This window comes from Macaca nemestrina, chromosome 1, assembly GCF_043159975.1.
Source record: "Macaca nemestrina isolate mMacNem1 chromosome 1, mMacNem.hap1, whole genome shotgun sequence".
Lineage (NCBI taxonomy): Eukaryota > Metazoa > Chordata > Mammalia > Primates > Cercopithecidae > Macaca > Macaca nemestrina.
The window spans coordinates 179,490,229-179,623,139 of record NC_092125.1 but is presented as its reverse complement, the minus strand read 5'-3'; the positions used below and the strand labels follow the sequence as shown (position 1 = coordinate 179,623,139).

Here is a 132,911-nt window from a genome sequence, read left to right as displayed (position 1 = left end):
CACTGCAAGCTACGCCTCCCGGGTTCACACCATTCTCCTGCCTCAGCCTCCCGAGTAGCTGGGACTACGGGTGCCCATCACCACACCCTGCTAATGTTTTGTATTTTAGTACAGACGGGGTTTCACTGCGTTAGCCAGGATTGTTTCGATCTCCTGACCTCGTGATCTGCCCGCCTCGGCCTCCCAAAGTGCTGGGATTACAGGCATGAGCCACTGCACCCGGCCTACATTTTTTTTATTTTTATCTCCACTTTTTAAATTTTTAAATTTTTTAAATTTTTTTCCACTTTTCCACTTTTTGAAGTCCACTCATAGAATCCCACAACAGCAGAATACACATTCTTCTCCAGTGCACACAGAGTAATATAATATTTCTAGTAAGACCAACGACAACAAAAAAGAGAAGATATCAGTAAAATTGATCAACCTCTAGCCAAACTGATCAGGGAAAAAAATGGAGACACATATTACTGATATAAGAAATGAGAGAGGTTGGGATTACTACAAATTCTACAAATATAAAAGCATACTAAGAAAATATTACAAATAACTTTATGCCAGTAAATTCAACAACTTTGATGAAGTGGATAAATTCCTTGAAAAATAATACCAAAGCTCACTCAAGAAGAAATAATCTAAATAGTTGTATATCTATTAAAGAAGTTGAATTTGTAGTTGCAAATCATCCCACAAAGAAAACTGCAAGTCAGATGGTTACACTGTTATAAGATCTTTGGGGTGTTGGCCAGGCATGGTGGCTCACATCTGTAATCCCAGCACTTTGGGAGGCCGAGGCGGGCAGATCACCTGAGGTTGGGAGTTTGAGACCAGCCTGACCAACATGGAGAAACCCCGTCTCTACTGAAAATACAAAATTATCTGGGCAGGGTGGTGCATGCCTATAATCCCAGCTACTTGGGAGGCTGAGGCAGGAGAATCACTTGAACCCAGGAGGCAGAGGTTGTGGTGAGCTGAGATCATGCCATTGCACTCCAGCCTAGGCGACAGGAATGAAACTGTCTCAAAAAACAATAATAATGAAAAAAAAGAATTCAAGAGCAGTTTGCTGCAGGAGGTGCTCCCACACATTAGTTTTCAAGTGGAATAGCTATAAAGGAAGCAAGATGGATACTGAAGGTTTGTGCAACCTAAGAATGAAGATTGCCACTGGTGCCACATTGAAGAGAACAATTCCTGAGGAAGGAAAGAAGTTGGGAGAACCTCACAACAAGGCAGCACTCCTCTTCTGCCACCCCTCTCCAGGAAATGCAGGATTGTTGTTCTGAGAATGACTGTGCACAGCAGTGCACTGTTAACAGTGTTTTGCATGTAGCAGGTGCTTAATAAATGTTTGACAAATGAACAACAGCAACAAAAAAGATCTTTGGGGTGTCAATTTTTCTGGCCATAAACCTCTGTGACTGGTGGCACCTTTGCCTGGGTTTTGCTCGGGCCTGCTGGGCTCATTTTGCCCACTCGATCTGGCAGGCTGCACTCGGCTCATGCTACCAGCCTGGGTCCCACCCTGGTCAAGGGTGAGTCAGGCGTGGAACAGTGAGGGGTGTGTGAACGAGCCTGGGGTCTGGCCACTGCGCAAAGTCAGACATGCCGGCTGCTGCAGTGAGGTGGGCAGCTCTCTGTGAGGCTGTGGCTGCACCTGGCACACCGCAAGCAGCTTCTGTGGCTAGCACCAGGGAACACAGTGGCAAATGGAAGCTTGGAGATGCTAGGAACTGCAGGGCCCTGAAGAGGGAGTCACAGCCCTGGCTGGGGGAGCTCCCAGGTCTGGCCTCCCTGAAGGGCCACAGCTCTTCTCTCCTCTTCACCCACAACGTGGTGAACAAGGGGGTCTGTTTCAGACCTGTTTGTGTTATGGCTCTTTTAGTCCCACCATTCGATGGGTCCCAAATTCTTGTCCTGCAACTGGAAAGAATGAGGTGCTCAGAAAAGTGGAGGGTGAGCAAGATGAAGAGGAGCTTTATTGAGTGATAGAACACCTCAGTCTCCTGCAGGGTGCAGCTCCTTTCCACAGCCAGGCTGTCCTGACGAGTATTCAGCTCCCAGCAGAGAGGAGACTGTGGAATGGAAAGCTCCTCTCTACAGGCAGGTTGTCCTGTCATCTCTGCAGCTCTCAGCAGAGAAGAGGCCCTGGAGTGGGTAGCTCCTCTCAGAAGCTGGTTGCCCTAATGTCTGCTTGAATCTCAGCAGAAAGGGGGCCCTGGAGTGGGTAGCTCCTCTCTGCAGCTGGTCATTCCAACATCTGCCCAGCACTGGCTGAGCCTGGGGCTTTTATAGGCCTCAGGGGGAGGAAGTACATGCTGATTGGTCCGTGGGCAGCCATGGGTGGGCCTGGAAAAGGCACCACCAATTCCCACTCCTGTCTGTAGGACTGGCAGCTCACCAGGGACCCACCCTCTTCTGCCCAGGAGCCTGTCTGCCTCCCACTGCCATCCATGGCACCCAGGCTGTTCATGCCAAGGGGTACCTGAAGGCCAGTGCTGAGCTGCCCTCAGCCCCCACTTGGCTTCCCTCCCATGCTCATTGGTGCCCAAGGTCCCAAAGGGGGCCGAGGCAGCAGGGGTCTGGCGTGTCAGCACTGCCCTAAGCATGTGCACACCTGGCCGGGCTATGAAAGCACCTAGGTTTGGGCCTAGGTTCGGCCCTGACTTTGCTCTGAGATCAGATCAGGTGCCAAAAGCAGGGAGAAGCCAGGCAGTGGGAGCAGGCATTTCTGAGCCTATGAGGACAGGGGCTCCTTCTCGGGCCCCCAAAAGTGCAGGGATGCTTGGCTCCACAGCCACAATTTGGGAGGGTGGGGCTCCTGCCCGCAACATGGAGCCGGAGGCCTGAGTCTGCAGCCACAACTCGGCTCGTCGCAGGCTCCACAGAGGGTGCAGCCCTGGCTGCACCTCCCTGCTGCAGCTGACATGATGGCAGTGGCTGCTCCAGACAGGCCACCACTGCCACCACCACTAGTGAATTTTACCAAACATTCAAGGAAGAAATAATACCAATTCTACATGAAGTATTCTAGAAAACTGAAGAAGAGGGAGCACCTCCTAACTCATTATATGAGGTCAGCATTACTCTGATACCAAAACCTAACAAAGACATTACAAGAAAAGAAAAATGCAGATCAATATTCCTCATGAAATAGATGCAAAAATTCTTAACCAAATTTTAGCAAATTGAATCCCACAAGATATACTGAAAGAATAACACGTTGTGAATAAGTGGGGTTTATTTCAGGAAAGTAAAATTATTTTAACATTCAAAAATCAATTTATAGGCCAGATATGGTGGCTCACGCCTATAATCCCAACATTTTGGGAGGCCAAGGTGGGCGGATCACTTGAGGCCAGGAGTTAGAGGCCACCCTGGCCAACACGGTGAGACCCTAGCTCCACTAAAAATACAAAAATTAGCCAGGCTTGGTGGCGGGTGCCTATAATCCCAGCTACTTGGGAGGCTGAGGCAGAAGAATCACTTGAACCTGGGAGGCAGAGGTTGCAGTGAGCCAAGATTGCACCACTGCACTCCAGCCCAGGTGACAGAGTGAGACTCCATCTCAAAAAAAAAAAAAAAAATTAATTTATGTAATTCTTCATATTAACAGACAAAATAAATATAGATCATCTCAATGACACAGAAGAAGAATTTGGCAAAATTTGACATCCACTCCTTCAGTAAAGGCCATCATCCTTCCTGATAATCTACCAAAAACCTACATCTGACATCATTTTTTTTTTTTCTGAGACAGTTTCACTCTTGTCACCCAGGCTGGAGTACAGTGGTGCAATCTCGGCCCACTGCAACCTCTGTCTCCTGGGTTCAAGTGATTCTCCTGCCTCAGGCTCCCAAGTAGCTGGGATTACAGGTGCACACCACCACGCCCAGCTAATTTTTTGTATTTTTAGTAGAGACAGGGTTTCGCCATGTTGGCCAGGCTGGTCTCAAATTCCTGACCTCAGGTGATCTGCCTGCCTCGGCCTCCCAAAGTGCTGGAATTACAGGTGTGAGCAACTGCTCCTGGCCTAGCTGACGTCATTCTTAATGGTGAAAGACTGAAAGGTTTCTCCTCAAGATCAGGAACAAGACAAGGATATCTCATCTTACCACTTCTACTCAACATTGTATGCGGCCAGCGCAACAAGAGAAGAAGGGAAAAAAAGGCATCCAGGGAGTGGTGGCAAGCGCCTGTAATCCCAGCTACTCAGGAGGCTGAGTCAGGAGAATTACTTGAACCTGGGAAGTGGAGGTTGCGGTGAGCTGAGATCGCACCACTGCACTCCAGCCTGGCTGACTCGAGTGAAACTCCATCTCAAAAAAAATAAAAAAGGAAAAAAAGAAATGAGAGGCAAGAGGCATCCAGATTGGAAAAAAGGAAATGGAACTGTTTTTATTCACAAACAACATGATTATCTATGTAGAAAATCTGATTAAATTAGGCCGGGCGCGGTGGCTCAAGCCTGTAGTCCCAGCACTTTGGGAGGCCGAGACGGGCGGATCACGAGGTCAGGAGATCGAGACCATCCTGGCTAACCCGGTGAAACCCCATCTCTACTAAAAAATACAAAAAAACTAGCCGGGCGAGGTGGCGGGTGCCTGTAGTCCCAGCTACTCGGGAGGCTGAGGCAGGAGAATGGCGTAAACCTGGGAGGTGGAGCTTGCAGTGAGCTGAGATCCGGCCACTGCACTGCAGTCTGGGAGACAGAGCGAGACTCCGTCACAAAAAAAAAAGAAAAAAGAAAATCTGATTAAATCTATGAAAAAAATCAGAATAAGTGAGTTTAACAAAATTGTAGGTTGCATGATTGATATGCAAAAAAAGTATTTCTATAAACTAGCTATTACAAATTAGAAATTAAAAGTTTTTTAAAAAACAGTCCAGGCATGGTGGCTCATACCTGTAATCTCAGCACTTTGGGAGGCCAAGGTAGGCAGATCACTTGCGGCCAGGAATTCAAGACCAGTCTGGACAACATGGTGAGACCTGGTCTCTCAAAAATAAAAATAAAAAAATTAGCCAGGTGTGGTGACATGTGCGTGTGGTCCTAGCACTTGAGAAGCTGAGATAGCAGGATTGCTTGAGCCCAGGAGGTCGATGCTACAGTGAGCCGTGTTTGCACCACTGCACTCCAGCCTGGGTGACAGAGCAAGACTCTGTCTAAAAAAAAAAAAAAAAAAAAAAAAAAGCCCACAAATATTAAGACAGTATGGTATTGGCAACAAAATAGACAAATAGGCCAATGGAACAAATAGACCAATACACATATGGATTACTTATTTTTGACAAAGATGCAAAAGCAATTAAATAGAGAGAGGATTGTCTTTTCAACAAATAGTGCTGGAATAAGTGGATTTTATGTGCAAAGCAAAAAAAGGAATGTTGATCTATTACTTATACCATATACAAAAATTAACTCAAAATGGATTATAGACCCAATTATAAAACCTAAGTTTGGCTGGGCATGGTGGCTTATGCCTATAATCCCAGCACTTTGGGAGGCTGAGGCAGGAGAATCACTTGCGTCCAAGAGTTTGAGACCAGCCTGGGCAACATAGTGAGATTCTGTCTCTATGAGAAAAATTTTTAACTTAGAATACAGTTGTAGTGGCATGTGCCTGTAGTCCTAGCTACTCGGGAGGCTGAGGCAGGAGGATTGCTTGAGTTCATGGTTATAGTGAGCTATGATCAAGCCACTGCACTCCAGTCTGGGTAACAAACAAGACCTTGTCTCTGAAGAGAGCAACAACAATGAAAAACCTAAAATTATAAGCCTGCTAGAAGAACACAGAGGATAAAATCCTTGTGACCTTGAGTTATGCAATGATTCCTAAATATACCAAAAGAGTATGATCCATAAAGGAAAAATATTGATCAATTGGACTTCACCAAAATAAAAAACTCCTGCTGTTTAAAAGGCACTATTAAAAGAATGAAAAGACAAGCCACAGACTAGGAGAAATCGTGTAAATCATATATTTGATAAAGAATATGTATTCAAGGCTGTGAGCAGTGACTCATGCTTGTAATCCCAGCACTTTGGGAGGCCGAGGTGGGCAGATCAACTGAGGTCAGGAGTTCGAGACCAACCTGACCAACATGGAGAAACCCTGTCTCTACTAAACATACAAAATTAGCCGAGTGTGGTGATACATGCCTATGATATCAGCTGCTTGGGAGGCTGAGGCAGGAGAATCACTTGAATCCAGGAGGCAGAGGTTGTGGTGAGCCAAGCGTGCCATTGCACTCTAGCCTAGGCAACAAGAGCAAAACTCTATCTCAAAAAAAAAAAAAGTATAAGTATTCAAAATAGATAAAGGACTGGGTGTGGTGGCTCACACCTTTAATCCCAGCACTTTGCGAGGCCAAGGTGGGCGGATCACCTGAGGTCAGGAGTTCGAGGCCAGCCTGGCAAACATGGTGAGACACCATCTCTACTAAAAAAAATACAAAAATTAGCCAGGTGTGGTGGCACTTGCCTGTAATCCCAGCTACTTGGGAGGCTGTGGTAGAAGAATCACTTGAACCCAGGAGGCCGAGGTTACAGTGAGCTGAGATCACGCCATTGCACTCCAGCCTGGGCGACAGAGCGAGACTGTGTCTCAAAAAAAACAAAAAATGAAACAACAGCAACAACAAAAACAAAATAGATAAAGAACTCTCAAAACAGCATGGAACTGGTACCAAAACAGATATATAGACCAATGGAACAGAACAGAGGCCTCAGAAATAACACCACAGATCTACAACCATTTGATCTTTGACAAACCTGACAAAAACGAGAAATGGGGAAAGAATTCCCTATTTAATAAATGGTGCTGGGAAAACTGGCTAGCCATATGTAGAAAGCTGAAACTCGATCCCTTCCTTACACCTTATACAAAAATTAATTCAAGATGGATTAAAGACTTAAATGTTAAATCTAAAACCATAAAAACCCTACAAGAAAACCTAGGCAATACCATTCAGGACATAGGCATGGGCAAGAACTTCATGACTAAAACACCAAAAGCAATGGCAACAAAAGCCAAAATTGACAAATGGGATCTAATTAAACTAAAGAGCTTCTGCAGAGCAAAAGAAACTACCATCAGAGTGAGCAGGCAACCTACAGAATGGGAGAAAATTTTTGCAATCTACCCATCTGACAAAGGGCTAATATCCAGAATCTATAAAAAACTTAAACAAATTTACAAGAAAAAAAAAACATCAAAAAGTGGGCAAAGGATATGAACAAACACTTCTCAAAAGACGACATTTATGCAGCCAACAGACACATGAAAAAATGCTCATCATCACTGGCCATCAGAGAAATGCAAATCAAAACCACAATGAGATACCATCTCACACCAGTTAGAATGGCAATCATTAAAAAGTCAGGAAACAACAGATGCTGGAGAGGATGTGGAGAAATAGCAATGCTTTTACACTGTTGGTGGGAGTGTAAACTAGTTCAACCATTGTGGAAGACAGTGTGGCAATTCCTCAAGGATCTAGAACTAGAAATACCATTTGACCCAGCCATCCCATTACTGGGTACATACCCAAAGGATTATAAATCATGCTACTATAAAGACACATGCACACATGTGTTTATTGTGGCACTATTCACAGTAGCAAATACTTGGAACCAACAGAAATATCCATCAATGATAGACTGGATTAAGAAAATGTGGCACATATATACCATGGAATACTGTGCAGCCATAAAAAAGGATGAGTTCATGTCCTTTGCAGAGACATGGATGCAGCTGGAAACCATCATTCTGAGCAAACTATCACAAGGACAGAAAACCAAACACCACATGTTGTTACTCATAGGTGGGAATTGAACAATGAGATCATTTGGACATGGGGAGGAGAACGTCACACCCCAGGGCCTGTCATGGGTGGGAGGCAGGGGGAGGGATAGCATTAGGAGAAATACCTAATGTAAATGACAAGTTAATGGGTGCAGCAAACCAACATGGCACACGTATACCTATGTAACAAACCTGCATGTTGTGCACATGTACCCTAGAACTTAAAGTATTTAAAAAAAAAAAAAAGAACTCTCAAAATGCAATAATGAAAAAACAAGCCATCTAATAAGTAAAACGGGCAAAAGATTTGAACAGACACTTCACCGAAGAAAATATATGGATGGCAAATAAGCACATGGAAACACACCCAAATCATTAGTCATCAGGGAAATGCAAAGCAAAAACACAGTGAGATACAACCACACACCAGTTAGAATAGCTACAATAAAAAGGCTGGCTTCCCACCTACTCAAGAGGCTGAGACGGATCACTACTTGAGCCCAGGAGTTGGAAACCAGCCCGGGCAACATAGCAAGATCCCATCTCTTAAAAAAAACAAGGTCTGTGCATGATGACTCATGCCTATAATCCTAGCATTTTGCGGGGGTGAGGTGAGAGAATCACTTGAGCCCAGAAGTTCAAGAACAACCTGGGCAACATGGTGATATCCTATCTCTACAAAAATAAAAATAAAAAAATTAGCCAGGCGTGGTGGTGCACACCTGTGGTCCTAGCTACTCTGGAGGCTGAGGTAGGAGGATCACTTGAGCCCAGAAGGTTGAGGCTGCAGTGAGCTGTGTTCATGCCACTGCACTTTAGCCTAGGCAAAAAAGTGAGACTCCGTCCCAAAAATGAAATGAATTTTTTCTTTTTTTAAACAAAGGCTGATTGTAGGTTCACAGAGATGGTTTGGTGAGTGAATGAAAGAATGAGGCAATGAATGAACCAGAGCTCAGTCTCTTGATGCCCATTTTCAGTTCAAAACTCACAAGAGACTGATATGCACAACCAATTTTATTAATTTTCAATGTGGACATGTCTGGCTCCCTCGACAGAAGTCCTCCAAAATGTTGGTGAGGATGTAGAACAACTGGAACTCTCATACTCTAATGGTGGGAATGTAAAATGATGCAACCACTGTGGAAAACATAATTTTTAAAAGTTAAAAACACACCTACTTGATCCAGCGATTCCACTCCTAGGTGTTTCCTCAAGACAAATGAAAGCATATATCTATAGAAAGACTTGTACACAGGCCGGGCATGGTGGCTCATGCCTGTAATCCCAACACTTTGGAAGGCTGAGGCAGGAGGATCTCTTGATCCTGGATCTGAAGCCAGGAGTCAGAGATTATAGCGAGCTATGATCGTGCCACTGCACTCCAGCCTGGGTGACAGAGTGAGATCTTATCTCTAAATACATATATATAAAGAAAAGGGCTGGGCGTGGTGGCTCTCGCCTGTAATCCCAACACTTTGGGAGGCTGAGGTGGGCAAATCACCTAAGGTTGGGAGTTCAAGACTAGCCTGATCAACATGGAGAAACCCTGTCTCTAGTAAAAATACAAAATTAGCCAGGTGTGGTGGCACATGCCTGTAATCCCAGCTACTCGGGAGGCTGAAGCAGGAGAATCACTTGAACTTGGGAGGCGGAGGTTGCGGTGAGCCAAGATCGTGTCATTGCACTCCAGCCTGGGCAACAAGAGTGAACTCCATCTCAAAAAAAAAAAAAAAAAAAAAGAGAAAGAAAGAAAAAGAAAAGAAAAGAAAAGAAGGTCGAGTGTGGTGGCTCATACCTATAATCCCAGTACTTTGAGAGGCTGAGGCAGGCGGATCACCTGAGGTCAGGACTTCAAGACCAGCCTGGTCAACATGGTGAAACCCCACCTCTACTAAAAATACAAAAATTAGCTGGGCACAGTGGCAGGTGCCTGTAATCCCAGCTGCTTGGGAGGCTGAGACAGGAGAATCGCTTGACTCCAGGAGGCAAAGGTTGCAGTGAGCTGAGATTGCACCACTGCACTCCAGCCTGGGCAACAAGAGTGAAACTCAGTATCAAAAAAAAAAAAAAAAAAGAAAGAAAAGAAAATATTAAAAAATGTTTAAAGAGTTGTACATAAATGTTCACAGTAGTCTTATTTGTAATAACCCAAAATTCATCAGTAAGTGAGTCAACAGGTGAATGCATAAGTGAAGAACGCATCTCTTCAGCCTGGAATGCATAAACACATAGTGGTTTATACAATGGACTTTTATTCGACACTAAAAAGAATACTGGACATGCTACAACATGGATGAGTTTCAATAGTTATTTTCAGTGAACGGTGCCAGACAAAAACTGGTATATGCTATATGATCCCATTTATATGACATTATAGAAAGGTGCAAATGAGTCTATACTGACAGAAAGTAAATCAGTGGTTGCCTGAGTATGGGGGTGAGGATCAAGGATAGGTAAGAGGGAGGGGTTACAAAGGGACACGAGGAAACTTTTAAGGGTGATGGGTTTGTTCTCTTGTATTAACTGTGACAGTTCATGGGTGTGTATATATGTCAACACTTTCATAAATGTTGTTTCATAAATGTTTATTTTTTTGAGACAGGGTCTTGCTCCATCACCCAGGCTGGAGTATAATGGTGCGGTCACAGCTCACTACAGCCAAGACTTCGAGGGCTCACACAATCCTCCCATCTCAGCCTCCCTGGTAGCTGGGACTACAGGCACGTGCCACCACACCTGACTAATATTTTGTATTTTTTGTAGAGATGGGGTTTCGCCATGTTGCCCAGTCTTGTCTTGAACTCCTGAGCTCAAATGATCCTCCTGCTTCGACCTCCTAAAGTGCTGGGGTTATAGGCGTGAGCCACCATGCTCAGCGAAAATGTACACTTTAAATAGGTGTAGCGTGCCAGGCGCAGTGGCTCACACCTGTAATCCCAGCACTTTGAGAGGCTCCTGATCACCTGAGGTCAGGAGTTCGAGACAAGCCTGGGTAACACAGTGAGACCTTGTCTCTAATTCAAAAATAAGACTGGACGCAGTGGCTCATGCCTGTAATCCCAGTACTTTGGGAGGCCAAGATGGGTGGATCCCTTGAGGTCAGGAGTTCGAGACTAGCCTGGCCAATATAGTGAAACCTGTCTCTACTAAAAATACAAAAATTAGTTGGGCATGGTGGCAGGTGCCTGTAATCCCAGCAACTATGGAGGCCGAGGCAGGAGAATTGCTTGAACCTGGGAAGTAGAGGTTGTAGTGAGCCAAAATCGAGCCATTGCACTCTAGCCTGGGTGACAGAGTGAGACTCCATCCTAAAAAAAAAAAATTATAAAATAAATATGCATAACTTACTGTATTTCAACTATGCCTCAATAAAGCTGTTTTTAAAAACCTCATTGAACTAGATACTTAAGATCTGTGCATTTTATTGTATATAATTATATATGTATATATACAATATACATATGTACAAATATATATACATACTATATATATGTATGTATACATACACACATACTTTTTTATATATATTCTTTCAAGGACTCAGAGAAATCACTTCTACTTTGACCTCGAGTGGCCCTCAGAATCCCAGTGATAGCCACCTGGCAGTGCATCTTTGGGCTGGTCCCTTTCTTCTCTGGGAAGCAGTGTCCTCTTTTGTCAAAAGCCTGGCTGTGCTCTGAGGTCCTCGCCAGCTCTGACGTCTGTGGTTCTGTGAACCTAAGGATGAAAAAGAGTCCCCTGCAAACAGTGATGGCAGATAGTTAAACCAGACCAGATTTCCAGTCCAAACCCTGGGGCCCAGCCTGAGCCAGTTCAAATTCCATTAATCTATCCCTACATGTTTGCACAGCAAAAAATCCATTGTTCTTAAAGTACTGATCTTGGAGCTGGGGCCAGGGAGGCTGGGAGATGGCAAATATTGACGCTGGCTACCTGGGTTCTCACTCCAGGTTGCTCTGCTGACGTGAGCCAAAGGAGGGGCCTGCCTGGCTGCCATGGGTCCTGTGTCTTTCTGGAACCACCTTATTGAGTGCTGTTTGAGCGGTTGCTGAGGCACCTGCACCTTTCTGAAAGGAAGACCCAATTAACAGGAAAAAAACAAACGCTGGTTCTTCTGCCCAAGCCAGCCACCTCCTGTTTACAGGCTGTGGCCCTTTGGCCAGAGCCCCAGCTCTGCCCTCTAGGGAGAGCTGGCTGAAAACGAGTGAGACATGACCAGGGGTATGGCGGCCTATCAAAGTATGGATCCTGGGCCTGCATCTTAAAAACTGTGATCTTAGGCAAGCAGTTGCATCTCTCCATGCCTCTGGGGAGTGTGAATAACCAAACCAGGTATGTAGAGTGGTTGTGAGGACTACAGAAAATGAGATGCCAGAGATACAACATACAGAGCTTCTCAGTGGCGCCTGGCATGGACCGAGCACTCCCTAAACCTTGACTATCAATATTCATTAAAGTCCCTGGCACGGCGCCTGGCACCCTTTTCTTCTGCATGAAGCTTTACTGCTTCCAAGTGACATTTGCATTCCGGAGCTCACTTTTCCTCTCAGTAAGCATTTGAGAGGGTTTGGCGCTGTGTCCTTATTCCTGATGTTCAGAGGACAGCTTTCTTTGCAGCCCCTCCTCAGAAGGAGAAATCAAATATATGTGTTCCTCCTGCTGAAAACCTCTGCTGGCAGCCTGCAGCCTTCATAGTCAAGCTCCCTCTCTGCTGCCAGGGTCCAGGACTCTCCTGACATCCAGGCACTCCCTCAGCTGTCACGTGCCCTCCCCACATTGCACCCAACTTGCCTTCCTGCCTGGTGGCTGAACATCTCTTCAACCTCGACTGCCCTTTCCACGCCCCCTGCCTGGCTCATTCCTAATCACCCTTCGAGGTCCTGCTTAGGTGTCACCTCTGCTAGGAAACTTTCCCAGACCTCCTGAGACAGCACAAAACTGAACTACCATGGTGTATCAGTCTGTTCTCACACTGCTAATAAAGACATACCGAGATTGGGTGATTTACACAGAAAAAGAGGCTTAATGGACTCACAGTTCCACATGGCTGCAGGAGGCTCACAATCATGGTGGAAAGCAAAGGAGGAGCAAAGGCATGTCTTACAGGGCACCAGGCAAAAGGGCTTGTGTAGGGGAACTGCCCTTGATAAAACCATCAGCTCTCATTGGACATATTCACTACCATGAGAACAGTATGTGGGAAACCACGTCCATGATTCAATTATCCCCACCTGGCCCGGCCCTTGACACGTGGAGATTATTACAATTCAAGGTGAGATTTGGGTGGGGACACAGTCAAACCACATCACATGGCAAGGGCCCGGACTTCAGAGTTGGCAATCCTGGTTCTGTCGCCTACCAGTCACACACCCTCAATAAGCTGCCTTGCCTCTCTAAGTGAGAGGTTTTAGGTCCTCTAAAAATAATACCTACCTCATAGTGTTATTGTGTGGATGAAAAGTAAAGCCCTTACTTACCATAGTGCCGGTTCATTGTAAGTGCTTGTCAGACACTAGCTGTGTGCACCTAGGTACCTGGCTTTTAGTCCTTGCCCAGCTATTGACATGCTGAGCGGACGCGGACAAGTCTGTCTTAGACTTGGTTTCCCTATTCTGTTAATGAAGCATCTTAAGCCTCAGAGGCCTGTGGATGGTTTGATGGGGAGTAAATTAATATGCTGCCCACAGTGGTGGGGCCTCTGGTTGTTTTTTCGGAGAAGCTCCAGGCTGCCCACTAAAGAAGCCCAACTGCCACACTAACAGACCCTGCGGGGAGCTGGATGCTTTCCAGCCGCCTGAACCGCCATGGCTGACTTGGTATGAGCAAACATAGGCTCAGGCTCTGATCTTGCCTGGTTTCATGTGGCCAGTGCTCAGGACATATTGTCATTTGGGTGCTGAGATGAACCTCTGGACCTTTCTTGTTCTTCAAGGACAGATTCAACCCCCTCTTTCCCTTGAGACTGGCATCCTGTTAGAGAAGGCATGGCCCAAGGCAGGAGGCCAGGAACACACTCCTTCTGAGGCATCCTGGACTCGTCATCTTTCTCATTCCCCCACTTTACTGTCCCCCGTCCCCCACCCATAGGAGGGCTGAAGACCCATGAGTTCTACCAGTAAATAGCCCTTGACCACCCCTTTTCTCTGCCCACTTGGTCCCAGCCCTTGGCATCCCTTTTATTGGGCTGTTGTAGTGAAAGGTCATGCTAGGTGAGATACCGTGGCTCATGCCTATAATTCCAAAGCTTTAGGAAGCCAAGGCAGGAGCATCTCTTGAGGCCAAGAGTTCAAGACCAGCCTGGGCAACACAGTGAGACCCTCATCTCTAAAAAAAAAAAAAAAAAAAAAAAAAAAAAAAAAAAAAGCTCATCGTGGTGGGGCACGCCTGTAATCCCAACTCCTTGGGAAGCTGAGGGAGGAGGATCATTTGATCCCAGGAGTTTGAGGTTGCAGTGAGCTATGATCATGCCAGTGCACTCAGCCTGGGTGACAGAATAAGACTCTGTCTCTAAAAATATATATATGTAGATACAGATTGTGGTAGATCCAGTTTCCAGGCTAAATTGCCCTTGATGATAGCCCACTACCATGCTAAGCTCTCCATAATCCATCCCCTGCTCATCCCTCTTACCTCGTCTCCTCGCTCCTCACCCACCCTCTACTGTGGCCTCTCTGGCCTGTTGGACATTTGCTGGCTGAGCTGTACAGTTCACTTCCATGACTTTGTTCACATGCCCCCTCATCCTGGAATGTCCATTTTGTCCCCTCCTACCTCTGGAAATTCTTCTAGCCTCCATAGCTGGCCCAAAGTCCTCCTCCTCTGGGAAGGAAGGCTCCTCTGGTTCAGGGTCAGAATTAAGAATGCCCAGGGCTCTCTCAGCTCCTGCTTGCACTGCAGTTGGAGAGAAAATCAGCGGAACGTGCCAGAGCTGAGAGCTAACAGTCCCTTGGGCAAGATTCCTGAGGAACACTGTTCCAGGAGCTCCTCAGTTGGTCCGGGTCAGAAATGTGATTGTCCTTGCTCTGGGAGACCCTCCTCGGAGCCCTCGGCCCAGCATTTCCTGCAGTCGCAGCCCTCCCTCCATGGTGTGAGGTGCTTCCTCCAGGTGACCCTGAGCTCCTCGTGTACTAGGATCCAGGTCTCTTCTCTGGGGACTTAGCATCTGGCTCACAGTTTGGTCCAAAGCAGGTTTGCAGAGGCTGATGAGCGAACGATTATATGAGGCAATAAATAAATCAGAGCTCACCAGTCCCTTCAATGCCCATTTTCAGTTTTCTTTTTTTCTTTAAAAAAAAAATTTTTTTTTACTTTAAGTATTACTTTTTTTTTACTTACTAAAAAAATTTTTTTACTCTAAGTACCGGGATACACATGCAGGTTTCTTACATAGGTATACACATGCCACGGTGGTTTGCTGCATCCATCAACCTGTCATCTAGGTTTTAAGCCCCTATTTGTCCTGATGCTCTCCCTCCCCATATCCCCCACCACCGACAGGCCCCAGTGTGTGATGTTCCCCTCCCTGTGTCCATGTGTTCTCACTGTTCAGCTCGCACTGATGAGTGAGAACGTGCAGTGTTTGGTTTTCTGTTCCTGTGCTAGTTTGCTGAGGATGATGGCTTCTAGCTTCGTCCACGTCTCTGCAAAGGACATGATCTCATTCCTTCTTATGGCTGCCATTTTCAGTTTTCAAAACTCAGAAAACTGATATGTAAAACCAATTTTATTAATTTTCAGTGGGGACATGTCTGTCTCCCTCGACAAGAGCCCTCCCATCAGGCAGATCCCAAGTCTCTCTTTCAGAATATGGGTTGCACACTTTCTGACCCTCAATCTCATGTTTTCTTTTTATTAAAAAGAAATTTTTCGAGACAGGGTCTTTGTTGCCCAGGCTGGACTGCAGTGGCATGATCATGCCTCACTGCAGCCTCAACCTCCCAGGTGCAAACGATCCTCCCACCTTAGCCTTCTGAGTAGCTAGGACTACAAGCATGCACCACCATGCCCAGCTATTGTTTTTCCCTATTTTTTGTAGAGACAGGTTCTCCCTATGTTGCCCAGGCTGGTCTCAAACTCCTGGGCTCAAGTGGGACACTTCCACCTCAGTGTCCCAAAGTGCTGGGATTGTAGGCGTGAGCCACTGCACCTGACAAGCTCACTTTTAAAATACCCCACAGAGACTCTGCCTTGGCCAAGGTATAATTACACTGGTAGCTGGAAAGGCTTCTGGGCTCGGGTACCATAGACTGTATTTGGGTCCCAGTTCCAGCACTGACTTTGCTGTATGATTCTGGACAAGTCATTGCCCTCTCTGGGCCTCAGTTTTCTCACCCATCTAATGGAAATAATCATCCTTGCCTGCCTGGGCGGTGTGAAGCTGGAAAGATAAGCAGAGAAGCAGCTCATTCAGGCTCCAGGACCAAAATATAGTCCCTACTTCCAGAAAACTGGGCTGTTTAGGCGGGCAGCTGGGCATAGAGTGGAGGGTGGGGAGTGGTGGTGTGGAGAGCAGGGTGGACAGACAGAAGACTGGTGAGGAGCCCTTCAAGCTGCTCTTTCTCCAGATCTTCTATTCTACAGCTCGGAGTTTCCTGTGGTGGCTTCCCACCGGTAGGATGCCAGATATCCTGTTTCGTGTGCTGTGTCACGTGGTTAAACCAGTAGAGCCTGCAGGGTTAACTGAACTGGGGGAGATGCTAAGGTTGCATCCAAGCCCAGTATCTCTGCCTTAGGTACCAAAGGGGTAGGAAGTGGCATATGTTTCACATATGTGCCATCCGTGAAGGCTAAACTCAGCTTGTCATTTAGTTCCCAGACATATCATCACTCCAAGGGGTGATGAGATTAGGATCCACAAGTCTGTCTTGGAGCAGTTAGCAGATTTCCTATGAGACACCCCAGAGACAGGCATGAAATCATGGAAGTAGATTCCTTTTCTCTTTGTTGATGTTTTTGTTTTGTTTTATTTTTTTGAGACAAGGTCTCACTCTGTCACTCAGGCTGGATAGAGTGCAGTGGTATGGTCACAGCTCACTGCAGCCTTGACCTCCTGGGTTCACACAGTCCTCCCACCTCAGCCTCCCTAGTAGCTGGGACTATAGGTGTGGGCCACCATGCCTGGCTAATTTTTGTATTTTTGATAGAGACAGGGTTTCATCACCTCTTCTGTGTTAGAAGCCACCTAACATGGTAATGAGCTCCTGGTCATTGGAGGCATTCAAGCAGAGATTGAACAACTTGAAAGCAGGAGAGAAAATTCCTCTTCAGAAATGATGTGTAGATCCCATTTCAAAGGCTCCTTCCTGCCCTTGTGAGCTAGGATTCAATTTTCATGTGCAGGGTTATCAGTGCCATTCTAGCCAGCCTTCCATGCTGGCCTGAGTAGCCCACTCAGGGTCCGGGACAGGCATACTCTTCGGACCAGTCGGAGCAGTGCTGTATGTGGTCGCGGCAGAGACGCCTCGGAATACAGTCGCAGTACTTGAAGAAGGTTGAAGGACAATGCCACCACCCAGGGCCACAGGGTGGGCACACAGTCACTGGGGAGACAAGAGCCAGCAGGAGAGCAGTTGCTGTGTCCTGGAATGCTCTGTGCAGCAGGGCACTCCCTAGTTCTGAAACCTGCTCCCCACGGCCCCAACCTATCTAATATGGGTTGAGTGTGTTCCTAGTTTTCCTGCAGCAGAGAGAATCTAGACTCCACAGCTCACAGGCTATGTGACCTTGCTCACCCTGTCTGAACCTGTTTCCTAGTGTGCTCAAGCTTGTTATTAAGCAAAGGATGTCAGGCAAAGTCCCAGGCACATGGTAAAGGCTGCAATATGAATGGATGCCCTTCCTTACCCTAAGTCCAGCCACATTTACCTGCCATGACTCCCCGAGAGTGCTCCTAGCCTTCTCTCCTCTGCTCAGGCCTCTGGCATTCCTCCCCACACACCCAGCCTCTGCCTACTGAAACCTGTCTATTCTTGGTCTTCCTGAATGCTACCTCTTCTAAGAAGTCTCCCTTGATTCCTCCAGGTCCCCAGCATCTCCTTTTGGCATCAGCATGATGTAAGTCCTGGGGGTATGACACATGCTTGATTCCTGATGTCCCCCACCTGAATCTGATACCAGGTGTGTTCTGAGCACCCCACCAGTGCTCAGAAAATGTTTGTTGATTGACCACTGGGGAAGAGATTGAGAGGAAACTCTAGGGCAGCTATAGGCCTTGGGACTTGGATCAGGAGGCCTGGGTTCACACCTGAGCTCCCTTCCTGTCATGCACTGTACTAATTTTCTCTGCTCAAAGCCTCAGTTTACTTACAAACAAATTGGGGCTGGTGATTCCTGCCCTGCTTTCCTCACAGGGTTATTGGGAGGTGCAGAGATGAGGGAATCCCAGGTTCAAATCCCAGCAGGGTCATGTATGTACTCCTTGCATGACCACCTTCTGGGACCCAGTTTTCTCATCTGCGCCCTTGAAGGCGACTTCCCCACTGCAGAAGAATGAGCCTCCAGAAGAAGTCACTTGGAGTGGTAGTGAGTACCCCACCACAGGATGTATTCAAGCAGGGGTAGAAAACTCCTTCCTAGGATGCAGAGAAGGCATGCAAAGGGGAGCCCTAGAGATTCCCTGGTCACCCTTTGCCCTCTGGCTGCTGCCCAGCCACCGGCTTCAGCCCAGCCTGTGCCCAGACCCCTACCTGGGCTCAGTTCATCGGAGCAGTCCCCACAGTTGTTAGTGCCATCACATTTTTGGTCTGAGTAGATCCAGGAGGCCGGGTCTCCACAGTGGGCCACGAGGAAGCGGGGGAGGCTCTGGGGCACATCTCCTGGGACAGAGGAGGCAGGAAGAAGTTCACATCTGGTCACAGCTGTCTGAGGGTTATCTGGAGAAGGATTGGCCGCCCTGGCGGTTGCCAAACTCAGGATCAGTGACCATCCAGCCCATAAGGGTGCAAGCAGAAGGTTTCCTGGGGAGGCGGCGGAGTCAGAGGGAGAGGAGAGCTCCGTCGCTGGACAGAGGCCCAGAGAGCTGCCCCTCCCTTCCTCAGTTCCTCCCCAGTCGTGGTGTGTTCCTGCCCCACGCCACTGCTGATCCTATGCCCCTCCACAAAGAGCCTCCTTAATACCTATCCAAAACCATTCCACTTTCAAGTTCAGGTTCGAGTTCCATCACCTCCAGGAAGCCTCCTCCAACTGGAACAGCACAGGAATAAATGTGGAAGTCTTACAGTTGGGCCCCGGAGCTCAGGGGATGTAGGGTTCACACACCTTGTAAGGCAGAGTCAGAGGACCTTTCTTGAAAGTGTGTTCTGTTAGGCAGCAGTGTGATAGGGCTACCAAAAATTCACACAAACTCAGGCCACACCACTAGAGGTAGAAAACCTCCGGCAGGGAGGGAGCAAGCTTCTGTTCCTTAGACTGCCCAGACCCAGCCAGAAGCGCCGAGGATGTTTCTGAGGCCTGTCCAGGGAGGGGGACATGGGCAGTTGGTATTTATTCTGTGGAGCATTGATGGAATGGGGAGGGCCAGGAACTCGGTCACAAGGGGGCTGACTGTGACCTAGAGAAGGGGATGCGGCCTAGACAAGAGAACCCGCATGGGGGGCAAGGGAGTAATCTTCAAATCCATGCAGCGCCACCATGATGGCAGGGATTAAAGCATGGTCTATTGGGGCAGGGTTGACAGAAGGACAGAGTTGGAACCAATCAGGGAAGAACCACTCTGGGAGGCAGCTCTAAGTTTGGGACAAGGAAAACCTTCCCATGGAAGAACCTTCCAACCCTTGCATCTCAGGGGGTGCAAACGGAGGCCGGGTGGCCTCGGTTGGGCTTGCTAAAGAGGGGCCTGGGGATAAGCTGGGGCAAGGACTAGATGTTTTTGAAATTGCTTCTCGTCTTGAGGGTCTTTGATGCAATGACTCGCCCTCCATGAGCTCCCCTACCCCACCCACTGCACCTCTCCAGGCTGTCTCTCTCCTGTGGGGTCAGGCTTCTCTCTCCTGAGAACATTCTGGTGTCTGAGGTCCGGGGCCAGGTCTTCCCATTCATTCATTTGCTCATTCATTCAGCAAGCCATTCTGAATACCCCTCTGTGCTAGGCGCTGGGGCCCCCATATCAAGCGGACTGGGCCTGCCTCAGAGGAGTTCACAGTCTGATGGGGGCAGCAGATGTGCCAATCGAGTGACAACCAGTGTGACGAGGGCTGCGACACAGGGAACCACAGGGACTGTGGAAGCCCAAGGAGACAATTTAACCTCGTGTGGGAGTCAGGGAAAGCTTCCTGGAGGAGGTAACACTTGAACTCTGCCTTGAGGGATGAATACGGGTTCTCTGGGAGTGGAGATGCACAGGGTGAAGGCATTCCTTAGTGGGGGCATGTATGTCCCTGACTGGGACCAGGTCGGGGCAGGCGTTCCTGGCTGAAGGCACTGGAGCATCAAAACCATGGGGACGTGAAGGTGCCTGGTGTGTTCAGGGATGACTGAGCTTCAGTATGGCTGCAGAGAGAATTAGGCTGTGGGGGAACCCCTGGGAGGGGCAGCACCGAGCGGGTACTCACTGCACAAGCTCTCATCCTCATCCTCGCCGTGGGTACAGGTGCGAACGCCATCACAGACCCCACTGGCTGGAATGCAGCTCCTCTGGTCATGGCACAAGAAGCCTGTCCTATTTGTCAGTGTTATACAAGCTTGGGCTCCTGAATGGGTAGGGGAAGGCCCTGGAGGGTCAGGGGTGGTGCTCACAAGGACAAACTTTCCTCACCTGAACTCCACCTAGAGCTGGCCTGAGGGGCTAGAGCAGTGGGGGGGATGAACCCAGCGCCATCAATGGGGTTCAAGCCCCAGCTCTACCCACTGCCGGCTGCCTGATCTTGGGCAGATGACCTGACCACCTTGAGTCTCAGGTTGTCTGCAACATGGGGATCATAGCACACACCCCGTGGGACTGTTGCGGGGATTAAATAAAAGCATCTCTGTGAAGAAACATAGAACAGAAAATGTGCAGGACAAGTAATGGTTCTCTCCTGTATTGAAAACTTATTTACAGTGTCACGGGAAGCTTCTGAGGACAGTGTTCAATTCAGTGAAGTGGTTGTAATGGTGAAGCTCCTGGTATGAGGTTCGAGTGTCAGAAGCAATATACTTGGGCTGGCTGGAGGGCCATATGTCATAATTCCTTCTATCTGGGCACAACTGCAAAGCACTTTCATATCTTTATTCTATAGTTCCCCAAACACCCCTGAGACACGTCATCATTGGCCCCCCATATGGGAGGAGAAAAGGAATACCCACTCCTAGGGCTGCCGCAAAGAATTAAAAGACGGAAACCTGCGGACAAGGTAGGGGGAACCCCTTGGCCCCACGTGTGTATACGTGTGCATAATTGGGGATGGGAGCCGGTTTGTGCATTTGTGTTTGTGCATGCGTGAACCACCTCTCAGTCCCTGGGCAGCCTCAGCTAGTGTGGGTGGGGGGACGGGGGAGCAACTCTCAGAGACACTCATGTTGACACAGACACACACACAGATGCACACACACATGAACACATGCTCACACACAGCTGCACCTACATGCACACTCACAGATACACAGACAACAGATGCGCACACATGCACTGACGCACACATGCTCTCACACAGACATGAACATGCATACACAGACAGCTGCATATACTCATAGACACACAAAACACACAGGTGCGTGCACGGACTCATGACTGCAGCTGCTCATGTATTCGCATCCACCTCAGGGCCTGTGTTCCTGCACAGGCAGCGGGAGAGCTGTGAATCTCAGCCCCTGCCTCAGCCCTCTACACCCACCCTGCCCGGCTGCAGAGCCATCCTGCAGAAACATCCACCTGGTGACACTTGCCCCCAACTTAATCTCCTGTCTGTGGCTCCTGGACTATGACCTCCCTTCTCGGTGCAGCCTGTGAGGCCCTTGGCCCCACTTGTCACTCTAGCCCTTCCTGCACACTGGCCTCTTGCAGTCTCTTCTTCTCTTCCTGCTTCCTCCCACCCCTCAGGGCTCCACACATGCCGTTCCCTGTTCCTGGGATGCTTTTCCTGGCATCCCCCCACTACTAATACCCATTGTGCCTACCCTGACTCCTCAACGGGGCTAGACTCTCAGGGATCCCAGGGACCCTGCTGTAATATGTATTCATGTCGAGACTGCTCTCAGAACAATTATTAGCTCCATGAGGGCAGGCACTGTCTTGGGGTTGTTCACCCCTGAAGCTGGGGCTGCAGGCATGTATGGGATGTGACCCTGTCCCCCATGGTGGAGATGGACACACAGATGTATAGCACTACCCCAGGGTGCCCAGGCCAGGGGAAGAGGAAGTATAGGGACTGTGGGGCTGAGAAGAGGCTTGTAACCCAGCCTGGGGGTCTAGGAAGACATCCTGGAGGAGGTGACTTCAGAGCTGGATCCTCTCGGTAACCATGTCACAGATGTGCAAATGGAGGCTCAGAGACTGGTACAGTCAGTGTGTGTGCAGGTGTCTGTGCGTGCACCTCAAGGAATTTGTCCAAAGTCATCTGGTAGAGAAGCCAGGCAGGTCAGGGCTCCCTCATCTCTCTGTGCCCCCCCATGCCCTTCCCACCGGGTCTGACCCACCCTTTCTTGGCTGCCCTGACCGGGGGTGCGTGATGGGAGTCCAAGGATGGTGACCAAGGCGATGAGGGCGGCCAGAGTTGCCAGGAGGAACAGCAGAGAGGCAGAGAGGCAGGCCCTGCGACGCGAGCAGCAGAGGGGGCCGCAGCCTGCTGTGTGGGGGGAAACAAGCCCGGGGGTGGTGGTGATGAGGGCCAGCACTGGGAACAGGGAGCTCCCTTCCCGCCATGCCCGCTGCAAGCAGCCTGTCCCCAACCAGGGTGAGCAGAGCAGGGATGGCTTCCCTGGAGGAGCAGCTCCCAAGCCCTCCGTGATGCTCTTTGATGCTCTTTGTTCTGCCTGTGGGCCCACTCCACTAGATGCCACCCTGGCCGGGGCCCACAGATGACTGAATGGCAGAGGCGGACAGCCTCCTCTCCCACCCACCATCAGGTGACCTCCTCAGGACACTGGGAGAGATGGACGCCTGTGTGTCCAGCCCCCAACTTGGGGCAGAAGCTCCATTAGGCCCTTCATAACCATGGTCTTTATTTTTCAAAACAAACTTTTATTTTATCAATGAGGAAACTAGGGCTCAAGAAGAAAAGATTCAGGTCACCCCGGGTAGAGCTGGCGTGTGAATCTACACCTGTTTGATGCCAAAACCCGTGCCCTTTTCACTGTCCCAATTGACTGTTCATTCTGGAGTCTGCTGGGATGCAGGTTGGAATCCCAGCTCTACCACATCCTATCTGGGCCACACTGAGTAAGCCACTTCACTTCCCTGTGCCTCAGATTCCTCATGTGGAAAATGGGGACCACAGTAGCTACCTCCGAGTTTGTTGAGAGGATTAGAATTTGTTGAGTTAATGTGTTAGAACAGTGCTCAGCACATAGTAAGTGGTGAGTATGAGCTATTATTATTGCTTTTTAAAAAATTATTATTTTTTATATTTTAGGGATAGGGTCTGGCTCTGTTGCCCACGCTGCAGTGCAGTGGTGTGATCGTAGTTCACTGCACCCTGTAAGTCCTAGGCTCAAGCAGTCCTCCTGCCTCAGCCTCCCAAAGTGCTGGGACAACAGGCATGTACCACCGTGTCTGGTCTGTTATTGCTTGTTGAGGACTTACCATGTGCCGCGCCTTATTCTAAGTGCTATGGAGATAGCAGTGACAGGGGACCTCCCTACTCTTGTAGAACTGCACTTTAATTCTCCTTTAATTCTCTCCTGCTTACAAAATAATAAAAGAAGGCTTTACTGAGGACCTCCTGGGTACCCTGCTGTGCAGCTTGCCCTGGTCCTTGTCCTCTGCAGCTTGTTATTGCACTTAGAAGGCAAGGCATGGACATGTCTGAAGGAGCATGGGCGCTACTGACCTGCCACAGGTACCTCAGAGAAAGGGGCAGGAGCAGGTGTGATTCATCCCTGGGACCCCAGAACCCAGCCTAGAGCCAGGCATGTGGTGGGGGCTTTTGTTTTTTGCGTTTTTTTGAGATGGAGTCTCGCTCTATTGCCCAGGCTGAAGTGCAGTTGCATGATCTCGACTCACTGCAACCTCTGCCTCCCGGGTTCAAGCGATTCTCCTGCCTCAGCCTCCCGAGTAACTGGGATGACAGGTGCCCACCACCATGCCTAGCTAATTTTTGTATTTTTAGTAGAGACGGGGTTTCACCATGTTGTCCAGGCTGGTCTTGAACTCCTGACCTCAGGTGATCCGCCTGCCTTGGCCTCCCAAAGTGCTGGGATTATAGGTGTGAACCACCGTGCCGGGCCTGGGGCTTTGTGAACACTGTGAATACGCTGACCCAGGGGCCCAGGAGACAAGGGAAGGCCCCCAGTATGGGTCAGTCCAGGTTATTTCCAATCCATTCACATTCCCAATGCAGTGTCCTCAGAAGCAGAGTGGGATTTCCACAGGCAGAAGAGGAGGGTGCAAAGAGAGGGCATTCCAGGCAGAGGGCGTGGCAGGAATAAAGGCCTGGTGGTTGCAGGTGGCCTGGGGCGGTGGGACTCCAGGATGGAAGTGCATTGGGAGGGGAGACAATAGCAGGAGAGGCAGCATAAATCTAAAACCTGTCATCTCTACAGCCCTAGCTGGTGGCTCTTTGGCCATCAGCAACCTGGGTAAACTCAGGTAACCAGGGAGGCAGCGTGACTCCGGGCAGGGAGAGGTGTCCTGATCAGCCAAGCAGCTCCTCAAATATTTGTGCAGCACAGACCATGCGCAAGGTGGGGCAACGGGAGAACGCGCGGAACCAAGGCCCCTGCCCAGGTGAAGCTGTTGCACTTCAAAGCCAGAAAGCCCTTAGGTGCCAGTCCCCTTCCTGGACCGATGAGGAGAAGGAGGCGATTCTTTCCACAACCGCGCCCATCATGAGTCAGGACTTGGAAATAAACAGACACCAGCTTGGAGCAACAGAAGCCCTGGGGCTTTGTAACCAGAGACACCTCAGTTCACATTTGAACCCTGCCCTCCAACCTCCCGGCTGTGTGACCTTGGCCTGGTTACCCAACTTCTTTTCGTTTCAGCTGCCTCATCTGTTATTGCCCCATAACAGGGTCCCTGTCTCAGAGCTGTGCTGAGGATTAAAGGGATCGTGCAGCACCAGGCACATAACTGGGGTGGGATTCTTCACAGCTGGTATTTTAATCTGCCTCTCTCAGTGTGTTTCCTCATTGATCAAATGTGGGCCAAGCCAAGGCATATACAAAGCTCAGTACATGTGTATTTCTTCCTTCTTCTGTTTTCAGAAGGGTGAAGAGAACTGTCCTGGTCACACTGTGGGCCAGTGGTACATAATAGGGCTAAATAAATGTGTCACTTTATCCCTCAGAGGTAAAGAGAATTGCCCAGGTCACCCAGTGAGTCAGGAATTTGGTGCTGGTTCTTTTCCCTGTATTAGAGGAGAGCACTGTATGCAGTTTGATGCCTGTGAGGTAGGCAGCACACAGTAGGTGCTTAATACATGCATGTGCGTGGAGAGAATGAATAACCCTATTAAGCAAGTGACTGTCAGCATGGCCGGCCAGGAAGCTGGGAGCAGACATTAACCTGGAAGCAGAGGTCTGAAGGAAAGCGGGAGCCTCGAAGCCTCCTCATGCCTCTATAGCCAACTGCCAGCTTCAGAGGAGCCCCACAGGGCACTGGTCCCGGGCCCTCCGGTTCTTTACCTTCCCCTCCAGGGTAGGCTTTGGGTCCAGCAGCAGCGTAGTCATTCTCTCCCTGCCCAAGAGAACAGAGTGAGGGGTGGGCTTAGGTGAGGTGAGCTCCAGCCTCAGGGAGGCAGACAACAGGGTTTTCAGAGGGGTCACTGAGAGAGTCTTAGGTGGAACCACGGGTCCCTCACACCCCAGCATGCTTACACCCCAGATGCTTCATGCCCGCTGTCCCCCTGACAAACATTCATCCTTCAAACCGGCTTGGGCAGCAACTCCTGGGTGAGGCTTTCCCTGATACCCTCCTCCCCAGTAAAGCTGGCCGCTCTCCCCTCCCATCCACCCGGCTCCTCTGTTTCCATACCAGCACTTGCCACCTGGACTGTATAGCTGTGTCACTGGTAGGGTCCCCTACACCCTGGAAGTGAGCCCCGGGGCAGGCCGGGGGCTGATTTTCCTCCGTGTCTCCCATGTATGCCCACTCTGTACTGCCCACTCTTCATCCCAAGCTTTGCTCTCCCAAGACCAGGAGCCTGGTCAGGGCAACTCTTTCCTGGGGACAGCTCTCACCTGGGGACAGCTCTTACCTGGGGACAGCTCTCACCTGGGGACAGCTCTTACCTGGGGACAGCTGTTACCTGGGGACAGCTCTCACCTGGGGACAGCTCTCACCTGGGGAGAGCTCTTACCTGGGGACAGCTCTTACCTGGGCACAGCTCTCACCTGGGGACAGCTCTCACCTGGGGACAGCTCTCACCTGGGGAAGACCTTGTTCATGTCTTCAGCTTCCAGCTCCCTGGCCAGGGCTGTGTGCAGAGAGCTCAGCACGGGTTCCCTGCCTTGTCCCCAGGGCCAATCCGGAGGAGGGACAGGTGGGAGGCCTTGTCCAGGCCACAGCCTCCCTGTGGGCAGTCCCCTGCCACCTGCCTTCCAAGCAGAGGCAAGGAAAGGAGCGCCCCGCTCCAGCCAGGCTATTCCCTCATCTGCCATCTGACAGCAACATTGCGAGGCTGGAATCTTCATCCCCGTTCCACAGATGAAGAGTCAGAAGTTCAGAGAGGGAGAAACAGCCCCAAGTCTCACAGCACATGGGAGGAGTGAAACCCAGAAACTTTTCAGGAAGTGCATTGTCCTCCACATCAGTGATGGAACCGGAGGAGCTCAGGTTCCAGGGGTATGAAGATGCAGGCAGAAACTCCCAGAATTAATGTTTCTGTGGCTAGAAAGTAGGGGTCATTTTCTCATTGATGTTCTTCTGTTCAACTACATAGGTAACCTAGATTGAAAGAATATGCATTTTCCACTAAAATTATAAAGCAAAAGTAATTTTAAATTATTTCACTTAGAAACATGGCAATGTGAATTTTTACTGTCCCTGAGGTGGTGCCCGAGGTAGGGAAGAGGTGGGAGGTTGGTTGCGTGCCTGAACAACCCCTTCTATGCCCCCAGGGAGTGGGTTTCCCTAGCAGCCTGTCCCACTGCTGAGCAAACCAAGGCCCTGGAATCTTGAGGACCCGGTCCAAGGGAGGGGAGGTGTCTACCTCCAGAAATGAGCTCAGGAGTTCTTGCACCTGCCTCTGATGCCCATAGATTTTCCAACCTGCAATCAGCCTTTTCTTTTGCATTGGAAAATAAAATGATGAATCCACGTGGGGCCAAGTGGGAGGTGCAGACACAGGGGCAGCCCTTGGGAGGCAGGAAGTAACACTCTGAAGAGCTGAGCCCTCGGCCAGGAGAACGGGACTCTCATTAGGGCCCTACCACTGGCTCTGACAGGCTGCTCACTCCCCTTCCCTGTGCCTCAGTTCCTTCATCTAGAAAATAAGGATGTAAACTAGATGAAGGGGGTGTTTTAGTTTAAGGTTACCCAGAATCAGACTGTAAGACAAGATGTGAGGGCAAGTAGATTTAACTGGGAGCGATCCCAGGAAATGCTGGTCGTGGGATGAGGGAAATGAGACAGGGAAGAGAAGGATCCAATAACAGGCGTATTATGAAGCAGGTTCCCGCTGTGGGCAAGTGGAATTTAGCCCTGCTGGGGCACTCGGGGAAGCCAGGGGAGAAGATGCACCTCAGAGTTATCCCACTCAAGGTCGGGGGAACTGGGGTATTAATCTACCAGCTTCTGCCAGTCCTGGTTGAGAACGGCCAGAGGAGGCCAGGCATGATGGCTCATCCCAGCACTTTGGGAGGCAGAGGCGGGTGGATCACCTGAGGTCAGGAGTTCAAGACCAGCCTGGTCAACATGGTAAAACCCTGTCTCTACTAAAAATATTAAAAATTAGCTGGGCATGGTGGTGGACACCTGTCATCCCAGCTACTCGGGAGGCTGAGGGAGGAGAATCGCTTGAACCTGGGAGGTGGAGGTTGCAGTGAGCCAAGATTTCGCCATTGCACTCCAGCCTGGGCAACAAGAGCGAAACTTCGTCTCAAAAACAAAAAAAGAGACTAGCCAGAGGGTGTTCATTCCTTGCACCTCTGGGCTGCCTTAGGAAAGGAGATGCCAGTGTTGGCAACTTGGCAACTGCATGCTAGGCTAATATGTCCTGAAATGGAAAGGGTTGATAGCATGGGCAGGGCACCCATGGTCCCTGCTAAAGACACTAACTAGATTTTATATGGCATGCCAACTGCAACTGATGGGAAAAGGCTCTCTGGAACATGGGTTCAGGACTGTGATTGACCAGTGATGCCTGCCGTGGGTGTAAGAGTGGAGAGGGGTATCAGACATGATGACCATTTGCCATTCCTGAACCTATTAATGCCCTTCAGCCTCTGGCCTTCCTTGACTCTGTGATTCTTAAGTGTTCCTCTAAAAAAAGACTCCTCGGGGCTTTGAAATGCCCTTTTGTCTGCTGAGTCCGGATACAGCCACATACAATTGTGCTGAAAGCACTGTGCTCTCCAGAGCTCAGCGTGTCACCAAGAACCCTTGGGGGAAAGGCAGCAAGGGGCCTGGTGACATGAAGGAGAGGCCCTGGTGCCTCAATTCTTGAACTTCCTGGAATCATATCCCCTCCAATTCAGTCTCACTCTCAAGGGGAGGGCACGGATGGAACGGAGGCAGATATTATTTACTGAGCAGCTACTGTGCTCTAGGCACTACACCGCCGCCTTACACACGCCCTCTCCCTTGATCTTCACAACAACTCTGTAAGATAGGTAATATTATTACACCCACCTGACAGAGGTGGAAACTGGGTTCAGAGAGGTTAAGTAACTTGCCAAAGCCACACAGTGAGTAAACAGCAGAGCAGAGATTTTAACCCAGGTCAGTTTTGACTCCAAGCCTGTGGACCTGTGGAGTTGATTCGCACTCCCTCCCTTGTGGATGAGAATTTCTGATGATCACATGTCCGTCAACACTTAGTACCATCAGACTTTCTGGCTTCCACCAGCCTGACAACTGTGAAATACTATCAGTGCTGTCAGAATTTGCAGTCCTCTTTTGCTTAACCTCAGACATGTCTCATTCTAAAGCAGGGAGAGGCTGGGTGCTGTGGCTCGCACCTGTAATCCCAGCACTTTGGGAGGCCAAAGTGCGCAGATCACTTGAGATCAGGAGTTTGAGACCAGCCTGGCCAACATGGTGAAACCCCATCTCTACTAAAAATACAAAAATTAGTTGGGCATGGTGGTGCATGCCTGTAATCCCAGCTACTTGGGAGGTTGAAATGGGAGAATCGCTTGAACGAACGGAAGGCAGAGGTTGCAGTGAGCCGAGATCGTGCCACTGCACTCCAGCCTGGGTGACAGAGCGAGACTCTGTCTCAAAATAAATAAATAAATAAATACATAAATAAATAAATAAACAAAGCAGGGAGAATGGTGAGTGATGGATGCAGAGTTCTAGCAGCAGCTTAAGGTGATGCCCATATGAGGGTTAGAGGAGGAAATTGAAAAGAGTGGAAACAGGGCTGCCAAAGTCCCTCAGGGAAACTCAGAATTTGATCAGCAGAGTCAAAGGGACCTGAGGCTCGGAAAGCACAACGGCCTCATTTTACAGAAGGGGGATCTAAAGTCTGGAAAGAAGAGGGGACTTGCGCAAGGCCATACCATGGTCAGTGCCCTAGCACAGCGAGCACTCCTTCCACAGCAGCAGATGGCCTCAGGAACATTGGCATGTGCAGCCTCAATTTTTTTCTTTTTTTTTTTTCCGAGACGGAGTCTCACTCTGTTGCCCAGGCTGGAGTGCAGTGGCACGATCTTGGCTCACTGCAAACTCTGCCTCCCAGGTTCATGCCATTCTCCTGCCTCAGCTTCCGAGTAGCTGGGACTACAGGCGCCCGCCGCCACGCCCGGCTAATTTTTTGTATTTTTAGTAAAGACAGGGTTTCACTGTGGTAGGATGGTCTCAATCTCCTGACCTCATGATTTGCCCACCTCGGCCTCCCAAAGTTCTGGGATTACAGGTGTGAGCCACCATGCCCTGCCCAGCCTCAATTATTTTTAGCCTCACTGTCTGTCTTGCCTAGGGTAGAGGCCCCAGGCTGCCAACCTCGTGTGTCCCAGCAGTTGCTCCTGAAGGGCACGGTACAGATGCTGGGCCCACGCTGTCCCCTCCTTCAGCTCTCTTTCTGGTTAGTTAGAACTGATGGTAGGGGCTTTCACTGCCTGTTCTTGTCCTGGTGGGAGGCAGTTGTTGGGATAGTCATATCATGAAGATTAATGGCTTGGGCTGTAGTAAACGACCTCCACTTCCACCCTGCTGGGCCCTTGGCCTTGACTGGGACCCCTGGGCCAGGGCTGGGTAAACTTCTAGCAAGAGCATACGTTTTGGAGCTGATAGTCCAAATGGTTTCACCACTAGCTGAGCGATCTTGGCTGGCTCACTTAACCTCTCTGAGCTTCAACTTTCCCATCTCCCACTCTAGACTTCTTTCCCCTTATTCCTGAAGAAAGAGGAGGACAGGAGATCCTACCCCACTGGGTGGACCTCTCTGTCCTCCCTCCTCACCCAACACCATGCCAAGCCCACTCTCTTCACCTGCTCCAAAATCCTTCTCCCTGCCAGGCCCCCAGAAAAATGTTTCAAAACCTTAAGAAAAATATAGAAAGGTGGCTGGGCACGGTGGCTCACGCCTGTAATCCCAGCACTTTGGAAGGCCAAGGTGGGGGGATCACAAGGTCAGGAGATCGAGACCATCCTAGCTAACACGGTGAAACCCTGTCTGTACTAAAAAAATACAAAAAATTAGGCAAGCATGGTGGCGGGCGCCTGTAGTCCCAGCTACTTGGGAGGCTGAGGCAGGAGAATGGTGTAAACCTGGGAGGCGGAGCTTCCAGTGAGCCGAGATTGCACCACTGCACTCCAGCCTGGGTGACAGAGGGAGACTCTGTCTCAAAAAAAAAAAAGAAAAGAAAAAGAAAAAAAAATATATATATGGAAAGGTAGGAAGAATAATGTAAATAATGTAACAAATAATCACGAATCCAATGAGTTAATGAATGTTAACATGTAGTCAGTTTTGCTCCAGATTTTTTTCAGCATAATTCAGGGCCTCTGTTGTTTTCCCCAGTTGTATTTCTTCTCCTCCCTCTCCAGAGTTGATCAGTTTCCTGAGTATGGCATGTATTCTTCGGTAACTGGTTTGTATATTTTTAACATATGGGTATATATGCATGAAAAATATGTAGTGCTGCCTTTATGGCTTTTTAAAAACATTTGACATAAATATCATCTTAGTGTACATATCTCTATTGCTCTTTACACACACACACACACACAGACACATCTAGTTAGTGTGCATATCTCTCCTGCTCTTTACACACAAACACACATACATACACACACACACACACACACACACACTCACACCCCTAGAATCATAGTGTAGCAAACTGCTCTGCAAAGGGAGTGACCTTGCATTCCCATCAGTAGTATGTGAGAGCTCCTATCTCACCAGCTCTTGAAATTGCCAGACTTCCTGACACCTGCCAGTCTGGTAGGTGTGGAATGGGATGTGGTTTAACTTTCGCTTCTCTAGTTAGTCCTACTGCTACCACCAATTGCTAACATTTATGGAGTTCTTTACTTTTGTCACATACTGTACTACATGCTTTATGTATATTCACTGATTTTGTCCTCCACAGGAGATGGAGACTATTATTATTTCCATTTTACACATGAGAAAACTGAGGCACAGAGACGTGAAGTTACTTGCCCACAGTTTGCAGCCACTAAGTGGCAGAGCCAGAATTCAGACCTGGTTGGCTGAATTCACTCTTATCCTTACCTACGAATTCACTCTTATCCTCGCCACTCGAAAGTGTGGCCAGTGGATCAGCAGCACCCACATCACCTGGGAGCCGGTTAGAGATGCAGATTCCCGGGGCTCCCCAGACCTACCACACCAGAATCTGCATATTGACAAAATGCCCAGGAGATTCAAAAGCACATTACGTTGGAAAAGCACCGCCCTGCCCTATGTCGTTATGCAGCTCCTTTTAAAATACACAAGTGGATTTCCTCGCTCATGAATTGCCTTTTTGTATCTGTTGCCCATTTTTCTATGGGTGGTTGGTCTTTTCCTTATTGATTTATGAATTTCTTTATGATGGATTTGAATCATTTGTTATGTGGGCTGTAAATCTCTCTCCCAGTCTGTGGCTTGTCACTTCTTAGGATGACTTCTGCTGGCTCCTTCTGCCTTTCTAAATCCATCGTTCTTGCCAGGAGCCTTCTTTGCCTTTGCCTATACCTATATTCTTTATGCTCTGTGTCTCCTCTTAGCCTGGCTGTGGCTAAGGGAGAGTCACTGGACACGAGGTCAGCAAACCTCAGCTTGAGTCAGACAGACCTGGGTTTTCATCCTGACTCTGCCAAATTGAGACCTATCTAATTTAAGGTGGCAAGCTGCAGACTCTCTCAGTCTCAGTTTCCTCATTTGAAAAATGGGGATAAGAGGCCGGGCCAGTTGGCTCACGCTTGTAATCCCAGCACTTTTGGGAGGCCGAGGCAGGCGGATCATGAAGTCAGGAGATTGAGACCACTCTGGCTAATATGGTGAAACCCCATCTCTACTAAAAATACAAAAAAGGAGCCGGGCCTGGTGGCCGGCGCCTGTAGTCCCAGCTACTCAGGAGGCTGAGGCAGGAGAATCGCGTGGATCCCGGAGGCGGAGCTTGCAGTGAGCCGAGATTGCGCCACTGCACTCCAGCCTGGGCGATAGAGTGAGACTACGTCTCAAAAAAAAAAAAAAAAAAGAAAAAGAAAAAGAAAAAAGAAAAAGGAAAATGGGGATAAGAATCCTTAATTCAAAGAGTGGTGGCTGGAATGAAGTGAGTGCACATATGTGACATTGCCCTGTACCCTCTAAGGGTGGAATATTGTTTCTGGATGCCTTGGTCTGTTTCCAGTTTCGGAGATTGACCCAGGGACCTGAGAGATCTGCTTCTAGACTTGCCTATTGGTGAGGCCCAGCCTCTGCTTCAGCATAAATCATTCCTTCTCTATCCCTCCCACAACCCTGGGATACTGGCTGGCTGCCTCTCCTCTCTGTTTACTCAACTGTATAATATACAAGTTAAACCCCATCCTGCTTTCCTAGATGGATTTTTTTTTAACTTTTAAGTGCAAGGATACATGTGCAGGATGTGCACGTTTGTTACACACGTAAACGTGTGTCATGGGGGTTTGTTGTACCGATTAGTTCATCACCCAGGTATTAAGCTGAGTATCCATTAGTTATTTTTTCTGATCCTCTCCCTCCTCCCACCCTCTACCTACAATTGGCCCCGGTGTGTGTTGTTCCCCTCTATGTGTCCATGTGTTCATCATTCAGCTCCCACTTATAAGTGAGAACATGTGGTGTTTGGTTTTCTGTTAGTTAGTTTGCTAAGGATAATGGCCTCCAGCTTCACCCATGTCCCTGCAAAGGATATAGTCTTGTTCTTTTTATGGCTGCATAGTATTCCATGGTGTATATGTACCACATTTTCTTTCTCCAGTCTGTCATTGATGGGCATTTGGATTGATTCCATGTCTTTGCTATTCGGCATAGTGCTGCAGTGAACATATGCGTACATGTGTCTTTATAATAGAACGATTTCTATTCCTTTGGGTATATACCCAGTAATGGGATTGCTGGATTGAATGGTATCTCTGACTTTAGCATTTTAGGTCTTCAAGGAAGACACTGTCTTCCACAATGGTTAACTAATTTACACTCCCACCAACAGTGCATAAGCGTTCCTTTTTCTCCACAACCTCAGCAGCATCTGTTATTTTTTTGACCTTTTAATAATAGTCATTCTGACTGGTGTGAGATGGTAGCTCTGTGTGTGTGTGTGTGTGTGTGTGTGTGTGTGATGTTTTTGAGACACAGTCTCGCTCTCTTGCCAGGTTGGAGTGCAGTGGCACGATCTTGGCTCACTGCAACCTCCGCCTCCCTGGTTCAAGCGATTCCCCTGCCTTAGCATCCTGAGTAGCTGGGACTACAGGTGTGCACACCACACCCAGTTAATTTTTCTTTTTCTTTTTTTTTTTTTTTTTTGTATTTTAGTAGAGACAGGAGTATCACCATGTTGGCCAGGATGGTCTTGATCTCCCGACCTTGTGATCCGCCCACCTCGGTCTCCCAAAGTGCTGGGATTACAAGCGTGAGCCACTGTGCCTGGCCTGTGGTTTTGATTTGCATTTCTCTGATGATCAGCGATGTTGAGCCTTTATTCATATGCTTGTTGGCGGCATGTATATATTCTTTTGAGAAGTGTCTGTTCAAGTCCACTGCCCACTTTTTAATGGGGTTTTTTCTTGTAAATTTGTTTCAGTTCCTTTAGATGCTAGATATTAGACCTTTGTCAGATGCATAGTTTGCAAATATTTTCTCCCATTCTGAATGTTGTCTGTTTACTCTGTTGACAGTTTCTTTTGCTGTGCAGAATCTCTTTGGTTTAATTAGATCCCATTGATCAATTTTTGCTTTTGGTGTTTTCATCATGAAATCTTTGCCTGTGCCTATGTCCTGAATGGCATTGCTTAAGCTGTCTTCCAGGGTTTTTGTAGTTTTGGGTTTTATATTTAAGTCTTTGATCCACTAGATGGATGTTATAAGAATCCATTTAAGGCGATAGGTGAGAGTGCTACAAAGGGCTTTGCAAATGTCATGGGGAATCAACAAACAAACCCCATATTGTGAATTACCTATTTAGACACTTTTACAAGATAGCATTATTTTTTAATGCAGATGATCCAAGTTTTATTGAAGTTTACATACTTAAGCATAAATAAATTAACAGATTTGTAGCTCCAATAATGGTGGCATGATATACACCTGGAGGTAACATTATCAACAGCTTTTGTTGAAACCTTTCATTTTCAATCAGGTGCTGATTTTTCTTCCACCCAAGTCTTCAATTATTGCTGTTCTAACACTGCAAAAACAATTCAAGCATAAAAAACACACAAGAGGCAGTAAAATAAGCCGAAATAATTTAAAATTGAACAAGAAAACAAAATAATTTACTCTTAAAATGACAAAAGTAAAATTAACCTCTAAACCAGGGGTCTGGTGAACTTGGATAGGAAAAATTTTAAATCTTCCTTTTCACCAACTGCTAACTGAAATATAACATTTCCTTCAATTACGAATATAGGAAACAGTTCACAGTAGGATCAGAGTACTTGTGACTTTGTCACCAGTAGAAATGAGACATTTATATATATTACAGTTGTTAGATATTTCAAAATATGAATTTGAATTTATAGTAATTTTAGAACCACCATGCAATCTTACTTTGTGTTAATAAATTATGTATGTTGTTGGATCATAAAACTTTGAAAATATCTTAACTGTAACATGATCAGTTTCCTTTGCAATCCTTTATATTTAGTTTTATGCATTTGAAAACATTACTATGAGAGGGGGTCCACAGGCTTCACTGGATCACCAGAAAGCTCAATGGCACAAAAAAGTTTGAAACAAAGGTCATTAATATCACAAGAAGAGAGTACTTAATAGTGAAATAGGGTGGGCATGGTAGCTCACATCTGCAATCCCAACACTTTGGGAGGCTAAGGCAAGTGGATCACCTGAGGACAGGAGTTCGAGACCAGCCTGGGTGACACGGTGAAACACCATCTTTACTAAAAATACAAAAATTAGCTGAGCATTGTGGCACCAGCTACTCGGGAGTACCAGCTACTCGGGAGGCTGAGGCACAAGAATTGCTTGAACCTGGGAGCTGTGGAAGTTGCAGTGAGTCAAGATTGTACCAGTGCACTCCAGCCTGGGTAATAGTGTAAGACTCCATCTCAAAAAAAAAAAAAAAAAAAAAAAGTGAAATATATGAAGCTGACTTCAACAGTAACAGATTTCAGAAAAGGTCTGAAAACTGTGCTCCAGAATTTAATTACCACGAGGAGTTAGAAAATCCACACTACAATCCAGCTTCCCAAACAGAAGACTAAATTTCCCACTATCCCTGTCTTTACCACTGTACACACCCCCACCCTAGACTCCAGTGTAGAACAAGTAGTCAAGGAAAGAGAAATTAAAACGGTCACGCATGCAGATGATACTCAAATGCAAACATGACAGGCTTAGCAACTAGAAACCTGGTGGGAGGGGCGCAAGAGCACGCTGGGTTCCTAGAGACTGGTTGGCAAATGTAGAATCAGAGGACAGTGATAAGAAACCAGGGATCCATGGGCAGCCTTCCCAGTTTGCTTGGCAACATTCTGTTGCCAGGCTGTGACCAGGACTCAGAGCCCAGTCCTAGGTTTACCATCCAGACAGCAATGTGGGGGAGCAGAGATAGCGTTATAGAGAAAAGTTTAAAAATATAAGTAAAATGAAAGGAAATAGTATTCTTGGGTGTTCAAAAAAGTACTCTGAGGCTAAGATTATTGTTGGCCTCTGGACTTGCCCTCACTGGTCTATCTTCCACATTGCTATCTGAGTGAATCATTCCAACACTGTATGGAACCCTCTTGCTTAAAATCTTTCAGTGGCTCTCTACTGTGTTCAGGATCAAGTGCAGGTTTAAAGTGCAGGTTTATTATCTGGTCTGCCTAGCCCCATCTTTTGTCATGCTTTTGTATGCTTTATCACGGCCTACTCAACAATCTGCAGTGCCCCACCGTCTGGCCTCTAGGTCTTTGAGCACAGTGTCCCCACTGTCTGGTACATTGCTCACTGTATTGTGTTTGGCTTCCCCTTTCTCTCCAGGTTTAAGCTTGGCTATCACTTTCTCCCAGAAGTCGTCCTGTGTGCTCCCATAATGCACAGAGCCCCTCCTATGTGCTCTGTGCTTGTCTGGTCATAGCACTTACCACAATAATAGTCTCCTTTAGAGTCTGAGCAACCGGAGTCAGGCACTAGGTCTTACTGTGGTCCTAGCATTTAGCATAGGGCCCGCCATTCAGGATCTCAGGTGGTTGTTGAATGGTTAAATTGTGGACCTATAAAGGCAGAGCTGAGCAAAATTACTGCCTTGGTGTGGTGGTGACAGTAACTGGAAATCTCTGTCAATGATTGCCTACATGTGGACTTGATATTTGAGTCCACAAAAATTATAATGGAACTACTTTATATCTTTAAAAAATTCATAACAATAACGGCTCATTTATCTAAGATAAATCCAGACAGACTAATAACAAAGGGTAAATTGTTTGCTTCTGGCTGGAAGATAAGCTCAGACAGTGCAGGGTTTTGTGCTGATCAGCACCTCAGATTGCCTAATGATGCACCACAGGGATTTCTGAGATAAGATTGACCAGATCATCTAGTAATTTCTGATTTACTACAAAACATATCATAAATGAAAGGTGCCCGCGAAGTTTTGTGAAAAAACTAGGAATCTAGGCCTAGATCATTCATTATGGTGATTAGTACTGTTTTAATGTAATTGCCTGAATTAGCATGTCTCTTAGATGAGGGACCTGAGCCAAGAAGGACCTTAGAAGTCTGGGAGGTTTGAACCAGAGACCGAAGGGTCTGGAGAATTTGCCTAGGACCAAGACCAGATTCTCAAGATGCTTTCTGTGTGGTAGGAAATAAGACTATGACTGTTTTATGGAAACAAGGAGCTAAGTAAACTCGGGCACATCCAAGAAGGGCAAAACCGTTACATTAGGAGAAGGGGCTTGGAAGCTCAGTTTTGTTGCTTTGGTTGGGATTTTCAAGATCGGAAACATTTTTATGCTGTATATATTTTGGGGATTTTCTTTCAAAAGTAAGATCTTTCTTCTCAAAAGCAGATTCTGTGCTTCAGAATTTAATTATCACAAGGAGTCAGAAAATCAACACTACAATCCAGCTTCCCAAACAGAAGACTAAATTTCCCATTATCTCAATCTTTATCACTGTACGTACCCTCACTCTAGACTCTAGTATAGAACAAGTAGTTAAGGAAAGAGATTAAAATGGTTACTCGTGCTGATAGTACTCCAATAAAAACATCAGTCTGGCTTAATTATGCTAAAAAAGAGGAGACAAATATTTGAGTGCCTACTAAATATCAAGAATGTCTTGGTATTTTCACATATAAGGAATTCTCTCAAGAGGGGTGATATTTGTCTAAACTTGGATCAATACTTTCAAGAGAAATGAAGGTATCTCAGGCACTTCTCAGTCAGGAAGCAAAGAGAAATGAAACCAAGGGAAGGTGGAAGAATATAGGACAACTGTACAATTGCTCCTTCTTTTTTTTTTTTTTTTTTGAGACGAAGTCTCGCTCTGTCGCCCAGGCTGGAGTGCAGTGGCGCGATCTCGGCTCACTGCAAGCTCCGCCTCCCGGGTTCACGCCATTCTCCTGCCTCAGCCTCCCGAGTAGCTGGGACTACAGGCGCCCACAACCGCGCCCGGCTAATTTTTTGTATTTTTAGTAGAGACGGGGTTTCACCGTGGTCTCAATCTCCTGACCTTGTGATCCGCCCGCCTCGGCCTCCCAAAGTGCTGGGATTACAGGCGTGAGCCACCGCGCCCGGCCTTTTTTTTTTTAAAAGAGACGGGAGTCTCATTATATTGCCCAGAATGGTCTTGAACTCCTGGCCCCAAGTGATCTAGATAATTCTTTGTTTTGTTTTTATAAGGGAGGGTCTTTTCTAACAGCAGGCTCTCTGATTCCTGCGAGACAGCAGCATTTTATATGTTTCTCCCTGTTTGCTTCACTGGATGCATTACAATTAAACCTGTGCCTGATTAAGGAAACTAAGTATGCACTCATGATGGGAGACAAAACAACAGGGCTTTTTATTTTTTTAAAGGTAACTCCTATCCACTCCCCATGTTTTAGACATAGTCCCCATATTTACTTGTATTTTTTTGTACAGAGAGGGACTTGCTGTGTTGCCCAGGTTGGTCTTGAACTCCTGACCTCAAGTGATCCTCCCACCTTGGCCTCCCAAAGTGCTGGGATTACAGGCATGAGCCACTGTGCCTGGCTGAGTCCCCATGTTTTATCCCATGTTTTCTAACAAAAATAAGAAAGAAACAATGACTGCTTGACAATGACTGCTAATTCCTCCTTTCTTCCCCATCTGGATGTGTTCACAACTTTCTATCATCCAAATCTAGACAAACCTAAAAATAAAACCCTACACTTTGTGACCAAAGTCTTCCTTGATTAGCTGTTAACTACTTTTTATTTGGACTCAGGAAGGCTAAAGACTAGGCCATAGGAGGAGTGACTAACTTACTCTTTAGTCAAATAGCACTGACGTAGTTGTCAGCAATGCCACTGTGAATGAGGAAAGTATTGGTTTACAAAGTTTTTAATATTTTATGGTATAATAACAGTGAATCATATCAAAATTCTGGTGTAGGCTGGGCGCGGTGGCTCACGCCTGTAATCCCAGCACTTTGGCAGGCCTAGGTGGGTGGATCACCTGAGGTCAGGAGTTTGAGACCAGCCTGGCCAACCTGGTGAAAACCCATCTCTACTAAAAATACAAAATTAGCCAGGTGTGGTGGCGCATGCCTGTAATCCCCGCTACTTGGGAGGCTGAGGCAGGAGAATTGCTTGAACCTCAGAGGTGGAGGCTGCGGTGAGCTGAGATCATGCCATTGCACTCCAGCCTCAGTAACAAGAGCAAAAAAATATGTTTACCTTATACTTGATATACTGTCTAACAGAGAAAAATAGTTCCTTGGAAAGACTCATCAAACAAAAACCTATAGCCTGTGCAAAATAACATCAAATGTACTGCTGAAAGATCATTTTTGCATCAAAATGGTCCCTGACCATCACATTATATAGCAATAGCAATAGACACAGAACATGTCATAATTCTTATCTAGGTTGGGCAGGGGTAGGAGGGAAGGTCTAGAAAATCAGATACTCAAATTCCAGCACATAATTATTCAAATAAAATTTTAATGATTTCAGTTCCTGAAAATGTAGTGTCATTAAAGGTCATTTCCTGCTAAATTTCAAATTACAGATTTGTGGGCCATTCCTGAGCAGAAGCATCATATTCTACTAAATATTCAGCTTACTAACTAAGGTAAATGACAGTATCATGGCAGGAGGTGAGGAGGAACAATGATCAGCTCATAGCTAAGAAAAGGGAAAAAAACAATAACCAAAGCAAAAAACAAAATAGCTACAGATATTAGTAAAATACTAATACAATCCCAAACATCCACCTCTTAAATTACTAGAAAAACAATACCAATAAAGTTATAGCAAATACAGTCTTCACAGATTTGAGTAACTTTATTTGCATTTTATAGTGATTTCTTAAGGCCTATATCCAATGAAACCATTTTAAAAGCTCTATGAGGAGTGGAATTTTAGATGTCTATTACACTTTTCTTTTAAAAGAAAAATGCTTAAATTTCAGAATGAGCAAGATTCACTTTCGTAGGTAGAGGCCCTGCTTCTTCATGATCTTCAGTTTTAGATCTAACAACCACAAGAGAAGAAGCTGGATATTTGTTCAGCTTTTGTTCATTTATAAACTCCAAGTCACCATAGATACTCAGCTTCTGCAAAAGAAAACCAATGTACATTAGTAGTCTGGATAATTAGGAACCTCTCCAAGTAAGTCTTCAAATAATTTAATTTATAAATGGTTAGTAAAAAAAAATTCTATAAACAACTTTAAGAAAGAAGAATGCTTTTTCTCAAAATGTTGTAGACACATGATTCAGCTCCCAGTGGATGGCCAAAGAAAGCTGTTCCACATCTCAAGTTAAAATCTTCAGGAGTATAACAACTGAGTATCAAGAAAAATAGCTATGGATGCCTTAAGTGATCAAGTCCTTCAACATCTTAGCTCTCCTACCAAGTGGTAAAATAATTTGGTGTAAGTCTTTCTGCTCCTAAATGTTTTAGCTTAACATGTATGGAAAATGATAGATGCTATTTGAAAATGCTGTGAGAAAAAAGAATATGCATGAAATGCTCTAACACTGATAGATGGGTCTTCATAAATATATAAAGTTCCTTAATTGTTACTACCATATCCAAGAAGATACTAAAAGAATGAAAGCATAAAACAGAATCACTGCAAATGTCATAAAACTCATTAGAGAATAATGTTAATATCTAACATCTTTTGAGAGTAGGTAATATACGTATGAATGTCTCTGTCTTTTTTTTTTTTTTTAAAAGAGATGGGGTGTTGCTCTGTTACCCAGGCTGGAGTGCAGTGGTGTGATCATAGCTCACTACAAGGCCTTGAACTCCTGGACTCAAGTGATTCTCCTGCCTCAGCCTCCTGAGTAGCTAGGACTATAGGCATGCACCACTATGTCCAGCTAATTTTTCTTTTTTTTTTTTTTTTAAATGATGGAGTCTTGCTATGTTGCCTAGGCTGGTCTCAGACTCCTGGCCTCAAGTGATCCTCCTACCTTGGCCTCCCAAAGTGTTGGGATACATGTGTGAGCCACCACACCTGTCCATACGTATCTCTTAAAGGCAGAAAAGCAAAGTGAAAAGTCTTCACTAATAAGCATAGGCCGGGTGCAGTGGCTCACGCCGGTAATCCCACCACTTTGGGAGGCTGAGGCAGGCAGATCACTCGAGGTCAGGAGCTCAAGACCAGCCTGGCCAACATGGTGAAACCCTGTCTCTACTAAAAACACAAAAAATTAGCGAGGCATGGTGGTACGTGCCTGTAATTCCAGCTACTCAGGAGGCTGAGGCACAATAATCACTTGAGCCTGGGAGGCAGAGGTTGCAGTGGGCTGAGATCATGCCACTGCCCTCCAGCCTGGGGGACAAAGTGAGACTCTGTCTCAAAAAAAAAAAAAGAAATGGTATAGATTCCATTGTTAATCTACTCATACAGCAACAAATCCCCATATCCAAAAGTTAGAAACTGAAGTGCTGATATCACTGGCAGGGCAACTCACTAGATTATAAAGCAAGAACTACACAGAAGTACCTACTACTGGAAAGGTGTTTTTAAAAGATGCTGAATAAAGAGCACCTTCAAGAATTTATCAAAAGTGATACATGCTATCCTGGCTGGGCATGGTGGCTCAAGCCTGTAATCCCAGCACTTTGGGAGGCTGAGGAAGGTGGATCACCTGAGGTCAGGAGTTCCAGACCAGCCTGGCCAACATAGTGAAACCCCATCTCTACTAAAAATATAAAAATTAGCTGGGTGTGGTGGTGCGTGCCTGTAGTCCCAGTCACTAGGGAGGCTGAGGCAGGAGAATCGCTTGAACCCGAGAGGTGGAGGTTTGCAGTGAGCCGAGGTTGTACCACTGCACTCTAGCCTGGGCAATAGAGCGAGACTCCATCTCAAAAAAAAAAAAAGATGATAAAGTGATACATGCTGTAACATGATGAACCTTGAAAATATGCTTAGTGAAAGAGGCCAGTCACAAGAGACTACATATTGGCTATTTAGGACTGGAGGGTGAGATGGGGGTGGGGGTGGTGCAGCTGCTGCTGCTGCTTGGGAGAAAATGGGGAGCAATTACTAAGAGTACAGATTTTCTTTCTGGGCTGATGAAAATGTTCTAAAAGTGACTGTCACAATAGTTGCTTATTCATACATGTTTCAGATGTGTTCTACTGGACTGCTGCCTCAGGGGAACAACTATCCCGCAAGGAGTTGCCCCAGTACCTTAAGCTTTTCCAGTAAGAGAGTAGCTTTAAGACAAGTTCAGGCCAGGCGCGGTGGCTCACGCCCATAATCCCAGCACTTTGGGAGGCTGAAGTAGGTGAATCACTTGAGGTCAGGAGTTCGAGACCAACCTGGCCAACATGGTGAAACCCAATCTCTACTAAAAATACAGAAATAAGCCGGGTGTGGTGGTGTGCACCTGTAGTAGTCCCAGCTACTCAGCAGGCTGAGACATGAGAATCACTTGAAACCGGGAGGTGGAGATTGCAGTGAGCTGAGATTGTGCCATTGCACTCTAGCCTCAGTGACAGAGCGAGACCCTGTCTGGAAAAAAAAAAAAAAAAATTCAGTGGTTGATAGGTTGGACACGGATCTGATATAGTAGGCCTCCTTAAAACTCAGAATTCACATGTGACCACTGGCTCTGGGGCACTGTGAAAGAAAAATGTTCACAACTCTACCTAACAACATTTAAAGATCTTGAAGCAGCAACCAGGAACTGTTTGATTTTATACATCAACATGAAAGAAGCCACTGAAGGGAGGAAGGAGACTGAGGAGATGCTGGTTAAAGGACACAAAATTTTAGTTAGATGAGAAGAATATGAAGGTATATGAAAATACTTTGTAAATTTTAAAGACTATACAAATGTTGTTATCAACATTATCCTGTCCCAGTTTCTAGGTACCTACATCAATTATATCACCTTAATAAAAATATTAAGCATAATATTTTAATTTTTCATGTGCAAATCATATATTTAAACATCTTTATAGTCTGTTAGGATAAAACAGTTGTTCAAGCACCATATTAGGCACATGCCAATGGCTTATTATTATATTCTAATTTCTGTCTCTTCTTCTTTTCTCTCTTTGTCTATGGCACTTTGGAGGTATAAAAAAAGTAAAGTTTATTTCAGTGGGATTAGATGTTGACAGCCATTATTATTCTATATTTAGTTATATAAATACTTTTCTGTTCTTGAAAGCTAAGCTGAATAATCAAATTATAGCCTTTCCCCCAGACAAAAATCCTTTACCTTAACAGTTATATTTTTTGGGCCAGTTAAACTTTAATTACCAAGGAAGTCACAATGTCTTCCATCTCTTATGGGGTTAGATACCAGAATATAACAACTCAAAATCAAACACTCCAGCATTTCTCCTCTCCCTCTCCCTTCCTCTCTCCTCTCTTCTTTTCTTTTCTTTTTTCTTTTGAGACTCAGGGTCTTGTTCTGTTACCAGGCTGTAATACAGTGGCACAATCCTGGTTTATTGCAGCCTCAACCTTCTGGGCTCAAGTGATCCTCCCACCTCAGCCTCCTGAGTAGCTGGGATCATGGGCCCACACCACCATGCCCAGATAATTTTTATAATTTTTCGCAGAGACAGGATCTCATCATGTTGCCCAGGCTGTTCTCAAACTCTTGAGCTCAAGTGATCCACCTGCCTAGCCTTCCCAAAGTGCTGGGATTAGATGCATGAGCACCACACCTGGCTCAGCCTTGCTGCTTCTAAAGCAGCACTGCTCCTTAATATTGTGGTAATTAATTTAAACTATTAAATGGTTCTACAAATCTTCTCTCTGGCTGGGTATGGTGGCTCATGCCTGTAATCCCAACACTTTGGGAGGCAGAGGTGGGCAGGTCACTTGAGATCAGGAGTTCAGGACCAGCCTGGTCAATATGGTGAAACCCCATCTCTATTGAAAATACAAAAATTGGCTGGGCATGGTGGCGCGTGCCTGTAGTCCCAGCTACTCAGGAGGCTGAGGCAGAAGAATCACTTGAACCCAGGAGGCGGAGGCTGCAGTGAACCAAGATCCTGGCCACTGCACTGTAGCCTGGGCGACAGAGTGAGACTGTGCCTCAAAAAAAAAAAAAAAAAAGGCTGCACACGGTGGCTCACGCCTGTAATCCCAGCACTTTGGGAGGCTGAGGCAGGTGGATCATGAATTCAGGAGATCGAGACCACGGTCTCTACTAAAAAATACAAAAAAATTAGCCAGATGCGGTGGCGGGTGCCTGTAGTCCCAGCTACTCAGGAGGCTGAGGCAAGAGAGTGGCATGAACCCGGGAGGCGGAGCTTGCAGTGAGCCAAGATCGCACCACTGCACTCTAGCCTGGGTGACAGAGTAAGACTCTGTCTCAAAAAAAAAAAAAAAATGTCTTCTTTCCCACATATCGCCTTAGAAACTGATGTAAACAGGTCTTTTCAGTCTTAGAGAGTCAGAAAGACACACTTTTCTCAAGCCAGTCAACATATATGTCACCACGGTAGTTAGCATCACAGAAAGCTGGGAACAACCATTCTTGTGATGCAAACCTGTAATTTTTATGTGTGCCAACCTCTACCACATGAAAACCACCACATCTTCTCTCTTTCTATTATAGTAGAGAGGCCTTGTTTTTCCAGCTAAACAAATAAGGTGTTTAAAATGATATCTCACAGGGCTCAGTCTTCAAATGGTCTAAGGGTTAGAATTAAATTTACCTCAGAGGGAACATACTGCTCCACAGCTGTAGCAACAGTGGCACAACAAATCCAAAGCAATACCATCACCGAGAGGACAAGAGTTGTAGTTAAAATCCACCCAGAGTTACTGGAAAAAAAATCAACAATTAGTTATATTAAAATTTTATAAGAAACAGGAGATTCTTAGTCAATCAACCTTATGTACTTAGCTCAACAGTACAATTAAAACTTTGTTGATTATCTTTGAAACTATTAAAAAACATACTTACAGAAGGAAATATTATACTAATAGCTATTACATTAGGTTGGCATAAAGTCTTTTTCCTCTACTTCTAATGTTTCTGTAACATGGCTATATCACTTTTGTAATAATAATAAAATCAAATATACTTGACTTTCTGCTAAATATATAAGGCAAGTGAAAGTGTCCTGTAAATTGTACACTGTCGTACAAATGTCATATATTATTTTACAAATTATTATACTTGCTTTCAGAAAACCAATATACCATAAAGTTAAGGTATAGACTAGGTAAATTTAAAATGATCATTTGTTTTATAAAAGAAATCACAACAGGCTTCCAGAAGTCAGTTTCCCTAGAATACTTCACATATTTAATTTGCCATAATTTACTTATACTTCAATTTAAAAGAGCACATCTATTGTAAGGCATTCTGTAACAATTATAGCATATCTCAGTAAAGAGGTAGTTATATTTTCCTTATCATTAAAATATCTTAAGATAGAAGGCCAGTTATGAGAATCAGCAATTAGAGGTTTTTTATTTATTTTTATTTATTTTTAATTTTTATAGAGACAAGCTCTCACTGTATTGCCCAGGCTGGCCTTGCACTCATGGGCACAAGCCATTCTCCCACCTGAAGTTTTTTTCATAATTGACCTATTAAGATTCAAAAAGAAGTCAAGCCATTTTTAAATAATTAAAAGTCTAACTCTGACAAACTGTGTAACACAGATAGTCCCTAATTTTCACATCTCTGCTCATCCAACACTGCCTAATAAGAGATCTATACTTACCACCCTAACCACTCACTTGACAGTCTGGCAAGACTTGAACATGCAGTAAGCACAGTCATTGTCTGCCAGCAAAACAGGCGGACTTTGGAGAATGTATTGTATCTAAAAGTAGGGAACTCCCATATGATGCTTTAAGTATCCCAATTTAGAAAGATAATAGAGTAAAACACGTTTTAAATGAAAAAAATACCCACTTTCCTCTCATGTTCCAGCCCTAACTGAGTTAAGGAATTTACCGCAAAATGAGGATATATTTGATATCTGGATTCCAGTAGCAACTACCTAAGCCAGAAAATTGGGGTTCATCCCTTCACTCTCCAGAACAAAACAATGACTAGATCCTACAGATTTTCAACTATCTCCATTATCTCCTGTTCTTGTCTACTGCCCTAATTCAGCCTTCATAATTTCTTCCCTGATTTACCAAAGTTCTCCAACCTATCCTTCACATAGAAGCCTCTTCTTGACACTAATGTTATGTTCCTGCTTCTCTCTATTCCTGTTTTCCCAGTTCAGTCAAATTTCTGACTCTCCTTATCCTCCATATGCAGTAATGTACCCTATACACATTGAGCAGGAGGCCAGTATATCTGAAAAAAAAAATTTAAGTAAATCTTCTGCTACAACTAGCAAAAATGTCTACTCATTACTCAAGATATTTCTATCTCGCCTGTCAATCCTCCCCTTGAAACCTCCAGTAGACTTAAATACAGTCTTTATATGCTTTGTATGAGACATGTGTAGGAGTGTGTATATGTATAGCAATCACTATTGTCCACGTCTGTCTAGACCTGAGAACTCCTGACATCTTTTCTAGGTCTCAACTCCCTAGCACAGTGCCTGGCTCTTCAAAAAGAAATACAAGTGAAGAAAGAGTGACTTCAATTTCCTTTCTGGAGATAATGGTGTCTCTTTAACAGCTACGATCAGATTCCAATAACTGGCTGAGTGATTCTGTATGTAATCATGGAAAAATCATGACACTTTAGGAAGTAAATATTTACAGCAGAATAGGATGAGCAGAAGATGTATAATTAGAAAAATTAGGTTTGAATTCTAACATGACTGTATAACCTTGGGAGTAGTCAATTCATCTCTTTAAATTACCACCTACTTATCACAGGGTATTGTTCTAAAAGTCAAATGGGATCACTGAAGGGGAAAAAGCATTTTAAAAAAGAACACTTAAAAAAATTTTTTGAGACAGTCTCGCTCTATCACTCAGGCAGTGCAGTGGCACGATCATAGCTCACTGCAGCCTTGACTTCCCGGGCTCAAGTGATTCTCCCACCTCAGCCTCTTGATAGCTGGGACTACAGGCGTGTGCCACCATGCCCAGCTAATTTTTTTTATTTTTTGTAGAGATGGATGGGGTCTCACTATGTTACCCAAACTGATTTTGAACCTCTGGGCTCAAGTGATCCTCCTGCCTTGGCCTTCCAAAGTGCTGGGATTACACGCATGAGCCACCGCACTCGGCCAAAATCATAATTTTTATTCAAATATAGGATCCTACCTATTATAATCTACATTTGGGCACAAAAACTTCTTTTTTTTTTTTTTTTTTGAGACAGAGTCTCATTCTGTTGCCCAGGCTGGAGTGCAGTGGCGCGATCTCGGTTCACTGCAACCTCCGCCCTCCGAGTTCAAGCGATTCTCCTCCTGCCTTGGCCTCCCGAGTAGCTGGGATTACAGGCGCCTGCCACCGCACCTGGCTAATTTTTTTTGTATTTTTAGTAGAGACGGGGTTTCACCATCTTGGGTAGGCTGCTCTCGAACTCCTGACCTCGTGATCAAAGTGCTGGGATTACAGGCGTGAGCCACCGCGCCTGGCCAAAAACTTCTAAGAAATACATTTCTAGTTATAAAGTTAGTTGTTTCACAAAATCACTTTTAAAGTGTTAGATTTAAAAAAAAACACACACAGCATATAATGACAAAATGTTAAAGGTCAATAAATCACCAATAATATGCCAGGTAGTACAGTACTGAGAACTGTAATTTAAGATTAATTATTTAGGTTTCACAGAACTATCAAACTGCAACAAACATCCTAAATACTGGAAAGAGAAAAACTGCCCTTTGTTGGACAAGCTCAAAACCAGGTTTAGAAATGAAAGAAGGATAAAATTTAAAGTTTAATCCTTGTTTTCTCATACAGTCTTTTAAACATTTTGCCTAGTAAAAGGTATTAATTTGTAAGGTCCACCTAACTCTAATGATACACGATAACACCTCTCAAGAAACTGTTTCTATAAGAAATTACAGGGAGCATGTGGTTTGGACTACCGAAGTTTTATACTTGAGATAGAACAGTCCACTAGAATGAACACACTATACAGCAGTACCACTCACTGAAATGCTTGGCCTGGTATCTGACACAGAGTAGGTAATAGTCAATAAGTGACATGGCCCACTAGCTTTCTCTGTTTCCTTTTTTTGGGGGGGGTGGGGAGGAGTAAAATGTGGGGGAGGGATCATATCCGAATTCCTTGGAGAAGAGGAAACATGCACACTTTGATAAAACCTGCCTCTCACCCTCATAAGGCTTGATATTTTTTCCTAGGAGGGCATATGGTACCCACTACTCTCATTTGCCCACTTTACCATTACCCTTAAAAACTCTTGGCACAGAGCTGATACTCCTTAGTATAGAATACAAAGCCCTTCTTAATCTAGAGTGCTTATCCAGCTCTTCTAGCCTCAAATCTGGCCATGCAGATAAAAACAAAAACAAAAATCTGATCCCTAAACCATTCAAACTTTTTTATTTTATTTTGTTTTATTTTATTTTTTGAGACAGAATCTTACTCTGTCACCTAGGCTGGAGTGCAGTGGTGCAATCTCAGCTCACTGAAACCTCTGCCTCCCAGGTTCAAGCCATTCTCCTGCCTCATCCTCCTGAGTAGCTGGGATGACAGGCATGCGCCACCACGCCCGGCTAATTTTTGGATTTTCAGTAGAGACGGGGTTTCGCCATGTTGGCCAGGCTGGTCTTGAACTCCTGATCTCAGGTGATCCACCTGCGTCGGCCTTCCAAACTGTTGGGATTACAGGCGTGAGCCACCGTGCCTGGCCTCAGACATATGTGAAATTAAAGCTTAATTTAAATGTGTGGAGAAGCACATTCAACATAAATCAAGAGATTCTAACAAGAAGTATGCTCCTGTACTGTGAAAAAAAACTACCTGCGTGGGTTTTATTCAAGTAGTATGCCTATAACCTTTTAAACACACTAAAATATCTAACGTACAATCTTGGAAGGGAAAAAGTAAAAAGGTTTACTTTTGAGGTGCTAATTTTAAAATAATAAAAGTAATGTATCTCTCTGATACAGCCAGATTTTATCTGTTATACACACAATAAAGAGGAATACATACAGAGAGAGGCATCTTAAAAAGCCATCACTTTCTCCATCTTCAAGAAAATTCCTGTGTGCTTGTGAATTTCTCATTTGCAGATCTGCTGAAATAGTAAGGTATGAGTTTATTATACCCTACATCCCAAAACCTAGTCTCACATGACTACTTCTAGATATACACACTTTACAGATATCCAATTGTTTTTGTTTGTGTCATCTGATACATTTTATAATACGTATCAGTTTTTCTAGCACATCAAAACCAAATGAATATTCTACCACATTATGAGTTTCCTGTTTTATTTTCAAATTCTTATTGGCATTGATGTTTTCTGCTTAATTACATGTGAGCTTGGATTTGGTTTATTTTAATCTAATTAAAGTTAAAGATGGTCTTATGTTATGTGCTATCATTATCTACCCACTCCCACCTACCAAAATTAGAAGGCTAATTAAATAGTATCTAAAATAAGGTATGAGTAAATTTTACAAGGTAAGCTCTGCTTTAGCTTGATGTTTTACATTCTTATGAGTAAAAATTCACTTCTAACATGGAAATAAAAATAGAATGGGGACTCATACTTTTGGTATTTTTCATTATTTGGTCAATTTATTGGGAAGTACCAGAATAGTTGATTAGTTCATGCTCAAAACATCCTTTGAAGCAAACTAAATGTTTTTAGAATAGTGATTCTCAAAGTGTGGCCCCCAGGCCAGCAGCATCAGCAAAATCTGGAACTTGTGAGAAATAGAAATTCTCAGGTCTTCTCCTGGACCTAGTAAATTAGAAACTCTGGAGGTGGGGCCCGGCAATGTGTGTTTGAACAAGCTCTCCAAACTCTAATACACATGAAAGTTTGAGAACCACTGTTTTAGAAATTATCTGTTTATGTTCCATCAGTGGAAAAAAAAAAAAAAAACACAACCAACTCTACTACAACCAGATTTGACTGCTAATGTTTTTATTTAAGCTACTTAAAATAAAACTTACAGGACATTTTGCTTAGAGATGATTCTCTCAAATTTGTAGACTCCTGTTCCAAATGTGGTGCATACTGGATTTCTGGCTTAGACTAAAATAATAATGAAAGCAATTAAGTCATTTGTACTTCTTTAGCTTTTTTTCAGTAACAAGTTCTAAAACACATCATCTCTTTAAACATTTAAATTGAGAAAGAGTAACAGAAATACTGTATAAAAAATAAAACACGTTAACCACAATATATTTTAATTGCACTTCCTAAACATTAGAACCAGTGCCTTGCAAAGAAACAGATTTCTGGCAGATTTATGTTAGTTTAACTTCCTGACAACATTTTTTTTTTTAAGGAAGAGAGCGATAAATCATTACATACTACATTAAATACTATACCTTGCAGAAATGAGTTCTAATTCTAGTTGATCAGGAATAATTTATCAGACTGCCAAAACTTTTGGCTAAACACATATTATCTCTATTTCTTCTCATATGAAACATTCCATTATTCCCTAGGTATGAGGAATCCATAAATTACAGCCAAACACTCCATACTTTACATTTTCTGAATAGTTCTGATCCTCTAGAATGGGGGTTTCTCCATCCCAGTTATGCTCAAATTCACACAGACTTTAGAGAGACACAGAGCTAATCTCCTATCTAATGAGGAATGAATGAGGCCTTCACTCTGAGAGTCAACTTATGCTTTGATGTAAGTAGCTTTAGGACATAGAACTTGTTCATGAATTTAAAGAGAAAATTCCTGCATTTTACTTATTACCAAATTAAGTAGAGGGGACCCAAGGTTCAGGGTAGTGCTAAAAATCACATACCAGCCATACATTAAGTCACTTACTTAGCTACAGTACTTAAAAGGTTTATTTTATTACCCGAGAGGAAGACACAACATAAACTCTGTTGACTGGTAAATTTGAGGAATTCAACTACTGAATTAAAAGCATGGTAGGGTAGTATATGGGCCTTGGTGCTAAAGTGTCCTGGGTTTTAAGCTTAATTCTGTTACTTATCAGCAGTGCAACTGCAACAAGTTACTCTCACCTTTCTCATCAATAAAATAGGAATAATATAACCTCATTAAGTTGTTTGAAAATCCGAGATAATATATCTAGTACAATATAACCTCCAGGGAATAACAGTTATTATCACATGGTAAATGATGAGATAGGAGACATTACCTCTCTAGGCAAAATACTTCTTCAAGAAGTTCTCTTATAAGAGTTATGAGTAAAAGCACTATAAAAAACTAAAAATTATGTCATATTGTTTTTATCTGATATCCATATGTAATCATATATGGCCACTGTTTACATTAAAAGTATATTAATTATTATCTCTCATATTTAAAGATTTCATTTTATCAATTTAACCACCATAAAATTTAAAAGACTCAGAATTCTGGTTAGATAAAAACTAATGGGCTTTAGATAAGGCTTTTAATGGGCAAAGGGAAGGGTAATCAAACTGATGTCCAATATTTTAATGTAGGGCCAAATAAGTAATTCTTACTTGATGATAAGTATTTGTAAGTGACTGAGTATGGCTCTATGCTGAAACACTCATTTAAAACATATACATTTACTGTTGTTGGTAATTAGATGAATCCATGAAGCACTGTTGTCACCTGGAATATGACTATTTTTCCATCATCAGCTTGAAGATAAAAAGTCCATGAAGAGGTTATGAAGCTCTGTGCAGAGTCCATCATGTCACTCCAGAATGACCTCACCAGAGTTAGAGGAAAGAGTAGGTGCATTTTTGGCATCAGGGACATAAGCTAAAAATAAAATAAATAATGAGAAATGCATTATTTTTTATATATGTACATTCAAGAGAACAACATAATCAAGATTACTCAAATCCTTAATGGGACAGGATATAAACAAATACATCTACCATAATCTAATAGCATTAAACTCTTAGTTACCTATGCAAATTACGGTAAGGCTTAAAAACCAAGGCTACTTTAATTTGCCACCAAACACACTTACTAGCTCCCTGTCACCTCTATCAGAATAACAGGCTTTTGAATTAAGTCCAAAAATAAGAAGACTCTTAAGATGTAATTAAACGAGGACCAGCAAGTCCTCAAGGGTAGAATAGGAAGGGACAAATCATATCATTCTCATCTTTAATGTTTTTATTGAGAATAAATCATGCTATAATGAACATCAATGGAAAAGGGGAAGGAAAAAATCAATCAGAGGAATATATACATAAAATGGTAGACATCTGACAACAGGGCAGGGTGAAGGGAGTATTTATGGGCTGAGTATATGTAGTAAGCTACTGATAAGATTTTAATGGCCCGGCATGGTGGCTCACGCCTGTAATCCTAGCACTTTGGGAGGCTGAGGTGGGTGGATCATGATGTCAAGAGATTGAGACCATCTGGGCAACATGGTCAAACCCAATCTCCACTAAAAATACAAAAATTAGCTAGGCGTGGTGGCACACATCTGTAGTCCCAGCTACTCAGGAGGCTGAGGCAGGAGAATCCCTCAAACCAGGGAGGCAGAGGTTACTGTGAGCCAAGATCACGCCACTGCACTCCAGCCTGGTGACAGAGCGAGACTCTGCCTCAAAAAAAAAAAAAAAAAAAAAAGGATTTTGACAAATGATGTCATCTTTCCTCCTCCAATTCTGACTTCTTGACTTCTTTAGCAGCACTGGGCCCCTCTAAAGCACAAGCGTGGGATGCCATTTACTAAACTCTAGGGATAGCTTTGGTTCTACTTTGTTTCTTTATATGTTTGTTTTTTCTTTTTTTTTTTTGAGACAGTGTCTCGCTCCGTCACCCAGTCTGGAGTGCAGTCGTATCTATGGTAGCACTTGAGCCCAGAAGCGTGAGGCCAGACTGGGTAATATAGTGAGATCCCCATCTCTAAAAAACATAAAAATAAAAAAAGCATATACCTCTTAACTCAGCAATTCTAGCCATATGATTTTATTCTACAGGTATACTCACAAATGTGCAAAATAGATATTATTTACAAAATAAAAAGTTTAGGAACAACTTACATGTTCACAAATAAGGAACTGCCTAAATAAATCATAATATATCTACACAGAATATTATGTAGTAGAAAAAAATTAGAAGCTCTTTATGTATACTTATATTTATAAAATACATGTGTACATCCTTGTATATGCATAACATATCTGTGTACTAGTAACCTTGGCTACATCTATGAGGGAAAACTGAGTGGCTAAGAGACAGGGGTGGGAGACTTTTCACTATATGTATATTCTTTTTATCTTTTGAGTTTGTACATGTGACTATTTCCTGTGCAAAAATTAAGAAACTTTTCCCAGTATGTCTGGAGAATAGAGTATGAAATTCCCTTGTCAGGAATTTTAAGCGATGGCATTGGAGAAGTAATCAGGAGCTAGGTTGTGATAAACAGTTTGGACTTAAATCTACATGTAATTGGGAGCTACTAATTATATAAGACAGGATAATGGCATGATGAAATTTAGAAAAAAAAAATCTGGACACAGTAAAGGATGGAGTTAGAAAGGGTTAAATTAGAAAAACAGTTTGGAAGTTAACTTAAAAATACAGATAAGAAATGATGATAATCTGAGTTAAGGCAATGGCAACTGTCCAATGGAAGTTGGGATGGAGAAAAAGAACTCTGAAATAATTCCTCTGAGCCTTGGTTTTTTAATATGTAAAATGAGGATAATATCTTCACTGGAATGTGGGAAGAAACAAAATAAGATTATGAATGTAGGCATAACTTTTAATAGTAAAGCATTATACAAGTGCAATTATTCAACTGACTTTTTTATTTGCAAACAAATTTTGTTTGCTGAAAGTCAAATTTATATATTTTATATATTTATATATTTTATATATATATAACACTAAAATAGGATCGAGTCGGTGATAAACACTTCAAGCAACACAAGTCAGTGCCATCTAAGCAGGCTAGTTTGAAAGGCAGTATTGTTTCGTACTTGTTCTTGTCTCAGTTCAGCGAATGGCAGCTGATTCTGGCAACCAAGATGGCAAGCATATTGCTCATCAGATTGGGAATATGCTTCTGTACATGCTGTAAGAGAAAAATAGTCAAATTAGAAGAAACAAAAGGGAAAGGGAAAGAGGAAAGAAAAGGATTTGATATTTTATTTAAAAAATTCTTATACTTAAAAAAGATTTCATCAATGTCAATTTCCAAATTTGGTAATATAGTAGTAGGAAATGTATCTTTAACAGAACTCCATATTGTCTCCCTCCTACAAGTCAAATGTTTTAGATACAAATCTATTAATTATACACCCAGGCTCTGGCCACATGATGACATTCATATAAGAGGACCCTTGCAGCTAAGGCTTGTGTAGTAGAAAATGCACTGGATTGGCATCCTGAAGATACCACTCAAAAAGTTTTAGTTCCATCATTTGTTGGTGTGTGTGACCTGGGCTGAGCAGTTTAACCTCTGACTACTGATTTCTATATATCTAAAACAGAAATAACACAACCCACTGCATAGGATTGAATGAAATAATATATTTTAATGATTTATACAAATATACAGTATTATTGTTAAGAACCAGATCACTCAGTTAAGAAGTAAGGGTATACATGTGGCAATAGAAAAATAAAACAATCAGCCTAACATCTGAAAGTCTAAGAAAATTGAACTAGGCTGGGTATGGTGGCTCACGCCTGTAATCCCAGCACTTTGGGAGGCTGAGACGGGCGAATCACGAGGTCAGGAGATCGAGACCATCCTGGCTAACACGGTGAAACCCCGTCTCCACTAAAAATACAAAAAAAAATTAGCCGGGCGTGGTGGCGGGCGCCTGTAGTCCCAGCTACATGGGAGGCTGAGGCAGGAGAATGGCATGAACCCGGGGGGGGGGGGGGGGCGGAGCTTGAAGTGAGCTGAGATCACGCCACTGCACTCCAGCCTGGAGACAGAGCGAGAATCTGTCTCAAAAAAAAAGAAAATTGAACTAGAAAATGTTCTATAGCAGATGATTCTAATGTTGAAATAGGTCTCTACCAGATATACTGTCATTTAGTTCATTAAATCCATTTCCTTCTTGTGAGATAACATTTTACCACTATACCAATTTCATTTTTTCCCAACTCAGTAATGCATTTGTAATACACTTCTCAGAAGCGCTAGATAATAAACTGGACAGCATTATGCATATATAAAGATGATCAGTTAGGAGACTGAGCTGCAAAAATACGGTTATGATATCAAAGAAGACTGTATGTGAGTCATGGCATAGTGATGGCTTCTATGCTAAAAACAGTGTAATGAATGGAGAACATTCCATTATAGTTATTTAAAAAGTTAAACGTCAATTGTGTCCTGATTGCAGGTTTCTTTTATTAAACAGACTGCTTTTAGCAAAAAGAAAGAAAAGTGGTTTAAGAGATGACAAAGCCTCTGGCTACTTATTTTAATGGCCTGACCAATGAAGAATACGCTATTAAATACTGAGTCAAAGGCCTGATTCAGTAAAAAACTTGGAGATAAGTCAATGAACTTATGATTGAAAGGTTTAGGAAAATTATACTATTTGTGAAAAGGTAGTAATGAATTGTGAGTAGGGTAATTTTACTGCATTTGTCTGACAGAAAGTTGGTTAAACAAAGGTGTCCTATTCACAGCAGAAAATAAACACTGTCTCAACAAACAGATGAAATTTAAAGCCCATGAAATTTCTAGCAGCAGCTACGAAAACTCTTAAATCCATAATAATTACAGTATGTTAGATGACTAGTTTCAACAGTGTGCTTGCCATTTCCTAAGGAAAATACTTTAAAAGGTTATCACAAAGAAAACAACAGTGTTACATACAGCTGATGTTAGCATAGCATCTTACCAGATTCACATTCCAATTTAGTTCGATTTAAGTCAATTCCATCATCCACAAACTGACAAATTGAAAACAGCCTGCAACCTCTCTGACATGCGTACAACTCCTCTTCCTAGGGAGTTCAAGAACAGGAAGGGTTACCAAAAAATAGTATTTTTTTTCCTCAGGGGAAAATGGGTTAGGAAGAAAGCAGTTAGTAACGTTTATTACAAATCATCCTATAAGTTTCATAACTGAAAGAAAAAAATGATAGAAGCCAGTTGATACTCAAGACCTTCGCCATACAGAGGTTTTAGTTCCTTATTTTAAAAGTGATACCAAGAAAAAAGCCTAGTAGGTAAAACCACCACCCTTTTTCCATTTTCTTTGGTTACAATCTGTGAGGGGGAAATTAAAAATAAAAACAATAGTGACATGCCAGGTGCAGTGGCTCACACCTGTAATCCCAGGGTTTTGGGAAGCTGAGGCAGGAGGACTGCTTGAGGCCAACAGTTTAAGGCCAGCCTGGACAATACAGCGAGACCCCATCTGTACCAAAACAAACACACACACAAAAATAACTGAGTATGGTGGTGCACACTTGTAGCCCTAATACTCAGTAGGCTGAGGTATGAGGATTGTTTGAGCCCAGGAGTTTGAGGGTACAGTGAGCTATAATCACACCACTGCACTCCAGCTTGGGGTACAAAGTGAGACTCTGTTGCTTAAAAAACAACAATAAAACAACAACAAAAAATACAACAGTGATATAACTAGAACTTCAACAGCAATTGAAAGGAGTAAGCAAGTACCCTAGGACCAGTGGCATACTTCTGTCACATCCATGTTTATATGAATCACCAGGCTTATCAGGAAAAGTATCAGACTAGCTTCACATGGCAAATGGTGACACAAGGGCCTGATAAAGTAAGGCATACATCTATAAAAATGTTTATATGAAAGGATTTTTAAAAACTGGGCTTAGGCCAGGCGTGGTGGCTCACGCCTGTAATCCCAGCATTTTGGGAGGCCGAGGCGGGTGGATCACAAGATCAGGAGATCGAGACCATCCTGGCTAACACGGTGAAAGCCTGTCTCTACTAAAAATACAAAAACTTAGCTGGGCATGGTGGCGGGCGCCTGTAGTCCCAGCTACTCGGGAGGCTGAGGCAGGAGACTGGTGTGAACCTGGGAGGCGGAGCTTGCAGTGAGCCAAGATCGCGCCACTGCACTGCAGTCTGGGAGACACAGCGAGACTCCATCTCAAAAAAAAAAAAATTGGGCTTACATTAAATGAAAACACTGGAGCAACAGTGTGCTGCATGGGAAAGGACACTGCAATCAGTCAGACCTAGATCAAACCTTTTGGGTGAGTGCATAAGTTATTTTACCTAAGAATCTCAGGTTTCTCATCAAAAAAGGAGAGAACAGCCATTATCTCCAAATTCCTCAATAATTTGGAAGCTATTTCCAGCACAGTGCCTGGGATGTAGAAGGTTCTTAATAAATGGTAATAGTGTTAATAGATTTTTAAAATAGAAAACAATTACAGGCATCAATGTATATGTGTGAAAGCTCAAGATAGGATGGACATCTAGTTCTTCATTACTGTAAAATATTAACTGCTTAATATGACTAATGTCTTCAGCAGGGTTTTCTTTGATAAAATAAAAGTATTTTTAAAAAGCTACTGCATATGGGGGAGCCCCCTCAACTTACTGTGTGATATACTGTGTACAAACTGGCAGACACCTAATAAGGAAACAGCATGTGCATATGCCAGTTAGCAACCAATGGAATACAAGGTATGTACTTCTTTCCAGCAAAAGGATTAGTAAAATTTATGCAGCAGCAACAATCCATCAAGAAGAGATGGCTGCAGTCTAATATTAAATATACTTTATCATACAGCTTTGAAGGTAGCACACTTTTGGACCTCAGTTCCAGCTGCATTTATTGTTAAGATGAAATTGAAAGAATTTTAAAAATTAAGATAAATTTCATATCTGAGTAGCTTTTGCAGGCTTTGTAAAACAGTTAAAGAATTATTTTATGTCTTTGGAGCACCACAAATTTCCTTATACTGCACAGAGGAAGCATAAGCTCATTAGTATGAGCTATATCACATGCCATTTCATTCTTAGATATGCTTTCCTTTGTTAAAGAAACCTAGTAAGTCATCCAGTACCAATTTCAGAAAACCATATGGCATGGTGAAAAGAGACTAGGTTTCAGGAATCAGCCCTAGTTTGAAGTTCAGACTTGCCACTTATTCTGTACAACCTTTGGCAAGTTACTTAATCTATTTCCTCAGTTGTAAAATACGGACAATACTCTTACATCAATCCTCACTACTATTTATTCCTTTATTTTCTACTGCCTGTATAATTGTAGAGCGTCAATCTTCACTATTAGGATAATTATATATTTATATCTACAATAGCATTACTATTATTTAATGAGCATCTACAATGTGCCAGGCACTGTGTTAAGACTTAACAAATTATGCAACATCTGGTATGGAGCAGGCACTCAACTGGTAGCTATTAAGAATCATATCTGGCCGGGCACGGTGGCTCAAGCCTGTAATTCCAGCACTTTGGGAGGCCGAGACGGGCGGATCACAAGGTCAGGAGATCGAGACCATCCTGGCTAACATGGTGAAACCCCGTCTCTACTAAAAAATACAAAAAACTAGCCGGGCAAGGTGGCGGGTGCCTGTAGTCCCAGCTACTCGGGAGGCTGAGGCAGGAGAATGGCGTGAACCCGGGAGGCGGAGCTTGCAGTGAGCTAAGATCCGGCCACTGCACTCCAGCTTGGGCGACAGAGCGAGACTCCATCTCAAAAAAAAAAAAAAAAAAAAAAAAAAAAAAAAGAATCATATCTTTATTCTAAGTATTTCATGTTATATATACAAAAATAATGATTTCAAGTAAATATTTCATGCCCTATTTATCCCAAATGACTGGCAAGCTTATATAACATGTATCTCCTCTGATTTAGGACACAATAAATGGTGCTTCCACCATAGGAAATACCAGCTAAATTCATAATTAGAAGGTCCCTCAATGGTACTATTTAGGGCAGGCACCGTGGCTCATGCATGTAATCCAAACAGTTTGGGAGGCCAAGACATAAGGATCCATTCAGTCCAAGAGTTTGAGACCAGCCTGGGCAACAGAGCAACACTCTGTTTCAATTATTTTAAATTAAAAAATAAATAAGTAGAAGTTAAGTGATCAGCAAGGACAAACAGTAATCAAGGAACTGGGAATAAAACCAGGTTTGTATGGTTCTAGAGACCACACTCCATTAATAAATGACCAGGCTAGCTCTAATTAGCTTTTTTATTAACATGATTTATGTCTCTTGTTTTTTCGTCCGAGATAAATTATGCAATTGCATTTTCTGTAGATAAAAGATAGAATAATTTAAAAATAACTACTTACAAACAGGTATTCTACTTTCTTGCAACAAATAATTAGTTCTCAAAAAGTGTCATTAAAATGAGATTTTTTTTTTTTTTTGAGATGCAGTCTTGCTCTGTGTCCCAGGCTGAAGTGAAGCGGCGCAATCTCGGCTCACTGCAACCTCCACCACCCGGGTTCCAGCGGTTCTCCTGCCTCAGCCTCCTGAGTAGCTGGGATTACAAGCATGTGCCATGCCCAGCTAATTTTTGTATTTTTCGTAGAGACGGGGTTTCACCATGTTGGTCAGGCTGATCTTGAACTCCTGACCACCCATGATCCACTTGCCTTGGCGTTCCAAACTGCTGGGATTACAGGCATGAGCCACAGCGCCCAGCCTAAAACGAGATTTCTATCTCGTTTTTCAAACTCTATGTGAGTTTGAAAATTCATCTAATTTCTTACAACACACGAAGCTTTTTCCTGGAGCACAAAGCACAGAGGAGAGCCAATAGAAATCAGTGACATAGTTAAATATGTGGTTTTTTTTGTTTGTTTGTTTTTGAGGCAGAGTTTCCCTCTTGTTGCCCAGGCTGGAGTGCAATGGCGCAGGCTCACTGCAACCTCTGCCTCCCGGGTTCAGGCGCTTCTCCTGCCTCAGCCTCCTGAGCAGATGGGATTACAAGTGCCCGCCACCATGCCCAGCTAATTTTTTTTTGGTATTTTCAGTAGAGATGGGGTTTCACCATGTTGGCCAGGCTGGTCTTGAACTCCTGACATCAGGTGATCCACCTGCCTCAGCCTCCTAAAGTGCTGGGATTACAGGAGTGAGCCACCGCGCCCAGCCTTTTTTTTTTTTTTTTTTTTTTTGAGACAGGGTCTCACTGTTAGACTGGAGTGCACTGGCGACATTTCGGCTCACTGTAACCTCCGCCTCCCAGGCTCAAGCAAGCCTCCCACCTCAGCTTCCCAAGTAGCTGGGACTACAGGTGCTCGTCTCCACGCCTGGCTAGTGTTTTCTTTTTCTTTTTTTCTTCAGAGACGAGGTCTTGCCATGTTGTCCAGGCTGGTCGCAATCTCCTGAGCTGAGATGATCCACCCACCTCGGCCTCCCAAAGTGCTGGGATTACAGGTGTGAGCCATCGCACCCGGCCGAATATGTTTAATGCAAGTTTATTAATAGGAGGCAGCATAGTGTAGCCAGTTTTAAGCTGAATTCCTACTCCACGATTTCTTGGGTATGTGACCTTAGGCAAGACACTTAACCTTTCAGAGCCTCAATTTCCTTAATTTTAAAACCCTACTTTACAGGGTTGTTGTGAGAATTAGGAATAATAGTATGATAAATCTCCCATCACTCTGGCTAACAGTGGAGTCTATATAAATTTCAAGTCCAGGACCTATAGGGAGCCAGATGATTTGGAGTTCTTTGTGAGAAAAGCTTTACTAAATAAGTAAAAATGGTTTATAGGTATCACACCAATTGTTAGAAAATAGTGGACATTATTAAAGTACCTACAAGTTCCAGGAAGGTATCCTTTCAAATTATTTGATTATTCTCCCAACATTCTGGTTTATACTACAAAATTGCCAGGAAAATCTCAAAAAAAGGAAACAAACCCTAGAACAATAGAAAGTAAGTCTCAGCCCAATTCCAGGCCAAATCAACATTAATGAGCTTCCTCATACAATCCTCTTAATGATGAGAAGTTTACAAGAAGTGAAGAAAAATAACGTGGTTAGAAGCAGTATTCATCGATTTAAGTCTGAAGTTAAAACTTCTCACTTCTTTCTCGATTGTTACATAAATCTCTGGAAAAATTTAGCACACTCCCCTCTCCCACAGTTTTTGAAAACTGATAATCTCCATGCAGTTTAAAATCCAGCCGTAAACAAAATCTGAGAAGTGCCGGCACTTAGAACTTTTCATTTCAAAGACCTGAAAGCACTCGCCAATATGGAACATCCTAAGCTTCACTGGAACTGTCTCCGTAGCCACTCCAGTTTTAGAGAGCAAGGAGGTCTAGCCACAATGGTTAAGCAAATAGCATACAGGAGATGAAGGAAAAACGAAGAGGAAACCACCAGCAACATCAACAAAAGCTCTCATAAAACAACGTGGGGGAAGGCATACACTCAAATCATACATGGGAAACGTGTGGTGGGAATCATCAAACAATTTAGAATGTTGAGTAAACAGAGATCTTAAAGCATAGAGAGGAGGGCCATTACCTCTCCGTAAGCTGCGAACCCTCTCCTGTCTACAGTCTCGTTTCTTTACCCACTCCACGAATCCCCCGTTTTCTGCACTGAGTGGTCAGTTTCTGGTAGGCAGACACCTAACTGCCTCTTCTCTAACCCAGTCCCTCTTGGCAGCGTCTTGGACACAGTAACTCAACATAGGCAGACAGCATTCCTGGGCGTCTCGCTACTCCTTGAGCCGCCTTCGTGACGCTTTTTATACTTCAGTGGAATTGTCTACTTGTCTGACTCCCTGAAGACTACGCTCCCGATCCCGAGAGGCGCTTAGTAAACAAAGGTTATGAATCAATCATTTGTGGACTCGCTTATCTGCGCCTCCCTTTCTACAAACCCCCCTTAGGCTCCTTAAGGCGAGGACCCTGCATTAACCATCCATATCCTCCTCTATCCTCCTCCCTCTGAGTGCTCGACTCCCCTGCTGCCCGGCTAGCTCCCAGAGGAAAGGGATCGCGTCTTTCTTATCTTTGTGTCCCTCAGCCTATCACAGGGTAGTGCAGGACAAACTTCCGGTAGACAGCAGGAACTGGGGTGCAGGCAGGATTAGGGAGGAAAACAGGAGCTACACAGATGGGAGACAGCGGTTGAAAGGCGGATTGAACAGCCAGGTTGCCAGAGCCGACATAAGTGTGGGGAGCCGAGAGATGGGCGGCCAGGGAAGGGTCGCAGCCCGCTCCGGACGGGCCCTACCTTAGGGTAGGTGTGCAAGGGGTAGGTCAACTGACAGGCCCGGTGGCAAGACGCTGTATCACCCAAGACCGAGTCAAATGCTTCAGCCGAAGCGGTCCCCGAACCTCCGGCCAAGGCCATGGTCAGCAGCAGCAGCGGCGGCAGCCCCAGTTGGGTCCTGACCCAGAGGCTCGCCTTCGGCGCCGCCATCTTGTTCCCCTCTGTCACAGCAGCTCAGCTTGTTGCTGTTTTCTTTGAAGGGTTTCCTCCTCCTCCTGGGGCCAGCCCCCTTCTCCGCCCCGCCGACCGTTGCTTCCGCCTCCGCCGTCGCTTCAGCTCCGCCCTGACCCGCCTGAAACTGCCGCCTCCTGCCCCACCTCTGGGACTACTAACTTCTCCTAGGCGGGCGTGAGGCGGGGAATTCAACCATCGCGAGCATTAGCGCGAAGCGGGTCCGCCTGTCTTCCCTTCGCGGGGCAGGCTGGGGCATGTAGTTCTCCGTAGGCGGGAGGCGCACGGTGCTGTCGGGAAAGTTGGTCTCGGAAAACTACAGCCGCCCTCGGCGCGCCTTCTGCCCGCATTTCTTCGTAGTGCATTCTGGGGAATGTGGTTCGCTGTGGCCCAGAGGCGCGAGGGCCGGCGGAGTTTCTTCAGAGGAACTACAGCCCTGGGAGGAAGCGTCTATTTAGTTTCAACACAGACGACTGGGCTTGGGAGCCTACGGGGTTGCAGTCTGGAGGGCGCCAACAGCAGCTGCCAGGGCTGCTTTTCCTGGTGGGTCTCACGCCAGGCCGTTGTTAGGTGCCCCTACCCGGGCTCCTGAGTGCTGAGAACGAGGAGGATGGGGTTTCTCCTTGTTCGGGGATCCAGAGATTACAGCCGTGGGTAGGGTCCTCTGACCACCAAGCAGTTTGTTCCAGGGGATGGCTGCGTATTGTGAGACTCCCTGCTGTGTTCTGGAGGTGGTTGTCAGTTGCTGATTACCAGGGCAACCCTTGGGATTGTGGCTGTGGTGAGGTGATTGTTAAGAGGGCGGCATTGAGCCTAGTGTAATCCTAACCCTTCCACAGCCCAATCTTAATTGGAAGAGGGCTTAGGTGCACGCTCTAGGTGGGATTCCAATATTGGGCCAATCCCCCCTAGAGCGTGCACTTCTGGAATCTAGGAACCTCCTAACCCAGGACGTAGGCTGATGATTGTTTACAGTTTCAATTCTTAGGAAGTTCCTCAGGAGGAAATCTTCTTGTCAATTCCACTCGAGTCCCCATAATTCATGAATTCTTCCAGAGAACTCAATTGTGTTACTTTGGGGAGCAAATATCACGGCAGTCTTTAGTGAGGTTTTAGAATCTACCGTCTTTCTTGACCAGAACACGCTGCAAGCACGTCAAGGTAGTCGGAGGCCCCTAACAATGGATAAATTCGTCATTCGAACGCCTAGAATCCAGAATAGCCCTCAGAAGAAAGATTCTGGAGGAAAGGTTTACAAGCAGGCCACGATTGAATCTCTGAAGGTGAGAGGGGATCTGGGGCTAGAGGAAATGTGCAAAGGACTGATAGCAAGGTGGTACCAGAGGTTCTGTTGTGAAAAGACCTATGAATTATTTCTTGTTATGCCTCCTCCCGCAAAGTGTACCTGACCACTCCTCCTTTGTTTCCCCCATAGCTGTACAGAGTTACATTTATCAATTTCCGCACACCTCTGCTACACCCTTGTAATTACTCTGGTTTACAGCATGTATGGTAGCTGGTAGGACAAGTCCCATTTGTTGTTATTCTTTTGCAAAATGTAGTCTGTTAGGAATGTTAAAGTACCAGATATGATTCTATATACCTACCCTGTACAGACTCATTTAGGGGTGGGTTTTGATGCTGTTCTCTCACATCTTACTGCCCAGAACTGTATCAAATGGCTTTACAGCTTCAGCTGAGACCAGGAAAGAGGCTGTTTTTGGTTGTCGTTGTTGTTGTTTTTGTTTTTCAGAAAGGGTCTCACTCTGTCACCCAGACTGGAGTACAGTGGCACGATCTTGGCTCACTGCAGCCTCCACCTCCCGGGTTCAAATGATCTTCCTGCGTCAGCCTCCCAAGTAGCTGGGATTACAGATACCCGGCTAATTTTTGTTTTTGGTAGAGATAGGGTTTCACCATGTTGGCCAGGCTGGTCTCGAACTCCTGACCTCAAATGATCCACCTGCCTCTGTTTCCCCAAGTGCTGAGATTACAGGCGTGAGCCACTGCCCCCAGCTGGAAAGAGGCTGTTTTAATGAACTCTTTGCTGCCTTGAACTCAGTCTGATGTCTGCAAGCAAGATGCAAAGAGTAGATACAATGAATCAATCAACATAGTCACCCAATAAGTGCTAAAGTAATTATTATTTTACTAAAATGAAACAAAACAACTTGTACTTGGTCCCCTTTGTCATCCTGAACCTTGCCTCTTAAATTTCTGACTTTTTCATTTTCTTTTATCAGTTCTTCTTCCTCTACTAGGTTCCTAGTGTTTGTGCTCCTCAGAGTTCTGTCACATTTTATGTATTTGGCCAGGATGACATCCATTCTTTAGGCTTTCTATGCTAAAACTGCCAGAACTGCACCTCCAGCCTAGGTTTCAGAAGGTAGGAGGATCTGGGGCTAGAGAAAATGTGCAAAGGACTGTAAGAGCGAGGCAGCATTCTGAGTACTTGACACATACTCAGTTGGACTCCTTTTCTGGATGTCCCACAGACTTACCAGACCCATATTGGAAAGCAGTGAAGGAGAGTATAAATAGGCCCTACTGGTAACTAGGTGATCTTTAGTAGCAAGTCAGTCCCTTCTCTAAGACCTCAGTTTCCTCATCTATAAAATGTGGAGGTTGAACTATATCAGTGTTTCTTCAAGGGGGTGCTATTGTTGCATGGGGCAAGATAATTCGTCATTATTTGGAGCTGCTGGTGAGTTACAGGATACTTACCATCCCTGGCTCTCAGGCACCTAATGCCAATGGCACCTCCCATTCTGATAACTGAAAATGCCATCACATATTTCCAGACAGCACTTGATTGAGCCCTACTGAACTCTAGATGATCTTTAAAGTCTGTCCTAGTCTTGCAGTTCTGTGACTGCTTAGAACACATTCAAGGTTTTCAACTGTCTCTACCTTGTCAGAATATTCATGGATAATTGTACATAGCAGTGATTCTCAATGAGGGATCATGTCAGACTCTCTCCAGGAAAAAGGTGGGAAGGAATAGTTGAACTACACATACACTCACCTACACCTACAAACACCCATATTATTATTATTATTTTTTTTTTTTGAGATGGATTTTCGCACTGTCGCCTGGGGTTAAGGGCAATGGTGGGATCTTGGCTCACTGCAACCTCTGCCTCCCCTGTTCATGCGAGTCTCCTGCCTTAACCTCCCTAGTAGTGGGGAATTAGAGGTGCCCACCACCACACCCGGCTAATTTTTTGTATTTTTAGTAGAGACAGGGTTTCACCATGTTGGCCAGGCTGGTCTTGAGCTCCTGACCTCGTGATTCACCCGCCTCGGCCTCCCAAAGTGCTGGGATTATAGGCGTGAGCCACGGCATGCGGCCCAAACACCTATATTCTAATATACCTCCTCCTACCCCTCTCCCTTCTCGTTCCTTCTCGTGCCCCAGTTGAAAATCACTATGTGTGATGATGAAAATAAATGATGTGAAAATTATGGAATAAAAATAAAACAACAGGCTGGGCTCAGTGGCTCATGCCTGTAATCCTAGCACGTTGGGAGGCCGAGGCGGGTCGATCACCTGAGCCCAGGAGTTCGAGACCAGCCTGGGCAACTTGGCAAAATCCCATCTCTACAAAAAATACAAAAATTAGCTGGGTATGGTGGGGCGCGCCGGTAGTCCCAGCTACTCGGGAGGCTGAGATGGGAGGATTGCTTGAGCCTGGGAGGCAGAGGTTGCAGTGAGCCAGGATGGCACCACTGCACTGCAACCTGGGTGACAAAGTGAGATACCATTTCAAAAAAAAAAGAATAAAACAGCAGGCATATGTAATAACATTCCCCTTAAATACATTAGCTTTTCTTCCAAACCTGTTCCTTGTTCTCCTGTATTAATGTATATCCATATACCAAGTAACTGGGACTAGAAATCCAGGAACCATCCTTAACTCTTTTTTCTCTTATATTGAATTTTCTTTTTTCTTTTCTTTTCTTCTTCTTTTTTTTTTTTTTTGACAGAGTCTTGCTCTGTCACACAGGCTGGAGTGCAGTGATATGATCACTGTGCAGTGACTATGATCACATCATAGCTGGGACTATAGGCACATGCCACAATACCTGGCTAATTTTTTTTTTTTTTTTTTTTTTTTTTGTAGAGACAGGATTTCATCATGTTGCCCAGGCTGGTCTCGAACTTCTGGGCTCAAGCTATCTGCCCTCCTTGGTCTCCCAAAGTGCTGGGATTACAGGCATGAGCCACTATGCCTGGCCTCAATTTTTAGTTTTACTTTCTAAAAGTCCTTCTTGCCCATACTAACTTGTCTTCCACTTTAAGTTCAGAATCATACTTCTCATCTAGAGCAGTGCTATGGTCTGTTGACTTGTCTCCCTGCCTTTGACATCCCCCATTCACCTCCATTCCACTCTTACACCAGAGAAATATGTCTAAAACAGAAAAGAAAATCTACTCAGGTCACTTTCCTGCCTAATCCTTCCATAATTTCTCATTACCCATCAATAAAGATCACAGTTTTTTACATGGCACCCAAGGCCTTCCATGACCTGACACCTGCCTGCCTCATCCCCTGCTAGTCTTTTTATTTATGCCTCATCCAGTGTCAACCATTCATAGTTCCCCAAAGATGTTGTGCTCTTTCCTTCCTCTGTGCCTTTGCATATACTGTCCTGTTTGCCTGGAATTCCTTTACTATCTTGTCTTGGAGGCAATGTAATGCAATAATTAAGAACACAGACTTAGGAGCCAGACTGCCTTACTAAAATGCCAGCTCTGCCACTTACTACCTTTGTGACCTTGGTCCAGTTATTTAGCCTCTCTGTGTCCGTCTTAATCTATAAAATGGGGATCAATAATACCTGTTTTATAAGGTATTACGAAATTTGAGTGAGTCAACATATGTAAAGTGTTTGGTACAGAGTCTGGCCTATACTAAGTACTATGTAAATGTTTGCTATTATTGTTGTCATCATTCCTTTATAAAATCCTATTCATCTCCCATGATCTAGTTCAAATCCTCTACTATGGGGCCCTTCCTGACCACCCTTTTGTCCCTGAGACACAGAGCCAATCTAATCACTCCCTTCTTTGAGCCATCCCTGTATATTAAACATGTCTGTATCATTGTACTTATTTGTGCTGTATCATGGTTGTTTCTTTACATGCCTGTGCCCCGCTATGCTCTGAGCTTCTTGAAAGACTATGTCTCATTGATTTTGTGTCACTGGTTCCTGGCACAGGACTTGCCTATAGTAGGCTGCAATACATTTTTCTGAATGACCAAATGAAGTAAAATAAAAGGCTTGGCTTGGCACATGAGACCTGTTCTACCCCAGTGTGCTTATCATCTCATGCCTTGTAGCCCCTCCTTTGTATGTATGCATTCCAGCCACACCTTATTTCTTGCTATTCTTTGTGTAATCTCTTCCCTTCCATGTCTTCAGGGCTTCCTTGAACTTGAGGCTGGTCTCTTTTCCTTGAAAGCCCTTCTGTTTCTTTTTACAGAGTCAATTTCTACCCATTTGTCAACCCACTCAAGAACCACTTTGCCTATAAATCCTATATTATAAGCTCCATGACTACAGGACCTTGAGTTGTTTTTTTGTTTTGTTTTGTTTGTTTGTTTGTTTGTTTTTCCAAGACAGAGTCTCGCTCTATCGCCCAGGCTAGAGTGCGGTGGCATGATCTCAGCTTACTACAGCCTCTGCCTCCTGGGTTCAAGCGATTCTCCTGCCTCAGCCTCCCGAGTAGCTGGGATTACAGGGGCCCGCCACCACGCCCGACTAATTTTTGCATTTTTAGTAGAGATGGGGTTTCACCATGTTGGCCACCCTGGCCTTGAACTCTTGACCTCAAGTGATCCATCTGCCTTGGCCTCCCAAAGTGCTAGGATTACAGGCATAAGCCACTACACTTGGCCAGGACCTTGAGTATTTTATTTACCTCTCTACCCTTGGGCGTAGCACAGTGCCTGACACATATTAAGTGGTCAATAAATATTTGTCAAATAAATGAACGTTGAAATTCTTTCTGGGTTCTATAAGGTAGTTAATCTTTCTCTCATTAGTACTCTCAACATTTGGTTCAAGTATCTGTCATAGCACTTACCCTACTGTATTGTAATTGTCTGATTACCTGTAGTTTTCTCCAATCCACTATGAATTCCTGAGACCCAGGACTGTAATATCTTATTGTGTTCTGATTCTGCTCCAAGACCTAACACAGTGTGTGCTACACTGTAGGTAAAAAGTATTGAATAAACGGTAATCATCTGTATTCTGGCATGCCGTTGTAGGGTTTTGATAGTAAAGTATTCTACAAATATTGTGAAACAGCTTATGCATAGCACAACGCTAAGTACTATAGAGAACGTAAGAGAAATTTAAGATCAAAATACGAACCCTCATGAAACTTGCTGAAAAGTGATCAAATTATAAGAAGTTAATAAATGATGAAACCAGGTGTGGTGGCTCGTGCCTATAATCCCAGAACTTGGAAGGCCAAGACAGGAGGACCACTTGAGCCCAGGAGTTTGAGACCAAACTACATGGTGAGGCTACATGGTGAGGCCTCATCTTTACCAAAAAAAAAAAAAAATAGCAGCCGGGCGCAGTGGCTAACACCTATTATCCCAGCACTTTGGGAGGCTGAGGCAGGTGGATCATGAGATTAGGAGTTTGAGATCAGCCTGGCTGATATGGTGAAACCCCATCTCTACTAAAAGTACAAAAATTAACTGGGCATGATCGCGCGTGCCTATAGTCCCAGCTGCTTGGGAGGCTGAAGCAGAAGAATTGCTTGAACCTAGGAGGCGGAGGTTGCAGTGAGCCGAGATTGCGCCACTGTGCTCCAGCCTGGGTGACAGAGCGAGACTCCGTCTCAAAAAAAAAAAAATAAATAAATAAAAAATTAGCCAGGCGTGGTGGCATGCACCTGTGGTCCTAGCTACTTGGGAGGCTGAAGTGGGAGGGCTGCTGGAGCCCAGGAGGTTGAGGCTGTAGTGAGCTATGACCATACGACTGCACTCCAGCCTGGGCAACAGAGCAAGACCCTGTCTCAAAAAATAAAATAAATGCTACAAAATTATATGTGATCCATTACAGAATTGTCATATAGACAATAAGGGTTAAGAGTTAAGAGAAGTGTGGTGGCTCACACCTGTAATCTCAGCATTTTGGGAGGCTGAGGTGGGCAGATCACCTGAGGTCAGGAGTTTGAGATCAGCCTGGCCAACATGGTGAAACCTCGACTCTACTAAAAATACAAAAATTTGCCGGGCGTGGTGGTGGGCACCTGTAATCCCAGCTACTCGGGATTACAGGAGGCTAGGGAAGGAGAATCACTTGGACCCAGGAGGCAGAGGCTGTAGTGAGCCGAGATCGCGCCACTGCACTTCAGCCTGGGTGACAGAAGGAGACTCCGTTTCAAAAAAAAAAAAAAAAAAAAAAAAGGGTAAGAGAAGAGAGAGCTTAGTACCTGTTTTAGTGCCCAAAGAAGGCTATGTGGCAGGGCACCATAAAGGGACGGGAGGATTTGGCTAGGTCTGATATACTCTAGGGAAGTAGTGACATACAACCATTCAATGAGTGGTATGTGCTCTTCTGTTTCCTCTATGTATGCGTGATGCTTGGTGTGTTCACACTGGCAAATTAAAAAGAAATTGAGTTAAATGTGAATGTTAGAGTCAGCTTGGTCCACTTTCTGCCAAGTGACTTCCAAACATCAGCATTATGTTTTAATGCCAAGAACCTACTAAATGTTCAAGACTCAGTTTCCTCATCAATAACATCAGAAATAACAGTACCCCATCTGCATGATTATTATGAGAGCGAAGTAAATAAATTCATGTTGAAAGGGCTAACCATTGGGCCTGGCATGTAGTAAAAACCGATAGTTTCCTCTTTTCATGTATGGAAAAGGAGGGCCTTGTATGGTAAAACCAAAGCTGAGGAGGAGGATGATGATAGTAGTAATAAGGATTACTACTAACATTTATTGAGTCAATTTTTACGGGCCAGGCATTGTGCTAACTAATGCTTTACAAATATTAATTCTTTAAATCTTAATAATAACTTTATGAAATGTATGCTTTTATCATTTATATTTTACAGATTAAAAACTAAGGCACAGAGAGATTAAGTAGCTTGCTTGAAGTCACGTAGCCATTAGTGGCAAAGTTGGGATTTGAACTAGACAATCTGGGTCCTGCAGATAGTGTGAGCCAGAAAAAAAAAAAAAAAAAAAAAAAAAAGGTGGAAGTTTCTGAATGCCAAACTGAAGAGGTATTAAAATCTTGGAATATTAGGACCATTGTACTTCTGTTATCACTATATATTACAAGTAATTTTGCCATAGGCTTATCACATTCTATAAAAGTGATTCTCAATAGAGCTCATGTAATGTCCATTTAAGTGGTAAAGGTTAATTTGGTTAATCTCTTTTTACTCCCTTAAGAGGAAGTGATTTCTTCTGTTGGTTGCAGTAAGAGATTTTTTAAAATTAAAAGGTCCTAGAGTATACCCATTCTTTTAGGTTAATTGCTTCAGAATGTTCTATAAACCTTTCCTTCCTTTGTAGGATCAACTAGCCAATATGTTGCCTCCTGCCCCCACCAGTGGAATGGTGCCCACATAACTGCTTATGAATGAATCATTTTCCCTAATTGGTTTTGTCAAACCTGACATTTCAGCAATCCACAACTGTAAAACCAGATGGTATATTGGAAAGCACATCTTCTTTCTGGCAGTAACTGTTCTACTACTCATTGTAGCATACTTATTGATATTTTGTGTCCATTTCTTTTGTTCCTCCAAGTAATTAGAGTGATCTATTTTCTGGCCAATGCTTAGAGATTGAGACATTTCTTGATATATATGGAATTCTTTTGCTCTTGAATAGACTGATGTTTTTCCTATTCCTGACCTAAAATTTCATATCTGAAAACTGTACTATACTTAGTCCTTGAAGGTAGAAATAGTTTTGTTCAGTTACACCTACTGTGCACTGGGGATAGTGAGATAAATGAGAAATGGTTCCAGCCCTCAAGGGAAAGACAGCCTTGTTGATGGTAAGTATTTGCAGAAAGCATAGATGCAATAATAGGAGTCTATACAAGTTGCAGAGGGATGCAAAGTGGAGTATGGTAAAATGTGGTAGAGGAGAGGCAAGAAAGGCTTCATAGAAGACGTGATGCTTGAAGAGTCTTAAAAAAATAAATAAGTATTTATCAGGTAAATGAGGCAAAGAAAGAGCTTCCCAGGCAAAGAGTATGAAATTCAAAAGGAAGCTGTAAATAGTTTCGTGTATCTGGAGCAAATGATGAGACTGAAAAGAATGTCAGGAGCCAAGTCATGGAAGGCCTTTTATGCCATGCTAGGGTTTGGACTTCTTTAGTTCCATATGTTGAAATTATCTGATGTGGAACCCTTAACCCGATTCCAGCCATGTAGAAATGCTGGATTAGGGCCGGCCGCGGTGGCTCAAGCCTGTAATCCCAGCACTTTGGGAGGCCGAGACGGGCGGATCACGAGGTCAGGAGATCGAGACCATCCTGGCTAACACAGTGAAACCCCGTCTCTACCAAAAATACAAAAAATTAGCCAGCCATGATGGCGGGCGCCTGTAGTCCCAGCTACTCGGGAGGCTGAGGCAGGAGAATGGCGTAAACCCGGGAGGCGGAGCTTGCAGTGAGCTGAGATCCAGCCACTGCACGCCAGCCCCGGTGACAGATCGAGACTCCCGTCTCAAAAAAAAAAAAAAAAGAAATGCTGGATTAGAAGTCTCCAATACCGCCGTGCGCGGTGGCTCACACCTGTAATCCCAGCACTTTGTGAGGCCGAGGGGGGCAGATTACGAGGTCAGGAGATGGAGGCCATCCTGGCTAACACGGTGAAACCCCGTCTCTACCAAAAATACAAAAAATTAGCCAGCCATGATGGCGGGCGCCTGTAGTCCCAGCTACTCGGGAGGCTGAGGCGGGAGAATGGCAGTGAACGTGAGAGGCGGAGCTTGCAGTGAGCCGAGATCACGCCACTGCATTCCAGCCTGGGCAACAGAGCCAGACTCCGTCTCAAAAAAAAGAAAAAAAAAAAAAAGTCTCCAATACAGAGCTGAGCTTGAACTCAAGAAAGGGAAATCCTTAGGTGCCAGGAAGAGAGAGGAATGCCAGAATCAGAGCTGTAAGTGGGAGCTGAAGCTGAATAGTTCCAGGGAACATTGAATCCAGATATAATGCTTAGGGGCTGGATTTCAAGGCCAGTATGGATGGGAGATAAGACCTCGGGCTATTGTGATGTGGGGAGCTAGAACTGATCTCCCATGTGAAGCTGGAAGCCAAAACAGAACTACCGTATGTTTGTGACAAATGAGCTCGAAAAATTCCATCCACTAGTCCAGGGAAGCAGATTGTTACCTTCTCAGGGTCTTAGATGGAAAAAGAGTTGACAATAATAATAAATTGGAACCACATTCTTATTACCATGCATGAATATGTATACAATCGTCTCTCAGTATCTGTGGGGGATTGGTTCCAGGACCCCCCACCCCCAACAGGTGCCAAAATCCACGAATGCTCATGTCTGTTATATAGAATGGTGTGCTATTTGCCTATACTCTATATAGATCCTCTTATATAATCTAAATCATTTATAGATTACTATACAGGTTGAGCATACTAATCTGAAATCCAGAATGTCGCAAAATCCAACACTTCTGAGTGCCAACATGGTACCCAAAGGAAATGCTCATGAGAACATTTTGGACTTTGAATTTTTGGATTAGGGATGCTCAACCAGTAAGTATAATGCAAATATTCAAAAATCCCAAATCCCAAACATTTCTGGCCCCAAGCGTTCTGGATAAGGGATACTCAATCTGTAATACCTAATACAATATGAATGCTATGTAAGTAGTTTTAATACTGTATTGTTAATGGAATAGTGACAAGGAAAAAGGGCTCTATGTGTTCAATACAGATGCAGCCATCTATTTTTAAAAAAATACTTTTGACCTATGGTTAGTTGAATCCACAGATGTGAAACCTGCCAACCCAGAAAGCTAGCTGTAGTTAAATTCAGTCTATTTGCAAAACTGAAAAAGATTAATATAAAAACTGGCCTAGAACTGAGAAAATTCAAATCTTGGCAAAGGCCAATGTGAGATTTCTCTGTTAAGACACTTCATATCCTAGAGTGCAGAGGACTTTCATAGAACACAATCCCCTACAAGGATAAACTAATGGTCAGAAATTACAAAGTCTATAAGAAAATAAATTACCAAGAGAGAGAATGAGCAGACAGAAGTAAGTAATAGAATTTCTACCCCAAGAAGTAAAGATAAGAAAACAATCTCAAAGAGACCTCAAATATGTTTAAGTTTGTTTTTAAACATTTAAAAACAATTTAAACATAAATATGTTTAAAATGTTTGTTATTGGTGGAGGGTGTCCAGATTCCTGGCGTTTTGAACAAAGAATTGGACAGAATGCATACAGCAACAAATGAAGCAATGAAAGCATAGATTTATTGTAAGTACACTCCACAGAGTGGGAGTGGGCTCAAGCAGGCTCAAGAGTGCAGGTTACAGAATTTTCTGGGGTTTGAATAGTGTGAATACCCTCTAGAGGCTTCCCATTGGTTACTTGGCTTACACCGTGTGTAATGTGTGTAAATGAAGTAGTGGCCTGCAACCAGTATGATTGGTTGTAGAAGGTGACCAATCAGAGGCTGAAGTGAAGTTACAAAGTTACACCCTATGCAAATGTCTGATTGGTTCCAGGAGAGGACCAATCAGAGGCTGAAATGAAGTTACAAAATTATACCCCTATGCAAATAAAGACCAGTTTGGTTGGTTGTGCATTTTTCCCTTTTTTTTTTTTTTTTTTTTTTGGAGACAGAGTATTGCTGTGTCACCCAGGCTGGAGTGCAGTGGTGCTATCTTGGCTCACTGCACCCTCCACCTCCCAGGTTCAAATGATTCTTGTGCCTCAGCCTCCGAGTAACTGGGATGACAGGCATGTGCCACCATGCCCAGGTAATTTTTGTATTTTTAGTGGAGATGGAGTTTTGCCATGTTGGCCAAGCTGGTTCAAACTCCTGACCTCAGGTGATCCGCCTACTTTGGCCTCCCAAAGTGCTGGGATTACAGGTGTGAGCCACAGTGCCCAGCCGAGTTTTCCTTTTGATTTCGTTCTAGGAAGTCAGCGCGAATCAGCTTTAGGTTCCCTGCCTCCAGACCTCATGATCACAGACATAAAGGAATAGAAACCAAAAGATAAGAACAGAATAGTATGAAAAGAGAATAGGTAAGTTTGGAGAAGAAGAAAAACAGAACTTGTCCAATGAAAAAATATCCTTATTGAAGCAGAAACATATCAAACAGGTTAAACATAGGCAGGCCATAGCTAAAGAGAGAAATACTTAGGATTTCTGAAGAAGTCACTCAGGATGTATCATAGAGAAATGAAGAGACAGAAATATGAAAGAAAAAAGTACATAAGGGATAGAGAAGCCATGGAATTGGGGTTTCTGAAGTAGAGGCTTGTGAGGAGAATACTGGTATCAATTTCTGTTAGTATACATCTTAAACATTGTAAGGACAGGTTGAGCATGGTGGCTCACCTCTAATCCCAGCACTTGGGGAAGCCAAGGCAGAAGGATCACTTGAGCCCAGGAGTTTGAGACCAACCTGGGCAACATAGTGAGACCCAATCTCTACAAAAAAATTTAAAAATCAGCAGGTTGTGGTGGCCCACCTGTCGTCCCAGCTACTTGGGAGACTGAGGTGGGAGGACCACTTGAGTCCAGGAGGTCGAGGCTGCAGTGTGATCTCACCACTGCACTCCAACCTGGGCAACGGAGCATGACTCTGTCTCAAAAAAAATAAAAAAAATAAAAATTGTAAGGGTAAACACTCAAATGATAGAAATATAATACATAACTTCCAAACCATAGAGGGAAAAAAAAAGGGGCTGGGCACAGTGGCTCACACCTGTAATCCCTGTACTTTCAGAGACTGAGGCGAGGGGATCAGTTGAGGCCAGGAGTTTGAGACCAGCCTGGGCACTGGGCAACAGAGTGAGACCCCATGTCTACAAAAAATACAAAAATTAGCCAAGCGTGGTGGTGCATGCCTGCAATCCCAGCTACTTGGGAGGCTGAATTGCTTGAACAGGTTGGGGGAGGAGGGGCGGAGGTTGCAGTGAGCCAAGGTTGTGCCATTGCACTCCAGCCTGGGTGACAGAACAAGACTTTGTCTCAAAAACAACAACAACAACAACAACAACAAAAATTAGCCAGGCATGGTGGCACGTACCTGTACTCCCAGCTACTTGGGAAACTGGCAGGAGGATTGCTTGAGCCCAGGAGTTGAAGGCTACAGTGAGCTATGATTGTTACCACTGCACCCAGCCTGCGCAGCAGAGCAAGACCCCATCTATAAAAAACAAAAAAAGGAAAAAGGAAAAAAATAGATTAAAGAAAACTGTTAAATAGAAGATACAAAAGAAGAAAAAAGAAGAGAAAATATGTTCAAATATATCAATAATCATAATAAATACAAATGGATTAAACATGCCTATTAAAAGATAGAGTTTCTCAGATTGGAATAGGAGGCAGGGAACAAAATAAAGCAGCCACAGGTTATGTAAAGTGTAATGACCCAGAAAAGTTGAAAGTAAGGAGATGAAGACCATATACAAAAAACTGTCATAGACAGGAGTTCATTGAGTTCATTGAAACAATGTTTATAACATGTAAAATATGCGGAAAGAAACTAAATACTTAATAGGGGAATAGTTTTAAACTTCTAAGACATTTGTATATAAAAATAATTGAATACTATTTAATACTATTAAAATGGATCAACCGGGATTACATATTTAAGTATGGATAAATCAATAAAATACATTGGTGAAAAAGACATGATATTTGCACTTTCTTCCTATTCAAAATTTCCCCTTACTTGGCTTTATTGATTTATTTTTCATACAGTTTAACACTAATACCATTTTATATTGTAACAGATCCTAGAAAAAGACTGTCTCAATTTTAACTAATGCCCCTGAAGACCGAGAACAAAGCAGTAGGTATCAAATGATATTTCCCAATGCGATTCTAGACCATCTATACAGAAGGCAATACCTGAAGACCAGTTTTGGGATCCTGAACCCATCACCCACCATAAGCTATAAAGTAGGTTGACGTTAAAGGAAGAGGGGAGAGAGAATTCCTCTGGATGAAGCAAGAGTGCCACGGTATTTTTTCACTTGAAGAACTTGACTTTAGTTCCTGGGGTTGGTGGACAGAGATCAGACTATGCCTGGGAAAGTCTAAAGACAGAGAGTGGCTGACTGATGTCAAAAGGAGAAGTGGGTGCATTGGGAGGGCTGTTACTCACCAAATTCTTTAGGACAAAGGTGTGGGCAAGTGTGGGAGAAAATGCTGGCTGGCCTGGAATTGAATGAAAATGGATGGGTCCACAAAGATACTTGGAAAGACAGTGGGATCCCTACAGGGAGAGCCTGTGGGAGGTGGGTTGCCAAAAACTGGGAAATCGAGAGGACTTATGGATGGCTGGCAGAAGGAGACAGTGCCCACAGTATGGGAACTGCAGGTGAGAGCTCAACAGTGGGAGCTTTCCAAGGAACTGCAAAAGTAACCTATACAAGAAAAAGAAAGTCAGCTTTCAACATCTGCCAAGTCCAGGTAGTAGTAAAACCTGATTAGCATAGTATCACTATGTTAAAGTAAGGCTTTTCCTTCCCTTTCCTCTTTTCCTTTTCCTGGCTTTGAACCTGGAAGGGTCAGAAACCAAAGCAAACAAGCGGATTGGAGAGGAAGAGAAGCAAAGTTGGGGTGAGAGGGAAATCAAACATACCCTCCTCCCACCATAGGCTTCTAGGCTGGAAGCAGACACCAGCCAAGGGAGAGAGATAAGACTTTTTTTTGTTGCTTTTATCAAACTATCATATAGAAAATGCATATAGAAAAGTGCACAAATTATAAGTGTACATGAGGAATTTTCACAATAAACACACCAGCATCCAGATCAAAAAGGTATTACCAGAATCCCCTTTAGTTCCCTCACTGTGCCCACCTCCCTCAGATAATAACAATCCAAGATGAGATTTTTTTGTGTGTGTAGTTATAAAAGAAAATTAAAAGTCTCCCACTTTACTTTTTGAAAAATTCTTAGTGGAATAATTTCAACACTATAGAAAAGTTTGGGCCGGGCGCGGTGGCCCAAGCCTGTAATCCCAGCACTTTGGGAGGCCGAGACGGGCGGATCACAAGGTCAGGAGATTGAGACCATCCTGGCTAACATGGTGAAACCCCGTCTCTACTGAAAAATACAAAAAAGTAGCTGGGCGAGGTGGTGGGCGCCTGTAGTCCCAGCTACTCGGGAGGCTGAGGCAGGAGAATGGCGTGAACTCGGGGGGCGGAGCTTGCAGTGAGCTGAGATCCGGCCGCTGCACTCCAGGCTGGGCGACAGAGCAAGACTCCGTCTCAAAAAAGAAAAAAGAAAAGTTAACAACACAGTATGAAGAACTTTCCCATCTCCTTCACCCAGATTCTTTAACTGTTAATTTTTTATACTTAATGATAAGATGCATATCAGCTTTAAGATGGTACATAGTTTCTTCTAGGAAGGGAAGGAGGGGAATGAGTTGATGCAGTGTACAAAGATACTTAAACTTTATAATGTTTTATTATTTTATGTGAAATGGCAAAGTGTTCATTTTTTCCATTATAAATAGTGGGTTACTCGCTGTACCTTTCTATGTGTTTGAAGATTTAAACAATTACTGGAACAAGAGAGAGTTTTGAGTTTTATCCTCTAGGAAGTGGGGAACTACTGAAGTGTGCTTTTGATTGTTGAAATAAACATGCCTGACTTCTCTACTCATTGTTCTTGCCTATGAATTAAGACACTCTTAAGTGAGCTATAGAGTTGATTCACCTCAGCATTGTTTTTCTCTTCTCATCCTTATTGCCTCTCACTGCTAAGTGCCCAGTGGTGTCTGAGATGGTAAGATTAAAACTTGCACTTTTCCTAATAGATGCACCTCTCTTCCTGATTTGCAGTAAGCCATACCTGCTTTTAAGCAATTACCCATCATTTGGGGCCATCAGATGCACTGTACTTTGGTTTAGGTCATAATCAATAATTCATATGTCAATAGGAGCCCCATTAGCTCAGGTGAAGGCAGATGTCTTTCTAATGCAAATTTTCCATTTTCCAAATGACTTTTCTTTTTCCCAGAGAGTTGTGGTTGTAGAAGACATAAAAAGATGGAAAACTATGCTGGAACTTCCTGATCAAACCAAAGAGAATCTCATTGAAGCCTTACAAGAATTAAAGAAGAAAATACCCTCCAGGGAAGTGTTAAAATCAACAAAGATAGGTATATTCCTTCTTAATTTTATTTTTTAAGAAAGCTTATATTGTCTCCCTTCTTTCCATCCTCTCTCCTTCAAACATGAAGTTATCTCCCTTATCAATGCTTTCAATTCCCTGGTAAAGGACTGTTGTTTAAAAAATTATCTGTTGGTTGCAGACCAGTACCTTGGTAATATATAAAAAAAAAAAAAAAATCAGAAAAATGAAATGGAATGTACAAAATACAAGCCCGTTTTTAAAATTAGTTTCAACAGATATAGAATTACCCTTGTCAAATTACCATGAAAGTTTCTAAGTGCTTACATTTTATTTATGTACTTACTGGCATAACTGGCAATAACACATGGATAACATTTTGAGTGTGCTAGATGCTGGGTATGCAGAAATGGATACAACATCATTTGTGACCTCGAGAAACTTAGGGTTTGGGCTGGGTGTGGTGGCTCATGCCTGTAATCCCAACACTTGGGGAGGCTGAGGTGAGCAAATCACTTGAGGTCAGGAGTTTGAGACCAGCCTGGACAACATGGCAAAACCCTATCTCTACTAAAAATACAAAAATTAGCCAGACATGGTAGTCCATGTCTGTAATCTTAAGCTACTCAGGAGGCTGAGGCATGAGAATTGCTTGAACCTGGGAGGCAGAGGTTGCAGTGAGCCAAGATCGTGCCACTGCACTCCAGCCTGGGCGACTCAGACTCTGTCTCAAAAAAAAAAAAAAAGAAACTTAGGGTTTGGTAGCAGAGACAAGCATATAGACAAATGGGAACAGTGAAATATTGTAGGTTATAAATAAAAACATGTAAATAGTGTTCTGGGTACTATTCTAATCTAAACAAGGTATATACTGGGGACTTCAGAAAAAGCTTCATAGAGGAGGTGACATTTCAGTTACATCTTGATATTATAGCATTGGAGATACTTAAAAGGTAAGTCGGGGACCATGTTGAATTGCCATTTTAGTACAGTACACAACTGTGAATAATATGCAAGGAAGTGCCAACATGTGTTACTCAAGCTGCTCCCAGCTCCCCAGGGAGTCCAGGACAGTCATTCACAGCTGCTGTTCTTGCCCTCACTAGGGCAGCCGTTGCCTTGTCTGCCTCCCCTTGACCTCTTGTTCATGAGAAGCAGAAGAGAGAGCAGCTTCAGAACTGGCACTAACAGCTGGGAAGAGCTGTGCAAAATCCCCAGAGGGCCCCCCAAGAGTCTTAGAGCTGTACCTCTGTAATATAAACCAGAATCTGAGAAAATCAGATGCTTTAAGAATATAAAACCCTACTATTGTAGCCAAGGAGGTTCTCCCATCTGCTGCTGGATTTTGTCTTTATAGGTTATAATCACTAGGGGGCAATAAGACCATTCATATGAGCAGATAAAGTATTTCCACCAGTAGAGGGTACTAGTGATTAATATTTTATGACATGTATATGTGTACATATATATGTATATAGTTAAGCACATTCCACAAATACTGTATATGATCATAACTTAAATAGGCTGGATTTGAAGATTTGAAGATTATAATTAAAAAAATAATTTCTATTTGGTGTTTGAGTATAATTGTGAGTATGCTTTCAAGAATGGGTATTTCTGATGTTTGGAGATTTCATTTCAAGGATCATAACGAAACCACAACAGGGCTTGACTTAAGAGGACCTGGAAACCATCCAACTTTGAGTTTTGACTCTATCCCAAGCCTCCCCTAAACCTGAGGTTGTATGGAATATAGGAGTTTCTTGGTTTCTTTATAGTTACATCGGTTGCTATGCTGAAGATTTCATTTGGATCACTGCCTGAGAGTGTTTACATTTCTTCAACCTTTAGTCTTTCTGCCTGTTCCTATCCTGTGGGTTATAAGGGACAAATATTTACTGAGTACCTTTTCTGTGTTGGGAACTATATAGGCATAATAATGAAGGAAACAGATATTGTCCTGCCTTTTTGGAGCCTGAAGTCTAATAGAAACACAGTTTAACAAGACTTTATCATACAATGTGATGAGTGCTCTGATGATGGGGAGAAGTTAGCAAAATGACTATATGTGTTAGGAGTAGGGCAGAAGGTGTTGAAGAAATGTGTCAGGCCAGGGTACATCACGTGAGCTATATAGAAGGTGGAGGTGGGAGAGAACATGGTGCATTCCAGAAACTAAAAGTAGTTTGGTGTGTTAGAAATGTAATGTGCTTTAGGCCGGGCGCGGTGGCTCAAGCCTGTAATCCCAGCACTTTGGGAGGCCGAGACGGGCGGATCACGAGGTCAGGAGATCGAGACCATCCTGGGTAACACAGTGAAACCCCGTCTCTACTAAAAATACAAAAACTTAGCCGGGCGAGGTGGCAGGCGCCTGTAGTCCCAGCTACTCGGGAGGCTGAGGCAGGAGAATGGTGTGAACCCGGGAGGTGGAGCTTGCAGTGAGCTGAGATCCGGCCACTGCACTCCAGCCTGGGTGACAGAGCGAGACTCCGTCTCAAAAAAAAAAAAAAAAAAAAAAGAAATGTAATGTGCTTTAGAGAGCATGGCAAGAAATGAGACTGGAGAGACATTCTGGACCAGATGGAGAAGGTTCTTTGTAAGCCATTCAGAACTGTTTGGTCTTGGCATATGTATTAGTTATCTATCACTGTGTAAAAATTACTCTAAAATTTAGCTGCTGAAGACAATATTTATTATTTCACACAATTTTTTTAAGTTGAGAATCCAGGAGCAGCTTATCTGGTTGGTTCTGGCACAGGGTCTCTTATGAGGTTGCAGTGAAGCTGCTGGCTGGGGTTGCAGTCATCTGAAGGCTTGACCAGGGCTTAAGGATCTGCTTCCAAAATGGCTCACAGGATTGCTGGCAGGAGGCCTCAGTTTCTCATCATGTGGGCCTCTCCTTGGAGCTGCTTGTGACATGGCAGCTGGCTTTCCCCAGAGCAAGTGATCCAGGAAAGAACAAGAAAGCAAGAGAACAACCAAGATGGAAGCCACAGTGTCTTTTATAACCTGATCTCAGAAGTGATATATCATCAGTTTTGTCATATGCTATTGGTCACACAGACCAACCCTGATACAGTTTGGAAGGCAACATAAGGGTATAAATACCAGGAGGTGATAATCACTGAAACCTAACTTGTAGACTGGCTACCATAGCCTGTATTTCTTTTCATTTATCTTAGATACATTATACTTCCTGGACCTGCAGATTCATGTTCATTGTTGAAAATTTACAGCCATTATCTTTTTTTTTTTTAATTAAAAAAAAAAAAATTTTTTTTAAGACAAGGTCTTTCTGTGTCACCTAGGCTAGAGTGCAGTGGCATAATCACAGCTCACTGCAGCCTTGAACTCCCAGGCTCAAGTGATCCTCCCGCCTCAGCCCCCCAGGTAGCTAGGACTGCAGGTATGCACCACCACATGCAGCTAATGTTTGTATTTTTTGTAGAGATAGGGTCTCGCTAAGTTGCCCAGGGTGGTCTCAAACTCCTGGGCTCAAGCAGTCTTCTCAGCCTCCCAAAGTGCTGGGATTACATGTGTAAGCCACTATGCCTGGCAACAACCATTATTTCTTCAAAAGTTACTCTCTTTCATTATTTCTGTTCCCTCCTTCTGAGATTCTATAATTAGAAGCATGTTAGGTCTTCTATTCTTCATACCCTTTAATTTATCTATTTTTTATCTCTGTCTGACTCAGCATTCTGGGGTAATATCTTCAGATACATATCTTCCAAGTCACTTATTCTCTCTTCAGCTGACTCTAATCTGCTATTTAGCCCATTTATTAAGGTCTTTATTTCAAAAACTGTGTTTCATTTTTACAAATTTGTTTTATCCCCAATTTTTTTTTTTTTTTTTTTTTTTTTGAGACAGAATCTTGCTCTGTTGCCAGGCTAGTGCAGTGGTGTGATCTCGGCTCACTGCAACCTCTGCCTCCTGGGTTCAAGTGATTCTCCTGCCTCAGCCTCCCTAGTAGCTGGGACTACAGGCACGCACCACCATACCCAGCTAATTTTTGTATTTTTAGTAGAGAAGGGGTTTCACCATGTTGGCCAGGATGGTCTCGATCTCTTGACCTCATGATCTGCCTGCCTCAGCCTCCCAAAGTGCTGGGATTACAGGCATGAGCCACTGGCCTTGGCTTCCCAAAGTGCTGAGATTACAGGTGTGAGCCACTGCACCCAGCCCCAAAATGTTTTCTATAAATTTTTTTTGGTGCATTCTTGTGATTGTGCCTTTTATTTCTTAAACATTTAATATCTAGCTCTTCTGTATTCATCTGACTATTCTAATATTTATGGTTCTTGGGGATTTAAATCTGTTGTTTATTGTTTCTGCTGACTGATGGTACTTGCCTTCCCATGTGCTTGTTGATTTTTAATTGCAAACTCATTATTGTATTTCTATTTTTCTTTTAACTTTATTATTTTTTTTTTTTTTGAGACAGGGTCTTACTCTGTCTCCCAAGCCGGAGTGCAGTGGTGCAATCATGGCTCACTGCAGCCTTGAACTCCTGGGTTCAAGGGATCCTCCTGCCTCAAACTTCCGAGTAGCTGGGACTACAGGTAGATGCCACCATGCCTGGATCATTTTTTAAATGTTTTATAGAGAAGGGGTCTCGCCCAGGCTAGTCTTGAACTCTCGTACCCAAGTGATCCTCCTGCCTTGGACTCCCGGAATGCTGGGATGACTGGCATGAGCCACTGTGCCCAGCCTGTATTTCTATCTGTAGGAATTCTGTGGGTCTAAATTGAGAAGCTTCCCTCCAAAGGGGATTAACTTCTTTTGTTTCTGGCAACAGTCAGAGGCCATCTCTGACCTGGAATACTTTAGCACACCTCTTAAGGATCTCACCTCAGTATGAGAGTGCCGAGGATTAGCTCCCCTCATCACTGCTGGCCCAAAGCTAAGTATTTCAGCAGCATTGCTACTGATATCAGCCCTTAGGATAACCCTACCACTCCCTGAGTGCACCCTTCTAGCCTCTGCTAACTTTTTTGTTGGGGTTAGGTGGCTTTTATCCAGGATCTAGTAATACTGCAGTGAAAGAGTAGCTTTAGTCTGCCATAAAACTTGAGAGTTTGGTCTTTATCTTAAAGATAGTAGAATTATTACTGAAGAGTTTTGAATGGAGGAATGACATATTCAGTTTAGAAAAATCTATCTGGTTGCCATGTGGGAAAAGTGTTGGACACAAGCAAACCTAGAGGCAGGAAGCTCAGTTAGGAAGCTCCTAAAACATCTGCATAAGAAATGAGAGTGGCCTGGATGGAGTAGTAATCATGGAGATGAAGAAATTGTAGTTGGAGTCAAGAGACATACATGTGGTAAATCCAAAGGACTTGTAGATTGATTGGATGTTGGGAATGAAGATGAAGCAGTGAAGGCTGAGGGCTAGGTTTCTGATATGGACAAGTAGGTGGATGGCAGTACCACTCATTAAGATAAGAAACAGCAGGTTTGGAGGTGGAGGGAATAATAAGTTCCATTTTAGACTTATTCTGTGGAACATCCCAAAAGGAATGTCCAACAGAATGCTAGAAATACAAGAGTGAAGCTAAGGAAAGGTTGTAACTATACACTGGGGAGTCATTATCAGCATAGACCTGGGAAATGGTGTGATAATAGTAGATAAGCTGCTGCACGCAGTGGCTCACGCCTGTAATCCCAGCACTTTGGGAGGCTGACGCAGGTGGATCACGAGGTCAGGAGATCAAGACCATCCTGGCTAACATGGTGAAACCCTGTCTCTACTAAAAATATAAAAAATTAGCCGGGCATGGTGGCAGGCGCTTGTAGTTCCAGCTACTTGGGAGGCTGAGGCAGGAGAATGGCATGAACCCGGGAGACGGAGCTTGCAGTGAGCTGAGATCGCTCTACTGCACTCCAACCTGGGTGACAGAGCGAGACTCTGTCTCAAAAAAAGAAACAAAAACCAAAATAGTACATAAGCTTGCCTAGGATGAGTATATAAGTTAAGAAGACCCAAGAGCTGAGTTTAAAATCCAGAAGCACACCAGTATTTAAGGACTTACAGAAGAAACTGAGAAGGTACGACCAGAGCAACAGAAAGAAAACAAAAGAATGCTGTCATAGATTGCAAAGGAAAGAGTGTTTCTAGGAGGGGATTGGTTAGCTTTGTCCATTCTTGTCAAAGTGCCGAATAAGCTACATCTAAAAATTGAACATTAGATTTTGCAAAATGAAGTCATTAATGATCTTGCTTAGGACCATTTCAGAAGTAAGGTTAGGGGCAGAAGCTTGAGGAGTGAAGAAGATGTATGAAAATGAAACAAAATAGACAACTCTTTCAAGAAGTTTGGTATTAAAAGAAAAGAGAGGTGACAATATCAGAAAGGGAATGTGGGATTGAAGAAAGTTCTGTTTTTTAAGATGGAAAATGATCCTAACATGTTGAATGCTAATGGCAAAGATTCTGTAGAGTGAGAGAAGTTAATGTAGGAGAATAATAACAGGGTGAGCCCCTTAAATTGTTAAGATTGATAACCAAGATGAGGATTAGCAAGAGCCTTGGATCATCATTTGATCTGTGTTTTATAGAATCTATATTCATTCATTCATTCAACACATACTGAGCACCTTCCTTGTCCTATGCCTTATGCTGTGTGCTACAGAATAATGCATGGTTCATGTTTGTAAGGCGCCCACATTCTCTGGAAAAATAGGCATTCAGGTGTATAATAATGATTGACGTGAAAATGCTAAAATCAAGGGATGTACAAAGGTCTGTGGGAATACGGGGGAGACAGTGAATATCTGCCTAGGCAAGTGGAGAAGGATTTTTATAGAAGTGATGGGATTTTGCTAGGTCAAAATGAGATCTGGCTCATTGCAGGCAGAGACATGAGTAAAGGAATGGAAGCTTGAAAATCCTGAAAACAACATGCTACAATGTAATGGCTGGAATGGGCAAGGGTGGATAGCAATTGGGCCTGATTATAAAGAAACTTAAAAGCTAGCCATTAGGGTATGGACTTTTCCCAGATGTCATTGTTTTCAAGTGTGGATTTCTTAGAACTCTGGTCCAGTGAGATGTTATTTGAAGAAAGTGTCCTGGGTTCAAATAAAGCTTGGAAAATGCCGCATCACTGTTTCCTCTCCCTTAGAGGTTTTCAGTATACTTTCTCATTTAATAGGCTAGATGAAATCCTACAATAAAGAAACCTGTTTGACTGGGCGCAGTGGCTCACGCCTCTAATCCCAGCACTTTGAGAGACCGAGGCAAGTGGATCACTTGAGGCCAGGAGTTTGGGACCAGCCTGGCCAACATGGTGAAACTTCGTCTTTACTAAAAATATAAAAATTAGCTGAGTGTGGTGGTGCATGCCTGTAGTCCTAGCTACTCGAGACGCTGAGGCAGGAGAACCCTGGAAGCTGAGGCAGGAGAACCCGAGAGGCAGAGGCAGGAGAACCCGGGAGGCAGAGGTTGCAGTGAACTATCATGCCACCGCACTCCAGCTTGGGCGACAGAGCAAGACTTTGTCTCAAAAACAAAAACAAAAACAACAACAACAAAAAATTTTATTTTATGAGTATTTTTTTGTTTGTTTTTTTAACTTTCATTTTAGGTTTGGGGGTACATGTGAAGGTTTGTTATATAGGTAAACTCCCCATGTCATGGGGGCTTGTTGTATATATTATTTTGTTACCCAGGTATTAAACCTAGTACCCGATAGTTATGTTTTCTGCTCGTTACCCTTCTCCCACACTTCACCCTCAAGTAGACCTCAGTGCCTCAGTGTCTGTTCCTTTTTTTGTGTTCATGAGTTATCATTTAGCTCCCACTTATAAGTGAAACATGCAGTATTTGGTTTTCTGTTCCTGCGTTAAGTTTGTTTAGGATAATGGTCTTCAGCTCCATCCATGTTCCCATAAAGGATATGATCTTGTGCTTTTTTATGCCTACATAGTATTCCATGGTGTATCGGTACCACATTTTCTTTATCCAGTCTGTCATTGATGGGCATTTCAATTGATTCCATGTCTTTGCTATTGTGAATAGCACTGCAGTGAAGGTGGGTATCTTCTTAGCAATCTATGAGCTTGAGAAACAGCTGTTACTGGAACCATTTAATGTTAACTATAGGATGACATGATGAGTGTTTCTGGTGACCAAGGGAAAAATGCATAGGAAAAGGGTGTTAATAGAGAAAGATCAGGTAGAAATCAGGATATCAGATAGGGGATCATTCAGGTATTCATTCATGTGCCAGGCAGTGTTCTGGATACATGCGATCAAAACAAGACAAAAATCTCTACCCTTGTGAAGCTCAGTGAGGAGACATGCAATAAAGAATAAACATAATAAACAAATTGTGTAGTTATGTTAGAAGATGAAAAGTGCTGTGCAAGAGAAAAAGTCAACAAGTTGGGGGGATGGGGAATGTGGATGGTGTGGGTGGGAGTAGGCCTCATTGAGAGATGACATTTGAGCAGAAACTTGAAGGAAGTGAGGAAGCGAGCCATGAGGATAAGGTATGGCTGTAAACGTTGAGGTGAGACATGATGAAGGCTTGGAGGACTGAGAGAATGGAGAAATGAAATAGCTCCTTAGAGAAATCTTATCAGGGAGAACAGGCTGGATTTAAGGAATTGACCGTGGAGGTGAGGGAAAATGGGGATGCCCCGATGATGCCTCTCGCTATGTTGCCACCCTTATCCTCTCCACTGGCTCACTCTTGCTGCTTTCAGACAAGCGCAAATCTTCCCCTTTAATTGTCTTTGCCACCTTTTCCAAACACCTTATTTCCCTTCTTTTTATAACCAGATTCCTTTAAAAATGTTGGCTACTCGCAGCTCCCATTTCTGGCCTGCCCAATCCTTTGGGAACAGCGTTCCAAGCTGGCTTCTCGCGCAACCACTATTCTCTCAGGACACAAGTAATTTCATTCTATCCAAATCCAATGGTCTTGTCTGAGTTCTCATCTTCCCAGACTGTGAATTTGAGACCATTGATACTCCCTTTCTGTTGACATAAATGACACTGAACTGGTTGCCAGTTCTGTATCTATTTTTAAACTGTTTGTTACCTTCATAGCTCTTATCTCAGTTTGTAATCACCTATTTAATTATTTACTTCTTTATTTTTTTTATTTGCTAGACAGTAACTCTGTGCCAGCAGAAGTTACATTTTATTTACCAGTGTATTTCAAGCATTAGTGGCATACAGCAGGAGCTCAGGATATAGTCCTCAAATGAGTGAAAATGACAAAGTTGAACAAGTTTTCTCTATTGCTCTTCTTGCCTTCTGTGTCCTTGTTTCTTTCCTTTCTGTGTTTCTTCAGCCCTTGTTCTCTCTCCCCTAACAGGGTGCTTTTCCATAAAGCTCAGCCCTTAGTCTTTTGCTGCTTTTTTAGAGCATTTAGCCAGAGAGCTTGTCCATGTCTCCAGCTTAACTGAGGCCTTAATTCAGATACCTCTTGGATATGCATCTCCTATTCTGATCCATTTTTGAATCTTAGATTTCTAGAAAGGTTTTTCCAATTTACATTCCTACCATTTTCTTAAATCTTACAAATTTAAGAGGTAAAAATAGCATCTTGTTTTCATGTGCCGCATAGAATGAATTGTTTTCCATACATTTTTTTGGCACTTTTTCTTTTTTTTGTAAACTTTTCGTGTTCTTTGTACATTTACTGCTGAGATCTTATAATTTTTCTTATATATTTCTATGAGCTTTGTAAATGTCAGTGTCATAACTGTTTAAATCCATTTACCTACTTCAGTTTATAAACAGGGAAACTGAGACCCAGAGAGATGAAGTAACTTATCGAGGGCCACCTTATGAGTTAGCACCAGAGAGGTAATGAGAACCCAGGTCTCCTGGGGCAGTGTTCCTTCCTGGTTTGCAGACTGCCATTGTGCCCTGGACCCCAGCCATATGTCCCTTTATTTTATTGGACTGGCTCTATGGATTCTGCCATCTGCTTGAATTTAACTCTTTTAAATCAGAATTTAGTGCCTTTTCTTGTATACCTCAAATGGGAGTTTTCTCTCAGTATTTCCATTTGAGTCAGAGTCCCTAGAGTTTTGTTCTCACATAAGCCCATTAAGTGGAAATGTCCACCAGGCGGTTGGAGATGTGGGATTCAAGCTCAGATGCAAAATTTAGACTGGAAATACTTATTTGGAAGTCATCTGCCAGGAAGTGTTTGCTTACAATCACCTTAGTAGATGAATTCTCTAAGTAAAGGGAAAGATGAAGGGGCTGAAGGACTGAACCTGGGAGAAAATCTATGCTGGGGAAGTGGGAGGAAGAAGAGGAGCCAGATAAAGAGACTAAGGAAGTGTGGTTAGACAGGAAGAGAGCCAGGGCAGTACATGGACATGGAGACCAAAGACTGTTCTTAGAGGCAGGGGAAATGAGTGGCCTCGGTGTCCTCAAGTGGTCTGGGAAGTTGAGGGCCAACTACCAAAAAGCCTTTGGAGCTGGCAGTGATAAGGCCTCTGTGAGTGGATACCTTTATTATCAAGGAAACCAAAGAGCATGGGGTATCGAGTAAAGAGCTGATCAGGCAGTGGAGTTAGGCCTTGTACTCTTAAGCTGGTGAGCAGGCATGCTCCATTTTTGCAATACTGTATATATGAATATTCTGGGAAAAGTTTTGTCAATCATATCTGATTTCAGAGATGCTGTATTTTTGTTTATGATTGTTTAACAACAACAACAAAACCCCTCTTCTTACAAAGTACTTTCACATCTATGACCTTGTTTGATCTATATAACAGCTCTGGAAAGTAAGGATAATTTTTTTCCATTTTACAAATGGAAACACTGAGGCTTGGAGAGTTTAAAATAACTTTCTCCCAGGTTAGGCAACCAAATAATAAATGACAAAGCTAAAATATTCTTTTTTTTTTTTTTTTTTTTTTTTTTTGAGGCGGAGTCTTCACTCTGTCGCCCAGGCTGGAGGCGCGATCTCGGCTCACTGCAAGCTCCGCCTCCAGGGTTCACGCCATTCTCCTGCCTCAGCCTCCCGAGTAGCTGGGACTACAGGTGCCTGCCACCGTGCCCGGCTAATTTTTTGTATTTTAGTAGAGACGGGGTTTCACCGTGTTAACCAGGATGGTCTCGATCTCCTGACCTCGTGATCCGCCTGCCTCGGCCTCCCAAAGTGCAGGGATTACAGGCGTGAGCTACCACTCCCTGCTAAAATATTCTTATACCGTGTTATGCCATCTCCTGAAACCTAAAAATGAATAAAAGGCTAAAATCAAAATGATGGTAGGACTTTATTCCTTTCTGGAGGCTCTAGGGGACAATCCGTTTCCTAGACTAGTTGCCTTTTCTAGTTTCTAGAGGCCGCCTGCATTCCTTGGCTTGTGATCTTCCTCCATCTTCAAAACTTGCAATGGTCGGTTGAATTCTTCTCACATCTGATCTCTGACCCATCTTTCTGCCTTTTCTTCACTTTTAAGGACTCCTGTGACTAGATTGGGCCCACCTGGAAAAGCCAGGCTAATCTCTCCATCTCAGGGTACTTAACCTTAATCACATCTATAGAGTCTCTTTTGCCATGTAAGGTAACATAGTCACAGGTTCTGAGGATTAGGGCATAGTCATTATTGGGGACCATTGTTGTGTCTACTATACTCCTCAAATTATGTTATGCGTTTCAGGCTTCTGTGCTCTTGTTCACTCTACTTCTTGTGTTATTCCTGTCCCCTTGAGTTATCATCATTATTATTATTTTTTGTTTTGCAAAAGCCCTTCAAAAAATCTGACAGCAGCGCCAGCACATCCAGCCCTTGTTGCCTTTGAACTGGGAGTTTAGTCACCAACTAAATTAGCATTGTCTGAGTGTGATGCTTTTCATTCTCAGGGCTCTGCAAGAAGGTTCCTGAGTGAGATGATGCAGAGACTATGGAGAGATGCTCATTACCAGGGGTCTCCAATTTTCTTTCTTTCTTTTTTTTTTTTTTTTTTTGAGACAGTCTCACTCTGTCAGACAGGCTGGAGTCCGGTGGTGCGATCTTGGCACACTGAAACCTCTGACTCCTGGGTTCAGGCGATTCCCATGCCTCAACCTCCCAAGTAGCTGGGATTACAGGCGTGCACCACCATGCCTGGCTAATTTTTGTATTTTTAATAGAGATGGGGTTTCACCGTGTTGGCCAGGCTGTTCTCGAACTCCTGGCCTCATGTGATCTCCCCACCTCAGCCTCCTAGTAAGTGTTGGGATTACAGGCGTGAGCCACTGCGCCTGGCTGAGTTATTATTAAGACCAGGATAAGCATTGCCTCTTTCATGATGTTCCCTGACCCCTTTACCAGCTGAATTGACTCCTCTGCCCTTTTGGCCCTCCTTGGGGTTCCCCCTTCAATACTATCTTAGGACCCTTGTAACACCTTTTTGTGTGCATTTGTTTGTTTAGGTGTTGTCCCCTGACTTTCCTAGAGCTCCTTGAATACAGGTTAGTCTGGATTTTCCGGGTCTTGTCTTGCTCAACATTCTATCCCAATGTCTGTGAGTATTTGTTAATATTTGGTAAATGAGCAAAAGACTGCTTCCTGCAGGGAATTTGTCTTAACAGTGTGCTGGGATGCAGAAATCCCCTAACCTTAAACCCCGGGAACTTGACCTGGGTCATAAGACCAGCCAGTGGCACTGCTTACTTTAAAACATAAACTTCATGGAGCAAATAATGACTTTTTGCAGATCATTAACTTCCTTGATGTAGCTACTGGCCAACTTGTGACCTTGGGGAAAGGTCATGGAGCCTCATCTTTTTCATCTGAATCAGAGGATGTAGGACTATCTGATCACCAGAGGGAATAGTAGAGGGTTAAAGCGTGGGCTTTGGAGCCAGACTGCTTATATATGAAACCCGGTCTGGCTTCTTGTTGTTTTTCGCAAGTTACCTCACCTCTCAGTACCTCAGGTATCTTTACCTATAAAATGGGGAACTACAGCACCTACTTCATAGGGTTGTTCTGAGGATTAAATGAATTAATATATGTAAAGTGGTTAGCACAATAGCTGTCATTGCTGTCATTATGATTATTTTATAATTTTATTAGAGACAGGGTCTCACTCTATCACCCAGGCTGAGTACAATGGCATGATCATAGCTCACTGCAGCCTCGAACTCCTGGGCACACACGATCCTCTTGCCTCAGCTTCTCAGGTAGCTGGGACTGCAGGCATGTGCCACCACACCCAGTCAATTCTTTTATTTATTTATTTTTTAAAGTTTTTTGTAGAGATAGGGTCTCACTATGTTGCCCAGGCTGATCTCAAACTCCTGCACTCAGGCAATCCTCCTGCCTTGGCCCCCACAAAGTGCTGGGATTACAGGCATGCCACCATGCCCAGCCTGTCATTATTAATGTTATCATGAAATTCCCTTTGTGATCTGAAATTTATGATTCTGCTCTGTTTTTGTCTAGTAGAGGGTTTCCCAGACTCCTTCTCTTTCTTGCCCCAGACTGAATTGCCTTTTTGCTGTTAGTCTTCTTTGGAAATTCTTCCCTCTTGCTGGCAAGTCTTGCATCCCCCACTGGGCTCCTTTACAGCCCTACCTACCCTTCCTGGGCTGGTTTGGCTGGTGTTGGCAAAAGACTCCTGACCAGTCCCAGTTTGGGCATGGCTCTTATGGGATTATCTGAGGGATGTACTGCCCACTGCAGGCCAAAAGCAGTGACTCTACTGTCTGGACCTGTGAGTTGAAGCTTTCTGTCCTTTGGCCACCTCTCAGGGCCTGTGCTCTTCTGATTTTGGAATACCAAGAATGTGAATAACAGTATCTCATAGATCTCATATATCTAATAGAGCCTTGTTGAAGACTTCCTGTGTGCCAGTCCCTAATAACAGAGAAGTATAGTGTATTAGGGGTTCAGTGTGCAGGCTCTGGAGGTGGAGTCAGGCTGCTTGTGTTCTAATCCTAGCTTCCACACTTATTAGCTGTGAGACCTTGGGCAAGGTGCCTTACTGAGTTTAGGTTTCTCATTTGTAAAAAAAGATATAATAACGGTATTTAAGTCATTGTTATAAAAATTAAATGAGATAATTCATACAAAGCCCGGAGTGATAAGCAGGAAAAATTCTCAGCGGTGGATAAGAATTAGAAACTTTTCCTTTTCTCAGCACCTTTGGATTCATTTCTTTACAGTGTAGTTTCATTATTTTGTTTGCAGTTGTGTGATTTTCCTAATCACCTCTATCCATATTCAAATGTTAGTACAAAACCAATTTGAAAGTCAAATGTAAATGTTTTTTATTTAACTGATTCAATTCAGCAAACATTTATAGATCGTCTCTTCTGTGCTAGGCACTATGCTGAGGGCTGGGAATAGAACTTGAAGTAAGGTAGAGGTTCTGCCCTCAACACATTTACAATTTTGAGGATAAGATGGACATTTAAATATTCTAGGCAGAGGGCATGGTATGAGATAAGGCACAGAAGTAGGAGCAGGCCAGCCAGCATGACCCCAAACAGGGACATGCAAGCTGCTGTCTATGGCTAGAAGATAGTGCACAGAGGCAAAAGGGTGGGAGGGGTGAAAGTGAGGGGAGGGAGGAAGGAGGGCGACATGGTGACAGGTGAGGCCAAAGAGATTCCAGGTCATCCAGAGCTTTCATGCTATGTTAGAAATTAATTTGAGGGCAATGGAGAGCCATCGGAGGATTTTTATTAAGGGTATGATATGATCAAATTGTGTTTGAAAAAGGTCATTTTGCCTTCAGTAGAGAGGATGAATTGGAGAGGGCCAGACTGGAGACAGAGTTTGGTTAGTAAAGTAATGCAGTAGACCTGTGGAGAAGTGTTGCGAACCTGAATCAGGGCAGTAAGAGTGAAGAGTAGGTGAGGAGGAAGAGTAAAAGATAGAGGGAGAATTAAGGAAGTAGATCTATATGACTTGGAATGGCTGAATGAACATAAGGTTGAAAGAGACAGTGGATCCTAAAATGGTGGGTGGGTGATGGTACCATTCTGTGACAAAAAATGTTGAGTTAGAGGTGTTTGCAGAATAAGCAGATGGAGATGTCCAGTAGGGGACTGGATATTTGGTCTCATGCTCAGTGGGAACCTTTGGCTAGGAACACATAGTTGGGAGTCATCTGCCTGTAGGTAGCTGGACCACAGGAGTGGGCAAGATTACTCAGGGAAGGCAAGTGGAGAAAGAAAAGAGGCCAAGGACAATGCCCTAACTGGGGTTCACAGATAATGAAAGATTGGACAAAGGAGCAGCAGCCAGCAGAGGAGACAGAGAACGAAGAAGAGACCCAGTAACAGGTGGTGTCTCCAAAAGCAGTGCAAGAGAATATTTCAGGAAGAAAGCCAGTGTCAGATGCCACAGAGAGGCCAAGTAATGTCAGGATGGAGAAGGACCGCTGGATTCGACCAAGTCAAAGGACTCTCTGTGTGAGGGACTTCTGCATTGTTTCTCATATATAAAGCTGGGTCAGCAGTGCCCTTCTTGGAGAGAGAAAAGGTTAAGGTGAGACTCTTATGAAGGGAAGGATCTGTATTCCGAAGAAACCTGAATATTGCCCTACTATAGCACAGCCCAGGCTGTTAGGTTTGTTGACATGTTGAGCCAGCCCACTAGATTGTGAGCTGAACTGCATGGATACACACAGTCCCACTACTCAGAAGAGACCACCATTAATAATTTTATTGTAAATTCTTTAAGACTTTTTTCTTTGCATATAAACAAAAATGTTGTTTATATGTATACACATATGTAGTTTTAAAAATAAACATTGGCTCACATTGTATGTGCTCTGAGACCTGCTTTTTTCACTTGACTAAAAAAACTGATCATTTTTCCAGTCACTTCATGTAGAGCTATTTTAGTTTAGTGTTTTGTTGGTTTTTTTGTTTTCTTTTTTTGAGACAATCTTGCTCTGTCACCCAGGCTGGAGTGCAGTGGTGCGATCTTGGCTCACTGCAACCTCTGCCTCCAAGGTTCAAGCGATTTTCATGCCTCAGCCTCCTGAGTAGCTGGAATTACAGGCATTCACCACCTCGCCCAGCTAATTTTTGTATTTTTAGTAGAGACAGGGTTTCGCCATGTTGGCCAGGCTGGTCTCAAATTCCTGGCCTCCAGGGTTTCACCCACCTCAGCCTCCCAAAGTGCTGGGATTACAGACATGAGCTGCTTCGCCCAGCCTATTTTAGTTTTTAATGGCTGCAAAGTTGTTATTGTTTAAATGGACTATAATTTATTTAACAAACAGGACCCTTCATGATGAGCTTGTAGGTTATTCCTAGCTTTTCGCTATCACAGACAATACTGGAAGGAATATTTCTGTGCATGTGTCTTCTTTGTACACTTTGGCAGGTAAAATGTAGGCTAAATTCCTGGGGCTGTGTCCTCCTCATCTCTGTATCCTCAGCACCAGACATAAGGTAAGTGCCTGGTAAAAGTGTTTAAATGGGCCAGGCTCGGTGGCTCATGCCTGTAATCCCAGTACTTTGGGAGGCCAAGGTGGGTGGATCACCTGAGGTCAGGAGTTCGAGACCAGCCTGACCAACATAGCAAAACCCTGTCTCTACTAAAATTACAAAAATTAGCCAGGCGTGGTGGCCACTGCACTCCGGCCTGGGTGACAGAGCAAAACTCCATCTAAAAAAAAAAAAGTGTTTAAATGCTCTGGATCTAGGTCTGACATCCTGTACTGTCTTATTTATCATTTTATTTTTAGCATCTACTACAGTGACTAAGAGCATAAAATGTTGCTTGCTGAATGAATAATCTCAGGGATAAGGAGAACTCCACCCAGAAGAGGAAAGTACCCAGGGATGCTTTGTGCTTTAAAGTGATGTGTATTGGAATGCACTTTCCTAAGCACCGCTAGCTAGGAAGCACCTTTAGACATTTCTAATGAGTGCTCTGCATTCCTCTTCCTCTTCCTCCTTGTGATGAGTATTGATGTACTCCTTTCCCAGGTCCATAGAAAGGCTAGGTACAAATTTTTGATAAATAATTGGTTAGAGGGAGAAGTTAAAGACTCAATATTATTTTACCCTGTCTTCCCTTCAAAGTTTTATTTTTCAACTCCAGGATTCTCTTCATAGAACCTTTAAAGCAGGGACAATTTCTTGTTTAAGCCCTACATGACTAGTGCCTAGCATAGTATCTAGAGCAAACAGGCCTTCAATAAATGTGTGGAGAATAAAGGAATCAAACAATATTGGGCTATGCAGTTGGCATAATTGGAGAAATTTTCTAAATGTTTTGACCATTTTCTCAAATAAAAATGTTTTTCTGCTTCCCTTTGTTCAATGATGCCTCTTTCATTATGTATTAAATTCTTATGTACTATAGTCTGTTTCCGGCCTTCATTATTTTTATTCCCTATCCATTTTCTTTTTTGGTGTTGGTCCATATCATTTTCAACATTGTTACTTTATAATATGTTCTAATATCTTAGGTCTTAGATATGAGGCTAGTTGTGCCTCATAACTCCTCTTTTTCAAAATAGCATTTTATACACTTGCTGAGTTATATTCGTGTAGAAGTATTTGGTTGTAGTCTAATAAAAATAGCCTACTGAGATTTTTGGTTGAGATTACATAAAATCTATAAACTAATTTCTTTTTTGTTTCTTTTATTTTCTTTTTTCAGGCAGGGTCTTGCTCTGTTGCCCAGGCTAGAGTGCAGTGGCATGATCACAGCTCACTATAGCCTTGAACTTTTGGGTTCAAGCCATCCTCCCATCTCAGCCTCCCAAGTAGCTGAGAGTACAGGCATATGCCACCTCACCTGGCTAATTTTTTTTTATTTTTTGTAGAGACAGAGTCTCACTATATTGCCCAGGCTGGTCTTGAACTCCTGTGAGTTCAAGTGATCCTCCCACCTTGACATCCCAAAGTGTTGAGATTATAGGCATGAGCCACTGCACCCAGCCGACTAATTTCTATATTGGCATTTTTGTGCTGATTTTTCCATCTCGTAACAAGGTATATTTTCCCTTTATTCAAATCTTCTGTTATGTATTGTAGTAGGAATGTATGTTATTCTTTATATGAGTCTCTCATTCAACCAGCCTGCTCTCCTGATTCCCATCTCCTGGCACTATGCTCACTGCTGGAGATACAAAGATGAGCATCCCCTAAGGTTAGCTCTTTCTGCAAGAAGCTCAATTTGGTGAATGAAAGAGATAACCCATCAAATAATTACAACTAACTCTAGTAATTATCATGATAAACAGAACACAAGGTGCTAAGGAAGCAGAGAGCAGGGGTACTGACCAAAACTAGAGATATTAAGGAAGAATTCCTGGAGGAAGGGGCCCTTAAATGAGTCTTAAAGGCCGAATGGAAGTTGGCCAGATAAAAAGAGAAGTAAGAGTATTTCAGGCAGACAGAATGTTCATTGGGGTGTGTGCTCAAAAATAAAGAGATAAAAAATAAAATGTTTTAGGAGCTGCAAGTAGCTGGAGTATTGGATGACAGTGGATAGTAGCTGGAAATGAAGATAGAAAGTAGGTAGGAGGATGGCAGATTGTGAAGGGACTTTTATGAAGAGGTAAGAGTGGATATAGCACCAAAGAATTTAAGTGGAGGAGTGAAATGGTCAAATTTATGCTTCAGGAAAAAAGTCCCTAAAAAAGAAAACACTAAAAATAAATAAAGGCTATCCTAGCTGCAGTGTGGAAGATGGCATTAAGGGGTACCAAACTTAGCCAGAGAGGTCAACCAGGGTACCTTCATAGTCATCTGGAGGCAACATGCCCTAAGGCAGGGCAATGGGGCTAGGGATGGAGGAAAAGGAGGAATCCCAGAGCATTAAGGAAGTGGGCATAGACAGACAGCACACATGCATGCTCACACACCCATTCTTGTCCATGCTTTCCAAAGTGCTGTATAGTTTTTACTAGTTTAAACAGGATTTGTTCCCCTGTTGTGTTCTGACTGGCTGTTGCTGACTTTAAAAAGCTACTGGTTTTTAAAAATATATCTATCTTATATTCAACCCATGGATCAGGATTAAAACATTCATTAAAATTAAAAATTAAAAAATATATATGTATCTTGTATTCTTCCATTTTTTGAACTTTGTTTTCAGTGTTCAGTTGACTTCTTTAGCCTTTCTAGGCATTTATTTTTATCTAAGTACTTTTGCATATTGATATTTTTGACCCTTCACCTTTTTTTCCATTTTTATTATGAAATTCTCAAACATACACAAAAATAAAGAGAATATTATAACTCCTATATGCCCTTCATCTAGATTCAATAACTATTAAGATTTTGCCCTACTTCTTCTTTCTGTTTTTGCTTTTATGTTGTTCCTGAGGTATTTTAAAGCAGAATCTCAGACCTTTTGTCATTTGAACTCTACATGCATCTCTAAAAAATGTGGGTATTTTCTCATGTAACCACAGTATCATTGTTCTTGTGCTTAACAAAGTTTACAATTATTCCTTGGTATAATTTAGTATCTAGTACATATTCATATTCCTTGTTTATCTCAAAATATCTTTTAACAGTTGGTTTGTTCCAATTGGGATTTGAATCACGCATCGCATTTGTTAGTTTGTACTCAAGAGACTTTTAATCTACTTCAGTCCCTAACCCTAGCCCCTTTTCAGAAAAACAAACGAAAAACAACAAAAGGAACCACTGACTGTGGAAGAAACCATGTCTGTTGTCCTGTAGAATGTCCCACATTCAGAATTTGTCTTGTTTCTTCATACTATAATTTAATTTATTCCTCTGTCTCTCCTATTTCCTGTGGATTGGAAGTTAGCTTTGAATGACTAACTGGATTATGGTTCTTTTTCTTTTGGGGAAAAGGATATGACTACTTCATAGGTTGAGGGTGTGAAGTACTTCTGTTTCTTCTGTCTGATAGTCCCACTCTTAGGGATGCTAACACTGAACAGTGGGTTTAGATGATGACAGCTCATCCCTCCATTATAAATTTCCTCATCAGACTCATTGAATTAGTTCATCCACTGATGATTGTCTCTGAATGAATTATTTCATCAGGGCTACAAAAAAATGTTCTCATTCTATCAGTCTTTTCACATTTATTAGCTAAATAATATTCCCATAATAACTAGGGCTATTTTGTTGTCTTGAAATATAGTATGTACCCCCTTCCCCCAAAAAAATAGATAAATGCTTAATTCATTTTCTTTTATAGTAATTTTTGGTTAAAGAAGTTACCTTTGTTGTTCTTTTTAAGAATCTATTGATTTTGCTTCTAGTTTATGACTTAATTCATTGGCTAGGCTGCTGGTTCTCCCCCAGTGATTATCTTATTATCTCAGTCCTTTCGAAACAGGTTTCTTTTGCACAAGAGTCTTTACATCCTTGGGTGTGTGAATGACTTTCTCAGTACCACACGTCAGTCAGTCCATCTAGTCCTGCACTTTTCAGAAGAAGATGTAACAACTTTTCCTTTGGTTTTTCTCTTCCTGTTCCAGGTCACACTGTGAACAAGATGCGTAAACACTCAGATTCAGAAGTGGCTTCTCTTGCCAGAGAAGTTTACACTGAGTGGAAAACTTTCATTGAAAAACATTCAAATAGACCTTCTATTGAAGTTAGAAGTGATCCCAAAACCGAGTCGTTTAGGAAAAATGCCCAGAAATTACTCTCAGAAGCCTTGGAATTAAAGGTAATGCCCTAAGTATATACAACTGTTTTGTACCCATAATAATTAATTTTTAAAATAGAAGAAAAATAAAGTGAATATCCTGGTTGGATGTGATTAGTAGGTGCTCTTGGTTAAATGCCTCATGATTTCATAATTAAGATTTCATAGTCTTAATGCTGTGGCTTTATTTTAACCAGTTATTCTTTAAGGATTCTGGATTTATGAGCATTCCAGAAGACAGTGTTGTAGGAGGCAGGCTTTTGAACTAGCAAGATCTGGGGTTGAAACCCTGACATTCTAGTTGTGATACCTTAGGCAGATACCTTAACATTTTCTGAGACTTGATTTCTTAATCTGTAAAATAAGGATTGTAAGTCCTACCACCTAAGGTATTAAAAAGGTTAAATGAACCATATATGCAAAAGAATAGTAGTGCCTGCTGATTAGAAGTTATTTAATGAATGTTGGTTACTTCCCATTTAAAATTCCTTCCCTTCTCGCTGAAGTAAAAATTCTGTGATGGACTGAATATCAATAGTAAAATAAAGAGTTGTCTAGTGAAAAGACTCAGATCCCCCAGTTTTCGTCAACAGCCATATCTTTAGTTTTAAGTCATAAAATCGATTGGATAGACATGCTCCCTATCTTCATGACTTACAATTCAGATGATGTTCGTGGTTTGAGGTATACATCCTGGAAGAAGGATTTTTGCTCATTAATAATAATATTCATTGTCATCATCAAACAACAAATCTTATAAGCTGATTAATACTCTGGAAAATAACACATATAATAGTCATGTTTCTTCCTTATCCCAGGATATCCCAGAGCAACTCTGCTAAAGTATCCTTAAAGAACAATTTAATATTAATAAAAGAAGCAAATCAGAAGTCTGATTTAAATGCTAGATCTGTTACTACAGTCTCTAAAAAATTTTTTTGCCATTCTATCTCAATTATTTATCCACAAAAGAAAGACTTGTGATATAGTACTTACTTTTTTTAAAATAAAGTTTTGGATCTGAAGTGAATTTGCGCCAAAGCAGCAGCTGCATTGCCACAGTTCTGTCTTCACCTTCACCATGTTCCTCTTGGTCAAAAATGCACTAAGTTGCCTCCAAATTCAAAGCAGTCAGCAAACAATGGCAAGGCAGAGCCACCACAAACGTACACCTGATTTTCATGATAAATACGGTAGTGCTGTATTAGCTAGTGGAGCCACTTTCTGTATGGAGATATGTAGCAATACAAATCGGAATAGAATGGAACCTGTCCCCTGTTGGCAGAGTCACCCCAAAGGAAGGGAGAGATCGGTAATCATCCCAGCTGGTGTAATAATGAATTGTTTAAAAAACAACTCATAATTGATGCCAAGTTAAAGTACTGTGTACCCATTAAGATATGGCATTATTGAAGAAATAAAGTACATTCGAAACCTTAAAAATAAATAAATAAAGTTGTGGATTTTTAAATACAAACTTCTAATAGAAAATGAGAAAAATTTATAAAAGGGAAAAAAATGTAACACAGACATAATCTTGTTAACACATTGGCACATTTCCTTTTTTGGTAAATTGTTACGGTTTTTTAAATGAATGTTGGGCAAGTTATGATTAACTAAGATGTATATAGAGTGAATTATATGCCGAAAGTTCCATAAGATATTTTTATTGATTATTTAAGTAATATTGCAGAAAATTGATGTAATTATTTACATTTGTGTTCTCTTTAATCTTGATCAATTTTAGTGTCATTTTGTGTATCCTTTTCGATATATCTTTATTTTTTCATGTTTATAATTTTTTTTTTTTTTTTTTGAGACAGAGCCTCACTCTGTTGCCCAGGCTGGAGTGCAGTGGCGCGATCTCGGCTCACTGCAAGCTCCGTCTCCCGGGTTCACACCATTCTCCTGCCTCAGCCTCCCGAGTAGCTGGGACTACGGGCGTCCGCCACCACGCCTGGCTAATTTTTTGTATTTTTAGTAGAGATGGGGTTTCACCATGTTACAGGATGGTCTCTATCTCCTGACCTCATGATCCACCCGCCTCAGCCTCCCAAAGTGCTGGGATTACAGGCATGAGCCACCACGCCCGGCCCATGTTTATAATTTTTAATGACTATTTGATAGTTCAGTGAATTGCTATGCTGAAAGTTCACTTAACTTTTCCTAAAGGAAGCTTTAATATGAGTATTAAACCCTTAGAAGAGAAAACAAAACATGAAAGTTATAAGTCTGATTTTCCAGAGTATCAATTAGCCAACAAGATTTATTTTAAATAAAGTTTAGTTTTGAAATAAGTCAAAATTATTGCAGAAACATACAGTGTGGGTATATAATATATAGTTAATGTGGTGGTAAATACCAGTTCCCTGTGGTATCTTTTTAAGTAAATGATAATAACAAAGCTATGCTTGTAAGGATTAATGAGCAGTTTGCCTACTATATTAAACTCCATGATAATTATCCTTTTAGTTTATCCATTAATTATCCTTTAAATGGCACATCAAGTGGTAAGCACTCAAGTGTTATAAAGCAAAGTTAAAAAACTGATACATTTGTTAGTGCTTTCCAACATAATTGGAAAAAACATCAGATTAAGCATAGCTGAATGGTTTTGTTCTCAAAGAGTAAATTTAAAAAATTAAAAGTATGCATCTTAATGTCTTCCTTAGCCAAAAATAAAAATAAAAAAATAATAACTCTGCTTTCCTTGCATAAACAGCATTTGATAGCATGTTTATCAGTTTGTTATGTCAGAGAATATAAATACAAGCCCTTTTATATAAGGTTAATTCTTAGCACCTATCATCATCTGAGATATTTCCATATTAGAGTAAATCAATGAACCATCTAATTCAGTATCTGGTCTTTGACAGTAACCAATGTTGAGTGCATTCAAATCAGACATCAGATCTCCATAAATGTACTTAATCAGGCAGCAGTAAAGCATTGGGTTTAAGTTATTGGCCCAGTGACTTAAAAGCCTCTACAATTTGATCCTAGCATGTGTTATTGCAAATACCAAATCTTCTCATTACATTTTTGTAGAAAAATAAATGTTTCCATGTTGTTTCACTCATATCCTTTAATAGTGAAAGCCATAGATGAAGAATAATACGCACAGCCTAAAGGTGCATCTCTTTATTACCCTACAGATCTTGCTTTCTAGATTCAGGGATTATTTCCTTGTTCTTGGAATAGTGGAATAGATGAATAAAAACTCCATCGTTGAAACCCAGGCTCCATTCCCCTTTACTTTCTCCCTTCCAGATCTTCTTTGTTCTTCCCCGTCTTTTAGATCTTTCCTCATATGAACATCCCCTGTGGTGTCATTCTCTTACTTCCCCTTCCTCATTATCCACTCTCCTTTCCTACCTCACGGCCTGTGATCATTTTCCTATTATGTCATTTAAAAAAATGAACCTGATTCTCAAAGTGAGCCTGTATCATTAAGAGTTATGAAACACTGGCTGGTTGGCTCAGTTGGTTGTCAGATGGTGCTAATGAGATCCAGGTCAGGGGTACGTCCCCATATGGGACTGTTAGTTTTTCTTTGTTTAATGGCCTCAGACTGCACCCCTGGCTTTGACCAGCTCTCTCATGAATGTATTCAAGTGGTCAAAAAGAAGTGTGGGTAGATATGTACAAATTCAATCATGCTATTGGAAAACCCACACAAAGTTTGCTTCCAGTGGCTATTCAATTCAGCAGATGTTTAGTAAGGATCTACTCGGTGCTGGGGGAGAAGACAAACATGAATGAGTCGCATTCCCTATCCTAAGAAAACTTTACTATCTCCTGACTGAAAACCTATAAATGATTAATTAAAATATGAGGCAGTCTGAAATAATGGTACTAGCAAGTATCAACACACAAAGTACAGAGCAGTTAAATCTGATGGGAGAATCTGGGAATGTTTTGTAAAAGAGATGGCAGTGGAGCCCACCTTTATCAGAGGCGTAGGATTTTGCTAATTAGAAAATACACATAAAATAGAAACATATTTTATCTGCTATGTATATGATGTTATTAGAAGAGCAAGAAAGAAGAGTTACACATGGGAAGGAAGGGCATTCATTTAATAAATATTGGTTGAACATTTACTATGTGCCACTAACCTATGCTAGCTAGGCATGCACAGTTTAGAAATGGATACAACATGGTTTCAACTCTAGCAGTCCTTATAGTCTTCTGAGGAAGATAAACAAATAAATAGTTACAAAACAGTGTGGGAAGTTCCACACTTAAGGTAAACACATGAAGAAGACCCTGTTCCCATGCCCTGAGAGAGCTTATGCATGTGACAGACATCACTAATTGGTTATGGCACCAATTCCCACTGATGAAGGAGCTCAAGGGGGTCATGTTTTATATCTTCCTCCAGCTATAGCCAGTTCATCCAGAATTAGAAAGCTGTATAACACACTTAACTCACAGGCACAAACAAATAAGGATTCTGACTGTCTCTGGGAAGTGTGAACTAGGAGATACCAATAAAACAACAACAAGTGTTGAACAGAAAGGATGTTGGAGGAGTTGTGAGGAGGCAGAGTTGTGAGTAAAGATGTGTAGCATAGGAAGAGAGAATAAGGCAGTTAGAATTGGTAGTGAGTAAGGCCCATGGAGAAGAGCAAAAACATGTGAGAAAGAGACGAGGCAGCTCATGAGAGATACAGAGAAAGGATCAATTTCTAAATAAATCCCTAGGTTTCTCCCAGTGTTCCTATCCTTATTCCCATTCATACAAATTATCTCATAGCAAAAGCCCTTTTCTCAAGGACTCAGTGAAACTCTGGTCCTTCCACCCAGAAGGGCTCACCTAAAGCACTAGATTAGGACCCACTGGAAAGGACTCACCAACTTGGGTGGGTTTGGATTACCCAAAGGCACTTACAAGACAGGTATTCTTCACTTTGCAACAAACTTGTTGTACACACGGTACACGATGAATCATTTTCTATCACGATTTTAATGTCACATATTTTTCTCCATTTCTTAATTCTGATTGGTCTTCATTTAACAAGAGGCATGCTTACCTTCTATTACCACCACACTGCTGGCATAGCACTTGTCGTGCTGCCTACCCCTGGGTTCCCACCCACTTCTGGGATGTGAGTTTGTGATGGGCAGGGTTCACATCCTTTCTGCTCTCTCTCTCTAAGATCAGGCCAGACCCAGAGTAGCAATTCAGTTAACTATTTGCTAAATGAAGTATGTGAATTACAAGACACTCTCAGAGTTCTTTTTTTTTTTTTTTAATTTAATATGGGTACTATAATTTGCTGGAGTGCCCATGACTTGTTTTACAAACACATATACCCTTCTTCTTTGATAATCACTCCCCTCAAAAAAAAAAAAAAAAAAAAAAGACTTCTTGCTAAGTGTATCTCTAACCACCGGTAGAGACTAACCAGCCTCACACCACGATAAGGAACTTTCTTTCTAGCAAATGCTGCAGGACAAATGCTGGATAGCCAGCTGGCCACCTTTCCAGCTTCCTAAAGTAGTCTGGTGCCAGGCCTGCCTCAGGGGGCTAGTTCGGTGCCCACCCAGGAAGCCTTGAAAAACTTGGAGTCCGGGTTCTAGAGAACCACGGCGCCAAGTCCACTCACTCCAACACAAGCCATGGAAATAATCTGTCTGTCATTAGGACCACAAACTTTTGTGAGCACCTTTTGTCGGCTAGACTAAGGCAGATGTCTGGGCCTGGATATTCACTCTCTCTCTGTTTCTCTGTGTCTCTTTCAGTCCTGTTCTGCTCTTTGCTTGGTCCTTACGTCTGACAAGTTTGTTTTTTCTACTTACTTTGGTCCATCTGTCTCATGTTAGGACATTTTATTAAATGTCAGGTGACCCCTTTTTATTTGGGGTGTGTTTTTTCTTTTTTTGAACTTTGCATTTTGCACAGAACAACAAACATATATGTACAGCTCAGTGAATTTATCACAAAGCAAACACCTATTTCACTTTGCCAGATCCTACTCATGCTCCAGGTCTCAGATTAAACTTCATTTCCTCTTGAAGCCAGGCACTGCCCTCCTGGGTTGGGTTGCTTTGCCATGGCTGTGTTCTCCCCTGTGCTGGTTCCTCTCCTTTCTCCTGGTGCACAGGATCCTTGCAATCCCTCTTCACAGTCTGTCTGTCCTACTGGACTAGGCTGCCCAAGGGCCCAAGGACTAAGCCTTCCTTAGTCACTGCTTATTGCTCAGCCCAAGCACAGAGCATGGCATATAGTGCTGAATGAATGTTTGAATGAATGGCTAAGGGAGGGAGAGAAAGGTTAAAGATAAAAAAGCAAGTGAGAGAGATAAATTTGTCTCCTATTTTCAAGGAATTTTCTACTAGGAGAGACAAACTTAAAATATAGATCGTGGGCCGGGCGCGGTGGCTCAAGCCTGTAATCCCAGCACTTTGGGAGGCCGAGACGGGCGGATCACGAGGTCAGGAGATCGAGACCATCCTGGCTAACACGGTGAAACCCCGTCTCTACTAAAAAGTACAAAAAACTAGCCGGGCGAGGTGGTGGGCGCCTGTAGTCCCAGCTACTCGGGAGGCTGAGGCAGGAGAATGGCGTGAACCCGGGAGGCGGAGCTTGCAGTGAGCCGAGATCCAGCCACTGCACTCCAGCCTGGGCGACAGAGCAAGACTCCGTCTCAAAAAAAAAAAAAATATATAGATCGTTGGCTGGGTGCAGTAGCTCATGCCTGTAATCTCAGCACTTTGGGAGGCCAAGGTAAAAGGATTGCTTGAGGCCAGGAGTTCAAGACCAGTCTGGGCAACTTAGCAAGACCCCATCTCTAAATTTCTTTTTTTAATTTTAATTAGCTGGGCATGGTGGTGCATGCCTGTAATAATCCTAGCTCTTGGGAGGCTGAGGCCAGGAGATCACTTGAGCCCATGAGTTTGAGCCTGCAGTAAGCTTTGATCACACCACTGCACTCCAGCCTGGGTGACAGAGTGAGACAGTATCTGTAAAATAAAAGTATACACTTCATTTATAATATATCATGATAGTGACTAGGGGAAGCTCAGGGCATGGTGGCAGCCTGAAGAACTTTCAGTCCTTTGCACTGGGGTCTTTTTGTTTGGTTGTTCTTGCCTCGGCTTTGACATACAAAGAGGAGTGTTTTCCGTAGGGAAAGGTATGCCTTGCTAAGGGAACATGTGCTGGTGCAGAGGCATAGAGGTGTGTGAAAGCGGCCGAGAGTGGAGTGCTCAGGGCCGGCTGTGGTCAGGATTGGGGAGGGGAATAGCTGAAGATGGGCCTGGAAAGGAGGGTAGTGCTGGGGGCGGTCTCGGACCAGCATCCAACCTACCCTGGATTCAGACCATGTAGACAAAGTCCCAGATCTCTCCTGCTTTGATTAGGTCTGGGACCTCAAGATGGCTTGGGCCTGAGCCAGACCACCCCAGAATTGCTGCAGGTCCCTCCCCTAGGCCTGCTCTGCTTAATGGAAACTGCAGGCGTCTCTCCAATCTCAACCATTCTCTCGGAATGTTGAAGCGGCCATTAGTATGGTGAAAGGGAAAAAACATGAACTTTGGAGTCGAGGGATCCAGGTCAGAGTCCCAGCTCTGTCTCTTAGTAATTGTAAGACCTTAAACCTTTGCCTTTGAACCTGTTTCCTTATCTGTAAAATGTGATAATAGGAGTTATGAGCATTAAATATGAAAAGTGATTTTTGAACTGTTCTGTACACATATTAGGATCCAGACCCCATGTTTCTAAAATGCCGTAAGGAGTTAAAAGGCAGTCTAAAAACAAAACAAAAAAAAAAATGAACCGTTATACTGATTTATTATTCTTGGTCTTCGTTTCCTGGTTGGTAAAGTACGAGGCCCAGTACCCGTTGCTTAGTTCAGGCCAGTTTCCTGTTATAATGGCAAATATTACCACCCGGCAGGGGTTGTGAATGAGGTCCCTGTCACAAAGCACATGGCCTTGTTCCTTAATTGCCAGGGTGGAATTAATTTGCTCTTCCTGTTTCTCTTGTGACAGGAAGTAGATGTCCTTGAATTTCAGTTGATTAATGGAGGCCTCTGAGCAGAGTGCTCCAGCCTCTCTTGCTTTTAATCCTTATGCAATGTAAGGCTCTAATTTGATAATTTTGCTGTTTTTTAGATGGATCACCTACTGGTTGAAAATATTGAGCGGGAAACGTTTCATCTCTGCTCCCGCCTCATTAATGGGCCGTACCGGCGGACGGTGAGAGCCCTGGTCTTCACATTAAAGCACCGAGCTGAAATCCGGGCTCAGGTGAAGAACGGCTCGCTGCCAGTCGGCACGTTTGTACAGACCCACAAAAAGTGACCTGAGGACGGTTCCAGCCCTGGGCCAGGCAGAGAAGAAAATGGGCCCCTCTCTGCCGTTCAAAGACGCTTTTGAGTTTGGGTGATGGCTGATGCTGGCTGTGCTAGATTTTCCCATGGTGCCATTCCTTTGCAGACAGAGGATTCGGAGAGCCCTAGGAGACAGGCCTGCAGGAATGTGCTTCATTAGCTGGAGTGCGCTGGTGCTGCCTAACAGAACGCACACTGGCTGTCACTAGGAAGCGCCATACGGTTGCTATCACCCAACATGGTGAAAGGGTGATGGATTTCACTGTGAGTATGCCAAGGACACCTCTAAACTTCCCCCTGTCAGGCAGATGAAGTTACTACTTTATTTCACCACCCTGCAGGTAACTGAAACTCAATTACCGCTGCCGCTCACTCGGTTCCATCCCCCTGAGTTTAGATAGCTCTGGTGCCTCTCAGAACTCCCCTGTCTGTTCTCTTTGCTCTACCCCAGGGGTGAGCCTGCCAGAGCCAGCCGACTACCCCTTCTTCCCAGAGCTCACTTATCTGAACGTTTCAGCTCTCCCTGGAAGACCTTCTGCGTTGGTCTCCAGAGCCCCCATGCTGAGGCTACTAATGAGGAACTGGCCCGAAGCCTCCCACACCTCCGGGTTTATTTGAATACGCTGGCGCTCTCAGTTTAGGGCTCTGTAGAAGATACATAATGAAATTTCTCTTGAAATGAATTACTGCAGTAGAAAAAAGTACATACATATATATGTTAAAGTGAATATCTCTACACAGGCCTGTTTTAACAATTATGTAAATAATACTTGTTTTTTTTAAAGTAATGATAAGCTGGGACTTTTTTTTTCTCAAACAAAAGGTGGAGTTTGTTCACTGAAGAGTGTTTTGGGTTGAGAAAGGGTACAGTTGGTGAAATTTAAAAATGATGGAACAAGGATTTGAGGAAGGTAGAAGACTCAAGGAAGTGGGGATTAGATTAGAGGATACCGGAGCACGTTTGTAATCTGAAAGGAAGGAGCTGGTAGAAAGGGAGAGATTTAAAATAAAAAATTAAAAAAAAGAGTTGAAAAACAAGGGGAAAAGGGATGGAACTAACATTATTGCCTAACTTCTAAATGCTAGGCACTTCTCCTAAGACAGTTTATTAACATTTACATGGATCAAAAACAAGGGGAGAAGGGACGACACTAACATTATTGCCTACCTTCTAAATGCTAGGTACTTTTCCTAAGACAGTTTATTAACATTTACCTGGATCTTTATATAGTTTTGTAAAAATCTTTATATAGTTTTGTAAAAATCTTCTCTCACCCATTGTATTAAGTAGGTATTGTTGTTTTCATTTTTTAGATTTGTTTGTTTATTTAGCAACCATTTCCTGAGCATCCATTCTGTGGGGTAGGTGTACACTGAGCAGTAGTTACAAATGGGAGCCTGAGGCTCACTGAGCAGAAGCATCACCTTCAATTTCTCACTGCTAGTAACTATTGGAGCTAGAATAATAATAATCGAGCATTTACCCTGGGCCCAGCACTGTGGTAACCATTTTACAAAAAGAGAATACCCAGTTAAAGATGAGAAAAGTGAGGCTCAGAAAGGTATAGTAACTTACTCAAGGTCACACAGATAGTGAATGACAGATCTAAGATTCAAAATCCAGGTCTATTTGACTGTATATGGTTCCCTTGGATGATTTCATCCACTCTCATGTTTTCAAGCATCGTCTACATGCTGATGACATTCCAGTTTGTATCTTTAGCCCAGACCAGTCCCCTGACTTTCAGATGATATTTCCTAGATGCCCCATAGACATCTCAAATATAACATGTCTTCTCTCCATTGGCAGTACCAGCAAGCCAGACACTCCAGCTAGGAACTCAAGGGGTCAGCCTAGACCTCACATCTCCCACTCTGAGCTAACCAAGTCCTAGTGGTTTGATTAGGTTGGTGCAAAAGTAATTGTGGTTTTTGCCATTACTTCTAATGTATTACTTCTTTGCATTTGCTGTTCCAGTTGCAATGCTCTTTCCCCAGACATCTGCATGTTCTTGTCCTCATTTGATTTAGGTCTCTCTTTCCCTTATCAAAAAGGCCTTTGCCGACTACCCTAAATACAATAGCACTCCCCCCTAACTATTCTTTAATGCTGTACCTGGCTTTATTTTTCTTCAGAATATTTATTACTCTTTAACATAGTTATTTATTTCTTTATTGTCTATCTCCCCACTCCCAGAATGTAAGCTTCATGAAAGCAGAGTCTTTGTTCTGTTTCCTGCTATATCTCCAGCATCTGGAACAGAGCCTGGGACAAGCTAGGTCTTCATAACTATTTATTGGATAGTTGAGTGACTGATTGTGGATGTACAGGATAAGCATCTAATTCTATCAGAGAGTGCTTCCTGGAGGAGCTGATACCTGTGTTCAGTCTTAAAGGGCAGGAGTTTGGATAGGGGAATGTTAGTTAATATAATGAAAATTTCAAAATTAAAGGGCAGGAGTAATTAATTGGGTGGTTGAGATGCATGCCTGGCAGAGCAAGCAGAGTATGGAAAAACCCAGAAGTGGAGATATCTGGAAGGTGATTGGTATGGCTGGAGTAGAGGACACTGGCAGGAGAGTAGCCGGAGATGAGGCAGGAGAGGAAGGCAAGAACCAGGACCAGGTCTGAAGGGTCTTGAGCATCAGGAGAAGGCGTTAGACTGATTCAAAGCAGGAACTGCTCAGTTTTGTATTAATAGGCTATGTGGAAGAGAAGCCGGGATAGGGAGAGTGGAAGTAGCAAGCCTCATGTTTAAAAAACGAAAGAGTTCTGCTAACTTAGGAACCCAGAGTAAGTTGAAAACAAATTGCTCTCTGGCTGAAAGCCTTCAGTGGTGATAGTTGGATAGTAGAATGATTGCAGAGATGTGCTTTGGAGATTTGGAAAGCAGGCTGTGTTATTTGTGGCTGTTTTCTCCTTGATGCATGTGCAGAATTTCCATGAACGCTAATGGAGCTATTCTGAGCATTTGCTGAAGGGAAGGAAGCTTGCAGACATCCCTCCCAATCTTGCCCACACACCGAGAAGTACCTCGGAGCTACAGTCTGTTAAAAATGAGAAGGTTGAAGCCGGGCACATTGATTCATGCCTATAATCCCAGCAGTTTGGGAGGTCAAGGCAGGCAGATCACCTGAGGTCAGAAGTTTGAAACCAGCCTGCCCAACATGGTGAAACCCCGGCTCTACTAAAAATACAAAAATTAGCCAGATGTGGTGGCAGGCGCCTGTAATCTCAGCTACTTGGGAGGCTGAGGCATAAGAATCGCTTGAACCTGGGAGACGGAGGCTGCAGTGAACCAAGATCGCACCACTGCACTCCAGCCTGAGCAACAGAGTGAGACTCTGTCTCAAAAAAAAAAAAAACAGAAAGAAAAGGTTGCCCCTGAAATAGGGTGAGAATAGTTCCTGAGACCTCTGAGCTACCTGTAAGTCAAGGTGTGAATATGTCTTATAAGCATGTTCAGTTGCTGGGGGAAATGTGGGAAAGTAAATACCATTTGTGTCTGCTCTAACAGCTTATTGATGCTTTCTTGTAGTGGTTAATTTGGAGGTCCTGGTCGGGCATGGTAGCTCACACCTGTAATCCCAGCACTTTGGGAGGCTGAGGCAGGTGCATCACTTGAGATCAGGTGTTTGAGACCAGCCTGGCCAACATGGTGAAACCTTGCCTATACTAAAAATACAAAAGTTAGCCAGATGTGGTGGCAGGCAGCTGTAATCCCAGCACTCGAGAGGCTGAGGCAGGAGAATTGCTTGAACCCGGGAGGCAGAGGTTGCAGTGAGCTGAGATGGCACCACTGCACTCCAGCCTGGGTGACAGAGTGAGACTCAGTCTTAAAAATAAAATAAAAATAAATAAAAAAAAATTGGAGGTCTTGGTCCTTTGTGTAGGGACTCAGTCTCTGTATTTTCATTCATTCATTCAACAAACAAATGTTGCCCATCTTCTGTGTGCCAAGGACTAGACTGGCACTGGGGACACAGCAATAAAGGAGGGATAATTTCCTCTTAGTCTGGTGAGGCAAATAGATACATAACTAAATAAATAGAGTATAGCATATTGGGTGGTAACTATAGACATAAAAATATTGAGAAAATGGGGAAAGGAATGAATAACACCACTCATAGGAAGAATCTTCACAGAGGAGTTCATGTTTGAACCAAAGCCAGAAGGATAGGTAGGAGTGCTTAGCAGAAGGCTCAGTCTATGTGAAAGCACAGAAGCGTAAGGTGTATGGCTAGTTTCAGTAAAGGAAAATAATATGAGGTGGTTGAAACATAAGGTTCTTAGGAAGGTAGTGAGAAATTGGGCAAAAAAAGTAACCAAGGCCTTGGAGGCCTTATCAACGAGTTTGGACTTTGGCCTTCAGATAATGGGAGACCATGAGAAGTTTTTGAGGAGGTGAGGGACCTAATCAGGTGTATGTTTTAGAAAGATAAAAAAAAAAAAAAAAAACCCAACAGATATTTTAAGAAAATTTTAAACATTCAAAAGAAACCCAACAATTTAAGGCAAAGGAAAGAAACACTTGAGATTCAGTAAATTAGAGGGGTTTTTTTTTTTTTTTTTTGACAAATGAAGTTTAAAGTTGCCCAAACAGATATCATTAGAGAATCTCAGGTTTGAAAAGTGGCAGGAGGCCCAGATAATGCATTTACTGTGTTCTGTGGTGAAGGAACAGGCAGCTGGCCTTTTTCATTTATAGAATATCAGGTTCTTAAACTTGTGCCTGTCAACTTTGGTTTTCTTTTGCTGTAGCCTCAGGCCTCAGAGCCTTACTCTGAGATTGGTAATGTGTTTTGAATGTGTTTATCACAGCCAGATGGGGCAAGGGCTCAGTTTGTTACTGCCCATTATTGCAAGGGAAGGGAGTCCATCCAGAAAACAAAGCTTTGGGAGTTTCAGTTAGTTGGGTGACATTGCCCTGATATCAAAGGAAAGATGGTTTGATTGGATACATTGTATTTTCTTTAAATCAACCAAAATGATACAATTACTGTCAGGATGGACTTACTCATAACCTGGGGAGGTTGGTTTCAAGATCCAAGAAGATCAAAACATCCAATCAAATGCTGTTTTTTTGTTTTGTTTTGTTTTGTTTTGTTTTGAGACGGAGTCTCGCTCTGTCGCCCAGGCTGGAGTGCAGTGGCCGGATCTCAGCTCACTGCAAGCTCCGCCTCCCAGGTTCCCGCCATTCTCCTGTCTCAGCCTCCTGAGTAGCTGGGACTACAGGCGCCCGCCACCTCGCCCGGCTAGTTTTTTGTATTTTTTAGTAGAGACGGGGTTTCACCGTGTTAGCCAGGATGGTCTCGATCTCCTGACCTAGTGATCCGCCCGTCTCGGCCTCCCAAAGTGCTGGGATTACAGGCTTGAGCCACCGCGCCCGGCCCAAATGCTGTTTTTTAATGTTGATAAAATCATTCTTTCAATACGCATTTGTTGAGTTCTTACGTGTCAGGTATTAGGGTCACAGGGATAGAGAACACATAATCTTTGGCCTCAAGAAGTTTACAGTCTCATGAAGGAGAAGATAATAAACAGGCTATTTTTACCATTTATTTTTATTTTGGGAGGGAGTCGGGGTCTCACTGTGTCACCCAAGGTGCAGTACAGTGGTGCAATTACAGCTCACTGCAGCTTTGACTTCCCAGGTTCAAGCAAGCCTCCTACCTCAAGCCTCCCAAGTGGCTGGGACCGTAGGTGTGTGCCACCATACCTGGCTAATTTTTTATTAGCCAGGTTTGACACCATGTTGACCAAGCTTCTCTTGAACTCCTGGTCTCGAGTGAGCCTCCTGCCTTAGCCTCCCAAGGTGTTGGCATTACAGGCATGAGTCACTGTGCCTTGCCCAGACCATTTTTGAAAACACAAATGGGCAGGGTGCAGTGAGATTTTTAGGGGCCAATGGTCTGGGATGTGGCAGGGACATTCTCTTGAAAGTGAAAGACAATTATTGCATCTCACTCCAACCATTAAGAAGAAAACATAATGCCTGGGAGCCCTCTTTAGGTTTTGGAGACAGACAGCATATCCCACACCTAGGAATACTGCTCCATCCATGTACTGGATGACACAGAAAGTTGTCAGTTTTGATTGGGGCCCAGAGCAGGAAAGGGCTCAGCAGAAGCTCCAGGCTACAGCACAAGTGGCCATGCTGTGTGGGATGGATGAGCTGGCAGAGCCCAAAGTACCTGAGGTGTCTGTGGTAGGAACAGATGCCTGTCAAGTTTATGACAAGACCCTACAGGAGAATCACAATGTAGACACCTGGGGTGCTGGAGCAGGGCCATGCCATCCATAGCCAAGAATTGTATACTTAAGAAACTCTTGATACTACAGGGTTCTGATAGAGACAGATCATGAGACCATGGATCATTAAATTGACCATGTGACCAAAGCTGTTCATCATGAGCTGGATTTTGCCATATCCACCAAGTCATAAGGTCAGGCAAAGCCAGCAGCAATTCCTAAGATAGAAATAGTACGACTGGGGTTGGGCATAGCAGGGCCAGAGGGCAGAAGATAGTTATGTAAGCAGGTGACCCAGACATCAATGTCATCCACTACCTTTGCACCAGTACCTGCCTGTCCCTCATTTCACACCTTTGGCTGCCTGGGGAGCTCTTTATATCCAGCTGATGGAAGAGAAAAGAAGCCAAGCCTTGTCCTTAGATAGGTCAGTTCAGTGTGTGTGAGCAAGACAAAAAGAGACCATGGCTGCACTGCAACCCCACACAGGGGCATCCTTGAAAGACAGCAGAGTGGGGAGTCCTTCTAGTGGGCATAGCTTGTGGGTCATGCACCTAGCCATCCACTGTATGTGGAAAGAGAAGGAGCCTGAGCTTAGACTATACATGGATCTCATGGGCAGTGGTGAATGGCTTGGCTGGTTGGTAAGGGGTCTGAAAGGAATAAGATTGGAAAATTGGAAACCAGGAGCCTGTGGTGGAGGCTTGGACATATGGAAGTGGGCACCAAGTGTGAAGATCATTGTATTCCCTGTAAACACCTGCCAGAGAGGACATACCATGGAGAAGCACTAAACAACCATGTACACACAGTTGACATCAACCAGTCTTTATCTGAGGCCACCCCAGAGCTGACACAATGGGTGTATAAACAGCATCCATGGTGGTGTAGTAGTCCGTTTTCACACTGCTATAAAGATACTACCTGAGACTGGGTAATTTAAAAAGGAAAGAGGTTTCATTGACTCACATTTCTACATGACTTGGAAGGCCTCAGGAAGCTTACAATGATGGCAGAAGGCAAAGGAGAAGCAGGCATCTTCTTCACAAGATAGCAGGAGAGAGAGAGAGCGCAAAGGGGGAACTGCCAAACACTTTTAAACCATCGGATCTCTTGAGAAGTCACTCACTATCATGACAACAGCATGGGGGAAACTGCCCCCGTGATCCAGTCACTTCCCACCATGTCCCTCCCTCAACACATGGGGATTATAATTCAAGTTGAGATTTGGTTGGAGACACAGAGCCAAACCATATCAGATGGTATGGCGTGGCTCCCACTCACCAAGATTGATCTAGCTATTGCTGCTGCTGAGTGTTCGGCCTGCCAGTAACAGAGACCGACTCTGAACCTAGATATAGCTCCATCCCTTGAGAACAACCAGCAGCCACTTGGGAAGTTGACTATATTAAACCCTGTCACCCTGGAAAGAGCTGTGATGCATTTTCCCTGGAATAGACAGACGTATATTCCAGATACGAGTTCGTCTTCACTGCTTGTAGAGCTTCATCCAGCACAACTCTCAAAGGGCTCATAGAATGTTTAATCTACTGGGATAGATTATGGGATCTACAGATTATGGGATAGTCATACAGGATCCCATATGATAAGGAGGTGCAGCAGTGGGCACATGGTGACAGGGTCCACTTGTCATTTCATCTACTGCACTATCCTGAAGCTGCCAGCTTGGAACTGTCTGTCGAAGGCACAGCTGGGGCACCAGCTCAGAAACCCTGAGACAATAGCTACCATCCTCCAGGATGCAGCACATGTTTGAAATCAAAGACCGTTACATGATGCTTTGTCTCCAATGGGTAGAATACATGGGTCCGGGAATGAAGCAATGAAAGCAGGAGTACTCTCTTTTACCATCACTTCTAGTGACCCACTTGGACATTTGTGCCTCCTGTTCTCACGGTTCTGGGCTCTGCAGGTTTAGAGGTTTTGAGTCACAAAGGAGGAACACTTCCACTAAAAGAAACATCAAGATTACTATGAACCATTAGCTGTGACTGCACCCAGGCACTTGAGCTCCTCGTGTCAAGACACTACTAGGCAAGAACAGTCACCATTTGAGGGATAATTAACCCTGATCATCAGGAGGAGGTACAGCTGCTGTTAAGCAATGGAGGGTAGGGAGGTGTATCTTTGGTACTCAGCTGATTCACGTGGAGACTTCTTGGTATTCCTTTGCCCAATATTTTTTTTTTTTTTGAGATGGAGTCTCTGTCACCCAGGCTGGAGTGCAGTGGCACCATCTCGGCTCACCCCAACGTCTGCCTCCTAGGTTCAAGCTATTCTCCTGCCTCAGCCTCCCGAGTAACTGGGATTACAGGCGTGCGCCACCATGCCAAGCTGATTTTTGTATTTTTAGTAGAGAAGGAATTTCGCCATGTTGGCCAGACTAGTTTCGAACTTCTGGCCTCAAGCGATCCACCTGCCTCAGCTCCCCAAAGTGCTGGGATTACAGGCGTGAGCCACTGTGCCTGGCCCCTTGCCCAGTATTTATAAAATAATTATACAAGCGCCCAGGCCGTGACCTGAGCAGGATATGCTGACTTCAGGCTCAGCCCCCTCAGGTCTGAGGGTCTAAATCATGCCTCCGTGGAAGTGACAGAGACCAGAACACGTGCTGGCTGAGGGTAAGAGGGATCTAGAATGGATAGTAGAAGAGGGAGATGATGAGTATCAGTTGTGGCCTCAAGACCAGTCAGTGATGGAGTTTGTAGTTTGTCCAACTTACTTTCCTAAGTTTCCCCCAGGAAATGAGGCCCACCAGAACTTAAACCAAGAAGTAGAGCTGAGCAGCACAAGTGTGGGCTGTAGTGGATGCCATCCTGTGCTGCCCAGATCCCCCACCACCATGCTTGCTGGGCCTCTTCCCACAGCTATTGGGAGTGCTCTCAGCCAGCAGCCCTCAGCTGTCAGCCCCCTGGGAATTTTCCTCAATGGAAGAGCTACCTCACTGACATACCCCTTTCCCAGGCAGGTTAGTTCAAGGTTATGAAGACCTGGCCCCGCTGCCTCAACTTGACAACTCTAAAGAGCCATCCCAGCTTCAAGAGCCTCCCATGGGACTGGCTGAGGTCTTCATACAGCATCGGAGCCCAATTTATCTCTCTGCCCAATCCTGCTTCCTTTCCTGCCCCCTTCCCAAGAGCAATCCCTGATAAACTTCCTGCATGCTAATCTCCATATCAGAGTCTACTTTCCAAGGAAGTGGGCCTATAACGTAGCTCTTCTAGTTTTCGGTGACAACTCTAGAACAGGGGTCAGCAAACTTTTTTCATTTTTTTTTGAAACGGAGTCTCGCTGTCACCAGGCTGGAGTGCAGTGGCGCGATCTTGGCTCACTGCAACCTCCGCCTCTCAGGTTCAAGCGATTCTCCTGCTTCAGCCTCCCAAGTAGGTGGGACTACCACACCACCACGCCCAGCTAATTTTTGTATTTTTAGTAGAGATGGGGTTTCACCATATCGGCCAGGATGGTCTCGATCTCTTGACCTCGTAATCCGCCCTCCTCGGCTTCCCAAAGTGCTGGGATTACAGACATGAGCCACTGTGCCCAGCAAGCAAACTTTTTTAAAGGAACAGATAGTAAATATTTTAGGCTTTGTGAGCCATACGGTCTCTGTCACAACTATTCAACTCTGTTATTGTAGTACAAAAGCAGCTGTGGACAGTATGTAAATAAATGAATGTGGCTGTATTCCAATAAAACTTTATTTACAAAAAACAGGTTGTGGCCTGCATTTGGTTCATGGGCCTTAGCATGCCAAAGCATGCTCTAGAGAAATACTTTTACATGTGTGCAAAGGAGACATGTACAAAGATTTTAATTGCAACATGGTTTGTAACAGCAAAATTTTAGAAACGGTCTAAATGCACATTTAAAAACGAATGGTTAAATTATACATCCAGATTTTGGAATACTGTGCAGTGGATAAAAAGAATGAGTTTAGGTCTGTATAACAGCACTGTCTAATAGAAATATAATGCAAACCACATATATATTTTTTAATTTTCCAGTAGCCACATAAAAAATGTAAAAGGAAACAAATGAAATTAATTTTAATAATATATTTTGAGTCCAATATGCCGCAAATATTATTACTTTGACATGTAATCAATATAAAAATTACTGAGACATTTTATGTTTTGTACTAAGCCTCTGAAATGTGGTGTGTATTTTACTCTTACAGTGCATCTCAGTTTGGGCTAATTACATTTTCAAGTGCTTATAGCCTCATGTGGCTAGTGGCTACTGTGTTGGACCATGCAGATCTGTAAGTACTGACATGGGAACATCGCTGAGACATACTGTTAAGTGAAGAAAGGAAGTTGCAGTACCATATGTACACTATGAACTATTTATGTAAGGGAAAAAAACTATTTCCGTAGAAACATATTGAGAAAAAGAAAAAAAAAAAGATGTGTACAGATATATACCCAATTTAGAGAGACGTTTTGGATGGGGTGAGGGGTTTTTGGTCAGGAGGGACTCACTCTCCTTGCCTGATTTTTTTTTAAATAAACTTTTTATTTTGGAGTGATTTTAGATACACAAAAAGTGGCAAAAATACAGAGAGTTCCTGTATGTCCCTCACCCAGTTTCCACCATTGTTAACTTCTTATACTAGTATGATACATCTGTCAAAATTAAAAGTCCACTGTTGGTATACTACTATTACCAAACTCCAGACTTCACTCAGACTTTGCCAGTCTTCCCACCCATGTCCTCTTTCTGTTTCAGGATTCAGTCCAGGATCCCAGGCTGCACTCAGTCATCCTGTCTATCCTGTCTCCTCTGCTCTGTGACAGTTTCTCAGGCTTCCCTTGTTTCCCATGACCTTGACAGTCTTGAGCAGTACTGGTCAGGTATTTCGTAGACTGTCCCTCAGTTTGGGTTTGTCTGAGGATTTCTCTATGACTAAGTTGGAATTCAGGGTTTTGGGGAAGAATACCACTGAGAGGAAGCGCCCATCTCATCACATCACACCAGGGGGCACATGGCTTCCACAGGACTGTTGACTGGTGATACTAGCTTTGAGTGCTTGATTACATTAGCGTTTGCCAGATCTTCCCACTACAAAGTTGTCATTTTTCCCTTTCCATATTTTATTTTTTGGAGGCAAGTCACCAAATCTAGACCTCACTCAAAGGTTAGGGGGCTGGGGGCGAATTAAACTCCACCTCCTGGAGAGTGGAGTATCTAACTATATAATTTGGAAGTTTTCTTTAAGGAAGATTTGTCCCTTCTCTGCCATTTAATTTTTTTTGATTATTTATTAATATATCAACATGGACTCATATATTTATTTTATGCATCGGTTTGTAATCAGATTTTTTTTCATAGTGAACATAAATTCATATAATATATTTTTAAGGCAGAAAACATACAAAAACCACGCTGTGTGAGAAACAAGCTCTTATGATTGGCAAGTATTTTTCCCCCACAGCTTTTCATGTCTGCCTTTGAGTAGGATAATCATTAGCTTATTGCTGTTCAACCGTAGACATGCTATTTCAACTCTCCAGACCTCAATTTCCCCATCTAAGTAAGAGAATGTTTCATGAAATGGTCTCGGAGGTGAAGAAGGGGATGATGTTTGTATGTTTGTAAGTGTCCACATATTTTGTTGCCTATTAATAGACCCTTAGTCCTTAATGGTTATCTTCTTTTATTTATGTTAGAAAATGAACTCAGAGCTAATAGCCCTTGAGAACATCCTGTAAACATAATCAATATTTATATCCCCCATTACAACCCCAAAGGGTTCGCCTTCCTTGCTCTTTCACCCCTTTAAGTGGGATTAAGTTTTCCTTTTATTCCTCAGCTTTTTCTCCAGCGGCTGAAGGCTAACGTGAGGCCTAGCATTCCCAGTCCTGCTGACTTATTTGGCCTCGTTCTGGTGCCTCTCGTCTAGCTATGCACAGCCACATGGATGTCCTTATCACCCTGCATCATCCCCAAATTCATATGTTGAAGTCCTAACCCCCAGCACCCTAGAATGTGACTGTGTTTGGAGATAGGGCCTTTACAGAGGTAATTAAGGTAACATGAGATCATATGGGTGAGCCCTAATCCAGTATGACTGGTGTCCTTATAAGAAGAGATTAGGATGCAGACAGCACACAGACTATGTGAGGACACAGCAAGAATGGTCATCTACAAGCCAAGGAGACAGGCCTCAGAAGAAACCAAACCCACTGACACCTTGATCTTGGACATCTAGTCTCTAGAACTGTGACAAAATCTGTTGTTGTTTTTTTGTTTTTTTTTTTTTTTTTTTTGAGACGGAGTCTCGCTCTGTCACCCAGGCTGGAGTGCAGTGGCCGGATCTCAGCTCACTGCAAGCTCCGCCTCCCAGGTTCACGCCATTCTCCTGCCTCAACCTCCCGAGTAGCTGGGACTACAGGCGCCCGCCACCTCACCCGGCTAGTTTTTTGTATTTCTTAATACAGACGAGGTTTCACCGTGTTAGCCAGGATGGTCTCGATCTCCTGACCTCGTGATCCGCCCGTCTCGGCCTCCCAAAGTGCTGGGATTACAGGCTTGAGCCACCGCGCCCGGCCTAAAATCTGTTGTTTAAGCCATCCAGTCTGTGGTACTTTGTTATGACAGCCCTAGTAGACGCTAATACACATGACCATGAATGAAAATGCTTCCTGAATACCTCCTTCCTCTATGCCAGGCCTGGTGACAGGTCCCAGGCCACAGAGATGAACCAGACAGGGGCTCACAGTCCAATAAGGAACCAAGTCATCCATCTATTGCAATCTGACATACCAGGGGCTGAGTGGGAGACAGTGGGAGCACAGTGGAGGGACCACTGAACCATGCCTGTAGAGGGGCCTTGCCCGGAGGGTATCAGGAAAGGTTTAGCATAAATGCTGACTTGTGAGCTGAGTTTGAGAGGTTTAAAGGAGTTTCCCAGGTAGTAAACGGCATTCCAGGTACAAGGAAAGGTATGTGCAAACGTGGGAGCTAGAAGGATGTCAAAGAACAAGAGTAAGTGTGATGTGGATGGAGCCAAAGTGCAGCAGGAGGAAGAATAGCCTGAAGTGAGCCTGGAGAAGGAGGTAGGGGCCAGTATATGGGTGGCCTGAGTGCTGGGCTGGGAATTTTTACTTGGAGAACTTTAAAGATTTTGAGGTGAGGAAACTCCTAAGTAAAATTATGGTTACATGTATCAGGGGCTTACTGTGTAGGTAACTATTTGTTAACCAGCAAATATGGAGCACCTATAGCACATCAGGGGTTTGTTATCTGTTTCCCTCTCCACCTGAATGTGAACTTTTCCAGGGAAGGGACTGTGTCTGATTTATTTCTGTGTCCCCAGCAGAGTCTGGTACAGATCAGGGGCTCTATACACATGCACTGAATGAGTACATAACAGCCCAGGCAGGAGGCCAAACCCTCCCTCAGCATGTCTTCATGGTTGTGAAGTTGGTGCTGGGTCAGTACATCTCTATATGTGCAAGAGCCCTGTTCCCTCCCGCCTGATGTAAAGAGCAAGGCTCCCAAAGAAGCACTAAGGGTTGAATTACTTCAGATCCAGAAAAACACATAGACTGTGGCAGGTTTACCTCTGAGATAAGCAGCCCACATGGCATGGAGATGACTTGAGGCCAGCTCACAAGAGAGAAGCATCCAGCATTGCCACAGGGGCCTCCAGGCCAGGACTTCACCAGACCACACAGGGGAGGCTGTGTCAGAGGGAAATCAAAATCATCAAAGCCTCAACCACCAGGTAGTGAACTCCTGTACAGGCTAGAGACTGTGCTGGGTACTCTGCAGTTTGCCTTAGTCTCCCAAATGTGACCCCACCCTTAATCTTCTCTCCATCCCCTTATGCCTGGCGCTCTTACCCAGTCTTCTTAGGAGCCCCTTGTCCCTTCTCTAATCAATTCTACACTCAGCAGCCAGAGTGAATGTCTAGAATATACTGCAGGTCATGTCACTCCCCTGCTCAAAACTCTTCAATGGGTCTGGGTGTGGTGGCTCATGCCTATTATCGCAGCAGTTTAGGAAACCGAGGTGGGAGGATCGCTTGAGCCCAGGAGTTTGAGACCAGCCTGGGCAACATAGTGAGCTCTCTTTATCTCTTTACAAAAGAAGAAAAATAGCCAGATGTGGTGGCATGCACTTGTGGTCCCAGCTACTTGGGAGGCTGAAGTGGGAGGATTGCCTGAGCCTGGGAAGTTGAGGCTACAGTGAGCCATAATTGCACCACTGCACTCCAGCCTGGGCAACAGAGCATAACCTTGTCTCAAAAAACAAACAAAAGCAAAACAAACAAACAAACAAACGAAACCTTCCAATGGCTCCGATCACCCTAAGAATAAAACAAAAGTCCTTACAGTGGCCTACAAGATCCTCCAAGTCCTGGCCTCTGGCACCATCTCCATCTTTGTCCTACCTCTGGCTCTAGCCTCTCTGGTCTTCTGTCCCTCAAACTCCCCGAGTATACCCCTTCCTTGGGGCATCTGCATACACTCTTCCCTCTGCCCAGCATACTCTGATTACCCCGAGGTGACTTCCTTCTTTTTTCTATTTTGAGACGGAGTCTCGCTCTGTCACCCAGACTGGAGTGCAGTAGCCGGATCTCAGCTCACTGCAAGCTCCGCCTCCCGGGTTTACACCATTCTCCTGCCTCAGCCTCCCGAGTAGCTGGGACTACAGGCGCCGCCACCTAGCCTGGCTAGTTTTTTTGTATTTTTTAGTAGTGACGGGGTTTCACCGCGTTAGCCAGGATGGTCTCGATCTCCTGACCTCGTGACCCGCCCGTCTCGGCCTCCCAAAGTTCTGGGATTACACCTAGGTGACTTCTTGTCCTTCAGTTTTTACCTCCTGAGAGAGGCCTACCCTGGACACCCTCTCTAATTAGGCCCAAACCCCCAAGCCACTCTTTGACACATCAGTGCTTTTTTTCTTCATAGGACTTAAAACCATCAGAAGTTACCATGTGCACTTCTTTATTCCCTTGCTAATTTTTTTGCTTCTCCCACCAGAACTCTTCCTGGGAGCAGTGACCTTGTCTGTCTCTCCTTCGCTGGACCTCCCCAGTGCCTGGCACAGGGCTCGGCCCCGAGCAGGGCTCCATGCATATGTGCTCATGAACGGATGGCACCCTCCCCCCCATGCCTCCAGGCTGGCCTCTGATAGTCCATGCAGCCGAGCAGATAGTCTGGGCTCCATGGGAAAAGCTAATCCCAAGCGTGTGGACCGACAGATGGTGTGGAGCCCAGAGCTGAGGTGCAGCTTTTATTAGTCTGAGTTGCTTTTGCTTGGAATAGGATTAGCATAAGTACCATCCCAGGCAAGTGGATAAGGTAAGGCTCTGTTAGTTACATTCAGATTTTGTTTCTCGGCCACAATCCTGGGCCAAACTTCTGCTGGGTCAGTCCAATTCATGCGTAAGGGTACTACTCAGGAAGGTCGACTGGAGTGGCCAGTCCCCTCTCCACATTGACCTCTACAGTGGCCTGTCCACCTCCTAAGTCCAACCTTCCCACACCAGGCAGAAAGCTTTTTACTGGCCCTGTTGCCCCCGGGTGAGGCCTGAACACTTTATGATGATGAAGATGAAGATGTGATGGTGGTAGCTATCACACAGCTCTCCCATGTAACCCTCACGACAACCCTGCAAGGCAGACAGCATCACCATCCTCATTTGGCAAATGAAAAGCTGATGGTTCAGAGAGGTTAAATGACTTGCCCAAGGTGACTCAGCCAGTAGGCCACAGACAGGCTCCAAATCCCAGTCTGGACCAATTGGACGGGCATTCCCGGGTGGGCCAGCCTCCCTCTCTGGCAAGGCTGTCATGCTCCCCCAGTGCTCTGGCTTCAGTTTTGGCTGGATCAGTGAGGAGCCAAGTCAAAGATCAAGTCAGGGAAACCCATGTTGTCTGGCTAAGAAGTATCACTTCCCTTAATCTCTTCACTGCCTCTTCAGCACCATTAAGGGGCATTTAACTTTTGGAAGGAGTCATTTTCCACAAAGAAACAGTTCTTCAAAATCACTGAGGGTCGGGCTCAGTGGCTCACACCTGTATTCCCAGCACTTTAGGAGGCCGAGATGGGCAGATCACTTGAGCTTAAGAGTTCAAGACCAGCCTGGGCAACATGGCAAAACCTCAATTCTACAAAAAAATACAAAAAAAAAAAGTAGCCAGGCATGGTGGCATACACCTGTAGTCCCAGCTACTAGGGAGGCTGAGGTGGGAGGATCGCTTGAGCTGGGAAGTTGAGGCTGCAGTGAGCTAGGGTGGCGCCACTACACTCCAGCCTGGGCGACAGAGACTTTGTCTCAAACAACAGCAAAATCACTGTGTAATAATGTGTATAATAACAATAAAAGCTAACATTTATGGAGTATTTATTAAGTGCCAAGACTATGCTCAGTGCTTTTCACGCATTATCTCATTGTTTGAAATTTCAATAATTTATGTGAATAAAGGAATTCTGCATATGTGATTTTTTTTAATAAGAGATTACAAAAAGGCGAAGAGAGAAAAGTAAGTCTCCCTACCTCGTCTGCACTCCCATGCCCCTCTTCCCCTTCCCACAGACCACACTGTGACCAGTTCCTTTTATCCTGCAGAGAGTCCATGAATGACCCTCGACAGCACTTTCAGGTAGGTATGATTATTCTGGAGTTACATATTAGGAAACTGAGATTCTGAGACATGAAGCCACTTTCCCAAGGTCACACAACTTCAGGGCAAAGCTGGGAGTTTGCCCCAGATGGGCTGACTGAAGCCCATGTGTTGAGGGTCACCTTGCCTCCCACAAAGAAGAGAGAACCAGAAAGTTGAGCTAAGAAGTGTGTGCTGGGCAGCCAGCTGGACTCACTCACAAATAGGCTTTGGCTGCATACACTGGTCTTGAAGAATTCAAATTTGGGCCTCAGCAAACTGGCAAATTATAAGCTGTCGCAGACCATCTAGGTTATTGACAAAGAGTCAAAGCCGCAAATATTACAATCCTGAATCCTACCAGTCATCGTTCTTGCTGTTTCCTGCCTCCTTGCACCTCTATACCCTTGGTTGGTCATTTGCAGGCGTCAGCTCAGACAAGCTGCTCAGCATAAAGAAGGTTATGGGAAGCAGAGGAGGCAGTGCACAGCTCTGCAGCTCTTGCACCTCTGCCTCCTCGCACCTCTGCCTCCTTGCACCTTTATACCTTTGGTTGGTCATTTGCAGGCGTCAGCTCAGACAAGCTGCTCAGTATAAAGAAGGTCATGGGAAGCAGAGGAGGCAGTGCACAGCTCTGCAGCTCTAATACCCGGGCTAGGCCTCAGCTCTGCCCTCTGCATGGCTGGGGCAGTCCTGTCCCTCTCTAAGCCTCAATGTCTTCACTTGGGAAATGGGAATCATTCTATCTAATCAAAAGGTTTGGAGATCCTCAAGTGAGGTAATGAAACCCAAATGATGGTAATTAGCAAAACTCCATGCAAATGTAATGTAATTTTTTTTTTTTTTTTTTGAGACGGAGTCTCATTGTGTCACCCAGGCTGGAGTACAGTGGCACGATCTTGGCTCACTGCAACTTCCACCTCCCGAGCTCAAGCAATTCTCTGCCTCAGCCTCCCGAGTAGCTGGGATTACAGGCATCTGCCACCATACCCAGCTAATTTTTGTATTTTTAGTAGAGATGGGGTTCCACCATCTTGGCCAGGCTGGTCTTGAACTCCTGACCTCCTGATCCACCCGCCTCAGCCTCCCAAAGTGCTGGGATTACAGGTGTGAGCCACTGCGCCCAGCTGCAAATGTAAATTTTTAATAACAATAAAGGAAAGTTGGAATAAACCTAGTAACCTCTGTGTGAAATAGGCTGGCTTACCTCACACCTGCTATCTGCTCACTTCCTTCCACCCACCAACCTGTATTTGCAAAATCATTTACAGTTTACAAAATCCTTTTCATCCTGTTTCATTAGTCCTTGTCCAAGCCCTATGAGGCAGGAGGTTTCAAAGATTCCTTATCTTGGTGCTCCACATTGCCTTCTCTCTGGTCATGACTGCCCAAGGGCAACAGGGGCTGGTGCTGGGCCCCCAAAGAGGGAACCCAGGTTCCTTGACTCCTGGTCCTCTCTTCTCTGAACCTGAGCAATCTCAACAGTGACATGCAGTTGATAATCACTCCCAGTTGACAGATCAGGAAACGGAGGCTCCAAAAGAAGAAGTGACTTGCCCAAGGTCACAGAGCTGGTGAGAGCTGGTATGGTCCTCACACCTGGCTGTATCACTGCCCTGCTTAACACCTGCAGTGGCTGTCCTGGCCCCCTGGCTAGAAGTTGTGCCCCCAAGCTTGGCTCTTGAGGCTTGCAGTGATCTGGCCCTCACCTCCCTCCCCAGATTCATCTCTCAGTGCCCTTTCTATACCTCTGCCTTTCCAACTGTGTCATCATTCCCCAAACACGCAATGACTTCCCAACCCCTTGTCTTTGCACCTGATGTTCCCTCTGCCAGGCTGCCTGTGGTCTCTTGCCCATCCTTGATTAATCCCTCCTATGCTCCCTTTGACAGGTACCTGACACAATGAGCTTTCCTTGTTGTTGTCATCATTACTGTACTGATCATGTCTCAGAGTGGACCAGACCCTAGGCTTTGGAGTTAAACTGCTTGGGTTTAAGGCCTGGTTCAGCCACTTATTAGCTGAGTGATCCTGGATAAGTTCATCAACATCTCTGTGCTGTGGACTTGTTTTCTCAGTTGTTTCATGAAGGTCCCTCCTGGGATTGTTGCAAAGAATAAATAATACATATAGAACAGTGAGCACAGGGCCTGGCACAGCATAAGCACTCAACATATGCTATATCTTATTATTTTCTGTTATTTGTATTTGGTGATGCCTACCATCTACCTGTCCCTGTGCTGGGCATGCCTAGCTGACCCAGATGCAGTCTCTGGCTTCAGTTCCCCAGGGGAGAAGAGAGGCAGGTCAACATCCCACAATAATGCATTCATTCTGACCAAACCACTGTTTTGTTTAAATCATCCCGCGCCTGTGTTCATGAGCTCTAAAGAGCAAATACCATTCTGCAACCACTTCTTCCTCACCAGACATGGACTGGGTCCTTGTGCCCCCACCCCACTGTGTGTCTCATCCATGGGGAATGGTTTTGTGAGCTGCCCTTCTCTCCATGTTAACCCCAGAGACAGGCTGTTCCCAGAGTGCAAGGGAAGACTCAGCTGCAGCCCAGTTATCTCCCTGGGCTGCTCCCTCAGCTGAGACGTACAGGTTGTGCCTGTCACAGTGACCTGCAGGCTCAGTTACAGATCTGCTGCTAGGCTAGACTGGGGCAGGAACCTGCCTAGATTTGCCAAGTGGCCCCGAGGGAGAGCCACAGGCCCTGTCAAACCTGCGACCTCCGAGGGCATGGGGACCATTTAGCTGCCTCGCTTATCACACACGAGGAAACTGAGGCTAGACACAGGAAGACACATTCAAAGCTCCCACCAGTGAAAATGGGCCCTAGCGTGAAGTCTAACGTGGGCCCCGGGTGCCATTAAGGGAGCTTATTTTACCATACGCGAGTTTATGACTTCATTATTACTCGAATAGTTTTCCTTTTATGTAACAAAAACATTTACTATGGAAACGTGCTTTGAAACTTAAATCAAAAGCAAAATATTGCACTTCCATAAACAAAGACCCTATTCTGTCCCCACAAGCACATTAGAAATGTATTAGATGAAACCTAAACATTGCCTGGCTTCACTGGCTTGTGGTTACAAAATGAAGTTCCATTTTTGCCAAAAGAGACAATGACCCTGAACTCCACTTCTACATAAGCAGAAACTTATCCTTCTCAGAAGCTCCCCCAGTTATTCCTGGGAGTCCCCAAGAGTAGCCACAAGCTAGCCTGTCAGTTGCGGTCACCATATTTGCTGGTTCTTCCTCTCCAACTCTGGCTCCTTCTTCATCAATATCCTCAGTTAGTGAGGCCTTTGGAAGGAGTCCCATTGCTGCTGCTGTTAATGGTGCCTGCAATGAGGACAGTGTCAGGGGCAAAGATTCCTTATACTGGTGCCCCACACTGCCTTCTCTCTGGTCATGACTGCCCAGGGGCAGCAGGGGCTAGGCCTGAGCCCCCAAAGAGGGAACCCAGGTACCTTAACTCCCAGTCCTACAAAGTAGAGTGGAGTCTGACTTACCTGCACACCGCCCCCTTGTGGATTACAACTTATCATTTGAGAGTTCTTGGTCAGGCCACCTCTCCTCTCTGAGCCTGAACAATCTCAACAGTGACACGCAGGTGATAATACCCACTTGGAACAGTCGTCATGAAGATCGAATGAGGTCATAGGTACAAAACGCCTGGCATATAGTAGGTGTTCAATGAATGAATGACTGTTACCATTATTATTATTCTGTCTGAGGCTGAGTTTCTCCAGAAATAGACTCTAAGACATCGATTTGAGACAAGTGGTTTATTTGAGAGGTGAGTGAGAGGAGGTGTTGGAAGGCGAAACAGGGAGGAAAAGAAGCCAACAAAGAGTGTGTTATCAAGCCGATTTTTGCTGTACCCAGCCAGGGCTCAATTCCACTGAGGATTCCTGGATGATAGGGTACAACAAGCCTTACAGTTGTCCCTATCAAGGGGCGAGGGAGCTGGGGTATCTATCCATCAGGAATTGTCTGGGATTTGCTGCAGGAGAACGGATACTAGCTTGCTGACAACTTTCCTGCATGCATGCAGGCCAGGCCTGGTGGGCTCCGAGGCCAGAGAAAAGTCCTCAAACAGAGTCACAAGGGCTGGCACTTAGAGGCTGTCAGGTCAGCATGCACAGAAATGGTGAACATCAAGGAGCACAGGAAGACACTTTCAGCATCTGCTACAAATGCCACGTAGGGTCACTTCCTCTGAAAGACAAGACACTTAAATCTCTTTTAGGCTGGGGGAGCACAGGAGGAGGGCTACTTGGGGCCTAGTTCCAGCTGCCATCTTCTAATTGGACTGTGACCTTATTCTGTGCCATCTCTGGTCCTCAGTTTCCTCTCTTGTCAAAGCAGATGGATCTTGAGGTCCCAACCAACTCTCAGAAGTTCGTGAATTCATCTGGCTTTTGAGCCTCACAGCACCCCTTGGGGAGAGGTAGGAGGATCCAGTGTGATTCTCCCTGTTGAGAAGGGAACTTCCTTTCAGACTCAGAAGGAAAGTGACTAGGCCAGTGATTCTCAACGTGGGGTCCGTCCACCTGCAGCCTTCCATCACCTGGGTACTTGTTAGAAAATGAAAATTCTTGGGCCCCACTTTAGATCTGTTAAGTGAGAAACTCTGGGGCTGGGAATGACAATCGAGAACCCACTTTTAACAAAGTCCCCAGGGAGTTCTGACCCTGGGCATGCTCAGGTTTGAGGCCCAGGTCAGACAGTGAGCTAAAGGCAAAGCTGGAGCTGGAACCTAAGTCTTCTTTCTCCCAGGCGTCCTTTGAACCATCTGCACACAGGGCCCAGCCCGGGCTTTGGTGCTCCTAGTGTCTCTCAGCTCTTCCCAGATGCCTTCCTTCCCCTCCCATCTGATGTGCCTGGGGCTTATTACAAATCTCAGCTTGGGGAGAGGAAAAGAAAACTAATTTTGAAGTCCTAGAAACTCTGGCAGAGCAGCTGGAAGCTTCTAGTTGTCCCTTCTGCATACACCTACTTCCCAGGGCCACTGAAAAATAGGGGTGTCTAGCAGTGTTTCCCAAGGTCAAACAAAACTCTTTCTTCTGCAGAGAGCCTTGGCCACAGCATCAAGTAAGAGCAGGGTTGGGTGGGGCTGGAGTGAGGTCTGGGGGTGGAGAGTGGAATGCAGCTAGTGACGGGTGCAGTAGAGTCCCTACAAATCCTTCAAGAGTGGCAGCTGAAATGCCTGAGAGGGGAGAGGACTTAGCAAAGGTCACTCAGCCAGATCTGGGCCTCCTGATCACGGCCCAGCTGCCCAGAGGAGGCCTTTTGGCTCACTCTCTCCTCTCCAAGCTCTCCTGCAAGGGCTCTTGGGATTACCATGTCTTTGCACCATTCTGCAAATCTGACTCCATGCCCACTGGGCATCATACTTCCTGGTCTGTGCCAGGTCTAGGCTGGGCACTGGGGATGCAGAAGTATGAGTCAGCCATGGTGACTCAAGGAATCACCGAGACACCCGCAGAAATACTCCTTGGGCAGTGGGTTGGTACCATCACATACTCCTAGCCTCCAACCGCACTTATTTCTTCCACTGACTCTGGTTGGCTCACCCATTCCTGGGCCCCTCAGGAGCAGTTAAGGGGCTCTCCCCTTGCCTAAGCCCTCCAACTGCACGCTCACCTCCTATACTCACAGATGGCCTTGCCTCCCATGCCACAAACAATAAAAGCATCGCAGAGCAGCTCCCTCCCCCTCCCCCTGCAGAAACACGAGCTGCACTGTCATGTTCACAGATGCAGTGCTGTCCTGTCACTGCCCGCCCCTCCCCTTGTGCTCCAGCCCCTGCCTCCCACTCTGTGACAGGCTTCTCTCTACTTCAACATCCACCTCTTGCCCCCTTCCTTAGCTTTTCCCGTCAGTGTTTAAATGCACTTAAAGCCTTTCCATCCTCAACAAACAAAACCAAACAGACAGAAACCAGGGTGACCATCCACTAAATCAGCCCGCTCCACCCCCACAGGTGCTCCAGCTCCTCCTAGCCTCTCTCCTGCTTGAGAAAGGCCACACTTTTCCAGGGAGCCACGACTCTCACTGTCTTAATTCCTCTCCTCAACTCCTCCTCGGCCCCATCTTCACTTGCCCGGGTCACCAGTGCTGTCCTCATTCCCAATTATGAATTAAGGCTGTGGGTCCCTTCCCAGACTGGCAGCTGCCACATCGCCACTACCCTCCTAGGTCTCAGGCTTTTGTGGACTCCTCTCCATTCATCCAGCTATTATTTAAGGAGCTATTTTTCTGTGTCGGTCACTGGGCTTGAGTCTAGTGACTCAGCGACGAGCAAGAGGATCAGGATCTGCCTTCCAGAGTGCAAGGACAAGGGGATCCTCGGAGGTCCTGCTCTAATGCCCCTCTCCTCCCCACAACACACACCCGCTCCTGATCATCTCAGCTACACGCGGATGACTGTCAGAGCCTAGCTTCTGCCCCGACTTTGCCCCAAGCTCCACATCCACACCTCTAACTACCTGGGGGACAGTTCTACCTGGATGGTCACAGGCAACTCAGACTTGCAAGGTCCAAACCAAACTGGAGTTCTGCTCCTTAAATTTAACCCCTCCCCTATACCAAGGGCAGAGCCACCATTCATACAATTGACAAGCCAAAAACTTGGGAGACATTTTTCACTGCTCCCTCCAGCCCCACCTTCCAACCATCTGCTTTCTCTTGTAAATTTTATTTTCTTTTTAGAGACGCTGTCTTGCTCTGTCACCCAGGCTGGTGTGCAGTGGCATGATCATGGCTTACTGTAGCCTTGAACTCTTGGCCTCAAGCTATCCTCCTGCCTCAACCTCCTGAGTTGCTGAGAATACAGGCTCAAGACATCGCACCCAGCCCACCTTCCTTCTCAATCAGTGGCATTGTCCTTGCCACGGCCGCTGACCTAGGCTCACTTCGCTGAGACACTCTCCAGCCCATCTTCCCCATCCAGTCTTGTGCCCTCCAAGCCATTGCATGGACATAGTAGCTAGAGAGGTCAAAAGCAAGCCCGGACAGCCCAAATGTCCATCAGTTGGAGGAATGGGTGGACAATTCGTAATGCTCATCCACACAACGGAATATTATTCATCCAGGAAGAGGAATGAAGTCCTGATACATGCTACGATGCTGATGAACCTCAAAAACACACACCATCACAGCCACAGCCACCACACACACAATCACAACCACCACACACACCATCACAGCCACCACACACACAATCACCACATACACCATCACACTCACCACACACGCACACCATCACAACCACCACATACACAATCACCACACACACCATCACACTCACCACACACACACACCATCACAACCACCACACATGCCATCACAACCACCACACACACACCATCACAACCACCACACACCATCACAACCACCACACACACAATTACCACACACACCATCACAGCCACCACACACAATCACAACCACCACACATACCATCACAACCACCACACATCATCACAACCACCACACACACAATTACCACACACACCATCACAGCCACCACACACACACACCATCACAACCACCACACACATAACCACACACACCATCACACCACCACACACACACAATCACAACCACCACACACACACAATCACATACACCACCACAGCCACCATACATACACCATCATGACCACCACACACAATCACCATCATCACAACCACCACACACACACAGTCACCACACGCATCATCACAACCACCACACACACAGTCACCACATACATCATCACAGTCACCACACGCACACACACACACAATCACCACACACCACCACACATCATCATTCTCCACAGAGCACAGCAGCAGGGCAGGTGCAGGCAGAGCGGTGGCTGGAGGCCTCACTGCAAGAGTGAAGGGGCCG

The 132,911-nt window shown here is 44.1% G+C and overlaps 3 protein-coding genes and 1 pseudogene across 9 annotated transcripts; 2 read left to right on the top strand and 2 right to left on the bottom strand.

Moving 5' to 3' along the window:
- Positions 1 to 17,199: 17,199 nt before the first annotated feature.
- LOC105495093 (low density lipoprotein receptor class A domain containing 1) lies at positions 17,200 to 26,328 on the bottom strand. Of its 4 annotated transcripts, XM_011764291.2 has the most exons (6): positions 26,312 to 26,328; positions 25,567 to 25,622; positions 22,440 to 22,568; positions 20,358 to 20,495; positions 18,495 to 18,623; positions 17,200 to 17,348 (listed from the first exon to the last, which is right to left on the bottom strand). In XM_011764291.2, the coding sequence occupies exons 1-6, from the start codon at positions 26,326 to 26,328 to the stop codon at positions 17,200 to 17,202; spliced, it is 618 nt and encodes a 205-aa protein (XP_011762593.2). The 4 variants fall into 4 exon arrangements, with proteins under 4 accessions (XP_011762593.2, XP_011762594.2, XP_011762595.2 ...); XM_011764292.2 differs by lacking the exon at positions 22,440 to 22,568; XM_011764293.2 differs by lacking the exons at positions 20,358 to 20,495; positions 22,440 to 22,568.
- A 13,522-nt stretch (positions 26,329 to 39,850) lies between these two features.
- LOC105495096 (transmembrane protein 59) lies at positions 39,851 to 62,957 on the bottom strand. 2 transcript variants are annotated; one of them, XM_011764296.2, is made up of 8 exons: positions 62,624 to 62,957; positions 56,295 to 56,400; positions 54,408 to 54,502; positions 52,069 to 52,221; positions 50,442 to 50,523; positions 49,470 to 49,554; positions 45,070 to 45,178; positions 39,851 to 40,484 (listed from the first exon to the last, which is right to left on the bottom strand). In XM_011764296.2, exons 1-8 carry the CDS (start codon positions 62,810 to 62,812, stop codon positions 40,329 to 40,331), a joined length of 975 nt encoding a protein of 324 aa, XP_011762598.1. In that variant the 5' UTR covers positions 62,813 to 62,957; the 3' UTR covers positions 39,851 to 40,328. The 2 variants fall into 2 exon arrangements, with proteins under 2 accessions (XP_011762598.1, XP_011762599.1); XM_011764297.3 differs by having other exon boundaries at positions 49,470 to 49,551.
- Positions 62,958 to 63,074: 117 nt separating this feature from the next.
- Positions 63,075 to 124,839, top strand: LOC105495095 (transcription elongation factor A N-terminal and central domain containing 2). Of its 3 annotated transcripts, none has more exons than XR_011620681.1 (6): positions 63,075 to 63,376; positions 63,973 to 64,116; positions 79,077 to 79,218; positions 99,595 to 99,788; positions 107,890 to 108,371; positions 123,375 to 124,839. XR_011620681.1 is itself a non-coding variant. In XM_011764295.2 (5 exons), the coding sequence occupies exons 2-5, from the start codon at positions 64,015 to 64,017 to the stop codon at positions 108,076 to 108,078; spliced, it is 627 nt and encodes a 208-aa protein (XP_011762597.1). In that variant the 5' UTR covers positions 63,075 to 63,376; positions 63,973 to 64,014; the 3' UTR covers positions 108,079 to 113,199. The 3 variants fall into 3 exon arrangements, 1 of the variants encoding a protein (XP_011762597.1); XR_011620680.1 differs by lacking the exon at positions 123,375 to 124,839 and adding an exon at positions 111,044 to 113,199; XM_011764295.2 differs by lacking the exon at positions 123,375 to 124,839 and having other exon boundaries at positions 107,890 to 113,199.
- LOC105495094 (cytochrome c oxidase subunit 7B, mitochondrial pseudogene) lies at positions 99,795 to 101,443 on the top strand (annotated as a pseudogene).
- Positions 124,840 to 132,911: the final 8,072 nt, after the last annotated feature.

Bases quoted from the DNA above. Each gene is read 5' to 3' on its own strand.
- LOC105495096 (XM_011764296.2), bottom strand. From the start codon at position 62,812: ATGGCGGCGCCGAAGGCGAGCCTCTGGGTCAGGACCCAACTGGGGCTG. The intron at 54,503-56,294 runs GTAAGATGCTAT...TTTCTCTTACAG, and splicing joins TAAATTGGAATGTGAATCTG to CATGTACAGAAGCATATTCC. The intron at 52,222-54,407 runs GTACGAAACAAT...TTTTATTTTTAG, and splicing joins CTGAACTGAGACAAGAACAA to CTTATGTCCCTGATGCCAAA.
- LOC105495095 (XM_011764295.2), top strand. From the start codon at position 64,015: ATGGATAAATTCGTCATTCGAACGCCTAGAATCCAGAATAGCCCTCAG. The intron at 79,219-99,594 runs GTATATTCCTTC...TTCCTGTTCCAG, and splicing joins GTTAAAATCAACAAAGATAG to GTCACACTGTGAACAAGATG. The intron at 99,789-107,889 runs GTAATGCCCTAA...GCTGTTTTTTAG, and splicing joins CAGAAGCCTTGGAATTAAAG to ATGGATCACCTACTGGTTGA.
- LOC105495093 (XM_011764291.2), bottom strand. The intron at 22,569-25,566 runs GTAAAGAACCGG...CCCCCCACACAG, and splicing joins AGCCTACCCTGGAGGGGAAG to CAGGCTGCGGCCCCCTCTGC. The intron at 18,624-20,357 runs GTGAGTACCCGC...CCTCTGTCCCAG, and splicing joins TGAGGATGAGAGCTTGTGCA to GAGATGTGCCCCAGAGCCTC.